The sequence below is a fragment of the Prionailurus bengalensis genome, chromosome E3 (genome assembly GCF_016509475.1).
Source record: "Prionailurus bengalensis isolate Pbe53 chromosome E3, Fcat_Pben_1.1_paternal_pri, whole genome shotgun sequence".
Lineage (NCBI taxonomy): Eukaryota > Metazoa > Chordata > Mammalia > Carnivora > Felidae > Prionailurus > Prionailurus bengalensis.
The window spans coordinates 39,374,766-39,506,345 of NC_057357.1; the positions used below are offsets into that span (position 1 = coordinate 39,374,766).

The 131,580-nt window shown below is 57.0% G+C and overlaps 7 protein-coding genes and 1 long non-coding RNA gene across 30 annotated transcripts; 3 read left to right on the forward strand and 5 right to left on the reverse strand.

The window, feature by feature from the left end:
* Window positions 1-793: 793 nt before the first annotated feature.
* LOC122471789 lies at window positions 794-13,852 on the reverse strand. 2 transcript variants are annotated; one of them, XR_006294280.1, is made up of 6 exons: window positions 11,568-13,852; window positions 7,877-8,021; window positions 7,225-7,362; window positions 2,039-2,164; window positions 1,707-1,967; window positions 794-1,622 (listed from the first exon to the last, which is right to left on the reverse strand). It is a non-coding gene; the product is annotated as an uncharacterized LOC122471789 (long non-coding RNA). The 2 variants fall into 2 exon arrangements; XR_006294281.1 differs by having other exon boundaries at window positions 794-1,383; window positions 11,568-13,850.
* Window positions 13,853-14,119: 267 nt separating this feature from the next.
* On the forward strand, window positions 14,120-32,358 carry SRRM2 (serine/arginine repetitive matrix 2). Of its 9 annotated transcripts, none has more exons than XM_043560838.1 (15): window positions 14,120-14,350; window positions 17,634-17,905; window positions 18,786-18,893; window positions 19,074-19,238; window positions 19,411-19,488; window positions 19,936-19,998; window positions 20,096-20,128; window positions 20,313-20,363; window positions 20,552-20,644; window positions 21,295-21,490; window positions 22,590-29,278; window positions 30,007-30,294; window positions 31,378-31,491; window positions 31,610-31,720; window positions 31,805-32,358. In XM_043560838.1, exons 2-15 carry the CDS (start codon window positions 17,664-17,666, stop codon window positions 31,812-31,814), a joined length of 8,241 nt encoding a protein of 2,746 aa, XP_043416773.1. In that variant the 5' UTR covers window positions 14,120-14,350; window positions 17,634-17,663; the 3' UTR covers window positions 31,815-32,358. The 9 variants fall into 9 exon arrangements, with proteins under 9 accessions (XP_043416773.1, XP_043416775.1, XP_043416776.1 ...); XM_043560840.1 differs by having other exon boundaries at window positions 31,613-31,720; XM_043560841.1 differs by having other exon boundaries at window positions 19,939-19,998.
* Window positions 32,359-37,084, reverse strand: ELOB (elongin B). Its single transcript, XM_043560848.1, has 4 exons — window positions 37,003-37,084; window positions 36,702-36,836; window positions 35,587-35,692; window positions 32,359-33,017 (listed from the first exon to the last, which is right to left on the reverse strand). The coding sequence occupies exons 1-4, from the start codon at window positions 37,003-37,005 to the stop codon at window positions 32,905-32,907; spliced, it is 357 nt and encodes a 118-aa protein (XP_043416783.1). The 5' UTR covers window positions 37,006-37,084; the 3' UTR covers window positions 32,359-32,904.
* Window positions 37,085-42,008: 4,924 nt separating this feature from the next.
* Window positions 42,009-44,570, reverse strand: PRSS33 (serine protease 33). The gene is made up of 5 exons (XM_043559458.1): window positions 44,436-44,570; window positions 43,767-43,929; window positions 43,383-43,654; window positions 43,013-43,182; window positions 42,009-42,858 (listed from the first exon to the last, which is right to left on the reverse strand). Exons 1-5 carry the CDS (start codon window positions 44,518-44,520, stop codon window positions 42,700-42,702), a joined length of 849 nt encoding a protein of 282 aa, XP_043415393.1. The 5' UTR covers window positions 44,521-44,570; the 3' UTR covers window positions 42,009-42,699.
* A 3,319-nt stretch (window positions 44,571-47,889) lies between these two features.
* Window positions 47,890-58,609, reverse strand: LOC122471790 (testisin-like). 4 transcript variants are annotated; one of them, XM_043560850.1, is made up of 7 exons: window positions 58,467-58,548; window positions 58,313-58,342; window positions 58,199-58,225; window positions 57,838-58,003; window positions 56,644-56,927; window positions 48,639-48,793; window positions 47,890-48,217 (listed from the first exon to the last, which is right to left on the reverse strand). In XM_043560850.1, exons 1-7 carry the CDS (start codon window positions 58,531-58,533, stop codon window positions 47,984-47,986), a joined length of 963 nt encoding a protein of 320 aa, XP_043416785.1. In that variant the 5' UTR covers window positions 58,534-58,548; the 3' UTR covers window positions 47,890-47,983. The 4 variants fall into 4 exon arrangements, with proteins under 4 accessions (XP_043416785.1, XP_043416786.1, XP_043416784.1 ...); XM_043560851.1 differs by having other exon boundaries at window positions 56,644-56,834; window positions 58,199-58,342; window positions 58,467-58,609; XM_043560849.1 differs by having other exon boundaries at window positions 58,199-58,342; window positions 58,467-58,572.
* A 3,804-nt stretch (window positions 58,610-62,413) lies between these two features.
* On the forward strand, window positions 62,414-67,550 carry LOC122471179 (serine protease 33-like). The gene is made up of 6 exons (XM_043559468.1): window positions 62,414-62,534; window positions 62,762-62,831; window positions 62,903-63,121; window positions 63,686-63,963; window positions 65,566-65,732; window positions 66,906-67,550. Exons 1-6 carry the CDS (start codon window positions 62,414-62,416, stop codon window positions 67,173-67,175), a joined length of 1,125 nt encoding a protein of 374 aa, XP_043415403.1. The 3' UTR covers window positions 67,176-67,550.
* A 3,207-nt stretch (window positions 67,551-70,757) lies between these two features.
* Window positions 70,758-74,931, forward strand: LOC122471792 (testisin-like). 3 transcript variants are annotated; one of them, XM_043560854.1, is made up of 7 exons: window positions 70,758-70,839; window positions 70,964-70,993; window positions 71,081-71,107; window positions 71,309-71,477; window positions 72,002-72,285; window positions 74,175-74,329; window positions 74,601-74,931. In XM_043560854.1, exons 1-7 carry the CDS (start codon window positions 70,773-70,775, stop codon window positions 74,835-74,837), a joined length of 969 nt encoding a protein of 322 aa, XP_043416789.1. In that variant the 5' UTR covers window positions 70,758-70,772; the 3' UTR covers window positions 74,838-74,931. The 3 variants fall into 3 exon arrangements, with proteins under 3 accessions (XP_043416789.1, XP_043416788.1, XP_043416790.1); XM_043560853.1 differs by having other exon boundaries at window positions 70,964-71,107; XM_043560855.1 differs by lacking the exons at window positions 70,964-70,993; window positions 71,081-71,107 and having other exon boundaries at window positions 70,758-70,836; window positions 71,279-71,477.
* A 26,016-nt stretch (window positions 74,932-100,947) lies between these two features.
* On the reverse strand, window positions 100,948-124,766 carry LOC122471793 (brain-specific serine protease 4-like). Of its 9 annotated transcripts, XM_043560861.1 has the most exons (12): window positions 124,607-124,766; window positions 122,946-123,047; window positions 121,472-121,675; window positions 116,081-120,721; window positions 109,818-109,919; window positions 107,698-107,916; window positions 104,940-105,184; window positions 104,409-104,435; window positions 103,898-104,069; window positions 103,380-103,657; window positions 102,069-102,226; window positions 100,948-101,396 (listed from the first exon to the last, which is right to left on the reverse strand). In XM_043560861.1, exons 6-12 carry the CDS (start codon window positions 107,781-107,783, stop codon window positions 101,166-101,168), a joined length of 1,197 nt encoding a protein of 398 aa, XP_043416796.1. In that variant the 5' UTR covers window positions 107,784-107,916; window positions 109,818-109,919; window positions 116,081-120,721; window positions 121,472-121,675; window positions 122,946-123,047; window positions 124,607-124,766; the 3' UTR covers window positions 100,948-101,165. The 9 variants fall into 9 exon arrangements, with proteins under 9 accessions (XP_043416796.1, XP_043416797.1, XP_043416793.1 ...); XM_043560862.1 differs by lacking the exon at window positions 122,946-123,047 and having other exon boundaries at window positions 116,081-120,345; XM_043560858.1 differs by lacking the exon at window positions 122,946-123,047 and having other exon boundaries at window positions 116,081-120,547.
* Window positions 124,767-131,580: the final 6,814 nt, after the last annotated feature.

A 131,580-nucleotide genomic window follows, 5' to 3' on the forward strand; every position in this document is an offset into this window, starting at 1 on the left:
GATTTGGATAATGCCACGAAATATTTTAACGTCTTGGGCCATCTAGTGTCGGGGGCAACCCGATCCGGTGGGGGCCTGCAGAAGAGGCCATCAAAGAATTCACCTGAGGTGGAAAAAAGGACATAGAAGTTTCCTGCATGCACTGCAGGGGAACAGTGGGAAAGGCTGCAGAGACGCTGCCGGCAGCCAGGAGGGGGGAGGGGAGCTGCAGGAAAGGGGGAAGGTGAGGAGGGACAGGAACATGTGAAATTTTCTTTTTTTGGCACCTGGATCTGGGTGTAAGTAATCCACTGGTCAGCTAGGGCTTATGGATATTTCGAGGTGGATCGCCTAATGCGCCGGTCTGTCTTCAGTCGGGGGTCACTGTGGGCCCTCCTTCCTCACTCAGGCTTCCCTCGCTCAAGCTGGTGGCCTGCAAGTGGCCCGTACCTGGCGTCAATGGGTTTGAACCTGTCCAGAGCCGACAGGTTGCTCCATATCTCATCCAACTGGTCTTCGTCCCGAGGACAGGTCAGGTCAGGTCAGAGTCGTGTCTCACTTCAGGAGGTGCTGACGCAGGCGGACTCCCAAGGTCAGGCCTCCAGCCCCCCGCTCCCCAGCTATGGGGGTACATTCCAAGACCCCCCCGTAGATGCCTGAAACTGGAGACAATAGCAAACCCTACGTATACCATGCTTTTCCTATGCATAGACGCTTCTGATAAAATTCGTAAGTCGGGCACGGTAAGAAATTAACAATAACTAATAATAAAACAACTGTAATAGAATAAAACAATTATAATGACAGTAATAACAATTTGACAATAAATTTCATATTAAAAAATAAGCAAGGGTCTTAAAATAAAAAAACATTATAATATCTGCATTACACATGATAGAATAATAGTAGTTCAAAGCATAACAAGGCCTGTATGAAACTGGCCCCTCTCTCTCAGAATACCTCATTGGCCTATACTCACCCTACGTCTTGTGACGGCATCACATGACGCAACGGAGGTTAAAGACTGGGGCCGATGACAACGCCGTTCCTGAGCTCTGAATGCCGCCACGTGGAGAGGATAACTAGGGCACATCTAGGGCTCAAAATGTCCTCGGGTGAGGGGAGGGCGGGCAGCGGCAACCTCGCAGACGTGCCTGGTCTGTGGCGTGAACGTCTCTGGTGACCGTCCTGAGGGGCCCACCGGCAACAGGCACGAAGACTGTCCCCCCGCGAGCTGCTGTGGTGGTCCTTCCGAAGTTTGGATCGAGTCACCCCACTTGGGCCTGCCCGGTTGTGGCATGGGCGGTTTTAGGTCTCAAGGATCCCAGGTCAGAGGGCAGGAGAAATGCTGGAAGTTTGGAGTTGTAGCCGGCTACTGGAAGAAACTAGAATTCAGGATCTAGCCTAGGTGAAGACAAACATCAAAGATAATCCGCGGTGCTAGAATATACCTGTGAAGGTGTGTTACTGAAGCAGACCTGTTCTCTCTGTAATCGCCCCGATCTGTGGCAAGGACAACCGTAGCAAGACTATTTTGTTTGCAAATTCAGTCTAGTTGCAATAAACTTGGCTCTCTTGTTTATGTGAGTGCAGCAAGAATAGTGACTGACCATCCAGGCTCTTTCAAGTCTGCTTTCCTGGAACTTTTCATGAGGAATCTCAGATGGAACTCTGAAAAGCCTCCCCAGGCTAAGAAGCCAAGCCAACACCTCCCTGTCCGATCTTACCTGGAATACCTATAAATTTGGGGGGCAGTCCCTCTTCGTGAGGTTCCTGGGCCTGTCAGGAGGCAATCTTCCTGACTCACATGATAAGGCTGTTGGGAACCCCAGCAAGGTTATCAGGCTGATTTTTCCAAGGGTTGGTTCCATACAGTCACTCTTTGTTCCTTAGCGCCGTCTGGTCATATCTCAGTCTATGCGCGTCGTTCTCAGATATGATATTCTAGCCAAAGCCTTGGTAATATGACCAGTGTTTCCAATAGTGTCCTGTCGCAAGGAGAACAGATTCTTATTGGACTTACACAAATGCGTTGCTATGAAAATATAAGCATACTTACCGGGAGTTTCCAAAGTCTGGAGGGATGAGGTAGGGAGAAAACGTAGTTGCTTTATCTTTGTTTACAAAGGTAGACTTCACAGACTGCCGTGAGTCATAGCTGGTTTAAGACAAAGTTTCCTTGAATCTGGAGAACAAGAGAGTAAAGAACCAGCAACGTTTCAAACAGAAGTCATAAAAACGTGTAAGGATCCTCATCGGGTCCGTCCGTCCCCTGAAATCAATCCTTGTTGATCCTGCTCTTTCGTCAGCAGGTTTTACAAATCTGGTTTTGCTTTCGGGTTCTGTAAATTCTTTCGCAGTTGAGCGATGCGATCTGAGAGTTCTCAGAAACCTGTATTCTAAAGCACCTGTCCGTCCTTGCTATGAATTTCTATGCAGACGGAACAGTTTTCCAAAAGCATCGGAGTACAGCAGTAACTGTCTGTAAGTGACAAAAGACTTGAAGATGGACATGGTTAGAGAGCTGATGGAAGTTTATTACAACGTAGCTGACACGGAAATCTGGTTATTTTGGGGACACACAACATTTCAAGGTGATAACTGGAATAATGACTGATAAGATTACGTATCAGATTTTTTGCAGCTTCAGATAATTTCTGGAACACTTATGTTAATAACGTATATCCATACAAGGATATTAAGAAAGAAGTTACAGCATTATCTCTTATTTGAAAATGCTTCCCATGTAATATAACGTATCAAGTAAGACTAGTTGAAATTAAAAGAATTTTTAATGTTTGTTTATTTTTGAGAAAGAGAGAGCAAGCGGGCATGAGCAGGGAAGGGGCAGAGAGGGAGACACAGAATGCAAAGCAGGCTCTGGGCTCTCAGCTGTCAGCGCAGAGTCCGATGCCGGGCTTGAACCCATAAATTGTGAGATCATGACCTGAGCCCAAGTCTGACGCTTTATCAACTCAGTCACCCAGGTGCCCCTGCCCCCTCCAAGCCTATTTTCACAGCGCTTATAACAGTGATTCTGGGTTTCTCCTTTTTCATTTTGAAATAATGAGCTTCACTTTAGGACAAAATTACTTTGGGGAAGCCAGGCTGGCTTGGTCAGTGGAGCATGAGACTCTCGGTCTCGGGGTCATAAGTTCGAGCCCCATGTTGGGTGTAGAGATTATTAAAAATGGGACAAAATTACTTTCTTTTTACTTATTATTTCTAGTAGTTTAAATTATGTATATTAATTAGAATGATTAATCTTTACAAAACTTATTTTCTAGTGAAAACTAAGAAGCAATTGTGAACTGTTACACAGCATTCTCTAGGTTGTCAAATGTATGATATTTCTTAATTCCTAAAAACATAACATTTCCTCATAATGCAATTTTTTTCAATTAAACTGCAGAGGCGTCAACCCATAATTACGGGGAGTGCCCTGTGAAGAGTAATTCTTTGGACTCAGGGTCCAATGGGGTCTCCTGAGGGGCACCCGGGGGGCTCAGTCGGTTGAGCAACTGACTCTCCAGTTCGGCTCAGGTCACGATCCCAGGGGCGTGGGATCGAGCCCCGTGTCTGGCTCCGTGCTGAGCATGGAGTCTCCTTAAGATGGTCTCTCTCTCTCTCTCTCTCTCTCTGCCCCTCTCCCCTGCTTGTGCACTCTCTAAAATAAAAATTAAAAATAAAATAGTACTAGTCAATTCTACTAGTGAACATTAAAACTAGTGCATTAAAAAAATGGGGCCTCTTGCGGGTTGGAAATAAAGAGGGGATCGTTTGGTCGCCACGGCATAGAAACTATAAACCCATCGGACCATGCCAAATTTGCACAGGAGACGGGCCTCATCTCGATGTTTGCTGTTGCCTGTGGGCCTTGGCAGAGATCTCGGCACGGGCACGGTGCCAGGCAATAAATATCCCAGTGAAGAGGCGAAGGCCCCCGGAGCCACGGAGGCCCTGGGCCCTGGGTGGAGGCCCAGGTAGGAGTCTCCGTGGCTCCGGGGGCCTTCGCCTTCCCTTTCCCTCTGTCTCCTCCCAAGAGGCCTTGATAACCCTGTCAGCGTTTCCCTTGGTGGCAGGGAAGCCAGAACATTTTGGATGGTGTCACCGTGAGACCTCCTTGTAGGCCACTCTCCTTTCTAGGGCGTCCCAAGAGACCTCCCCGGGATCGGGGTCTGCCTCCACTGGCATGCTATGTGCAGGCTCTTTGGGAAAAGCCCCAGGCCTCTGGGCTGCTACACCAAGGCTTGGCATGCTGGCATGCACGGCACTGAACGATGCCTGGAAGCTTCTGCGGGGTTTGCACCTATCGAGGAGCTGGTATATTAGGATGTGCTGGCTCCAGAGGTTCAGAGCATTCACATCTGTCCATTAATTTTTGTAGTGGTATCATACCAGGAATAGGACCCACATCAGGGGATGAACAGTGACAGCAGTGAGTGAAGCAGTGACAGAGAGACCGTGGCCTTCGTTGTATTTTCCCTCTGGTGGCACCACAGGTTTCTGGTTACGAGGCTATTTGACTCCTCTGGGTGAGGACACGCAGTTAGGGCACGACCCGCTGACTCAGTGGTCACTGGCATATGTCTCCTGTCCCTCTCGCCCACGGGCATCTTTTCCTTGGGCCTTCAGCCCAGAGCCTCTCCGCGGGCAGGGACGCCAGCCTGGTGATCCAATCTGCCCGCCTCCGTTCCCCTTGGCCTTGAGAGGTGCAGAACCCTCACACACATTAATAGCCAACTAAGGCCTTTATAATTAATGGTCTAACGAGATGATTAGACCGCATGGCCTCGATCACACCGCTCCAGGGAGGCCCGCGGATAATTATGGAGGCTGTGACCTCTTGGGTCAGATACCGCAGGCAACACACAACAGAGGCGACACGCAGAAGCGCAGAGCAGCGTGCGAGGCTGCCCGTGAGCACTGCTGCTTCCCCAGGCGGTGTTCCCGAGTCAGGTAGGGGTGAGTGAGCAAGCCGCGCTCCCCTCAGCTAACCGCAAGGGCAGTCACGCAACCCTGCTGGCGACGCTGGCTGCTCTGTGTGTGGTCGGAGCCTCTCAGTCACCGGTGTCCCAACTGGCCCAGCCCTGTGGCTCTTACTATGACTGCAAGACACCCTTTGGCAATAACCATCAGGAAACACAACGTTCAGGGCCTACACTTCAGAAGCATTTAGGTTTTCCCCATCTTTTTGTATTACAAAATTGCACCAACACTATATTTGTAAGAATGTCTCTGCTGGACCTTCAGCCTGTAGGCGACCCTCCAGCAAGCAGCTCCCCGTGTGGCTCTGGGGCTCCGCAGTGCAGGGCTAAGGTGATGCCAGGTGGAGGGAGACCACTTTACATTTTCTTACTATATCCATATCCGTATCTGTATCCGTATCCATATCTATCTATATATTTATGTTGTGGAGATAAGCTTAGGAATCCCCCGGGCTTAAACCAATGGGTTAACAAGACATAAAGAAATACAAAGTCATAAAATGCCCACACCTGAGTTTGGGTAAACCAGATTAGCACTCCAAGGGGGGGTGCAAAGATACTCCGAGAATAGGGAAGCACAAAGGTGCCAGGATTAGGGAGATGCAATGCACCCCAAAATAGAGAGGGGGCGCAGAACCCCCAAAACAGAGAGAGAGAGGCAAAGGCCTGAAATAGAAATGGCACAAAGGTGCCCAATACACAGGAATAACAAGATTAGATATTCAGGGTGAAAGCACCCCAAATTTACTACCATAACAGAAAGCTGCTTTTATAGGAGAATAGGGCCAGGTTAGGTAAATGGTGAATTGGACTTTGGACGACTGCGCTGCAGGCAAAGCAGCCCAGAGCGGAGATGGTTAACCAAAGAAAAGGTGCCTTATTAACCCTGAGGTTATTCCCCCTATCTGTCACCTCCCCTAGGCTGGCAAAGATAAACAGGCACAGAGCCTCCTGTCTGCTGTTAACAACCATCTACCCATCTGACCGGTGCCCTGATTTTGTTTTATATTGACCCAAACCCCAAACACCGTATATCTTTAAAAACCCCCTTTTCGCTCATGTCCACAAGTTAACGTTCACACCCATGTGTGAACACACCCATTGTCTGTACACACCCATCACGTTTGCAAGCCTTCTGATCTGAATAAATATGGTGCAAGGACCCTTATTCGGGGCTCTTGTCTTTTTCCCAGACATTAGCCATCTCTCGTTTGAATCCTGCGTCCGCTCTTTTGCTGGCCAAAAGAGAACTTTAGACTTAGAGTCTACGACTATATATATATAATATACTATATATATACTATATAGCATATATATATTACTATACTGTATGTATACTATATAGTATATATATTACATGTATTATATATATAACCTATATTTATATATATAGTTCCATGTGTAGTTCCACACATTATAGTTATATATATAGTTCTATATATAGGATATATATATATAGGATATATATAGTTCTACATATGATATATATATAGTACTATATAGACGATATGCATATACAAACTATAGTTAACTATCTAGACAGATATACACATATACACACACACATACATGCCTCTTTTGTAAGGTTTCTTTTATTTTTAAGTAATCTCTACACCCACAACCCTGAGATCAAGAGTCACATGCTCTACTAACTGAGCTAGCCAGGCACCCCTCTAATTTTATAATTCTTTTTTAAGTAGGGTTCGGGCCTAGGGTGGAGCCCAACGTGGGGCTTGAACTCATGACCTGAGGTGACACCAAGTGTTGGACACTTAACTGACTCAGCCACGTAGGCACCCCTAGTTTTATAATTTTTTATAAGTTTATTTATTTTTGAGAGAGAGAGAGAGAGAGAGAGAACAAGTGGGGAAGGGGCAGAGAGAGAGGGAATCCCAAGCAGGCTCTGTGCTGATCGCATGGAGCCTGATGTGGGGCTTGAACTCATGATCTGTGAGATCACGACCTGAGCAGAGATCAAGAGTCGGATGCGTGAGTGACTAAGCCACCCAGGCACCCCTAGTTTTGTAATTTTTAAGTGACGGGATTTCATGGGTTGATCTTTTACTTTTCAGTGGTTTTCTTGTTTTTCCCAGTGTTTTTAAATAAAAAGATCCCAAGCCTGGTAGTCATAATTCATCTGAATTTTCATAAAACAATCCTAAGAAAATAAAGCTACTGCTTTTAAAGCTGTAGAAATTTCTGAATCATAGAGAGCGTTCACCCCAAGAAGGAGTGGGGGGTGGGGGAACATACTGACCTGGGCCAGGACGCGCTGTACGAAGGCTGCTGTGTGGTGTGCGGCCAAGGAGGCAATGCTCCCAAACGCTGTAGACCAGGACGGTCCCTGTGGCCTTTCCTCACCAGGTTCCTTTCTAGTGTCTTACTTCTCCCGGTCCTGGGCACAGGAACAGAGTCACAGTCCAGGGGCTTGGATCTGAGGCATCTTTGGGGCCCCCGTGCCGCTGGGAGGCTGCTCAGGCAAACACTCTGCTTGCCGAGAGCCTGGCCTGCCCGTCCTGTGCTGAGGCTGCTAGTGCTGGCCAGGCCACACAGCCCACCCGGGGCCTGGAAGCTACAAGGCCTGGCCAGGAAGGTGCTTGCGGGCCTGTGGGACGAACTGGGCTGCAGCTGAGGCCTCCAGGTCAAAAGGAGACACCGGAGACCCTCCCAAGTGGTTGGGGGGCACTGTATCAGCCCCGGGAGCTAGCCTTCTGCTGGGGTCTGGTGTCCCTCTGGAGGACAGGGTGTGATTCTTTTCCAGACATCCCCCCTCCCCACCTGTTCACACCCTCCTTGGCCACTTCTGATTGGTAGGTGCCTATTTGTTTGTGTACTGCACGGCTGGAACAGGAGCTCCAGGGCCCCAGGTCCAGGACTCAAGGGGTGGAAAAGCGAGCGGCCCCACTCACCCTTGTCCCAGCGGCCACCAACATTGTTTCCGGCTCTCAGGCTCCGCTGGCCCAGCGGCCTCAGCTCCAGAGGAAAGGATAAATCCACGGCGCTGCAACAAGGCCACGAAACAGGAGGCTGAAGGCACAGCCCAGGCCCGTCCACCTGGAGAACAAGCAGAGGCAGGGTGCGAGCTGATTCTGAGAGTGGATGGAAAAGCAGCTACAAAAAAGGCTGGTCTGGGAGGCTCTAGCAAGCAGTTTCAGGTTTTATCCTGAAAGCACTGGGAAAGTTTTAAGCATTTTATTTATTTTATTTTTTCCCCATGTTTATTTACTTATTTTGAGAGAGGAGAGAAAAAAGTGCACAGGGAGGGGAAGGGCAGAGAGAGGGGGAAAGAGAGACTCCCAATCAGGTTAGGTGCTGTCTGTGCAGAGCCCGACGTGGGGCTCGATCTCTTGAACCGTGAGATCATGACCTGAGCTGAAACTGAGGGTTGGACACTCAACTGACTGAGCCACCCAGGTGCCCCTTAAGCATTTTAGAAGGTTGCATTTAAGGACTATTACTCTAACAAGCTAGACGCTGAAGTGTTAAACAGTATCCGTCTCTGGAGGATGGAACTGTCTGTGCTCATTTCTGTTTATCTGTGTTTTCTCATGTGTCCTCCAGTGACAGTGGCTGACAGATATGTATCAGTGTCCTGAAGCCGCCATAACACACTGCCCCACACTGGGAGGCCTACAACAGCATGGATTCATTCTTGCCCAGTCTAGAAGCCACAAGTTCTAAATCAAGGTGTTGCGGGGTTTTGCTCCTCCAGAGGCGGCTTCTCTGCCTTTCCCAGCTTTTGGCGGCTGCTGGCACTCCTTAGCTTGTGACCACACCCCCCAATCTCTGCCTTCATCTTCTCCTGGCCTTCTCCCAGCGTCTGTCTCTTCTACTTAGGATGACACCGGTCACTGGATTTCGGGTCTACCCTAAATGCACGATAATTGTGTCTGGAGACCCTTAACTACATCTGCAAAGTCCCTTATTCCAAATAAGGTTACGTTCTGAGGTTTTGAATGGACGTGAAGTTTGGGGCGGGGGACACTAGTCAACCCACTACACGTGGGACACAAAATTTCAAAGGAAAATTTAAAAATCCCTCTGGAGGACCTCTGAAAGGTGGAGGGGAAGCCTGGAGGCCAGGAGCCTAAAGAGGAGGCATTGCTGGAGTCCAGGCCCGCCTGTGGGCATCAGCGGTGGGAAGGACAGAGGGCAGCATGCTGGGAAAGCTGTGCAAGCCAAGTCAGTAAGACTCTGGGCTGCTGGCTTTCTGGCTTGGATGAAGGTGCTACTTACCCAGATGGGAATGACAAGAGAAGCAGTTTCGGGAGGAAGAGCCATGAGAAAACCTCCATGAGCCGGGTATTGCCTCCCAGCATGACCAAGAGCGACTCCTCTCTGAAGGAGTCCTAAAACTAAAGAATCGGTGGAACGGGAGTTTGATCTTTCCTGCTACGGTCCAGTTTTCTAATTGTCACATATGCCTAACTGTGCCACTTTGCAAAGGGTGGACCATAAACCTAACACACACATTTCAGGATGTATGGCTTTGTGCATCCTGCTAGTTTAGCCACGTTGTAAATTTCCATAAAAGAAGACTGCAATGTTCAAGCTCACTCATGATGAGTGACATGCCACCTAAAGCCACACTGGCATAAGCTGGATTTCATTAAAGTTAGAAACCTTCAGGGGCACCTGGGTGGGTCAGTTGGTTGAGCATCCGACTATGGCTCAGGTCACGGTATCACGGTCCATGGGTTCGAGCCCCAGGTCGAGCTCTGTGCTGACAGCTCAGAGCCTGGAGCCTGCTTAGAATTCTGTGTCCCCCTCTCTCTTTACCCCTCCCCCACTCGTGCTATGTCTCTCAAATATAAAACATTTAAAACATTTTAAAAACTTCATGCATGGAAAGGACACTACCAAAACACAAAAATCAACCCATAGAATGGGAGGATATAGTCACAAATCAGATATCTGATAAGTAATCGATACCAATAATATATAGAGAGCTCTTGTAACTCAGGAACAAGAAAACCAACCCAATAAAAAAATGGACGAAGGACCCAAATAGACAATCCTCCAAGGAAGATCCTCAAATGAACAAAAAACACATGACAAGAGGCTCAATGTCATCAGAGAAAGGCTAATCAAAGATACAACGAGGGGCGCCTGGGTGGCTCAGTCGGTTGGCCATCTATCTGACTCTTGATTTCAGCCCAGGTCATGATCTCACGGTATGTGGGTTCGAGCCCCATGTTGGGCTCTTTGCTGACACTGAGGAGCCTGCTTGGGATGGTCTCTATTTCCCTCTCCACTTGCCTCTCTCTCTGTGTCTCAAAATAAGTGAATAAACTTAAATTAAAAAAAAAAGATACGAGATTGCACTTCACACCGGCCAGCATCGCTGAAGTCACAGGGACAGACAAGTGCTGGCGAGGCCGTGGAGAAACGAACGCTCGCGCACCGCTGGTGGGGACGCAAAATGGTGTGGCCCCAGGGGAACACAGCGTGGCGCTTCCTCAAATAGCTTAAACATGGATTTACAGATGACCCGGCAATTCTAATCCTGGGTGCACACCTGAGAAATAAAAGCAGACGTGTACACAGAAAGCTGTACGCCAACATTCACAGTAGCATCGTTCACAACAGCCCAAATGTGGAAAGTCAAACGTCCACCAGTGAACGAACGGACAAACAAAAGGTGGGAATGTACATTCAACGGAATAGATTCGACCGTGAAAGAGAAGGAAGCTCTGACACATGCTACTACATACAGAAACCTCGAAAACATTGCGTTCAGTGCAATAAGCCAGGCATAAAAGGAGAGAGAGTGTGTGATTCTACGCAGAGGGGACCTAGAAGAGGCAAATTTATAGACACAGAAAACAGAGTAAAGGTTACTGGGCTGGGAGAAGGAGGAAGAAGGAGTTATTGTTCACGGGGACAGTTCGGGTGATGAAAAGGGTCTGGAAAGGGATGGTGGTGATGGTGGCAAAACACTGTGAATATACTTAACGCTACTGAACGGCCTGTGAACAGTTAAAAGGGTACATTTCAGGGTGTGTACATTTTGCCACTACACTGAATTCCACCTCTCACTTACCAGGTTAGCAGAAATTGGGAAATACAGCAACCCACTCTGTTGGCGAGGCTGTGGGAAAGCAGGCCTTCTCATATTTTGCTTGTGGGAGGAATCTGTCATTACCAACAAAACTCCATGCCTTTACCTTTCGCCTTAGCAATCCTGCTTCTAGAAATTTCTCTTGTAGGTACACCCTCAACAATACAAAAATACCTCTGACTTGGTTACTCATGGCAGCTGGGTGTGTAACGATAAAATATTAGAAACAATTTAGATGCTCATCCATAAATGAGTGATTGGATCGAAGTCCACTCACAGATCTCTGTAAGTTGACGGCGAATGATTTCCAGGCCATATTGCTAAGTGAACAACAGGAAGTGTGAAAAAGTATCTAGAGCGTGCAACTTCGCGTAGGAAAGAAGGGGAATTAAGAAAATACATATTTGCCTGCTCACCTGAGCAAAGAGTAACCTAGGAAAGAAAAACCTAAGAGGACTGAGATTGATTCCAGAAGGTAGTTGGCAGGAACCGCACGGGGTGAGGAGGGAATGAGAGAGAAGCCATTTCTCTGAACGTACCTTTCGGTACCGCCTTTTGGAATCAAGTTATCGCTTCGAGTACTCGAAAAAAAGAAAATAGATCAAACCTTCAAGGAAGAGGAATCTTCAAGGGAGGAAAAGTCCTAAAATGTAATACAGACAGAAACAAATGAATCAAAAGCATTATTTCAAAAGAATAACACACACACACACTCAAGGGTGAGGAAAAAAAACAATAACATAAGCAACTTCTGAATATAGTATTCAGAGCATATGCCCCCAAGCTAAAGACAAAAAGAACTCCAAACAAATATTTAACTCTAATCGGTAGGCTCCCCACCGCTCCAGACACAGCTGAACAAATCTGAAGCTACTTTTTGGAATTCTAGGAAATTGAACAAATCAATCAATCAATTGATGGGTGAATCGGGAGCCAAGTTCTCAGGGCTGGAGAATACAGTTACAAACACCGGTGGGGGGGGGGGAGGACGGAGGAGGAGGAGGAGGAGAGGAGAGAAAAACCCTGCAGCATTAGGTTGGAATTAGAGAGGTTGTAAACTCGGGGGTGTGCACATCTTATCCATTTCCCAGCTCTGTTTTCCAAGAAGGCCCAGAAGTAATGATGCCACACGAAGTCTAAGTACGCCTACAACCCTTATCTTGGTTTGTGGACACATTTTTCTCTGTTTCCACCAGATACTTCTTCTTTTTCCTTTTTGAAAACTACCAGGGGAAAACTAGAAATTTTACAGCAGAGAAACCACATTGACCACTTCTTCAACACATGAATCAAAGTCAGCGTTGGCAGTAATGGAACTCTTGGGAAGAATGTCCCTCTTCACATTGGGTACTGAGGACACAGCATTCCTTTCCATGTTTTTCCCACCCAAAGCGCGGAACCTGAATCTAAACATGATGAAACGTCAGACAGACCCAACTTGCGGCACATTCTGCAAAATAAATGGCCTGTACTCTCCAAAAGTGACAATGTCATGAGTTACAAACGAAGAATTAGGAACTGTTCCAGATTAGTCTAAAAAAGACACGACAACCGAATGCAATGGATACATGGTTTTGAATTTCCTGTTGCTATCAAGGATTTGTTGGAACAATGGACAACGTTTCAATAAGGCCTGTAAATTACCGTAGTGTGTCAATCTTATCTTCCTGATTTTGAAATCTGTACCGTGGATGTCAGGGAATTCACCGTTCTTCCCACAGGAAAAGGAGAAGAACCCTCACCCATGGGGTTGTCATGAGCGTCAAATGCAGAACTTGGCCCCAAACAGTAGGTAAATACAGGGAAGGATAATTATGGTAGGAACGAGTCTCAGGGGAAGCGGTGGGTTTTAAGATACCACCACCCTACACCCTCAACTTCAGAAACACCAGCTCGGGCCCAGAAACACTGTTCCCTAGGCTACTCAGAGGTGCTTCCGCTCACGGGAGCATTACCCACAGGTGCCGGGTTCCAGGCAGCGGGTTTAGAACAGCTCCCGGGGCCACCGCTCCCGCCCGAAACCGCGGGGCTTCCTGGTCCAGCTCCTGAGACGGGTATTTGGTAAAATCAAACACAAAGCCCCAAAGTCAAAGGGGCGGCAGTTGATTACGGGGCCTCGGTGAGGGTGCGAGACGCCCCCCCCCCCCCCCCCCCCCCCGCAACCGAGGTAGGGGCGCCGCCAAGGGTGAGCCCAAGGTCGACTAGCAGGTGGTGGTCTGAGAGGCTCAGCGGCTTTCAGCTGTGCTGGGAGAGCGGGACTCCTCCTCGGGTTGCAAACGCGGACTTTAAAAAGGTAACAGGAGGCACTCTGCAGAGGGGTGAAGAATTTGAGGGTGTTTGTAACGTTGTTGCCCTGCCACGTTTAACGTGTCCCGGGTTCTGTAGAAAACGGCATCGGTGCCCGGCCGCCTTACCCGGAGGAACTAGTACGAAAAGTATCCCCCAAGGCAGCCAGCCGGCCCGGTTCAGCACTATCTGCAGCGGTGGAAGCTGCCAACCCCCTCGGCCAGCTGCCGTGGCTTTTGCCTCACGCCCTGGGCCTGACGCCGGGCTCTGAAGTTAGGAGTGTACCCGCCGCCTAGGGTCTGCGGGGGCTTCTCCCGGGTGCGGAAGGCCGGGTGCGACGCTGCCGCGGGCTCGCCGCGCGAGGCCCGTGGCCACAGGGAAGCAGTTAGGTCGCTGGGCTCGGACCATCAACTCCAAACATGGGGAGACAAAATGGCGGCCGTGCCTCGGGCCGAAGCCACATACGGGTTCCGCGGCACGCACGAACTGCAACTCCCAGAATGCTCTGGTTAGAAAGTGGGAGGGCGAGGAGCGCGCTAGCGTCCCTCGATGTGGCGCTAGGCCCCCCATGCCCCGCCTCCCTCCCGGCGGAAATACTCCGAATACGTGGCCCCCTCCGGTCCTCTCACCCGCCCTTCCTCGCACTGGCCGCAGGGATTCGTAGTTCCCTGGCAGCTGCGTTGAACCTCCCTTGGGCCTTAAGAAACTACGCTTCCCGAAGTGGCCTCGGCGCCTGCGCAAAGCGCCGCGGGACGTACTACGGTTCCCGGCGGGCCCTGCGACGCGCGCGGGTGCGTGCTGACGCGCTTCGGCGGTCGTGCTGACGTGCAGCGCGGCCCAGGCGGGGTGCGAGTGGCGCAGTCGGAGCCCGCTGCGGCCCCTGAGGAAGCGACGAGGCGTCTGTGTCGGCTGAGGCAGGCGGACCGGCGAGGCGAGGCGGCAGCTCCTGGCCCCGAGGGACTCGGGAGCGTGAGCAGCGGCAGCACCTCTCCCCCTCGGAGGCGGCGGGCGGAGGCGGCGGCGGCGGCGGCGGCGGGTGAGAGGGTGAGGGAGCGCGCGAGCCGGGTGGGGGAGGGGCGGCGGCCCCGGCGCGAGGCCAAAGCGCGCGGAGAACGGTCCAGGCCGCCGCGCGCACGCGCGCTCGCCGCCCCTAGCTCACGCGGACGCCCTCGCTCGCCCGCCTCCCCTCCCCCTTCCCTTCGGTTCCCGTCGCGCGCGGGCTTTTACCTGCCTTCCCCTCCCCCATGGCAACGGCCCGCGCCGCCGAGGGCTCTCGGGCTCGCGCGCGCTCGCGACGAGCAGGGGGGAGCGCGCGCCTCGGCTTCTCGCCACCCCCACGCGTGCGGCCGAGGAGGGCCTCCCGCAGCTACCCCTTTCGACATTTTCTCGGCGGGGAGGCGGCGGCGGCGGCGGCGGCCGTGGCCGTGGCGCGTTCCTGGGGCCCTCCCCCCGAGCCTCTCAGGCCTTCGGCTTCTCCGTCCCTCCCGGGGGCCTGCGGGCCGGCGCGGAGCCTCCCAGACTCCCGGGCGCCGCGCAGCCCCCTCCCCCACCCCTCAAGGCCGAAAATAGGCCTTGGCCGCCCAGCCGGCGCAGGGGAGGCCTGGAACCGGGTGCCCTGGAGACGTAGGTAGTTCGCGCCCGGTGCTGGCGGCCTTGAAGCGGTAGGGAGACGCAAGCGCTACGGCTTGTCTTGTTTTGTTTTAGCGTAAAGGTGACGTGCTCGGCCCAGGTATGCGAGGGAGTGTAGGTGCCCCCCCGGCCCCCCACTCCTTCATTGTCTTCTCCCAAGTTAAAGCTTCGCGGGGCCGGTGGAGCGCTGCCTGGGGAAGGAAACGCCGGGCTCCGCTTCAGGCTTTAATCTGGCCCCCGTCTCTTCTGAGCCTTCGTGTCCACTCCCGCTGGGCTAAGATGTCGTCTGGCCCCAGAATTCAAAACGAGCGTTTCGTTGTCTTTTCTCTTAAGTGTGTGAGTTTCGGTCTTTTCTTGAACCGGTACGTGAAATTGTTCTGGGTTCGGTGGCGTTGGCCCAGCTCCCGAATCAGCTCATCGCTGAGCTTGCTGGGCTGGCCCGTGTCCGTTTTTCCCGCACGCCCACCGCCTCTCTTCTGGTGCGTTTCGTCTCGTGAGTGTTTTCCGTCTTGAATTGAGGATTGTCTTGTCTCTCTTTGTCTGGCGTCGTGATAAATTGCCCAGTAAAAGGAAAAATGTTTTTGTCTTGCAGTCGATTTTTGCTTTGTGATTTTCATCTTGGATAACTTTTGTGTTCTCACAGTCTGTGGACCCTAGTTGAGAATGTTTGTTTTACGAAGTTAGCTGTTTCGGGCGACTTCTGTGTGTGTTGATGTTCCCCCTTGGCTTTTTCCTTTTAGTGTTCTGAGCGCTGCCTCAGATGCTGTGGGCTGCTTGGGGGGACGGGGGAGGGGGAGGACTTGTTTTTTAAAGTTCTCCAATTAGTTGTGACTTAATGCCCTTTCTTGAGCAGCTGCTGGTTTGCCCTCTTAAGGGAGTGGGAGGACTTTTGTGTGAGGTGGTATGGAAGTGTGGGTGAATGGTTAGGCTGAAGAATTAATTGCACGCTGGAAGCATTCTGCAAGGAAGGCAGAAACTAGGGTGGGGTTTAGAGAGGCAAAGAAGGACCTAGGTTTAGAGTGGGGAGGATTGGTATTTGAGAAAATGAAAGTGTTGGAAGGTAAAGAAACTCATTTCTTGTGCTGTAACGAAAATTTTCATTTTTTTGTGCATTTTTACTTGCTTTTCCTAGATTGAGCTTCATTTGTCACTCCTGTACCTTAGTGTGGTTTTCTGATTTTTCAGTCCTCTGGAGTCTGCTCCTGGGGTTGCCCCTTTAGAGTTGGGGGATAGAGGTACAAGCGGTTCTGGAATTGGGGCAATTTTCCTCCCATTCTCAGTCTCCCCGTACTTAAAATTTTGTTTTACTATATCCTTCAGGTACTCATATGCTGTTTCTTCTGGAATTTTAAAAACGTAGGCTTCCTTTGTATCCGTGTTTATCTACTTTTGCTTATTTTTCACTAATCTCTTCACTTGTTCCTTGGGGTTTTTGAGGGGGGTAGTTTTCCCTCACATATTTGTGCTCTGTGAAGCTGTCGCGGACGAGATGAGATGGAGGAAGAAATAATGTATATGTAGTAGGAGAAAAGAATAAGAAATGTGTAGCTAAGAAATCTAACCAGAAAAATCGAGGGGGTTGAGGGCTTTTCAGAGCCATGCTGGGGTTGGGACAGGTCGAGAGGATAGAACCTTGGTGTAGGAGGCACGAAGAGAACATGGGAGAGATGAGGCAGGTCTGGAAGAGAAACACAAGATAACAGGGAATTGGTAGGGAAAGTTGACAGTTTTGCCTTAGTGAAGGGCTATGAAGGGGGGGGGGTGTTCTGAGTAAGTTTAGGGCAAGGAATGTGGAAGAGGGCAATGGGAACGGTCGGAGCGGAGGAGGTTTGATCAGAGCATTGAGCTGTAAACAGGTGATGTTTAAGGGGAGCTAATGAGACTTGGGTGAGCTGCCGAATACGTGAGAAATCCTATTGGGAAGGAAATTAAAGGAGCAAGATATCAGGCAAGGTAGTTGATAGCTTATAAATATTTGAAATCAGGGAAATGGTCTCTCCTCGGGGAGGTAAAGTACAAGAAGATTATGTAGCCAAGGTTCTTGTGTTTCTGATATGCATGCTGGCTTTTATTCTTGAGTGTGAGGCTGCATGGGACTCTTGGTTTATGTCAGAAACCAACCAGTCCACGTGTTGAGATACGTAGGGGTTGTTTAGTCTGTTTTGCGTTTGTGACGTGGTAGTCTGAAATTCTTGGGTCAGTTCTGAAAAGGATCTTTGGATTTGGACTGTGGGCCCGTAGGTACCACAGATTTGTGGTAGTGGTGGTCGTGCCCTGTTTGGGGGCCTCAGTCAGTCGGTTGCCAGATGTCGGAAAGTAGATTAGTGGGTGGAGACATTGGTGCTTATGGGAGCCAAATGAGAATAAAGAGTGTGGAAAAATTCGAGAGAAATAGGTTTCTTATTTTCTTAGGGTGGAACAAGAACATCGAGGTGCAAACAGAAATGGAAGTGGCTCTTGGCCTTTGAGGGAAAAGGCTGTAAGAGCTGGGGTAGGATTGAGTGGAAAGAAAGTATGGGAAGGGGAAGGGAAGGAAGGGTTTTTGTTAGAAGACCAGGAGGATGGTGCAGATAAAGGAGTTTAGTGTGGAGCTTCCTGTTGAAATAGGGGTGAAGAACAGGGATTTGGGTGGTGGCAAGTGGTTAGTTTGGGGTCAGGGCCCTGACCCGTGTTTCCCCGCTCCCCCCCAGGAGCGGTGGTGCCCCCCCGGGCACGGGGCCATGTACAACGGGATCGGGCTGCCGACGCCCCGGGGCAGCGGCACCAACGGCTACGTCCAGCGCAACCTGTCCCTGGTGCGAGGCCGCCGGGGTGAGCGGCCTGACTACAAGGGAGAGGAGGAACTGCGGCGCCTGGAGGCTGCCCTGGTGAAGCGGCCTAATCCTGACATCCTGGACCACGAGCGCAAGCGGCGCGTGGAGCTGCGATGCCTCGAGCTGGAGGAGATGATGGAAGAGCAGGGGTGAGGGGAGGGCTGGGGGAGAGCCAAGCACTGAGCGAGTGCAGAGCTGGGGGAATTAGGTGGGATGTAGGGAGTTGAGGGCTTGTTGAAGAGGCCTGGAGAGGAGTTGCAGGAGGGGAGGAGGTAAAGGAGCTAGCAGATTGAGAGGAGTTAAGGGACAGCTCAAGGTGGGAGATGAGGAAAGTCTGTACCAAGAGAAAGCCTGAGGGAATTTGAATTATTAGGATGAAGACACTTGGGGAAAGAGGGAAGCCATTGAAAAACAAAAAGGTGCTTTAAGGGGAGAGGTGGGAAAGCAGGTACCAGGCAAGAAAAGAGCTGGAGTAGAAGCTGACAGGTGTTGTCATTGGTAGAGAAGAGGAAGGTAAATGGATTTAAGGATTGAGGCCTTGGAAGGTAGTGAAGGCAAGAAAACAGCAATTGAAATACTAATCTGGATAAGAGGGGATCATGGGTTGGGTAGGGAAGTGAAATTTTGGAAAAGGAGTACAGTGAGAAAACCTTTTAGAGCAGTGGTTTTCAAACTTCAGCAGTGGCACCCTTTTTATACAACGCACTTTACTTTGGAATCTCCGGAAATACCTGTTGTTGAAGTCGAGGAGGAGCACCTGGAACTTTGCCTGCTTAGCTTTCCTCTTTTAGCCCCTGGAGTTTAGCCTGTTTAAAATCCACTGTTCTAGAGGCTATAGTAAATGGAGGGAAGAAAGAACAGTGAAAGATCAGAAAGATTTAAGAGAAGGGCCCTTTGGGTGACAGTGAGTGAAAAGTTTTATGTGTGCATGGAAAGGGAAGGGATCCTCCTGGGAATAAGGAAAACTTTAACTTGGGACTGGGTTAAGTGCCTAGTCTGGCTTTAACCTTGAAGGGATTTGTTCTTCAGGTACGAGGAACAGCAAATTCAGGAAAAAGTGGCTACCTTTCGACTCATGTTGCTGGAGAAGGATGTGAACCCTGGGGGAAAGGAAGAGACCCCAGGGCAGAGGCCAGCGTGAGTGTTTTCACTGTCTCTTATTTCCTCTGGACTGCACTGCTTCTGCTGTTTTCTCTTCTTCAACTTCCTCTCTGCTCTTTCTCCCAACTTCTTCCCAGTCTCATTTGCCTGCCTCCGGTGGTGTGAGCAACCCTGATCTTTTCTCTTCCCTTCTAACCATTGCTTTTTTCCCCCCAGGGTAACTGAGACTCACCAGTTGGCAGAACTGAATGAGAAAAAGAATGAGCGACTCCGTGCTGCCTTTGGTATCAGTGATTCCTATGTAGATGGCAGCTCTTTTGATCCTCAGCGTCGCGCTCGAGAAGCTAAACAACCAGCTCCAGAGCCTCCCAAACCTTACAGGTACTCAAGGTCAAGAAAGCATGTCAGCTGCTTTTCTTCTAAGCGCTCTGCTCTATTTAGGGATGAGGGGGACTGTTCCTTCCCAAAGTGTTCAGATTTTGTGGTTTTGAAGTTGAAATGTCTGAGAAAATTCATCTTAGCACTCATCCTGCTTCTTTTCATCTTCCTCCAGCCTTGTCCGGGAGTCCAGCAGTTCTCGCTCACCAACCCCAAAGCAAAAGAAGAAGAAAAAGAAGAAAGATAGAGGACGGTAAGTTAGTTGGGATGTCACTTTAATAAGCAGAGGACCGGTCTTGTTGTCTCCCCCCTCCCCCCTTTTCTGGAAATAGAAAATTCTTTTGGGAAGCAGGAGAGAGTTGCGAGATACATCAGGGAAGAGGGAGTTACCATTCAGATTTCAGTCACGGGAAGGAATGTATTAAGTTTATTCACTGGGGAAGGTTTGATTCTGCAGCTTTGCCAACTAAGAACTAACTAAGCAACGTCTTAAATTACTGGGCTTTTCGTTTTGAGGTTTGTTGCTTTGTGGAAGAGGTATTTCTGCTTCCTGGAGAGTAATAAGTCCTGGGCTTAGGTCTGAGACATTGGTGATGTTTGTGTTTGTTGATTTAGAAGCCTTTTTGGGGGGTGGATTGTAAGTGGGGGGGGTCAGAGAAGGAACCCAGTAGAATGACTTTGTTTCTGAACCCATCTTTAGCAGGTCAGAGAGCAGCTCTCCTCGACGAGAGAGGAAGAAGAGTTCTAAGAAGAAGAAGCACAGGTATGAGGTGGGAGTACATGAAGTGACTGGAGAGGTTTGAGGAGTCCAGGCATAGGTATTGGTTTATGCGTTGTTTTCCCCCCCTCCCCTCCAACAGGTCAGAATCTGAATCCAAAAAACGGAAGCATAGGTAAGAGCTCCTCGGGACATTGGGGACATAGTGACATGGAACGGTGAGCCCGTCTGGCCTTGCCTGTTCTGTAGGGGTTTCTTAGAGTAAAGCTCAGTTCCTTGATCTTCTGTCAATAGTTCTGTACTTTTTTTATTTCATTTTGGATTTTTTTAAGATGATTATTTTGAATTTCCGTTGTCAGGTCTCCCACTCCAAAGAGCAAACGTAAATCTAAGGACAAGAAGCGGAAGCGGTGAGTGAGTTTGTGTGAATTGGAGGGTAATTTGCTTATTAGGCAGTAGGTTAGGTGAAGTCTACCTGGCGGGGTAAAGGGGAGAATCAATTGTGTCCTTGACTGATGGTGGAAGGTTGAGGGACCGACGAGGAAAATCCAGTGTAAGCGTAATAGCACCCTGAGCTGTGGTGGTGGCCTTCCTTCAGGTCTCGTAGTACAACACCAGCCCCCAAGAGCCGCCGGGCCCACCGTTCAACGTCTGCTGACTCTGCTTCCTCTTCTGATACTTCCCGCAGTCGGTAAGGGGTGGTCCAGGAGGAAGGGAGGGAGAGGGACTTGTGGGTTAATCAATTTAATATTTATTGAGCGCCCACGGTGTGCTAGGCGCTGCACAGACCATTCGGAAGACACGGTCCCTGCCCTCTAGGAGCTGACAGGCTAAAGCAACAGGATGGACAGACATATACATTTCCCCTTCTCTTTTTTTTGTTTTTGTTTTTGTTTTTGTTTATTTTGTTATTTTTTGTTTTGTTCTGATGTATATGGACTGCCAGAATAGGGGGGGTGGTGGTTTGTTCGTGGTGTCTGGGGGAGGAAGGAATCCTTACCCTGGCTTCCTTAATCGGGGAAGGCTTCCTGAAGGAGGTGGGCTCAGAGGTGAGTTGTGAATGAAGTGGGTAGGGAATGGGCAGGGTGGAGGGTTTGGGGAGGTTGGGGGAGGTGGATAAAGGGGTAGAGGGAGAACGCTTTTGGGGACTGTTGGGAAGAAAAGGACCAAAGTGAAGTGGACTTGAATTTCCATGAGTGACTTGAGTCTTGTGTGTAAGAGAAGGCTTCTTGGAAGAGGGTTTGTATAGTCAGGAAAGGTGGATGGGAGCTGGGAGGGGGTTCCCTCTTCTCCCCTGAGCTGATTTCTTTCCTCTCCCCTGCCCTCAATTACCTTCCTCAGGTCTCGAAGTGCGGCAGCAAAGACGCATACAATTACCTTGACTGGGCGAAGTCCTTCCCCTGTTTCAGGGCGTCGAGGGGAGGGAGATGCACCTTCTAAGGAACAAGGTACCACCAACACAGGGCAGCCTAGCAGCCCAGAGCCCTCTACAAAGCAGCCTAGCAGTCCTCATGAGGACAAAGACAAAGACAAGGAGGTAGGTTATGTCTTGAGTTAATGCATGTTTTTGGGTTGGAGGGTTAGGATGGGTGTTTGAAGTGAAGGAGGGAAGTAAACTGGTTTAAAGAAGTGAATTCGGTTCTTTTCGTAATGCACTTTTCATTTTATTAAGGTCTTTTCTGCATGTGCAAATTCTATAGAGTTAACATTTTCAAACTTCGCCGGTTATTTGTGGGTTTTACGTCACTGTCCTGTTTATGCTTTTACATTCAATTTGAGAAAAGTATTTTTAAATCATTTTTAGCATTTTGAGGTTTGTCTATAGAGTTTATTTTGTTAAATGCTGGTTGTAGCTAACTAAAAGTTGTCAACCCACTGGATTGCTGCCTGCAGTTTGAAAACACTACTCTGGAATGGTCTTTTCAGTACTTGTCATTTTATGGTTGCTATTCTGATCGAAGCCCTAATCGTGATGTTTTACTGCTTTAGGTATTACAGTGTAATTGCTCTTCGTTAAACGCTTAGCTTTTCAGTCCCGTTTTCTGTGTCCTCCAGAGTTACTTTTCTAAAGTACAAGTTGGATTACTTCAAAAACTTAATTTCTGTTTTAATTTCATTTATTTGTCTTATATTTAAAGCTTTTCAAACTTGGTTTCGTTTTCTTTTTCTGTACTTATCTGTAGTTCTATTTACATAAATCAGATTCGCAAATCTTTGCCTTTGCACGATAATCTTAGTGTTTTTCAAGGGTGAAGTCAGATGCCTCACGCTTCGGGAAACTGCTTTGTTTTTCCGTTTAGTAAAAGTATGCACTTTTTTTCTGTTGCCGTGGTATTTTGTTAGGGTTATGGTAAAACATAGTGTGTTGTTTGTGTTGTTTTTTTTTCTAGGTTATGAGACTTAAAGTGCTAAGATAGCCTGTTCATGTTGTCCCAATTGTCTTTTTATGTGATCTTTTGTTAATGACTACCTGTGGTGAGGTAAAGGACCAGTTGGTGTTGTAATGGGGTGTGTAGAGGAAAAATTTCATTGGCGAGGATGTTAGGCTCTTATGGGTGATAGGAAGTTTTGGTGTTTAGGTTGATGGGAACTTTTGGTGCTTATGTTCCTATCCGTGCTTTCTTTTCCACTCTTAGAAATCTGCAATTCGACCTAGCCCCTCTCCGGAAAGGAGCAGCGCAGGCCCAGAACCACCTGCTCCCACTCCGCTCCTTGCTGAGCAACATGGCGGCTCCCCACAACCCCTTGCAACAACCACCTTAAGTCAGGAGCCAGTGAACCCCCCATCTGAGGCTTCCCCAACCCGGGGCCGTTCACCACCTAAGTCTCCTGAGAAACCTCCCCAGTCGTCTTCAGAGAGCTGCCCACCATCCCCTCAACCTACCAAAGTTTCTCGACATGCCAGCTCTTCCCCTGAAAGTCCTAAACCTGCACCAGCTCCTGGGTCCCGCCGAGAGATTTCTTCTTCTCCCGCATCCAAGAGTCGCTCACATGGCCGAGCAAAGCGGGATAAGTCACATTCTCATACCCCTTCTCGAAGAGTGGGGAGGTCCCGTAGCCCTACCACCACTAAGAGGGGGCGATCTCGGTCTCGAACCCCTACCAAAAGAGGTCATTCTAGGTCCCGGTCCCCTCAGTGGCGTAGGTCCCGGTCTGCACAGAGGTGGGGACGGTCCAGAAGCCCCCAGCGACGTGGTCGCTCTAGGTCTCCTCAGCGACCAGGCTGGTCTAGAAGCAGAAATACCCAGAGAAGAGGCAGGTCTAGATCAGCAAGGCGAGGCAGGTCTCATTCTAGGTCCCCAGCTGCTAGGGGCAGATCTCGTTCTAGAACGCCAGCCCGCCGGGCTAGATCTCGCTCTAGAACACCTGCCAGGCGGAGATCACGATCCAGAACACCTGCCAGGCGTAGGTCCCGCTCTAGGACACCAGCCCGGAGAGGCAGGTCTCGCTCTAGGACACCTGCTAGGCGCAGATCTAGGACCCGATCGCCAGTACGACGGAGGTCTCGTAGCAGATCACCGGCCAGGAGAAGTGGCAGGTCACGCTCTAGAACTCCAGCCAGACGTCGGTCACGCTCTAGAACACCAGCCAGGAGAGGGAGATCTCGGTCTAGGACACCGGCAAGACGAGGACGATCTCGGTCTAGGACACCCGTAAGACGAGGACGATCTCGGTCTAGGACACCAGCAAGACGAAGATCTCGTAGTAGAAGTCTTGTTAGACGAGGAAGATCTCATTCTAGAACACCACAAAGAAGAGGCAGGTCTGGTTCGTCATCAGAGCGGAAGAACAAATCCAGAGCATCACAGAGGAGGAGCAGGTCCAACTCAAGCCCAGAAATGAAAAAATCTCGAGTTTCTTCAAGACGGAGCAGGTCTCTCTCTTCACCGCGGTCCAAAGCAAAATCTCGCTTGTCTTTGAGGCGAAGCCTTTCGGGATCCTCTCCGTGTCCTAAACAAAAATCTCGGACACCACCAAGGCGCAGTCGCTCTGGATCATCCCAGCCGAAAGCTAAATCTAGAACACCACCAAGGCGAAGTCGTTCTGGTTCTTCTCCTCCTTCTAACCAGAAATCTAAAACACCTTCAAGACAGAGTTGTTCCAGTTCATCTCCTCAACCTAAAGTGAAGTCTGGAACACCACCAAGGCAAGGGTCTGTAACAAGTCCCCAGGCAAATGAACAGTCTGCGACACCACAAATACAGAGCCGTTCAGAATCATCACCTGACCCTGAGGTGAAATCTATGACCCCTTCAAGACATAGCTGCTCTGGGTCCTCTCCTCCTAGAGTGAAATCTAGCACCCCTCCAAGAGGGAGCCGCTCTGGATCGTCCTCTCCACAGCCCAAAGTGAAGGCACTAATGTCGCCAGTCCACAGTCATTCTGGCTCCTCTTCTCCGAGTCCTAGTAGGGTAACCTCTAAAACACCGCCAAGGCAAAGCAGATCAGAGTCTCCTTGCTCCAAGATGGAATCTAGATTGTTGCAAAGACACAGCCGTTCTAGGTCCTCTTCACCAGATACCAAAGTGAAACCTGGAACACCACCAAGACAAAGTCACTCAGGGTCTACTTCACCATGCCCTAAAGTTAAGCCCCAAACTCCATCAGGGCACAGTCTTTGTGGATCTAAGTCCCCATGTTCCCAAGAGAAGTCTAAAGACTTACCAGCACAAAGTTCTGGATCCTTCTCTCTCTGTCCAGGAGTAAAGTCTACCACACCACCAGGAGAAATGTATTTTGTCTCCTCTTCTCTGCAACAGAAAGGACAATCACAGACTTCACCAGACCCTAGATCTGATACTTCAAGTCCAGACATGAAACGGAGTCACTCTGAGTCTCCGTCTCTGCAGAGCAAATCTCACACACCTCTTAAGGGTGGCCGGTCCAGGTCCTCATCTCCAATCACTGAGCTGACCCCCAGATCTCCAACAAGACCAGACAGAAGTGAATTGTCAAGTCCTAGGCTAAAATCTGGAATGTCTCCTGAGCAGAGCAAGTCTCAGTCTGACTCTTTCCCATATCCTGCCATGGACTCTAAATCTCTTTTGGGGCAGAGTAGATTGGAGCCTTTTGAGCCAAAAGAGAAAACAGGCTTACTCCTTCAGGAAGATATTACTGTGTCATCTCCTGGACCAAGAGACAAATCTAGTCCTTTCCCAGTGCAGGATAAATCTGAGTCCTCACCAGTACTCAGAGAGACACCTAAAACCCCATCAAGGGAAAGAGGTGGTGTTGGGTCATCCCCAGATACAAAAGACCAAAGTATGTCAGCCAAGCCAAGCCAAGATGAGGAATTAATGGAGGTCGAGAAATCTGAAGAATCCTCAAACCAGGTCCTCTCTCATTTGTCTCCAGAACTTAAAGAAATGGCTGGAGGTAATTTTGAATCCTCACCTGAAATAGAAGAAAGACCTGTGTCTTTGACTCTTGACCAAAGCCAGTCACAGACTTCTTTGGAAGCAGAAGTCCCTGCAGTGGCCTCAACTTGGAGTGGGCCACATTTTTCTCCAGAGCATAAAGAGCTGTCTAATTCCTCCCCGAGGGAGAATAGCTTTGGATCACCTTTAGAATTTAGAAACTCAGGCCCTGTTGCAGAAATGAATGCTGGATTTTCTCCTGAGGTTAAAGAAGATTTGAATGGATCTTTTCCTAATCAGCTGGAGACAGATCCATTTGTAGACATGAAAGAACAATCCACAAGGTCCTCCAGACGCAGCAGTTCTGAGTTATCGCCAGATGCAGTGGAAAAAGCAGGAATGTCTTCAAATCAGAGTGTTTCTTCACCAGTGCTCGATGCTGTACCCAGAACACCATCGAGGGAAAGAAGTAGCTCTGCATCTCCTGAACTGAAAGACGGTTTACCCAGAACCCCCTCAAGGAGAAGCAGGTCTGGGTCTTCTCCAGGACTGAGAGATGGGTCTGGGACTCCCTCGAGGCACAGCTTATCTGGGTCCTCTCCTGGAATGAAAGATATACCTAGAACACCGTCTAGGGGGAGAAGTGAATGTGATTCTTCTCCAGAACCAAAAGCTTTGCCCCAGACTCCTAGGCCAAGGAGTCGTTCTCCATCATCTCCAGAGCTCAACAACAAGTGTCTTACCCCCCAGAGAGAACGAAGTGGGTCAGAGTCGTCAGTTGAACAGAAGACCATGGCTAGGACTCCTCTTGGACAGAGAAGTCGATCTGGGTCTTCTCAAGAACTTGATGGCAAGCCCAGTGCATCCCCTCAAGAAAGAAGTGAATCAGACTCTTCTCCAGATTCCAAAGCTAAGACACGAGTACCACTTAGAGAAAGGAGTCGGTCTGGGTCGTCTCCAGAGGTTGACAGCAAAGCCCGACCTTCTCCTCGCCGTAGTAGGTCTGGCTCATCCCCTGAAGTTAAAGATAAGCTGAGAGTGGCACCCAGGGCACAGAGCGGTTCTGATTCTTCTCCTGAACCCAAGGCTCCTGCCCTTCGAGCTCTTCCCAGACGAAGCAGGTCCGGTTCATCAAGCAAAGGCAGAGGCCCTTCTCCTGACGGAAGCAGCAGTTCAGAGTCCTCTCCAGAACACCCACCCAAATCGAGAACTGCTAGAAGAAGCTCTAGGTCATCACCAGAGCCCAAGACCAAGTCCCGCACTCCACCTCGCCGTCGCAGCTCTAGATCGTCTCCTGAGCTGACTAGGAAGGCCAGGCTGTCTCGTAGAAGCCGCTCTGCATCGTCCTCACCAGAGACCCGTTCTAGAACCCCCCCGAGACGTCGAAGAAGTCCTTCAGTGTCTTCCCCAGAGCCAGCTGAAAAGTCAAGATCTTCACGCCGGCGGCGCTCAGCTTCATCCCCCCGTGCTAAGACAACTTCAAGGAGAGGCCGTTCTCCTTCACCAAAGCCTCGTGGGCTTCAGAGATCCCGTTCCCGCTCAAGGAGAGAGAAAACCAGAACAACTCGACGTCGAGATAGGTCTGGATCTTCCCAGTCAACTTCGCGGAGAAGACAGCGGAGCCGGTCGAGGTCTCGGGTCACTCGTCGGCGGAGGGGAGGCTCTGGTTACCACTCAAGGTCACCTGCCCGGCAGGAGAGTTCCCGAACTTCTTCCCGACGCCGAAGAGGCCGTTCTCGGACACCCCCAGCCAGTCGGAAGCGGTCCCGCTCTCGTACATCACCAGCTCCATGGAAACGCTCCCGGTCTCGGGCCTCTCCAGCCACTCACCGGCGGTCCAGGTCCAGAACACCTTTGGTCAGCCGCCGTAGGTCCAGGTCTCGAACTTCACCAGTCAGTCGGAGACGATCACGGTCCAGGACATCAGTGACTCGACGAAGATCTCGATCCAGAGCATCGCCAGTGAGTCGAAGGCGATCCAGGTCTAGAACACCACCAGTAACCCGCCGTCGTTCAAGATCCAGAACCCCAACACGCCGGCGCTCCCGTTCTAGAACTCCACCGGTGACTCGAAGAAGGTCCAGATCTAGGACTCCACCAGTGACCAGGAGGCGATCTCGAAGCAGAACTTCCCCTATCGCTCGCAGAAGATCGAGATCCAGAACGTCTCCAGTCACCCGTAGGAGATCTCGATCTCGCACATCTCCGGTAACTCGAAGGAGGTCCCGCTCTCGAACCTCTCCGGTGACACGCCGCCGATCTCGGTCCCGAACACCTCCTGCTATACGGCGTCGCTCTAGATCTCGGACCCCATTGTTGCCACGCAAGCGTTCTCGAAGTCGCTCTCCCCTTGCTATCCGTCGCCGTTCCAGATCCCGTACTCCACGAACAACTCGGGGCAAACGGTCCTTAACGAGATCTCCTCCCGCCATCCGAAGACGTTCTGCATCTGGAAGTAGTTCTGATCGCTCACGTTCTGCTACTCCTCCGGCAACGAGAAATCATTCTGGTTCTCGGACCCCTCCAGTAGCGCTCAATAGCTCCAGAATGAGCTGTTTCAGTCGTCCTAGCATGTCACCAACTCCTCTGGACCGCTGTCGATCACCTGGAATGCTGGAACCCCTTGGCAGCTCTAGAACACCTATGTCTGTCCTGCAGCAAGCTGGTGGCTCCATGATGGATGGTCCAGGTCCCCGAATTCCTGATCACCCGAGAACATCTGTGCCAGAAAATCACGCACAGTCTAGAATCGCACTTGCCCTGACAGCCATCAGTCTTGGCACTGCTCGGCCACCTCCATCCATGTCTGCTGCTGGCCTTGCTGCAAGAATGTCCCAGGTCCCAGCTCCAGTGCCTCTCATGAGTCTCAGAACGGCCCCAGCTGCCAGTCTTGCCAGCAGGATTCCTGCAGCTTCTGCAGCAGCGATGAATCTGGCCGGTGCCAGGACACCTGCCATACCAACAGCAGTGAACCTGGCTGACTCCAGAACGCCAGCTGCGGCAGCAGCCATGAACTTGGCCAGCCCCAGAACAGCAGTGGCACCTTCTGCTGTGAACCTCGCTGACCCTCGCACCCCTACAGCCCCAGCTGTGAATCTAGCAGGAGCCAGAACCCCGGCTGCCTTGGCAGCTCTGAGTCTCACCGGCTCTGGCACTCCCCCGACCGCTGCAAACTATCCCTCCAGCTCCAGAACAGCCCAGGCTGCAGCCCCTGCAAACCTGGTGGGTCCTAGATCTGCACATGCTACAGCTCCTGTGAATATTGCCAGCTCCAGAACCCCTCCAGCCATGGCACCTGCAAGCCTCACCAGTGCTAGAATGGCTCCAGCCTTGTCTGGTGCAAACCTTACCAGCCCCCGGGTGCCCCTCACTGCTTACGAACGTGTTAGTGGTAGAACCTCACCGCCACTTCTTGACCGAGCCAGATCCAGAACCCCACCAGGAGGCCCAGGCTCCAGAACCCCACCATCTGCCCTCAGCCAGTCTAGAATGACCTCTGAGCGGGCTCCCTCTCCTACTTCTAGAATGGTTCAGGCTTCCTCCCAGTGTGTTCTTCCTCCAGCTCAGGATCGACCTAGGTCCCCTGTGCCATCTGCTTTTTCTGACCAGTCCCGAGCTTTGCTTGCCCAGACCACCCCTGTAGCAGGGTCTCAGTCCCTCTCCTCTGGGACGGTGGCAAAGACCACGTCCTCTGCTGGTGACCACAACGGCATGCTCTCTGGTCCTGTCCCTGGGGTGTCCCACCCTGAGGGTGGGGAAACACCAGCCTCCACGGGGGCCCAGCAGCCTTCTGCATTGGCCACCCTGCAGCCGGCAAAGGAGCGGCGGAGTTCCTCCTCCTCCTCCTCATCCAGCTCCTCCTCTTCATCCTCGTCATCGTCCTCTTCCTCCTCCTCTTCCTCCGGTTCCAGTTCTAGCGACTCGGAGGGCTCTAGCCTTCCTGCTCAACCTGAGGTAGCGCTGAAGAGGTGAGGGGGCTTGACTTGCAGAACCGTTGGGTGGGGCCGGTTTGGGGGGGGGGGGGGGGAGGGAGAAGTTCTGTCCAGAGGCTCTTGGCTCTTTGAAAGAGGTATGGGACCTTGACCCTTAAGCTGGGGTAGAAGAGAATGCTGGGGTGGGGGCACCGGGGGGAGGAATGGGACAGGTAAAAGTCTCCTAAGGTTCATTCTCTAGAGGATAATGATAAGTTTTCCGTCTCTACAGAGGACAGAACTAGAGGAAATGGACTTAATTTTACAGCAGGAGGGATGGCAGTTAGACCTCAAGAGGAACTCCCTGGGCTGGAAGGATCTTCAGAGGTCATCCCATCCTTCTCCCTGCCTCCAGGCAGGACGGCCCCTCCCCCAGCCAACCCGCTCGCAGGGGCCTCCCCAAGCCGCGGCTCTCCCGGGAAGGAGACCGCCCAGCTCGGCTTCCACACCTGAGCCCAGGGGCCTTAGTCCTCCTCCATCAGGGACATTCTTGAGGTTTAGCCTTGATCCCTTGTGCTGCGGGCCCGGCCTGTTGCTTGTGTTAGCAGAGGTCGGGGCGTCTCGGGCCACTGCTCTCCAGAGAATGCGCTAGCCGGCTCTCAGCTCCGAGGGCTCCTGGGGCCTTTCTCCGGCACCCCTCCCCCACTGCCGTTCCTCCAGGCCAAGGAAGGTAGGGTCGGGGCTGGGGCGGCGTGTCTCCTCCTGACGCTCTGCTTCTCCCACAGGGTCCCCAGCCCCACCCCAGCCCCCAAGGAGGCTGTTCGAGAGGGACGTCCTCCGGAGCCGACCCCGGCCAAGCGGAAGAGGCGCTCCAGTAGCTCCAGTTCCAGCTCCTCCTCCTCCTCTTCCTCCTCCTCCTCCTCTTCCTCCTCCTCTTCTTCCTCCTCCTCCTCCTCCTCCTCTTCCTCCTCCTCTTCCTCCTCTACTTCTTCATCCCCCTCCCCCGCTAAGCCTGGCCCTCAGGCCTTGCCCAAACCTGCAAGCCCCAAGAAGCCACCCCCCGGCGAGCGGAGGTGAGTGCGGCCTTGCCGGAGCCGGAAGGGGCGGGGTGTGACCCTGGGCGTGAGATCCCTGCCGGGAGTCTCTGGTGGACTGTGGTGTCTGGTTGTGTGGGAGGAGTTGGGCTCTCTCCCTACCACCTGTGCTGTGCCCTGTTCCGGCAAAGGGTCCAAGTGTGGGTGCTCCAATCAGAATTGTGGAGTCCTAGGTTCGTTCCTCTCCCTTCCCCTGACATGCAGCCTGTTTCCTGCTCCCACGTCCCAGGGATTCTAGATTTTAAATCTCCCCGTTGCTCCCGCCAGGGCTCTGGTCTGGCCACCGTCATCTTCTCCCGACTCTGTCCACAGCCTCTTCCCTGTCTCCCTGCCTCCACGCCATTCTCTTCCACACGTAGCCAGAGGGATCTTTCTAAAACGCACATCTGGTTACTTCCCTCCACTCCACAAATCCTTCCGGGACGCCCTGTGGCCTGCAGGATAAAGCCCCACCTCTGCGGGAATGGCGTGTGAGGCTCTTCACCAACTGGCCTTGCCTGCCCTGTGTTCTCCTCTCCTGCCCGCCCCCACACATGCCCTGTGCTCCAGCCATACCCAGCGCCTTGCAGTCTAAGGAGAACCCCATGCCTTTGGACATGCTGTTCCTTCTGCCTGGAATTCCCTTGTCCGCCTGGTGAACTCCTCGTTCTGCAAGACTCCGCTCAAACAGCACCTTCGAGAAGACTACCCTTCCCCCCCTTTCCCCGCCCTGTGTCCCTTCCCCCCGGGTCCCCAGACCCACGTATATCGGTCCTTGTGGGGCTGCTTCCCATACACGGGGCCGAGCGGGCCTCCCTTGGCCTCCCTTCACCACCAGACTGAGCCCCTCCAAGGGCAGGGACTGTCTTTCTCTTTGCATCCCCCGCTGCACCCCGTGCCCTGCCCAGTGGGGCACTCGGTGGATGGTGTGCGGGCGGATGGGTGAGTGAGCAGACAAAGGTGGGTCTGAGGCTGGCCCTGTGTGGTATGAGGTCTGGTGGTCAGGACCTGGGGGGTGGTCCTGAGTGCCGGCTGGTGGGTTTGGAAGAGCGTGGTGCTATGGGAACTTCCTCTGCTCCCTAGGTCCCGTAGTCCCCGGAAGCCAATAGATTCCCTCCGAGATTCTCGGTCCCTCAGCTATTCGCCTGCGGAGCGCCGCCGCCCTTCGCCTCAGCCCTCGCCACGGGACCAGCAGAGGTAAGGCCTCCCGTCAGTGGCCAGCCTGGTCACCACCACTCTGAGCGGCTTTGAGGCTCGAAGTTGCCAGAGGTTGGTGTTGCCTTGGACGTGGGCTGACTGTCCTCTGTTGTTGCAGTAGCAGTGAGCGGGGTTCCCGCAGAGGCCAGCGTGGGGACAGCCGCTCCCCTGGCCACAAGCGCAGGAGGGAGACACCCAGCCCCCGCCCCGTGCGGCACCGCTCGTCCAGGTGCGTCCTTGTCAAGCTCTTGTGCCTGGGGACCTCTGGGGCTGGCTGGGGCCTAGGCACTGATCTCTGTCTCCTCTGTTTCAGGTCTCCTTGAATCTCTGTGGGGGGAATCCCACCACACCCCAAGTTCTGGAGCTGCAGGGAGTGCCCCCTTTACCCAGCAGTGGGGAGGGGTCCTTGTCTGCCCCCCACCCCCGAACCCTGGCAGCCTCCTGGGGGAGGACTCTTCCTCCTTCCCGCCCCCCCCCTTTTTCTTTGTTCCTGTGAAATGTTAATCTCTGTGAGTTTTTCCTGGTTCACGTTTTGGGAGTTTTGGGGTGGGTGGGAATGAGAATGGGAGTTGTGGGAGGGGAGGATACAGTTGGGGACACCCTGGTCTTGAGTTAGAAAGGGCTGGGAGGCGTCAGTGCCCCCCTGTAACCCTAAGTTCTGGGGGGAGTTGGAACTTGGGAACTTGTGTGAGGTGTTCCTGGAAGCAAGGGGCAGGAGTTGAAATTAGTTGGCCCCTACTGTCCCCCAAGTGAGGTTGTGGCCCCTCCCCCAACTTTTCTTCACGTTTCTTAAAGGCATTTTGGTTTTTTAAAATCTGTACAGCAAGAGCAACTTTTTCTGTCAAATAAAAATGAGAAATGCAGGAATTGGGTCTGTAGATTATTTATTAGGGGTGGAAGGTGGAGAGTGAGCAGTCTTTCCACTTTGAATGCCCCCCCCCACCAAAGCCCTAGAGGACGCAGATAAGGTGGCTGGCTGTAGGTGATGGGTTCCCCGTGGAACCACACTGGCTCTGGCTGACATTTTGGCCTCTGCCCCTCAGCCCCGAGGCTGCGCCAGAGCCTGAGCGAGCCTGCTTGCTGGAAGTCCTAGAAGGAACCCCTGTCCCCAGGCTGAGAAGGCTGGCCTGGGGCTCTGGGTTCCTCCCGGTTCTCTGCCCACAGCCGGAGGGGCAGGCTCGAGTGGGTGTGACAGCAGGGACCCAAGGAGCTTGGGGGTCGGTCCCACAGCCACGGCCAGCCTCGCATGTACACAGGGCTGAGGGGGAACCTTGCAGGGGAGCAGACCCCGTCCCAGGGAAGGTGATGCCTGAGTCAGGAGAGGGTGCGCAGAAAAAGGCAGCAACAAGGCAGATGCCCAAATCTCTTTTATTGGGGGGGGGGGGGGGCACCGGGGGCGGGCCAGGAGCCCTCTCACTGCACTGCTTGTTCATTGGCGCTGCTTCCTGAGTCCTGTGGCTTCATCACATCAGGCAGCTCGGGCGGACTGGAGAAGGGCTCGATCCGCAGGGCCTCGAAAGCGTCATCTGGTGGACAGGGGAGTGGTGGGGAGAGCTGGAGGAAGCAGCCACCCGGCTTCTGGGGGACCTCCGAACCAATTCCCACCTCTGCAAAGTGAGTCTCCCTCGTCCTGGCCGGCCTAACTGCCTGGACTCTGTGATCCTACTGGGATGCCTCCCACCCCTACCAGCAACCTGACCCCCTCCATCTAGCCCAGCCATCCCTGGGGTCCTCCTCACCCTGTGCCCCTAAGGGTGAGCCTGTGGGCTGGCCTGTGTCCACCTACTTGTCTCCCCTCAATCAGCCCCAACTCACTGTTCCATTCACACCTCCTCTACACCAAGCACTGATTTTTAAGCTTAAGCCAGCCCGTTCTTTCCCTGCCTCAAACCTTCCAACGGCATCCCGTCATACTCTGAATAAAATCTCAAGTCGTCGCATTTGTCTGTCTCTTGTGTTCCCGTATCAAGCTCTTCCTTCCTGTTTTAGGAGCTTCACATTTGCTGGCCCCTAGCCTGCCATCCAGATCAACCCCAACATCACCTCAGAAAACTTCCCCAGCCCTTCTATAAAAACGGTCCCCGCAGCCCAATGCCTGTGTGTTGCTTCAGGAGCATTCACCTGCCACCAGCCACAAACAGTCCTGTTCCCTTTGACCAGATGCTTTCCCCCAACTAGAGAACAGCGGCTGCAGAAGGGCTCCCGTCTTGTTTCTGCTGTCACCTCAGCGCAGAGCAAACAAGTCCCGTTTTGTAACTTCTCTCCTGCACTTTCTTCTAACAAGGACGTTATTCTCTCCACCTGGCTCAGGGTTCTTAACTTGTTAGGCCCCTCGGGAAAGCCGGCCAAGCCTAGCAACGGACACCTTGGGAGAGTGGGTATATGACCATCTCTGGTAGTGACCAGAGATGCTCAACCCCTTGGAGTGCACAGCACCATTCCGAATTCTCCAGCCCCAAACATCAGCAGTGCTGAAGACACCCGGCCCAGCGTAGCAACGAACTACCCCCCTCAAGCCGTAAGTCTGCAGTGACAGACAATTCTTGCTTTCGTCACCTGTCCCATTTTTTGGAAATGGTCTGGATGATGCTATTCAACACTCCTTTCCCTCACTGAGTAGCCAGTTGGAAAGAATCGTCTTGTCATCACAAGAACTAAACGAGGACACAACTACGCACCCACAAGTGTACTTCTACAACAAAAGTAGTCCGTGGGAGAAGCAAAGAACAGCCGCTTCAGTCCATACTGTTTACTCTGTCAAGACAACGATCCCCTGCCTGAGGAGGGGGTGCCACCCAGGGTCTAGGCACCCCCACATTCAATGCCATAAACTAGAGTCGGGGCCGGGGGGACACTCCCTCTGTTGTGATTTTTCTATCAAAAAATAGGTCTATCAACATCTTCCAAGAGTGTCTGCAAGCCTACACAAAAATGCCTTTGTTCAGTAAGAGAAGGGCTGCTACTTCCAGAAGGCAGTCCAGCCTTGGCTTCAGAAGCAGAATGGGAGAGGTCTGGACCAGCCCTGTACCTGCCTCAACATCGCTGTGAGGGTCAGAGGGAACCCACAGAAAGGCCCCTAAGACTCCCATCTGCTAAGCACTCACAGGCCAAGGCCTGTGGTGCATGGGGGCTCAGGCTGCCTATGAGACTGGCCTATGTGTCGCACCCCTCTACGGAGACAGGAGCTCCAGTCGGCAGGGTGGCGGGGGGGCATGAAGCAGCCACCCAAGGACATGGCTGCTGAGGCCTGGCACAGGGATCCTTACGAAACTGGCAAGTGGCACACTGCTGGACTCCCTCTGCACCCCTTGCTAGTTTTCTCACAAGAAGCCAAAAAAATAATTACTTATCAACAAAGTTTACCCAGCCATCCACACAGCCCCAGGTACACAGTCGTGAAAACATACCACGTAGAACTTTCGTTCATGTTTCCAAAGACAAAGAATAAAATTCAAACCTCTCTTGGGGCAAGGAGGTATACTGGAGGGGAGTGAGCCACTCCCTCAGGTTTCTGAACATCAGGCAGGAGGTGATGTGGTCGATCACAAAGCACAGTCTCTGGGGCAGGCAGGGGCTAGACACGAACTCTGGATCTGGCAGTCCCAGCAAGCGACCTAACCTCCCTGGGCTCAGTTACTCAACCTGAAAGTGGGCACAAGTGTGGCATGCACAGAGATGCTGGGGGTCTAAGTGATGTCCTACAAAGATCCTGGCAGTCAGCATCTGAATCTTGACAGCCGGCAAGCCCCAGTGTCCACGTCTCCAAAGTGAGGATAGCAGTGCTTACCTCGCAGGCTAAGGAGTGTTAATGGAACGGAGATAAAATGCAGAGCAGACGGCCCAATACTCAGACCTCTGTAAACATGACTAGGGATAGACATTAGAATCCCCCGCGAAGTAGACAATTTCTACAAGCGTCTCGTTTTTTGTTTTGTTTTTTTTTTTCCCTTTGTGGAGAAACACACACACTATCACAAGATACCACCTACACTTTGTGGACTGGGGAACACAATGCCCTGGAGGCGGGGAGGAGCCAAGAGCAGGCTCCCCAGCGACCCCTTGGTCTGTTCCACCCTGCCTGACAGCCCCACTCACCTGCCCGGAAGGCCAGCCCCACGGTGGCTGGGGCCTGCGGCCGTGCCGTCTGACTGGTGAAGCCGCACTCTCCCAGTGTCTTGCCATCATCCAGAAGTTGGTCATCCTGGGGAGAGAGGTGGGCGAGGTGTTACAAGAGACCCCAGGACGGGCAAGTCCCAGAGACTTCCCTGGATGTCAGGATTCAGGGAAGACAGACCCAAATACGGGCCAGGACCACCCAAGTGTGTCAAACACAGTTTCCAGGGCTACGCCCAAGACTTTCCAAATCCGAACCTCCCAGGGTTAGGGCTCTGGAATCTTTTTTTTTTTTTTCACCCCAAACTGCAGGAAAATCTAATTTCAAGAGTCAGTGACGCAGTCTGTCCACAGTCTGCCTGATTTGAATCCCAGCTCTGCCACCTGAGACAAAGCGTTTCATCTTTTTGATGTGAAGTTTAGCTGTAAGATGGGAATTACTGAAATTCCCACCTTGTAGGGCAGCCAGGAGGTTTCACTGAACGAAAGACACACAGAAAGCACGGAACACAGTATGTGAAGAAGCACAGGCAGCAGGGAGAAAAGTCTGGAGTGAAAGGCCAGCTTCCTCCTTTCCAGCCAGAATCTCATCAACGCACTTAGGTGGGGGACCCCATGCTGCGGGGCACCTGAATCAGGGACCAATACAACGCATTCCCCCAACGAGAACCCCAAGCCACCGGAGCTGAATAATTCTGCAGCTGGTTTCTAAAGGGGGTGGGGAGGAGGGGCTTTTAGAGCATCCGCAGAAAGCTGGGAAGTAATACAGTGGTTGGGCGAGGACTTTACTCATCGTGACACCCTCCAACTGTCTGTAATAAGGACAGGAGATGAAGGGGTGCGATTCTGATGGGCCTGCGGAGGATTAAGGGCAACGGAGTTCAAATCCGACCTTGGGCTAAGTGGCCGCCTCCCCAGCCTCAGTTTCCTGGACGCACAGCAGGGCTGTCAGGAGCCCGCGCGCCCCCGAGGCCGCCCTGCGCCCCCGAGGCCGCCTCGCCTCCACGCGGGGGAGTTCCGGCCACTGTTGACAACAACGACGCGGCCGCCGCGCAGCGCCAGCCCGGCCCCCGCCCAAAGCCCGCCCGCGGCCGCACCTTGTACAGTCGCTGCTCGTCGGGCGGCCGCTTGAGGATGCCCTCGACGATGCGCTTCAGCTCGAACACGGTGCTCGACTCCTTGGCGTCCGTGAAGATGGTGGTCTTGTGGCGCCTGATCATGAGGAACACGTCCTGGGGGGCGGAGGGCCGGCGTGAACACAGAGCCCAGTCCTCCCCACCCCCCGCCCCACGCGGCCCGCCGCCCCCGCCGCCCTCGCCGCCCTCGCCGCCCCCGGCCCGGCGCCCCCGTCGCCCCCGCCGGCCCCGGCCCGGCGCCCCTCCCCCCGCGCCCGCTCACCATCGCGGCGGCTGCCTGTCCCCCCCTCGACGCGCCGGCGCGGCCGCGCTCCGCCCCGTTCCCGGCAACCCGCGCGCCCGCCCCATCGTGCCTCGCGCCCGGCCGCCCCGCCCAGCGGCCGCCATTTTAAGTGATGCGCCGGCGGCTCGGTCAGACCGCGCGTCCGGCCGCCATCTCGGCGCCGTGGCGTGGAGAGTGGGGCAGAGGCCTGAAGCGGCAGGTAGTGGCGCCATCTTGGGAGTGGCAAGGCCGAGGCGCCCCTGTCGCAGTCAGGGAGCAGTCTGGGCGCAGGCTCAGCCCTCTTTGGGGGACGTTGGGGAAAGACTTGGCGAGCGTAGCGTATCCCCCCATCCCAGGAATAGTCAGTGACTGTTGTGCATCCTGGTCATCGGGGCGGCAGGACTTTTGCGTCTCAGCGCGACCTGGGCTGCCGTGTGAGGGCGAGCGCCTCCTGCCGTCCATCCTGAGGGGGTGATAATTCTGGACCTTCCGGCTACCTCCATGGGTGGGCTGTCCCCATTTTCCCCGCCCAGCCTGGGCCGGGCTTTTGTGGCCTGTAAGGACCCCAGGAAGCTGCTCCCTGGGTTAGGGAGGGGCCCGGCGAACTTCCGGGGAAAAGCAAGGCACGGTGCAAGATGGTTCGCCCCAGGGACGGAGGAGAGGAGACCCCCGACCCAGGGACCTAGGTCCACTTGGGCTCTGGGAGGGCCTGTAGGCTTGATTTCCCTGGCCGGCTGCCCTCCTACGGGGCTGCCCTACCGACGCCTACACCTTACTTCCCCGGGTGTTGGGACACTGTCCTGCCTTGCCCCAGATTGCAGTTACACTAGAGCGAGAAAAATGAGGCTTTTTTCTCTTGGGTAACCAGCCCCTTGGAGGGAGAGCGCCTCAACTGGGTCCCTGAGGACGTGTCAGGCTCAGGGCGCCCCGTGAGCAGCTGAAGGCCTCGGATGCCAAACAGCTGTGCAGTTGCGGGGCTGCAATTTGAGAATTCTCGCGAGGGGGCAGAATCTGAAGGTGCTGCTGCCTTGGCCCTGAATCAAGCTGGTGACTGACAACTGTTAACCTTAGGAAATAAAAAATGAGTTATTTCACCAGCAAAACTGGGCTTATCCGGGGATACCAGGCAGTTACAATCCACAACGAGCAAGCTTCAGCAAGGCTATAGGCAAGCGCGGAGACCAAGGAGACGGTCATCAAGGAGCAACAGGGCTGTCGTAAGCAAAGTTCATTGGCATACAGTGGGAGGTCTAAGTATACTGGCTTTTCATTGGCTGGGCTGTGAGAGCCTCTCATTGGCGGAGCCGTTGCCAAGGGAGGAGGAAACCTTCCCCGTCGGGTTGGTGAAGAGCACCCACCTGCGAGGTCCCAGCTTGGGCTGCGATGCTGAGAACTCCCTCTGCTGGCCTCCCGACTAAACGAGGTTTCCGTCTACTAATTTTTCACACGCAGGCTCTGGCCTCAGGCCACGAGGGATTCAAATCCTTGCTCTCGGCGCTGACTGCAGCTTTGGGTGATAAAACTCGCGAAAGTCTAATGTCCTCTTCTTTAAGATGCGAGGAATGGCTGTTTGTCAAGTGTGTACATTTTCATCAAGAATTGGTACTCAACAGAGGTTTCTAACACTGTGAACATAATTATTGTCATTTTTGAGTTCTAGCCCCTGGCGCTCTGGAGCCGCCTCAGGTCCTTTCCCCTCCTGTGACTCTTCCCTCTCTGAGCCTAGGCAGCCCCTGCTCCCTCCTAGCTCCCCAGCCCCTGGCTGACCTTGACTTCATCACCTGAGTCAGGAGGCTGTGGACAAGTAACTGACGTGGCGGGTCCTCGGCTCAGGTCAGAGATTTCCATCTTAACCTCAGCATCTTTGTGCACAGAGATTTGGAGGCTTTAGATCCTGTACTGCTGAAGAGGGAGAGCATGGGGCAGGGAAGGGATGTGGACGGACCATGGGAGGCCAGTCACGCTCTCAGAGGCATCCAGCAGACCTCCCAGAATGTGCCAGTTAAAGATGGAGTCCAAAGGGGCGCCTGGGTGGCTCAGGCGGTACGCGTCCAACTTTGGCTCAGGCCATGATCTTGTGGTTTGTGGGTTCGAGCCTCACGTCGGGCTCGGTGCTGACAGCTCTGAGTCTGGAGCCTGCTTGGGATTCTTTGTCTCTCTCTCTCAAAAATAAATAAATGTTTCAAAAATAAAGTTAAAAAAAAAAAAAAAGGAGCCCAGGGTGCGGGGAAAGGAGGGGCCTCCCTTCCACCTAGGATGTTGTGACCCGGCTGCACCTGGGCATATTATCCTGACTCTCGGCCCTGTTGCCACGTACACACCTGCCTTGTTGGCTTTGCCCCTGCCGGTGTCACAGCTCAGGATGCCTACCGGGAGTCCCCCTGAGTGGGCCCACACTCCCTCCCTCCGAGGCTCACGCCTGTCTCCACCCACCCTCGGGCAGACCACCTGGGTCAAATATCAGCTCGTTAACTGTGATCTCTGGCACAGGGCTGAGCCTCCACCCGTTGTCCCATCCGCGAAGGGGACGGACACACAGCTGGATTCCATAAGGCATTGGGGAGCATTAATGAGCCAACGCACACGGCACAGCGCAAGGGTTTGGGTAATGACTGGTGTCCGATTCCGGCGGTCTCTGCTGTCAGAGGTCACCCGGCCTAGGGGAGGTGGCGAGTAGGGCAGGGGCCTTGCCCGCCATGAGCCCTTCCCCTCTGGGTGTCTCTGTGAACCCCACGGTGCCACAGACCTGGTGGGTCGGTTGTAGGGGGTGGACTGTAGGCCTTGCAAGGATGTCTCCTGCCGTGGGAGTGGGCTCAGGAGGGGCTTGAGGGGGAGTGGGGGCTGACCTCCAGCCCCCGCTCTGCGGCCTCACCGGGGCCATGACGGACGGCACCAGAACCTCAAGATGGTGGGTGAGCTGGCCGGCCCACTGCTCCTGGTTCTCTGCACAGGAAGCTGTCTGGGCCCTTTCGGCCCCCTCACCTCAACCACCCAACGCTCATGACAGGGACCCTTCTCTGGCCTCCGGACTAAGCTGGCGGGGTCTCGACCTAGTGGGCCTTCCCCTCCTTTTTGTGTTAAACGTTGATTAGTAATTGTCATCACCGGTAGTTACGAAGCGTGCCTCCCATTTGTAGAGTGTTTCACGACTACTGTCCTGGCCACAAGGGAAGACGCACAACTGGGTGTGGGGCCTGAGTCAGTTGCCCAGCTGCAACCTAGCTTCACCGCTTACCGGCTACGGGCCTCGCGCTGCTTAACCTCTCTGGGCCTGTCTCCCCACGCGTGAACTTGAAAACGAGGGCACCTCCCAGGTGTCCCTAGAGCGAGCGAGAGCGCGCTCGTGCAAAGCACAGCATGCAGGCTCAGTGGGCAGAAAGGCGGGGCCTCAGCCGTCCTCTTAGCCCTCCCAGCAGCCCCTACATGGTGGGTGGTAGCAATTCAGAGGACAGAGGGGAAACCGAGGCCAAGTCGGAACTCTTGGGGGAGGCTGGGCCGTCTGCTTGTAGCATCCCCAACTAGAGTCGGCGGACAGCCGGGAAGCGCCTGCCTTAGACAGGAGCGCAGCATCCCCCATGCTTGAGACTTCCCAGGACCACCCTTGCCGCCCCGGGTGCTCCCCTCTGGGCTGCACAGCCTCCCAGCCTGTCACCTGGTAGGTCAGGCAGCTGTGGCTGATGCAGGGCCAGGTTGCCCCCACTGACCTTGAAGACAGACGGGATGCTCCAGCACAGGGCCCGGTGCCCCTGAGTCGGCTGCACCAAGACCTGCCGCCTGCCCAGCCTCATGGAGCTGGTGCGGCTGGAAGGGACCGGAAGGGGCCGGAGCCCGTGCTAGGGGGCAGCACGTGGAGAGGCAATTGTGACCCCGCCCCTGCCGTTCCAGCTGCCTCCACGATCAGACCACCTGGGTTGGAATCCCACTCTGCCATCTACCAGCCACGTGCCTTTGGGCCTTAGCTTTCTCATCTGGCAAATGGGTGTCAGGTGAGGATCCCATGAGACGGTGCAGCAAAGCTCTCTGCGTGGCATCTCGTAAGGGCTTGATGAGGAGTAGCTGACCTCTTCTCATTCCCTGACCTTCCCTTCCACGCCCAGATCCTGTTTCTCTGGCTTCCGGACTCCCATGTTTAGCTCCCAGTTCATGCTTCAGAAACACAGGGCTCTCTGAATGCGGACCCTTTACTCGAGTCACAGCAAGTCCCAGGCTGAAGCAGACTGGCTCCCGGCCCCTGGCTTGTTCCCACCTCAGTGTCTTGGGAGGCGTCCTGGGGAAGGCCCCTTAGCTGGCTCCAGACTGAGGGAGCCACCGAGGATGGCCGGCATCACCCAGCAGCGGTCACCAGGGTCCCCTTGCTGACATGTCCACAGACAAGCCCCATTCCGGACGCCCTGCTCCCCGATAACCACCCTCCAAGGGCAGTGAAGCTCTACCCCGGATGGAGGGCCTGCCCCGCGTGGCTCAGGCCTGCCCTGCCAGGCTGCACCTTTGATGATGGCCTCCCCCATCCCATTCCTCCACTGGCCCTCGTAGCTCCAACGATTAGGCTTTGGGGTTTCCAGGATTTGTTCCATTTCTTGTTCCTTCTGCTGTTCTAGAAACTGAGCTGTATTTATTGGGATGGATGGTCTTTGGCCTGGGAATGAGGAGGTGGCAGGGAGGGGACTGGACCCAGGTCCCAGGCACACAAGGGTGGGCAGGGAGCTGCAAAGGGCCAGATGCAGGTGGAGGGGGGCGGTCCTGGGTCTGTGGGCCCCTGCCACAGGGAGGACACAGCCCCAGACCCTCCCCGCAAGTATGGTTATAACAACGGAACCAATCAGGCACAGCAGGAGTTCTGGCCAGGCCTGCCTGGGGGCTCCCGGCCCAGAGGGCATGATGCCAGGTGCCGAGGCCCCTGAGCCTTTCAGAGCACATGGCGCGCCCACCCAGACCCCAGTGCAACAGGGCACGATCTATATGTTTTCTGTTGCTGCGTAGTAAAAGACCAGCAACATGGCGGCCTGAACCAACACAAATTTATTAAGTCATAACTCTGCAGGCCAGAGGTCTGGGTGGGCTCCGCTGGGTTCAAGGGCCTGGTCTGGTGGGTACGCTGATGCGGGGTGGGCGGGGCGGGGGGGGCGCTCCTCTGGAGGCTGTGGGGAGAACTGGGTCCCAAGCTCATTCAGGTTGTCGGCCAGCTTCCCTTCCTTGCAGTCAGGGCACGGAGGTGCCCCCTGCTGGCTGTCCGCCGCCGGGGGCGGCCCTCCGCTCCTGGAGGCCGCTCTCCTGTGGCTCCTCGCCAGCAGCTCCTCCATGTTCAAAGCCAGCATTGGAGAATCATCTCTCTGGGGCTGAATCCCTCTCACACTTTGAATTTCCCTGACTTCCTCCAGAAAAAGGCAGGCACACGGGCCAGACCGGGCACCAGCTGGCTTGCCCGCCTCTGGGTGCCCAGGCCCCTGGCTGGAGCAGAGAAGGGTAAAAGTGAGCAGGACGGGGAAGGAGGAGTGTGAGACCCGGGGACGCAGGGGAGGCTCCAGGAGGAGGGCTGGCGGCTAGGGTTTGGTGAGCTCCAAGGAGGAGGCAGGGGATGGAGAGACGGATGGCCCCGCAGCTTTCTAAGGCTTATGAGCCTTAAGTGGGAAGGGGCAAGGTGGGAGGGAACGTGCAGGTCCTCAGACGGACCCCAGCCTCTGGCTCCAGCTCACTGCATTAGAGGCTGAGGCGAGCCCGAATCCAGGGGCTGTAAGTGGCCACATTGGTGTAGACACCTGGACGGTTGGGCAGGGCACAGCCCTTGCCCCAGCTCACCACACCCACCAGGACCCAGCGCCCAGACGTCACACAGGTCAGGGGTCCCCCAGAGTCACCCTGCAGGAGAAAGTCGGGCTTAGATCTCAGCCCTTTGAAGATCTGGGATGGCATTTCTGGGGGTTGGGGGCCAGGAGGTACAGCCCCTGGGTCTTGGGTCCTAGGGAGCTGGGACGGGAGCCGGGTTCCAGGGGCTCCAGGCAGCTTCCCGCACCTGGCAGGCATCTTTGTGGCCCTCGACGTAGCCGGCACACAGGTTCCCGGGCAGCACTATGTGCTCCGCTCTGGGCACGCTGGTGCCCACGTGGTAGAGGCGGTCACAGGTGCGCGCGTCCAGCAGCGGCACCCTTACTCCCTGCAGAGGTCGCCACTCTGGGAGTGGCACTGGGGGGAGGAAGGGGGACTATAGGAGCGGGGAGCGGGCGAGGCAGGAAGCAGGAGTGGTGGGACCCGCCTGTCTGACCGGGAGGAGGTCTGGGTCCCTGGAGGTCTCGCTGGGTCCCGGATTGGGAGAGTGGGGGGCTCCCGGTCAGAGGGAGGTGGAGGAGGATCCCCTGTCCCTCCCCCTACCCCCGCTGCCTCACCTCCGGGCTGGAGGCTGCCCCAGCCAGTGACCCAGCAGGGCGCTCGGAGCGGTGGGCGGGCCCCGGGCTCGGGCAGACAGACGGGCTGGATGCGGGCGCTCAGGGGCACCGGGCGGCTCAGCTGCAGCAGCGCCAGGTCGCCGCGGCCGCCACCCTCCGAGTAGTCCGGGGGGAGCAGCACCCTGCGCACGGGCGCCGAGAGCGCGCGGGGCGAGGCGGGACCCAGGCGCAGCGCCCCGAGGCGCACGCGGTACTCCGACGGCAGCACCCGCCTGCGGGACAGAGGCGGCGCTGCGGACGGCGGCCCCTCCCCGGTCCCCGCGGCACCCCGGGCCGCCGCATCCCCCGGAGCCGGCCCCGGCGGCGCCCCCGCACCCCGCTGACCTCGGGAAGCAGTGCGCCGCCGTCAGCACCCACTGTGGGGCGATGAGCGAGCCCCCGCACACGTGCGCCCCGTGGTGCTGGATGCTCGCCTGCCACGGCCACTGTCCGTCCCGAGCGTCCCGGCCCCCCACGATCCGACTGGACACCTGGGGCTGCCCGCAGGCTGCAGGGGACAAGGAGGGCGCGAGGGTGGGCGGAAGACGGGGGAGGGGGGGGCGCGCTGGCAGGCGCGTGGGATCGTGCGATGGGAGAGGCGCAGGGCCAAGGTTAGGGAGGGGGTGGCGCCAGGGGCCCGGAGGCTTCCTTACCTGCAGAGTCCGGTGTCCCAGGAGCTCCTGGGGGAGGAAGGAGGGAAGAGACCGGATTATGAATTTGGTGTCAGATAACAGGGGGAGAGGGAGAGGGAGGGAGGTCAGAGACTAGGAAGGAGGGTGAAACACATTTGTGGCACCGACCTGGTGCCAGGCTTTTGTGCAATCAACAGGTTACCCGACTTAACCCTCCCCAGAGCACTGTGAGGCGGGGGGACTTGTACCCCTTACGCAGATGGGCACATGTGAGCTCGGAGAGCCCAAGGTCAGTGACGGAGAGAACCTGGACCTTTGAAGCCGAGATTAGGAATCCCAAAGTGCTCTAGGGGAACCAGGCCGGGGAGGGGTAACACGGGACACTGGGAACAGCCCCCAGCCCCTGCCCCACACCCACCTAGCAGCAACAGCAGCGGCAAAAGCTGGAGGCGGGAGGCCCCCCTCATTCTGTCTTCAGAGCCGGGCCAGGGAAGGGTGACACCGCTCAGGGTCTGGACTCCGGGCGGTGCCTGCAAGGAGAGGACGGTCCTAGCCCCAGGCCCCAGAGGCCCTGTGTTCCCTCAGCCCCTGGTTGGCCCTGGACGTATCCCAGGGGCACAGGTCCTGTGCACCTCCCTGTCCCCGCACCCCGGGGACCATGACTGTCCTCCAACCCCTGCAAGCTTTGGGCCCCCCCGGCCTCTACAGGAGCCCTGGAGCCTGGCCCCTGCCCCCCGACCTATTTCCATGACCTGCCGGCTGCCCCTGAACTCTGCTCTTACCTGCATGGCCGGTGCCCTCCCTGCTGACTGGGCAGGGGCAGGACCTGGGGGCTTAAAGGGACTGGGGGTGTGTGGGCCTGGCCAGGGGGAGATTAAGGAGGCCAGGGCGGGGCTGCGGCTTCACCAGTCCCGCCTCGAACAAAGATGCTTTGAGCAGCGCTTGTGAGGTGGCAGGAAAGGGACGCCTGGGTTTGTCAAAGGACGCCCGGCTTGGGCCGCGGTGCTGACAGCTTGCTGAGGGCCGGGCGAAGCCAGGGGCGGAGAGCTGCGGTCAGGCCAGGAAGCTCTGGAGAATCCTTGCCCGCTCATCTGTGAACCTGATCCCAGCTCCCAGCTCCTTACGGTGCCGGTCACGGGAGCAGCTGACTCGACTGTTCTGTCCAGAAATCCGGGAGCGGCCCACGCGGAGCCCCAGCCAGACCCTGCCCTGCACTCAAAGTGGGAGATGGCTGCCTCGGGGCTGGCCAGCACTCTTTCTTGCTTGACCAGAAGCAGAAGCCGACTTGACCTTGGGACACAGTCCACTCTTGGATTTGGTGTGGCCAGGACAGTGAGGCTGCTGGGAGAGCGAACCCCGGGGACACACAGCCATGTCTGGGGGCGGGCGCCAAACTTGACAGGGGAGCTGTGGCCTAAAGGCTGGAAGCCTGTCCCACAGGGGACCTGGGTCCCTGCCTGTTGGAAACTAGGGGCACGGGGTGGAGGGCACAGATGACAACACTCATTCTGAGAAGCTTGCTCGTGCAGGGAGGGGCCAAAACTGGTTGAATAGCCAGTAGAACCCCTGGAAAGGGCCCCCGAACCCAACCCTTGTGTCAGACTGAGAAACTGAGGCACAGACCTCTGCTGGGCCCACGTCCCCTTCAGCCCTCACCCTTCAGTCCCATGGCAAAAATGGCCCCTGGGGAAATGTCATGTGCTTGCCCGGGGAGGGGACCTGACTCACAGCTGAGTCCATGCTACCTTCTCTGGCACAGACCTGCCCCCAGTCTCAGGAGAGGACGAACGACCCAATCTGGGGCCACTGTCCCGGTGACACGTGACCCGGACCCAACCAGAATCTCTCCCTGGGACTTTTACCCTGGAAAGAGAGAGGACCCATTGGAGGCCTGAGGGTGGGGCAGCCATGGCCATGGTCACAGGCGAGGACTCTCAGCTGGCCTGAGCGCCTGGAACCTTCCACACTGAGAAAGAGTGCCCTGCGGTGTTGGGAGCTCCTAGTCCAGGAGTCCCTGCCCTTCTCCTAACTGCCTTTTCTGCCTCTGACATGACTTTCCTGCACTCATGCTAGTTCTAGGGGATTCTGTTGCTGACAAGGTCTCTAAATGCCAAGGATGGAAACAAAAAACCACAACTCTATAAACAGCTCCTGATGGCCCAAGACCACAGTCCATCAAGGGAGAAGAGATAGCCTATCACCCTGCGCGGGCGCGTCACAGTGGCAGTGCCCAGCCCACTGCCTGCAGCACAGGACTCGTGTGACAAATGTCCAGCCCTACCCTCTGTACCTGGTGGCAGGAGGAGGAGGTGGGGGACGGGGGGCGGCCCCGGGGAGACCAGCCGGGGGCCGGCTCTTCAGGATCCGGTTCGCGTGTGTGCTGATGTCACAGCAGATCCCAAGCCCTTTGGGGTGGCCGCAGCCAGAGTTCTCACGTCACGTTGATGTAACAACCAGAGGTTGTCCTTATCAGCCTGGGGAGAGGCAGAGGTGTAGGGGTGAGCCGGGCATGGGGAGGGAGCAGGCTGTGGCAACTGCGGGGATCCTTCCGAGCCTCTGGGGAGGCGGCTCCAAACGCAACCCTGTGGGCGACACGGCTCAGGCGGGGGCCAGTGGTCCTACGCAGCTGCTCACGCAGGCCCCGGGCCCCGGAAGCGGAAGGAGTCTGTCTACCTGCTGCTGGAGGGGCCGTCCTGGCCCTGCCAGGGGGTCCCGCGGAGCGGTGCTGCAGGGCAGCCGGTGCAGGGCACAGAAGAGTGCCATCCTCCAGCGACAGGTGGGACACCAAGGGTGGTGGGTGATCCTCTTGGGGCCAGCTTGGAGGGCCTCGGAGCAGGGGACAGGAGGCGCCCTCAGGTTCCAGCTCCTCGGAGGGTGGGTTGTGGAAGTGGAAATGGACGGACGCTGTAGGAGACCCCACGGCATGCCCGGGAGACGGCTGGGGACTCGCCACCCAGGGATCTGCTGGCCCCTCCGTGTGGGGCCCGGCAGGTCCGTGGGCAGTGAGAGGCGGACAAAAACCCTGGTGAGGGGGGTGACTCAGTCCCGCCAGCTCCCGGGGCCTCAGTTTCCTCATTGTGAAGAGGGAGAAGGGGAGTTCCAGCCTCAAGGGCCGCCACAGTGCATGAAGCCTGAACGTGTCGCCCTATAACCTCGAGGCTGTCGGAGGTGGGGCAGAGGTGGTGAGGGCCCCCCTCCCACTCCTCTACTTGTCTCTCCACAGCTGGGGGCAGGGGGTGGGGAGCCGAGGGGAGGAATGTGCCTCAGCAGTTCCAAGGTGCCCCGGAGGCTGCCCTGCTGGCCTGGGGCTTGGGCCAGGCCGAGGCTGCCCCCCTCCACCCGGCCTCACCAGGGGTGCTCTAGCTTGGAGAGAAGCCCACGCCCGGTGTCCTTGTCCTCCAGGGGGCGATGCTGAGCCGTGCTCCTCTGGCTTCTCCGCTCCAGCAGGACTCTGCCTCCGCCGCCCTCGGTGGGAACCCCCTCATTTGGGCAAACGCCATCGGGCTGCTTCCCTCCCTGCCTCGGTTTCCCTGCTCCTCACTGGGGCCTCCCGGCGTCACCTCCCAGGTAAACTTCCCGCACCCCAGTCCTGGTCCCGGGTCGGCCTTTCGGGGACAGAGGTAGGACCGGGAGCGTCCCGGGGGTAACTAACGTCCTCCCGTAGTAAACTATCTTTCTGATTGAACCAACCAGAGAGGGCTCCGTGGTTTGTCACCCAAACCCGAATGGCGCAGACAGCTGGAGCGAGATTTAGGAGTGAAGGCCTGGATCCCGGGGGGACCGTGAGGGTGTCCAGGGAGCCACCCGGGGCCACAGAATGCTCTGCGAGGCATCGATTCCAACACGCTAAGGAGTTTATTAGAAAAGGGACAAGGTGGGGGACGGGGCCTGGCTCAGCAGATGGCCCCGGCTCTCAGGACTCCGTTGGGCTCAGGCCGGCTGCGGGAGCCCGGCCCAGAGCACAGCGAGGGGCAGGAGCAGCCGAGAGGGGACTGGCCTGGGGGCGCCGCGGGCCATCAGCGTCTGGATCCAGTCAAAATACGCACTGACGTTGGTGTAGACCCCGGGCCAGTTGGGGCTACCGCAGCCCAATCCCCAGCTCACGATTCCAACCTGAATCCACACACCTCTCTTTTCGCAGGCCAAGGGGCCACCGGAGTCACCCTGGGGAGCGGCGCGGGTGAGCCAGGCTTGGCGGGGCAGGGGGCAGGTGAGGGGCTGGCGGAGAGGCAGGGACAGCTGTGGCGACAGTGGGAGGGGCTGTGGAGCCGGGCAGACCGGGTGCACATCCTACCCCCCACCCCGGAAGCGAACGAGCCTCAGTTTCTGCATCTGCAGAGTGGGCATCGGTCTCAAATTGCCCCTTTCCCTCCCCCCCAGGGGTCAGGGGAGAATCAAAGATGATACAATGAAGGCAAAACAATTAATGCTTGTTGTACAAGCCGGAGAAATAAGGCCCATGGTTGTTTTCTCATGAATAAACTCGGGTGGGTTGGTGGGCACCAGGGGGGTTGCTCCCAGGCCCAAGGTGGGGAGGGGTGGTGCCCGGGTCCAGCAAGGCCCTGGTGGGGGCAGGCGTACTCACTTTGCAGGCGTCACGTTGGCCATTCTCAGAGCCAGCACAAATCATGTCACCCGGGTCATAAGTGAGGAAACCGGGACGTCGGAACAGGAAGTCGCACCTGGAGTTGTTTATGATGGACACCTGTGCTTCCTGGAGACGGTAGGGAGGCGGCAGAACTGCCAGGGATTGAGGGTGAGAGAGAGGAAGAGGACAGCTTCGGCCCCTCCCCTGCCATCTGGGACAGGGGGAGGGTGGAGGGGGGGGTGGGCTCCCCGGGGCCCCCACGGGGTCCGGGACATCGCTCTCGATGACGCCTCTGCCCCCAGCCCAGCACCCTGCACATTATGGGCGATGAACGATGTCACAGAAGGACCCAAGGGATGGGCGGGCGGTCACCGCTTCTCCCTGAAACTCAGTGTCCCCATCTGGAGAATGAAGATGACAGCCCCTAGCTGGGCCACCGGGGAGGTCCCTCAGCCACGGCACGCTCAGGGGGCGGGGCTGACACCGACATGGTGGAGGATTAACATACTTCATCTGCAGCATCCAGGCTGAAAACGCTCCAGAGTTTTTCTTCGTGTTTATTTATTTTAGAGACAGAGACAGAGACAGAGAGAGAGCGCAAGCAGGGGAGGCGCAGAGGGAGAGACACACACACACACACAGAATCCGAAGCAGGCTCCAGGCTCTGAGCTGTCAGTGCAGAGCCCCACGCGGGGCTTGACCTCACGGGCCGCGAGATCGTGACCTGAGCCGAAGTCGGACGCTTCACCGACTGAGCCACCCAGGCGCCCCGAAAATGCCCCAGATTTGACAAAAGGTATGAATCCCTGTCTTGAGGACGCTGAGCAATTCCCGAGCAGGATAAACACAAAGAGATCTACCTGGAGATACATTTTCATCAAAGTATCGAAGGGGAGACTCCGGGAGACAGCAAGAGAGAAGCTGCATGCATGTCACATCAAAGATCCCCACCAAGATTAACAGCCACATTCTTCTCAGATACCCTGGAGGTGGTGGGGGGGGGGCTGCGGGGTGACACATTCAAAGGGCCGAAAGAATCAAACAGGCGACCGAGAATTCTGTATCTATTCTGTATCTGTATCAGAATTCTCTATCAGGCTGTCCTTCAGAAAATGAGGCGGCGATGAACAGATTCTCAGATAAACAAACGCCAAGAAGGTTCGTCCCTAGCAGACCTGCCTTACTAGAAACGGAAAAGGGAGGAAGGGAGGTCTTCAGGACCCTGGCCAGTGTCCGTTCATAGGAAGAGAGGGCTCTGGTAAAGGTGACCACAGGGGTAAATAGGAGAGCCAGGCCTATTATTGGCTTTGGTTTATCACTTCTTTCCCTTCCTTTATAATTTAAGACACGTGCATACAACAGTTCTTTTTTTTTTTTTTAATTTTTTTTTTCAACGTTTATTTATTTTTGGGACAGAGAGAGAGACAGAGCATGAACGGGGGAGGGGCAGAGAGAGAGGGAGACACAGAATCGGAAACAGGCTCCAGGCTCCGAGCCATCAGCCCAGAGCCCGACGCGGGGCTCGAACTCCCGGACCGCGAGATCGTGACCTGGCTGAGGTCGGACGCTTAACCGACTGCGCCACCCAGGCGCCCCACGTGCATACAACAATTCTAAATCTCTGAGGAAAGAGCTGCGTAAGGAACGGAATTTTTGTGCACTACTGAAGCTAAGTTGCTATTAATCCGACACAGACTGTTATAAACTTAACTTGTTGGGGCATCTGGCTGGCTCAGTTGGTGAAGCGTTTGTTGATTTTGGCTCAGGTCATGGTCCCAGGGTCGTGGGATCGAGCCCCACGTCAGGCTCTGTGCTGAACGTGAAGCCTGCTTAACATATTCTCTCTCTCTCTCTCCCTCTGCCCCTCTCCCCGACTTTCGCACTCACTCTCTCAAGTTAAAAAAAAAATCAAGTTTAAAAAAAATTTTTAAACAATAAATTTAAGTTGTTAGTCGTAATCCCCAGGTCAACCACTAAGAAAACACACAGAACGCGAAATGGGAAGGTAATCAACACAGACCACTAGTAAAAATCAATGAAACACAAAAAGAGGAAATAAAAAAGATATAAAGTACAGATACAGATATTGAAAGAAGTGACAAGATACAGAGAAAAAATAGAATAATGGTAGAAGTAAATCCTTACTTATCAGTAGTTAATTTTAATGGAAATGAGTTAAATGGATTAAATTGCAATTAAAAGGCAGAAATTGGCATGAATTAAAAATAGAGAATCCAGGGTCCCCTGGGTGGTTCCGTCGGTTGTGTGGTTGAGCGTCAGACTTCATTTAGGCTCAGGTCACAATCCCATGGTCGTGGGATCGAGCCCCACTTTGGGCTCCACACTGAGCGTGGAGCCTGCTTAAGATTCTCCCTCTCTCTCCCTCTGCCCCTTTTCCGGCTTGCACTCTCTTTCTCTAAAAATAATTTTAAAAAAGATTTTATTATTTTTAAAAATGTTTTATTATTTACTTTTCAGAGAGAGAGAGAGAGAGACAGACAGACAGAGAGCAAGCAGGGGATGGGCAGAGAGAGGGGGAGACACAGAATCTGAAGCAGGCTCCAGGCTCCGAGCTGTCAGCATAGAGCCTGACGTGGGGCTCGAACTCACAAGCTGTGAGATCGTGACCTGAGCCGAAGTCGAGCATTCAACCGACTGAGCCACCCAAGTGCCCCTCAATACCCAACTTTTAATAATGAATAGTATCAAGGGCACTTGGGTGGCTCAGTCGGTTGAATGCTCGACTTCGGCTCAGGTCATGATCTCACGGTTTCATGAGTTCGAGCCCCACATCGGGCTTCGTGTTGAGAGCTCGGAGCCTGGAGTCCGCCTCGGATTCTGTGTCTCCCTCTCTCTCTGCTCCTCCCCTGCTTGCGTTCTGTCTCCCTAAAATAAACATTTAAAAAAATCATCAATAGAATCAGAAAGATCAACAAGAAAACAGAAGACCTGAGTAACACTATAAATTAACTAGACCCAACAGAAGTTTACAGAACCACCTGCCCCAACAGTAGAATCCACACCCGTCTCAGGTACACATGAACACTCTCCAGGATAGACGATATGTCAGGCCACACAATAAGTTGCAATAAACTAGAAAAGATTGAAATCATACAAAACATCTTCTCCAACCACAGTGGACTGAGGTTAGAAACCAGTAAAAGAAGACAGACTGAAAAATTTGTAAATATGTGGAAATTCAACAACATATTCTTTTTTTAAAATTTTTTTTTTCAACGTTTATTTATTTTTGGGACAGAGAGAGACAGAGCATGAACGGGGGAGGGGCAGAGAGAGAGGGAGACACAGAATCGGAAACAGGATCCAGGCTCTGAGCCATCAGCCCAGAGCCTGACGCGGGGCTCGAACTCACGGACCGCGAGATCGTGACCTGGCTGAAGTCGGACGCTTAACCGACTGCGCCACCCAGGCGCCCCTCAACAACATATTCTTTACCAAAGGATCAAAGAAAAAAATCACAAGGAAAATTCAAAAACACTTTGAGATGAATGAGAATGAACACACGACACAGCAAAACTTGCGGGATTCAGTGCGGGCAGTGCTCAGAAGGAAATAAACGTATTGCTGGAAATGTCCACAATAATACAGGAGAAAAATCTCAAACCAATACCCTGATTTACGGCTTAAGGGACGAGAAGCAAGCTGAGTTCAAAAGTAGAAGGAAAGAAGAAAATAAGAGAGAATAGAGGAAATCAAGGTAGGGAATAGAAAAATAGAGAAAATCAACAGTTAAACCAAAACTTGGTTCTTTGAAAGATCAACAAAACTGATTATGAAAGTGGGGACATAACTACAGACTTTACAGTAGTAATGAGGACTATAAGGGAAACAGCTATACCCCAAATTAGATCAGGCGGATGAAATGGACAAAATCTTAGATAACACAAACTACCAAAACTCACTCAGGAAGAAACAGAAAATCTGAACACACCAGTAAGAGATGAAATCTGTAGTCAGGGACCTCACAATGAAGAAAAGCCTTAGGCCATATGGCTTCAGTGGTGAATTCTACCAACCCCCTGAAGAAATGAACACCAATCCTTCTTAAACTCTTCCAAAAAATCGGAGAAGAAGGAATAGTTCCTAACTCATTCCCTGGGACCAGCATTATGGGGGCACCAAATCCCGGACAAGGACGTCGCAAGAAAAAGAAACAACAGACCAATATCCTTAATGCAATAATAGTAATAATAATAGTAATAGTAATGTGTATATATATATGCAAAAGGCATATATACAAAAAATACATATATGCAAACATTCTCAACAAAATGCGAGCAAACGGAACCTAGCAGCATAGCAAAAGAACTGTATACCACGAGCAAGTGAGATTTATCCCATGAATGCAAGCGCGGTTCAACATACAAAAACCAATCAATATAATGTACTACAGACACTAATAGAATGAAGGAAAAAAACCCACAGGCTCCTCTTAGCGGATGCTGGTAAAGCAGTTGGCAAAATCCAAATTCCTTCATTAGAGAAACATTCAATAAGCTAGGTAGGAATAGAAGGCACTTTTTCTTTTTTTTTTTTTTTTTCAACGTTTATTTATTTTTGGGACAGAGAGAGACAGAGCATGAACGGGCGAGGGGCAGAGAGAGAGGGAGACACAGAATTGGAAACAGGCTCCAGGCTCTGAGCCATCAGCCCAGAGCCCGACGCGGGGCTCGAACTCACAGACCGCGAGATCGTGACCTGGCTGAAGTCGGACGCCCAACCGACTGCGCCACCCAGGTGCCCCAGAAGGCACTTTTTCAACACGATAAACACTAGATGTGAAAAACGCACAGCGGACATCACACTGAATGGGGACAGGCGGGAAGCTTTCCCCGGGATCAGGGACAAGATGATGATGCCAGTTTTTGCCATTTCATTTAACATTTTTCTGGAAGTTCCCATCAGGGCAATTAGGCAAGAAAAATAAAACACATCCAAATTGGAAAAGAAGACGTAAAACTATCTCTATGCATACATGACATGATCATCCATATCTACATACATACATACACATATATATATATGTGTGTGTGTGTGTGTGTGTGTGTATACATGAAATCATAATGAATACATTTAAAGAGGGCTAGGGTTAATAAATGAAGTCAGCAAAATTACAGGACCCAAGATCAAACCACAAAAGCCTGTTATTCTACTGGGGCACTTGGGTGGCTCCACTGGTTGAGCGTCTGACTTTGGCCTTTGGCTCAGGTCACGATCTCACAGTTCGTGGGTCCAAGTCCCGTGTCGGTCTCTATGCTGACGGCTCAGAGCCCAGAACCTGCTTCAGATTCTGTGTCTCCACCCCCCTCTCCCCACCCTCTGCTTGCGCTCTCTCTCGCTCTTAAAAATAAATAAACATCTAAAAAAAAGAAGTTTCATTTACAAAGCATCAAAAATAAGAAAATAGGAATACATTTAATTGAGGCGATCAAAGACTTATTAACAAAAACTACAAAACACTGCTGAAAGAAACGGAAGACCTGAATACATGGAAATATATCCCTTATTTATGGATTGGAGATATGATATAATGAAGGTGGCAATGCTTCCCCAAAGCAACCTACAAATTCAATGCAATCTCTTTCCAAACCCCAATGCTCTTTTTAGCAGAAATTGACAAATTGGCCCTAAAATTTATATGGAGTATCAACAGGCCCAAATAACTAAAACACTACTGAACAAGTAGAACAAAGTTAGAAGACTCACACTTCCTGATTTCAATATATTATAAAGTTACAGGTATCAGACAATGAGGTCCTGCTACAAGGATGAACATACACACCAATGGACTACCATTCAGAGTCTAGAAATAAGCCCACACATCTACAGTCAATCAGTAAGGATGCTGAGACAATTCAATTGGGGAGAGGAGTCTCTGTGACAAACGGTGCTGGAGCAACTGGGTATCTAAAGGCAAAATAATGCAGTTGGACCCCTACCTCACACCATGTACAAAAATCAACTCAAAATGGATCAGACACATAAATATAAGAGCTAAAACTATAAAACTCTGCAAGAACACGCAAGTAAATCTTCATGATCTTGCATCTGACAGTGGTTTCTTAGACCTGACATCAAAAGCACAAGCAACGGAAGAAAAATAATTGGAGGTTGATCAAAATTTTGCAAATTTTGTGCATCAAGAAATACTAGCAAAAAAGTGCAGCAAAGAGAGCTACACAATGGGAGAAGATATTTGCAGATCGTGTATCTGATGAGGGTTTAGTATCTAGAATACATAAAGAACTATTACAACTCAACAACAAAGACAACTCAAATTAAAAATGGGCAGGGGCGCCTGAGTGGCTGAGTCGGTTAAGTGTGCGACTTTTGATTTCGGCTCAGGTCATGATCTCACGGTTCATGAGATTGAGCCCCGCATCGGGCTCTGTGCGAACAGTGCAGAGCCTGCTTAGGATTCTCTCTCTCCCTCTCTGCCCCTTCCGATTTCTCTCTCTCTGAAAATAAATTTTAAAAAATGTTAAACATAGAATTACCACGTGATTCTGCAATTGCACTCCTAGATATATACACAAAAGAACTGAAAAGAGGTGTTCAAATAAAAATTTGTATATGAATGTTCATAACAGCTCTATTCACAGTATCCGAAAGGCACAAACAACACAAAAGTCCATCAATGGAAGAATGGATGAATACATTGTGGTCTATCCATAGGATGAACTATTATTCATCCATAAAAAGGAAGAAAACTCTGATACATACTAGAACACCCATGAATCTCTAAAGCACCATGCTACATGAAAAAGGCCAAACACAGAAGGTCACATAACGTATGAATCCATTTACATGAAAAATCCAGAATAGGTATATCCATCAACACAAAAGGCTTGTTAGTGGCTGCCAAAGGGCCGGAAGGAGAGGGTAAGGGGGAGTGACTGGTCAGTGACTGTCGGATTTCCTCTGGGAGGGATGAAAATGTTTTGGAACTTGATGGAGTTCATGGTTATACCGTGAACATACTAACTTAAATGTCACGGGACTGTATACTTGAAAATGATTCATTAAAAAAATAATAAAATGATTAATTTAGGGGCGCCTAGGCAGCTCAGTCAGTTAAGTGTCCAACTCCTGATTTTGGCTCGGGTCACGATCTCGCGGTCCTGGGTTCGAGCCCCACATTCGGCTCGGCACTGACAGTGTGGAGCCTTCTTGGGGGGCTCTCTCCCTCTCTCTGTCTCTCCCCCGCTCATGCTCTCACTCGCTCACTCTCTCTCAAAAGAAATAAAACTGCAAAAACTTTTTTAAAAAAGGAATAAAATGATTAATTTAACATTACGTGAACCAAACCTCAAAGAACGGGGTACAGGTACGTGTTAGACCACACACGAACCTTGAATATGCTGAGTGAAGGAGTCAGGGCCAGAAAACCACACGCTGTGGGACTCTATTTCTATGAAATGTCCACAGTCCGGAAATCCCGAGACAGAAAGCAGATGGGTGATTGCCAGGGGAAAACGGGGTATTGGGAGTAAAGGCCAGGAAGTACGAGGTTTCAGTCTGAGATGGTAAAAATGTTCCGGAGCTAGACGATGGTGATGGTTGCACAGCCGTGATTACACTCGACACCACTGAACCGTATGCTTCAACATGGTGAATTTTAGGTTTTGTGAGTTAAATCTCAATTTAAAAAACCCCACATACCCAAGGCCTTTCTGAGGAGCCCACCCCAGAAACTTCCACACCCTTGCAGGCCGGGTGGGAAGCACGGGCCTGGGCCCAGCTGGCCTCCCTCTCACTGTGGCTTCGGACGCACGGTCTCTGGAAGGCAGAGGGAACGGGGTGTGGGGACACGAGGTCCTGCCCTGGAGGGGGGTGGGGGGGCAGGCACTGCTGGGCAGCCCCCAGGAGGGACCCAGCTGCACAGAGACCCAGGTGGGGGCTGCTGAAGCCGCTGTGGACGGAACAGACGGCGGAGCCCGCAGCCCCCCCTGCCCCACCCCCCACCTGCCCCCAGCCTCACCTTGACCTTCTTCGATGTGCCCCCAGCCAGTCACCCAGCAGTCAGCCTTGTTCTGGAACTCAGAGGAAGAGGCCGCAACACAGATGGGCTGGATGTACTTATTGTAGGTGACGGAGGAGGACAGCTTCAGCAGGGCGATGTCCTTGAGTGAAGTCCCACTGAACTGGGGATACACGACGATATCCTTCACCCTGTACCGATGGTAGAAGGTCCACAGTTTCCAGAAAGTTGGCCTGGAGGACAGCTCACCAAACTGGGCCGTCCACTTCGAGGGATCTTTGTGTCTGGCGAGGGAGGAGAGAGCTGGTGAGGGTCCTCAGAGGAGGGAGGGCCCCCTGAGCACACACGGGGGAGGGGAGACATGCCCTGAAGCAGGGCCGCAGGGGTGCTGCTAGGGCTCATCCTGGACACGGTTAGCACTTCCTCTCACGGGCCACTGCGCCCAGTGTAGAAATGATGGCAGCCCAGAGAAGATGGGCCAAAATCCCAGAACGCGGGGACCGGGGGAGGCGGGGATGGGCAGGAAGGGCCTTTCCCTGAGGTCGGATCTGGCTGGTCACTCAACCGGCCTGTCACCTCCCACAGCAATCCTAAAAAAGAACGAACAGGGCACCCTGGTGGCTCAGCCTGAGTGTCCAGCTCTTGATTTCGGCTCAGGTCACGATCTCAAGGTTTGTGGGTTTGAGGCCCGCATCGGGCAGACTCAACTTGGAGCCTGCTTGGGATTCTCTCTCTCTCCCTCTCTCTGTTCCTCCCCCCATTGTGCTTGTGCACGCTCTTGCTCTCTCTAAAACTTAAAAAAAAAAAAAAAAAGAACAGATGCACAGGACTAGGCAGGTGCAGTCAAAATAGCTTCCCCGAGCCCACGGTCCTGGCAGGCCAGGCTCTGTGCCAGGCTCACCCACCTCGGTCCACCCCGTGGCGCACCTGCACCGGGGGAGGTGGGCTGAGGAGGGGGCGGCTGGTGCTGCCATCCAGGGAGAAGAGAAGACAGAAAAGAACACGACACAAAAGGGCACGGGAATGCTGTAAAGAACGTTCTGGAAAAGACGGAACAGGATTTTCTCATGTGGCTGCGGCCGGGCCGGGGCTCGGGAGCATAAGAGAGCTGAATCCGCACGCGTCAGGCCCGGAGGACGCGTCCCCCCAACCCCGGTTCGGAGGGCCGCCAGCCCCCCCCCCCCCCCGACTCACTTTTCAAAGCAGTGCGCGGCCGACAGCACCCAGCGGCGGTTGAGCAGGCTGGCGCCGCAGTGGTGGGCGCCCCACAAGCGCAGACTGCCCTGCCACGGCCAGCGCCCCAGCTCCGAGTCCTTGCCGCCCACCACGCGCGGCTGGATTTTGTGGCGGCCGCAGGGCCCTGGGACGGACACACGGGCACGCGGCTGAGCCGCACGACCCCGGCCGCCCCACCGGCCCGCGCGAACCAACGCGAGGGGCCCCTGGGAAAACGCGCGCGTCGGGGCCGCGCCGCCCAGGGACCGGGGACCTCGCGCCCCTCCCCACGTGGCGCGCGGCCGCCGCCCCGCCCCCGCCCCCGGGGCCCGGCAGTTACACGTGAGCAACGACGAGTTCTCGAAACCTGGGCGGGGAGAGGAAAAGATGAGGCGCCCCTTGCGCTCCGGCTCAGGTGCCCTGCGCGGGGAGGCGCGCGTCCCGGGCGCCTTACCTGGAAACAGCTGGTCCAGATCCTGAACGGCTGGGGGGCCCGGAGGGGGGATGGCGGGCGGCCAGGTGAGCTCCCCGCGGTCTGCACGCGCCCCGGCCGTCCCCCACCACCCCTGGGGCGGCCCGCAGCCCCCGCAGCCCCCGCCTCAGCTCACCGTGTCCCCGGAGCCCCGCTCGCACCAACAGCTGCGCCAGCAGCAGCGCCCGGACGCGCGCGCCCATGGCCGCCTCTGCCGCCTCGCGGCGCCCCCTCTGCTTCCGCCCGCTCGGGGCGCCTAACCCCGGGGTGGGGGGGGGGGTCAGGGAACGCCCGCGACGCTGCCCCCCCCCCCGCCCCCAGCGGGACCGGTCCGGGTCCGAGGGCTTCGAGCTGGGTACCCCAACCGCACCGTGCCCCCAAACGGTTCTGGTCTGCAGCCCTGGGATCCCGGCTGCCCGGCTCGTTGCCCCCCTTCCTCCACCCAGCGCTTCTTCGGGGAAGGGCCAAGGCCGGTCTCCACCAGGACCCCCGTGAGAGCAAGTCCTCACCCAGCGCCCGCTGGGGGCCTGGCGGTATTGGGCTGCTGCTAAAAGCCACGGTCCTTTCCAGGAGCCCGAGTGAAATGGCCTGATGTGGGCCACCTGGAGGGCTCCCAGCCTCCCTGCTGCTCCCAGCTGGCCCCACCCAGCCCCACAGAGCCTACCGACAGTCTGCCTCGTCCTTGGGCACTGGTGCAGGGCACCAAAGTCATCAAGTTGTCTCTTGAGTTATAGATGTGAGTGAACAACTGAACTGGGGCCCCCAGGACCGCCCTCAGAGTACTGATCCACTACAAGGACTCACAGGACCTAGAGAAGCTGTCATCCCCATGGTGATGGTTCACTGCAGTGGTACAAGGCGTGGAGGACAGAGTCTAGGAGAGACCAGGTGGAAGCTTCCAGCTTCCCCTTAGCAATGGAGTCAGATGGGCAGAGCTTAATTCTCCCAGCAATGACGCGTGACAACAGATGTGAAGGGGTGCCGGCCCGGGAAGCTCATGTGAGCCTGGGTGTCTGGAGTTTTTATCCTTGGGGCTCCGTGACAGAGGCAGGGTGGACAGCCCACGTGGCTAACCCTAGTCCTCAGACTAAAGCACCTCCTGTGGTCCAAGTGACGCAGTGTGGCCCGAGGCGGTCCCATCAACTGTGCTATTAGCATCAAGTATCTGGAGTGGCCCAAGGCTCCCGGTCTACAAAGAGGCTCTTTCCAAGCAAGACTTTGTGAAGGCTCAGAGGTGATTTCCTAGGACCTGGTCGAGGGTCGGTTCATCCTAGGCCTGTTCACTTAAGCTATTGTCACTGCACGGCCACTAAGGATAAAGCAACATTGGAGGAAAATCCACACACGCACCAGAACGATCTGTTTGAATACAGGGACCGGCTTCGAGGAAAACGGAGGGAATAAATACACAGAGCAGTGGACAGCTTGGAGGACGCCAACTGGTATGCTTCGAAAGCTCTTGCGAGAGTGTTCACAAACACTAAACAAGAGTTAGGCAGGAAAAGGGGCGCCTGGGTGGCTCAGCCGGTTGAGCGTCTGACTTCAGCTCACGGTTCGTGGGTTCGAGCCCCGCGTCGGGCTCTGTGCTGACAGCTCAGAGCCTGGAGCCTGTTTCGGATTCTGTGTCTCCCTCTTTCTCTGACCCTCCCCTGTTCATGCTCTCTCTCTCTGTCTCTCTCAAAAATAAATAGAACATAAAAAAATGAATACAAACCAAGAAGTGTGTTAAGTAAAATAAAATCAAGGGTTGAGAAACGACAAAGAGAAGGCCAAGTTCTAGACTCCCCGGCAGCAGACTGGTGTCCTGATGTTGGCACCAGATGTCCCAGGCATCTGTCCGGGACTGTGAACTGGCCTAGCTTATGTAAGTCCACGGGGAGACCGAGTTCCCACCACGAGCTCCGCAGACACGAGGAACGGGACGAGCCGACGTAGAAGAGGAGGGATGTGACATCATTTCTGAGTCAAATGCTTTGCTGGCTGACAAAATACCATAAAGTGGGTGGGTGGCTCATAAACAACGAATATTTATTTCTCACAGTTCCTGGGCTGGAAGTTTGAGGTCAAGGTGTCTGGGAAGGGCCCCTTCCTGGTTCATAGCTGCTGCCATTGCCCTGTGTCCTCACGTGGCCTTATAAGGGCACTGATCCCACTCATGAGGGCTCCACCCTTCGGACCTAATTGCTTTGCAAAGGTCCCACCTCTAAACACATCACCTGGGGCTTCAACCTACGGATTCCGATATATGAACTTGGGGGGGGGGAGGGGACACAAACATTCCAACCCCAGCACAAGGCTGTGTGTATTTTACCTCCTCAGTCTCACACTCAGCAGTTGACCAGTGACCTGTGAACACAAAAAGGGTTATTGAGTGGGTGTGGGTTTTAAGCAACACTCATTGTGATGATGATAAGTCCCCTTGTGACGTCCTTAAATCAGCTTTACTCTGGCTCTTACATAATTCTGCTAATCTAGGGGTTCTCAAACGGAATTTCTGGGACAAAACTAAAGGAAAAAAAAATCTCAAGCAGGCAGGATGTGCCTTGATCCTCATAAGGCATCGGGGAGTCATATTAAGCTTCTTTTGCAAGCACAAAAATCGATAATACTGTTAACAGAAGCGCTTTCCTATTGTATGAGTATTCTGGCACGTAAATTCCAATTTTTTAATATAAATATATATATATATATATATATAGTGACAAAATTGGTGACAAAATTGCCCACGAGATGAAAATGAACCCAAGACTTAAGAATGAAATACGGGGTGGCGGGGGGGGGGGGGGGGGGGAGGCACCCGGGCGGCTCAGCTGGTTAAACGTCCAACTCTTGGTTTCCGCTCAGGTCATGATCTCACTCACTGTTCATGGGGTTGATAAACCCATAAATAAACTTTGGGGGGAAAAGGAATGAAATACAGACATTTTTACATTGACACGTCACAAGCCACTGAAAAGACATGAGGCATGAGCCCTTATGCCCCCAATAACAGAGCTTTGAAATACATCAAGCAAAAAAAAAAAAAAAAAATTTTTTTTTTAAGTTCTTAATACTCCAGATACTAGGAAGTTCACATTTCTCCCCTCAGAAATCAAGAGATCAGGTAGGTGGGAAAGGCAGTAATGCCAAAGCGTTCACTGAACCTGATTTTGACCTAAATCAGGTATTTGGGGCTGCTCAGAGCCCCACCATGGCCCCCCAGGGGGAATGAACCCTCTGGAGAGGGAGGTGCGCGTAGGCCAGGTGGCGCGGGGGCCTCAGAAAGGACGGCTGCTTGTGGAGAGAAGGAGAAAACTTAGCCACCAGGGAAAGTGTCCTGCATCCCTCCCTGCCCGGCGCCCTAGGCTGGTCGGCTCTGCTTTCTCGGCCACGGCCACCCACGGGGCTTTACAGAGGTGAGGCGAGGGGAGCGCAGCGGCCATCCAGGCGCTTGCTGTTTGCGGTCAGGGAGAGATAGCAGGGGCGTCTCCTCGCTGCTCTACCCCCGTGGATCACGGGCCCCTCTCACTCTGCAGGCATCCTGGCCCCACCTCGGGCCCTTCCGAGCCCCGGGGTGAACACGAAGGCCGAGGGGGCAGACTGGGGTGTGACCTCGGGTCTGCGGTTCCTCTCCCGCCCCTCCCGCTCCCAGGGCACCAGCCGCCCCAGCACAGAGCACAGAGGTATGTGGTTTTCTCACCTGTACGGCCTCCGGTGAGTCATTATACCACGGGAGTTCCTCTTCCTCTGCCGCATAGGGGGATAATAGCGCACTCGGGAGGCATGTGACACGCGGGACACAGGCCAGAACACGGGAAGCGGTGCCAGCCCCGTGAGTGGTGGCGTGGTTGGTGCCGCGAGGCCAGTGAGGCCAGGGCGGGGGAGGGAGGGTCCCGAGCGTCTGGCCGAAGACGTGGCGGAGGCCAAGGACCCTGTGCCCAGGAGCAGTGCGGAGCCGAGCCCCAAGGGCAAGGCGCGGAGGAGTCAGCCACACCCCAGGACAAGCCCAGAACCTGGGCTTGGCTGCGGCCATCTTCTCCCCCCTGAGTGTCTGAGGACTCTGACCCCAAGAGCCCGCCGCGGAAGTGGTGGCTGGGACATACCATGTCGCCGGCCCTCGCCGCCAGCCTGCTCTCCCTCCTCTCCGTGGCTCTGCAGGGGAGTCCCCCTGCTCTCCCACCCAACTTCTCCCTGGTGAACGCCAGCGCGACAGGCCTGGATTCAGGTAGGACGAATATCGGGGTGCCGAGAGGAGGGGCAGGTGCAGCCGATGTGTGATCCCCGGCCCGCGCCTCATAGCCTGTGCGGGGCAGGTCCTCCAAGGAGCCCAGACGCGGGGGGGGGGGGACCCTCATTCAGCCACCCCAGACCTCAGCGTCCACCCGTACCGTACCGAGCCGCGTTCGGGCTGTCCCAGGAGCCATTTAGGGCCCCAGCTCCCGCTTCCCCCAGCTCAGCTGCGGGGCACCGCCCGAGTCCTCCCCTGGAGCACGGGGTCCTACGTCACAAAGAATTGCACCTCGTGGGGCCTGAGGAGAAGGGACCGGGTGCCAACCCCCCGAGCAGCAGGGATACATGAGGGCGGGTCTGCAGGGCCAGGGGAGCCCAGAGGGGACCACGCATAAGCGGCCCGTGGACTCACCCCGCAGTGTGCGGACGCCCACACGTGTCAGGCCGCATCGTGTCGGGGCAGAATGCCCAGCCGGGCCAGTGGCCGTGGCAGGTCAGCCTGAGGGAGCACGGACAGCACGTGTGCGGGGGCTCCCTGATCACCGAGGCCTGGGTGCTGACTGCAGCCCACTGCTTCGACCAGTGAGTATCTTTGGGGGGACACAGGCGTGTGCCGGGGTGGCCGGGACCTGCCCTTCCCCTCCCTTCTCCGTGTGAACCACAGCCTTCCGCCCATCTGGAGACAGGCGGAGGAGGGTCGTCACTTATCCACCCAGGATGGTCTCTGTCCTCAAGGCTGGGCACTGGCGGCGGCGGTGGGGGGGGGGGAGGGAGGGAGGAGACAGACCGTCCGGCCCTCCCATCGTCCACCCGCCAAGAAATGATTCGCTTCCCAGAAACCAAAGGCCCCCACACGGAAACATCCCTGGAGAGGCCGAGGCCTCAAGTGCCCCGCTCACTAGCTGGGCAGCATTTGGGCAGGTGACCCCCTCCTGGGCCTGGGGTACAGTCGCCAGAGGGGGGCGTGGGTGTCCGGCAGGGGTGGTCCCAGGATTGGGCGGGGCACTTCTCATTTCTGGCACGCGCACAGCTCGCAAAGCCGTCTATCTGCAGCATCAGGACCCTCAACTCGAGATTGTCCCCGGTCCCCGCCCATGGGCCCCTGGCACAGCCCTCACCCCCCCACCCCGACTCTCCCATCTCCAGGAAGCAGCCCCTGTCCGCCTACTTCGTGCTGCTGGGTTCCATCTCCTCCTACCCCCGGGCCGGCGAGCCCCAGGAGCTCCGCGCGGTGGCCCAGTTCATCAAGCACCCCGAGTACTGGGAGGAGAACAACAGAGCCGACGTCGCCCTGGTGCGGCTGGCCGCACCTGTCACCTTCACTGACCTCATCCTTCCAGTCTGCCTCCCCGAACCCGGAGACTCTCTGGGTCACGGCACCTGGTGTTGGGTCACCGGCTGGGGGAACGTCGCCACAAATATACGTAAGGACACCCCGAGCGTGTGGCAGGTGTTGGGTGGGGACCAATGCTGACGGGGCCTAGGGCCTCCCCCCTCCCCAGGGCTGGCCGCACCCGCCACCACACTCATACGGGACGAACGTGGAGCCTGCACACGGCAGAGGGGAGCCACTGAAATGCTGCCATGAATGGGCAGCCTGCCGCCCCAGACCCTCCGTCAGGCTCCCCGGTCTGCCCTCCCAGCACACCGTAACCAAAGGACGAACGCCAGGCCCCGGCAGAGCTCTGGGATGCTGGCCCAGGCTGGGGCCCGGAACATTCTGACTGCCCAGTGCCGGTGCCCCTTACATGTCTGCAGAATTTACACACGACCCCTGCCCTCGTGGCTTGGGACCCAGGGCCTGCTCGCCTGGCCTCAGTCCTGGCTGGGTGACCTCCACCAGCCCCGCTGGGCTGTGGCTTCCCCCCCTTGGACAAGTAGAGCTTCCAGGGCTAACCTCGCGGGGCTAACGTGAGGGTTACACGGAGTGAGGCATTTCGGGAGCTCCCGGCAGGGCCGGGCAAGAGTGAATTCTCGATACGCGGCGGGCGGGCCAGCAGCCATCACCACCGTCAGCGCCATGCTGTAATGTCACCTTGTCCTTGGCCGCCATCACAGACTACCACAAACCGGCGGGGGGGGGGGGGGGGGGCGGGCTTAAAACAACAGAAATGTTGTTCTCTCACAGTTCAGGAGGCCACGGTCCGACATCAAGATGCTGGCAGGGCCGGGCTTCCTCTGAAGGCTCCAGGGAAGGAGCCGGAAGCTCCTTCCAGCTTCTGGTGGTTCTGGGACATGCTTGGGGTTCCTTGGCTCATGGCCACATCCCCCGGGGACCCGCCTCCACCTTCCCACGGCCTCTGCTCTGTGTGCTATCCTTTTCTGTCTCACCTTGATCCCGCATGACTTCATCTCAACTGATCCATCTGCAAAGCCCTTATTTCCACAGAAGGTCACCTTCTGAGGTGCTGTGCGGACACGAATTTTGTTTCAGTTTATTTACGTATCGAGAGACAGAGCAGAAGAGCGCGCCTAAGTGGGGGAGAGGCAGAGAGAGAGAGAGAGAGAGAGAGAGAGAGAGAGAGAGAGAGAGAGCATCCCAAGCAGGCTCCGCACCGTCCCCACGAGATCGTGACTGGACCCGAGGTCGAGTCGGGTGCTCGACCTGCTGAGCCGCCCAGGCGCCCCAGACATGAATTTTTCAGAGGCCACACTCAACCCGCTTTTGGCCTGAGCGTTAGGGGGCCAAGAAGAGAAGGGTCATTTGGTGGAAGCGACTTGACCACACTCTCTGGCCAGGGTCTCGGCTCTTGCCCGGCACCCCACAGTGCGTCCGGCTTACCCCGCTCCCCGGGCCCGGGGAGGGAGGCCAACGCCGCCGGGGAGGGCTCCACACCCCTGACATGCGCTGCCAGAGGGAGGGGGGCAGCGGCTCTTCCTGCCAGGCTTTCCCGGACACAAACGCAGGTCCCCGCTCCTCGAGAAGCAGAAGAGTGACAGGCAGAAATGACAAGCAGCGGCTGAGAGCCAGGAGGCGGTCACCTCCCTTCTGAGCTCTGCTCTGCTCCCCCCCCCCCCCCCCGCAGCGCTCCCTCCACCCTTCACCCTGCAGGAGCTGTACCTGCCCCTCATTGACACCCAGACTTGTAACCACTACTATCTGGAGAATTCCGGCACCGTCAGCCCGGGGCCCGTCATCCTCCAGGACATGCTCTGTGCCGGCTTCGAGAGTGGCCAGAAGGACGCCTGCGGGGTGAGCAAGCCACCCCCCTGCGGGGGCCGGGGTCTCCCACTCCCCATCACCCCCGAGGACTCCCAGGGCGGAGGAGGGCAACGTCGTTTGAAATACCAGGGTCGGGCGCCCGGGGGGCTCAGTGGGTTGAGTGTCCGACTCTTGATTTCGGCTCAGGTCATGATCCCAGAGTCGTGGGATCGAGCCCCGCATCGGGCTCTGCGCTGACATCATGGAAGCTGCTTGGGATTCTACCTCTCCCTCTCTCTCTCTCTCTCTCCTCCCCCCCGCCCCCGCTCCTCCCCTGCTCATGCTCGTTCTCTCTCTCTCAAATACATACATACCGAGGGCAATTTGAAAAGGAAAAAAAAAAAAGCTCCTGGACCGGGTCTCGCTTTAAATATCCCACCAATATTATCAGAACGTGAAATACTTGCAAACACGCTTAAACAAATCGTGACCGTATTTTCTCTCCCTGAAGCCTTTTCTTTTGGGGCCAGAAATGTCTTTTTCCTCTCCAAAAAAAATAACACTCGGGGCCTTTGAGCAACTTGTCCTCAGGGGCAACATCGCTTCTGGTCTGGGTTGCTTTGGTCTTTCCGTGTCTGCTTTTTTTTTATTAAATTTTTTTTTTTTTTTTTACTGTTTATTCATTTTGAGAGAGAGAGAGCATGAGCCACAAGTCGGGGAGGGCAGAGAGAGAGGGGGACACAGAATCCGGGCTCTGAGCTGTCAGCACAGAGCCCCACGCGGGGCTAGAACTCACAAACTGAAAGATCGTGACCTGAGCCGAAGTCGGACGCTTCACCGACTGAGCCACCCAGGCGCCCCCTCCTTGTCTGCTTTTATAAGCAAAACACACTTCATCTCACGTGCCCCCTTAGTACTACCACAGACTTTTTCGTCAAAACCCAAGCACCTTTGTTAGCGGCACAGAAGTGCTCCTCAGAGCCCCTTCCCTGAAATGCAGTTTTCTTTAGAGAATATGGTGCTCCATCCGCCAGGGGTTTGACCCCTAATTCCCAGATCTCTGCTGCCTTCCAGAAACACCCAGCCCACCGACCCTCCGTGCACTAGACCTAGCCGGCAGTGTGGAAGGGAGGTTGGTGGGCCTGGGGAGGCCCCTGGGAACTTCCTCCCGGGAGCAGCCCAGCCCCTCTGGCCCTACCCTTCTGGACTCCTCTTCCTCTCTAGGGTGACTCCGGAGGGCCTCTGGTCTGCGACATTGGTGGAGTCTGGACCCAGGCAGGCGTAGTGAGCTGGGGACATGACTGCGCCCTCCCGAAAAGGCCGGGGGTGTACATCAACGTCAGCATCTACACCGCGTGGATTGTCAACACCATCCAGGGCTCAGCACCGGACGCCAGAAACTTCTCTCCGATCCCTGCCAGGATCTTCTTCCCTGCCATGTTGCTGGTTCTGTATCTGCTGGGGGACACGCTCGTCTCCCTGGGCCTCGCCTGACCGGCCACCCACCCTCTGTCCTCAGGGACCCTCTCTGGCCTCTCTCCCTCAGGAAACCACCCCCTACCCACATCTCCCCGACTTCAGACCCCGCGGCCCGCGGCCCGGCCCCACCTTTCGAGCACCCCCCATGGGCTTCGAGCTTCCCTTGCCCGCCCTGCCAGCCTGTGAGCCCCTGGGGACAGAGCCCGGTCTCCCCACTCCTCACCCACCAGTCACATCTGAGTCCCAGGGTGCACCCACGCCCGGGGGCTCCTGTGGTGGGTCTCTGGGGCTCTCGGAACTGGGGTTCGCAGCACCCCCCCCCCCCCCGTGCTGGGTTGGTGCCTTTGCAGGCCTGTCGATGTGAGAGGCAATAAAGACAAGCCGGCAGAAGGATGGGTGACCCGCCCCGTGCCTCGTGCCTCGGGGGCCCCAGAAGGGTGTATTTTAATGCACTTCCTGTTTGTGGGAGCTTTACCCCCAGGGTGTCACCACAAGCTCACGGCAGCCCTCAGAGGTCCGCGTTACTAACGTTCCCGCTTTTCTCAGACTGGGAAACCGAGGGCTTCAAGCTCCAGGGCTTGCCCAAGCCCGCTCGCTCTAGCAGCCCCGTCCCCAGGCTCGGTGGGGTCATGGCAGGGCTGGAGGTGCATCCACATCACCCCAAGTATGAACATCAGAGCCAGGCTGAGCTCTCTGCCCGGCTCTCGCCCTCCTTCCCCAGCCTGTCTCTCCAGGGGCCACGTGTGAGCCGGCAGCTGGAGGAGGCGACACAGGGCTGGGACCTGAGGCCGGGGTGCGAGTGACTGGACGCCCCTGCAGTTTACGACCAGGGCAGGGGATGGGAGGAGACGAGCGCAGGCTGGGCCCCTTTCAGCGGGACCCTCAGCCTCCGTCCCGGGCGTCCCCACCCCGGCCCACGGGCAGCCGAGGGGTCACCTCCGGCAGGGGCTCCCTCCCCGCAGGCAGCATGCTGAGAACCCTTCCCCCTCTGGCCCCCCCCCCCACCCCGCCCCTCCAGGGCTTCCTCCCCTGTCCTTGCTGCCGAGCTCCTCTGAACCCCGCAGCCCCCTCTGGAGCCTTCTCTGGACGCACAGGGCCTGTATGTCTCCGTCAGGGTTGTCTCCTGATGGCCAGAGAGCCAGGGAGGTACTCCCAGCCCCAGCCCCGGGGCCCAGCCGGGATGGCCACAGCTGGGTGGGATGGGGGGGCTGTGGCCAAGGATGGCCCCGAGCCCCAGGCAGAAGAGCGGGCCTCCCGCCTGGCAGCCGGCCCTGGGGGAACGGAGCCCGAGCTGGATCCCCAGTAGCATCCGGCATCCACGCCAGAGCCACGGGCTCACCGCCGAGGTCATCGCTGCGCTCGCCACGCACCCACGGCCGCGTGCCGGCTGGAACAGCGTGCTGGGTGGCCCGCCAGGCACGCCAGGGGCGAGTGCGAGCCCCTCCTGCACGTGTGACCACAGACGTGGACTCCGGCTGCCGCCGCCCGCCTTCTCCAGGCTGCTTCTGGGGCCGGCGCCTGGGAGAGTGGGGGGCAGGCGAGGCAGCAAGGATAGGGAGAAGGAGAGGACGACAGGGACCTCCAGGACCCCCCTGGGCTTTGCACACCCTGCCTCTGTATCCCAAAGGGCAGACATCCCCCACGGAGCGTGGAGGGGCCACTCCCGGGCCACTGGCCTCCCCCTGGCGCCCCCCCCCCCCCCCCGCAGCACTCCTCCTGGGCCAGGAGACCCGGAGGTCCCTCTAGGACGGCGACAGCAGGGACCCTCTCCACCCTGGGAGAGGCTCCGCCAACCTGCATCCCTTCTTCTCCGTCTACCTTGTCTCCTTCCCCCCCCCCCCCTTTACTGCTCCATCACCCCTTAGGTTCCACGGGCACCAAGCCTGCCCCTCACGGGCCCGGGAGGCAGCCAATGGGCAGATGCACACGCGACAAACCAGATGGCCGTGGACGCTTCACAGGCCTGGGAAGGAAGTGCGGCTTGTAGTGAGACAGCCCTCCAAGGGGGAGGAGGCGGCAAGCTCGCTGTAGACGGGAAGCCAGCAGAGAAGCTTCGCTGAGGGGTGACGTTAGCACCGAGCCCCACCGTGAGGGAGCCTGCCGAGCAACTCTCTGGGACCTGGGACAGGAGTCTGCAGGGAGAGGCGACCCCAGGCTGGAGCCAGCCCGGGGCTCACTAGGGGAGGGGACCGGCAAGGGGCGGGGCTGTCGCACACTGGGAGAGCCGGGATGGTTTTGGCAAGACCTGGGGCCGCAGCCATCCCTCGGGGTGCAGTGGACAAGGGACTGCCTGGGCTCCCTGTAAGGCACCAGAAGGCAGTCGCCGGCCCTGTGACTCGGGCCATGTGCCACACTTGGCCCCAACCGCAGGGAGCTCACAGGAGATTGGCCAGTTACAAGTGCTGTGGTGCCAAGGGCCACAGAGGGGAACCGTTTAGGGAACTCCGCCCCCGTGCCAGGGACCCGGGTCCCGTCCTGTCCCTGAGCCCATCTGCCGGAGCCCATGCCCGCAGCCCCCACTCTGCAGCTGACTTGCGGGAGACACCCCAGTGTGTGAAGTCAAGGAGGCGTGCCGACAGGCCAGCTTCACCCTCTGGAGGAGGTTTTGTGTCACCCGGCACCCCGGGTGTCACCAGCGTCTCTCTCAGGGTGCCCTGGATCCAGGACACCGCGGGGAACCCTCTCTCCTGTGCCACCTGCTCCCGATCCCTCGGGCGCTCACCACCCAGGCCCAGCTGAGCGTGTTGTGGGGCCAGGCCCTGGAGCGGGGCTCCCACAGGGGGGACACCTAGTCCAGGCTGGCTCCCCTGACTGGAGGGACCCCAGAAGCCAGTGCTGGGAAACTCATCATTTTGTGAATCCCACCACACCCCCGATAGTGCTTAGGACACAGACGGGGGCACCAGGAAGGCACAGCCTCCCAGAACCTCGCTTAGGAGAGTCACTGGTCACGGGGACACTGGGAGACGGATAGCCTGGGGGTGTCTCTCTCATTTGGGCCATTTTGTTCCCCCAAGGACCTGGGCAGGAAAGAAAGTTTGAGAAAGGGGTTTCAACTTCCAAGATTTAAATTGGAGGAGGTGGGGAAGGGGGGAGAGGGGGAGGTGGGGAGGAGGAGGAGAGGAAGGTGGGCGGGAGCCTGCCACCAGGGGGCAGCCAGGCTTGGCAGGGACTAGCCTGCCTGTGGGCTCAGGTGGGGAAGAGACCCGAGACCATCACTTCCCCGAGTCTTCTCCAAGAAGGGAAAACACGAATCTTCTCTTCCTGGCTCTGCCCAATACCGCCAGGCCCCCAGCGGGCGCTGGGTGAGGACTTGCTCTCACGGGGGTCCTGGTGGGGACCGGCCTTGGCCCTTACCCGAAGAAGCGCTGGGTGGAGGAAGGGGGGCAACGAGCCGGGCAGCCGGGATCCCAGGGCTGCAGACCAGAACCGTTTGGGGGCACGGTGCGGTTGGGGTACCCAGCTCGAAGCCCTCGGACCCGGACCGGTCCCGCTGGGGGCGGGGGGCGGGCAGCGTCGCGGGCGTTCCCTGCCCCCCCCACCCCCACCCCGGGGTTAGGCGCCCCGAGCGGGCGGAAGCAGAGGGGGCGCCGCGAGGCTGCAGAGGCGGCCATGGGCGCGCGCGTCCGGGCGCTGCTGCTGGCGCAGCTGTTGGTGCGAGCGGGGCTCCGGGGACAGGGTGAGCTGAGGCGGGGGCTGCGGGGGCTGCGGGCCGCCCCAGGGGTGGTGGGGGACGGCCGGGGCGCGTGCAGACCGCGGGGAGCTCACCTGGCCGCCCGCCATCCCCCCTCCGGGCCCCCCAGCCGTTCAGGATCTGGACCGGCTGTTTCCAGGTAAGGCGCCCGGGACGCGCGCCTCCCCGCGCAGGGCACCTGAGCCGGAGCGCAAGGGGCGCCTCATCTTTTCCTCTCCCCGCCCAGGTTTCGAGAACTCGTCGTTGCTCACGTGTAACTGCCGGGCCCCGGGGGCGGGGGGGTGGGAGGGGCGGCGGCCGCGCGCCACGTGGGGAGGGGCGCGAGGTCCCCGGTCCCTGGGCGGCGCGGCCCCGACGCGCGCGTTTTCCCAGGGGCCCCTCGCGTTGGTTCGCGCGGGCCGGTGGGGCGGCCGGGGTCGTGCGGCTCAGCCGCGTGCCCGTGTGTCCGTCCCAGGGCCCTGCGGCCGCCGAACCGTTTCGACGACGCGCGTGGTGGGCGGCAAGGACTCGGAGCTGGGGCGCTGGCCGTGGCAGGGCAGTCTGCGCTTGTGGGGCGCCCACCACTGCGGCGCCAGCCTGCTCAACCGCCGCTGGGTGCTGTCGGCCGCGCACTGCTTTGAACAGTGAGTCGGGGGGGGGGGGGGGGCTGGCGGCCCTCCGAACGGGGGTTAGGGGGACGCGGCCTCCGGGCCTGACGCGTGCGGATTCAGCTCTCTTATGCTCCCGAGCCCCGGCCCGGCCGCAGCCACATGAGAAAACCCTGTTCCGTCTTTTCCAGAACGTTCTTTACAGCATTCCCGTGCCCTTTTGTGTCGTGTTCTTTTCTGTCTTCTCTTCTCCCTGGATGGCAGCACCAGCCGCCCCCTCCTCAGCCCACCTCCCCCAGTGCAGGTGCACCAGGGGGCGGACCGAGGTGGGCGAGCTCTGGGCACAGAGCCTGGCCTGCGGCAACAGTGGTGACGGGAAGTGTCTGGTCCCGTGCATCTATTCATTCCTTTTTAGGACGGCTGTGGGAAGCGGCCCCCTGGCTGAGGTGACCACACCTCAGGCGGAGGCACGCTGCTGCCCTCAGGCCCTAAGACCTCAGGTGGGCTCAGGGCCCCTCCCTCCTGTAAAGACCCCTGACCGCCCGCTCCTCCCCTGCCAGGCACACTGATCCCTTTGAGTGGTCCGTGCAGTTTGGCGAGCTGTCTGCCTCACCGTCTGTCTGGAATCTGGAGGCCTACTACAACCGATACCAGGTGGAGGAGATCATTTTGAACCCCATGTATCTGGGGGCTTCATCCTCTGACATCGCCCTGCTGAAGCTGTCCTCCTCCGTCACCTACAATAAGTACATCCACCCCGTCTGTGTTGCGGCCTCTTCCTCTGAGTTCCAGAACCAGACTGACTGCTGGGTGACGGGCTGGGGGAACATCGGAGAAGATCAAGGTGAGGCTGGGGGCAGGTGGGGGTGGGGCAGGGGGGGCTGCGGGCTCCGCCGTCTGTTCCGTCCACAGCGGCTTCAGCAGCCCCCACCTGGGTCTCTGTGCAGCTGGGTCCCTCCTGGGGGCTGCCCAGCAGTGCCTGCCCCACCCCCGGCCAGGGCAGGACCTCCTGTCCCCACACCCCGTTCCCTCTGCCTTCCAGAGACTGTGAGCCCGAAGCCACAGTGAGAGGGAGGCCAGCTGGGCCCAGGCCCGCGCTCCGCACCCAGCCTGCAAGGGTGTCGGGGTTGGCGGAGGTCGCGTTAGAAAGGCCTCAGTGGCTTTGTATGCGTTCTTTCCGCTCAGCACGGGTGCCCACCCAGCCCCCAGCCATCCCGCCTCCCCGCTTTGGCTCTTCCATACCTTCTGCACCTACCTGCCTTGCCACCCTGTCTCCTTGCCTGGAGTCCTGAGCCCGTTGTCTGTCTTTGCAATGTCAAAGCATCTCCTTTCTCTGACTCCCCGCTAAATCTGTGGGGGGCGGTCCTTGGGCCAGCCTGAAGCGTCACCCGTGCACCTCTGCCCCGAGGTGCCCTGGGTCCTGAGCGCCACACACAGGGCCTGGCTCCTATGCCTGGGCAGCCCCCTCTGCTCCTCCCTGGCCTGGCCCCTGCCGGCAGCACCCCTCCCTCAGCAGTGATGGCAGAGAAGGCTCCTCGAGGGCACGCCTCGTGCCGGCACTGTTCTAGGCTCTGGACCCTGAGGACCGAGCAGGGTGAGGTCTCTCTTCCGGGCCTTACCTGAGAATGAGGCGGGGCCATTTTTATGCCTGCTTTTTCGATGAGGAAAGGGAGAGACGTACAGAAGTGCCCGTAAGGTCCCAGAAGGAGTCAGTGGAGAAGCCGGGGCTCACTGGCCGAGAGAACAACGTGTCCTCGAGGTCACACATCGGGGACTGGCAGGGCGGAGAGAGAAACCCGCGCTGGCCCTGCCTTCCTTTAGAGTTGGGGTCCTGTCCCTTCCCTACAAGGGACTGGAGAGAGTGTCCCCCTGCTCCCCCTGCAGATCTCTCCCGGCCCAAAGGGCTGAGTGGGTGTGAACCAAGGGACCCAGCCACCAGACTCCCTGGCCCGAGGCTGACAGGTAGTCAGGGCCGGCCCCAGGCTCCCGCCTCCTTCTAGAAGGTAGCAGGTGACTCTGGCTGCCACCCCCCTTGCCTGCTGGGAGACTTAGCTCTCCCTCCTTCCGGCTGGGAGACCCCAGGCCAGGCATCTCCTCCCCCTGTGCCTGGGCCTCCTCATCTGCAGAACAAGGTGAAACGGTTCCCAGCACAGAGCGTGGTTCTGAAATTTAAAGAGGTTCCTACCTGAGGGCCCAGCAGAGTGCCTGGCGGACCAGAGGCTCCACCTACACCTTAACCGTCGTATCCTCGTGACGTCCTCGGACGGATCAGCCGGTGGCTCGGAATTGGACAGATTTGGGTTCACGACGGGCTCTGACGCTTCCCCGGCGCTTTGCTGGGGGTGGGAGGGGCAGCCCTCCCCGCCGAGTCTTTCCTTACCTGAGAGTGGGTCCCCATCAGGCCGCGCCCTAGGAGGGCCACGGGGGCCCCAAGAAAGGCCTGGAAGCACCTGACGGGCAGCTGGGCCACAGTGACCGTAACCCTGCTCGCCTGTGTCGGCACCTCCCCACCGGCTCGGGGGCCGCTTGCCATCCGCACGCGCCCTCAGGGAAGCCGGGCCTCGGCGATGAGCTGCGGCAGCGGGTCCGTCCCCCATGACGTGCCGGGTGCTGCTGCCCCCAGGGACCCTCGTCCCTCCCCCCTCCCCCGTGGCCTGTGCCATCTCTCCCAAGCAGATGGCAGAAGAGAGGCTCAGGGTGCCGTCTTTCTTTGTCCCCTCGACCCCTGGGCAGTGCTGCCAGCCCCCTACCTCCTCCAGGAAGTACAGGTCGGCATCATCAACACCACCATGTGTAACTACCTGTACACACAGCCCCTGGTCCGCTACGACATCTGGGGGGACATGGTGTGCGCTGGCAATTCCCAAGGAGGCAAGGATTCCTGCTTCGTGAGTGTCCCTCTCCACCCCAGCCCCAAGCCCGAGGGCGGCCCGCGCCTCATTTGGTCCGTGTGTCAATCCCAGAGGGTAGAGACCAGTGCCCCACTTCGCAGATGCAGAAACTGAGGCTTGTTGACTTCCGGGGTGGGGGGTAGGATGTGCACCCGGTCTGCCCGGCTCCACAGCCCCTCCTGCTGTCCCTCCCGTCTCCACTGGCCCTCGGGAGCCCCCGCCCCCCCCCACTCGCCACCAGGCCTGGCTCACCCACGCCGCTCCCCAGGGTGACTCCGGTGGCCCCTTGGCCTGCGAAAAGAGAGGTGTGTGGATTCAGGTTGGAATCGTGAGCTGGGGATCGGGCTGCGGTAGACCCAACCGGCCCGGGGTCTACACCGACGTCAGTAGGCACTTCAACTGGATCCGGACGCTGGTGGCCCGCGGCAGCACTCACAGGCCGGAGCCCTCTCGGCTGCTCCTGCCCCTCGCTGTGCTCTGGGCCACGCTCCCGCAGCCGGCCTGAGCCCAACGGAGTCCTGAGAGCTGGGGCCATCTGCTGAGCCAGGCCCCGTCCCCCACCTTGTCCCTTTTCTAATAAACTCCTTAGCGTGTTGGAATCGATGCCTCGCAGAGCATTCTGTGGCCCCGGGTGGCTCCCTGGACACCCTCACGGTCCCCCCGGGATCCAGGCCTTCACTCCTAAATCTCGCTCCAGCTGTCTGCGCCATTCGGGTTTGGGTGACAAACCACGGAGCCCTCTCTGGTTGGTTCAATCAGAAAGATAGTTTACTACCGGAGGACGTTAGTCACCCCCGGGACGCTCCCGGTCCTACCTCTGTCCCCGAAAGGCCGACCCGGGACCAGGACTGGGGTGCGGGAAGTTTACTTGGGAGGTGACGCCGGGAGGCCCCAGTGAGGAGCAGGGAAACCGAGGCAGGGAGGGAAGCAGCCCGATGGCGTTTGCCCAAATGAGGGGGTTCCCGCCGAGGGCGGCGGAGGCAGAGTCCTGCTGGAGCGGAGAAGCCGCAGGGGCACGGCTCGGCCTCCCCTCAAAGCAAACCCCCTTGCTCACCCGACATCCCGGGAGGAAGGCTGGAAGGGGGCCCTGGTTCCCCAAATAGGGAGAGTGGGCGCACCAGACCGAAGTCTTCCCACCAGGCGGAGAGCCCCCCTCCCCTCCCTGTCGACTCACTCGGGGCCACCACGGCCTCTGGTGGGTCTTGCTGTTTCTTCTTCCTCCCTCCCTGCCTCCCTCCATCGCGGCGGGAGGGGTTCGAGTCCACAGGCGGCAAGGCAAGCAGACGCTGGAAACTCAGTGTGGCTCCCCGCTGCTCCTGGGCCCGTGGCCAGGCTGGGCCCCCCACCCCTGCAGGGACCTGGCCGCCTCCCGCCACCCCTCACCCCTCCACTCACACTGGCACATGGCACCCGTGAGACCAGCTCTTGTCTGCCTCGGGGTCCTTGCAGATGCTGTTCCCTTTGTCTAGAATGTTCCCTCCTTTGCCTGGTGGCCGCCTGCTCTTCCTCCGGACCTCCCTTGCGACGTCGCTCCCTCCGCTCTGTCATCCTGCTCGTCACGCCCCTTACGGTCCTTCGTGCCACCTCTCAGTGTGTCGCTAGCTTTGCGGTCCTTCGGTGGGCGGTCCTAAAGCCTGTGCTGGCCCAGCAACAACGGTGCAGCCACGCGCCTTCGTGGTGGAGACACTCCGTGACCCCTCCGGGAATCAGTGACAGGCTCCGGGAGGTCTGGCCATGGCCGCCCGCCTCCCCGTCCTGCGGTGCAGGTGATGCTGGACGGGTCCGGGCCGGGGTGGGAGTGAGCCCTGGGGGACCGTCCACGCTGGACCCCGGGGTCACCACGGGGCAGCTCTGGGTCCCCGGTTCACTCCAGAGTCCACTGCCCTCACTCTCCTGAGATGGCGTGTGGACAAGGGACGTTTCCTCAGGCTTAGGGAAGGGACTCCACAGATGCAGACTCAGGCCACCTGCTTCCAACCAAACCGCTGTTCCTGCGCCGCTTTTTAAGGACAAACGTCAGGGCCGCCGCTTGCGACCGCGCGACGGGGCCGGGATTCTGGAGCGCGGCGCTCGCAGGAGGTGCCGCGGGGTCTCCGAGATCTGAGAAAGAGTTATTTAGGTTTTTGAACTCTAGACCCAGCGAACAAGTGAGGAGGGACAGCACGACGTCCTTCTCGGACAGGAAGGCTCCCCGGTGGTCGCCCGCCTTCCTCCCCGAGGAACGTACCTTTCGTGGCCAAGAACACAGGGCCCCTGCTTGTCTGCATCCCCGTCTCTGGAAACTGAGGATGTCCCTTTCGTGGTGAAAGACCCTGCAGATGAGCCAAGGACGGGACATGGGGAGGTCATCCCGGATGGCCCAGGTGGGACCAGTGTCATCACAAGGTCCTTAAACCGGAAGCGGTCAGAAGAGAGAGGTGGAAGGCAGTGGAAATGGGGCGTGGAAGTCACGTGTCTCGTCCTGGAAAGCGACGAAGGACAATCAGGAGCGCCAGGGGTGAGGGCAGCAAACCCAAGGTCCCAAATCAGCCGGTGTGCGCTCCAGCTCGTAGCCGCGCGGCGGCCGGAGGCGGCGTTTGTCTCGCGGCCACTCTGTGCCCGGCGGCGGGGGTGAGAACGGCACCCAGTGCCTTCACACCCGCGCTCCCCTCCGCACCGCCGGGGGAGTGAACCCGGCTAGTGAGTGAAGCAGTGAGGACAACGCCAGGCATCGGCTGTCATCGTCGCCACCTGTCACCACCAGCCTCCTCCCCATCAGCACCGGGCGGCCCGAGGACGCCAGCTCCCAGCCCGAGAGGCCCCGGCGGGAGACCCTGGCCACGGGCCGCCTCCGCGCCACGTGCCCCGCAGCTGTGGCTTCTCACGCATTTTTCCACGGACTCTTGTTTCCAAAGGCTGTTAATAGACGTTGTTTGTAAAGCGATCCCGTGCCCACAGACTTCTGGGAGAGTGAACTTCGTTTGCTTGTCGCAGGACCTTTCTAGGACTCTGACGGAGGTAAAACGCATCAGAAATCTGTGAGAGGGGTGGGAGAGGCAGGAGAGAAGCATCAAAGGAAAAGACTTCCAAAGGGAAGGGCTGGAGAAGGCGCAAGGCCTTAGGACACGTTTACACAGCCGAACGCCCTGCGGCCGGTAAGGAGCGCCTAGAGCCGTTGACGTTGTCCAGGGCCGGACCCTCCTTCACACCTGACCCTTCCTAATGTCACAGAAACCAGTGAACTCGGAACCCAACCTTGAAAAGCCAAACCATTAGATTGATTCACACGCTTGCGGAGCTGACTTGACGCACGTAGTTTTTAGCAATTATCCTGATAAAAAGAAGCTTCATTCTGGAGTCCGGGCCTCATTCCCGCTCGAGCACGAGGGCCTTCGCCTAACTGCATTTTTGTTTGCGGACTCATCTTTTGCGACTCCGGCCATACTCCGGGGTCGGGGCTCCTGACAGGCTCACCCGGTTAAGCGTCTGACTCTTGATTTTGGCTCAGGTCATGATCTCATGGTTCGTGGGTTCGAACCCCGTGTCCAGCTCTGCACTGACAGCATGGAGCCTGCTTGGGATTCTCTCTCCCTTTCTGCTCCTCCCCCTTGGATGCCGCCCCCCCCCGCAAGTAAATAAATAAACATTAAAGAAAGAAAGAAACCTGCACGAGGATATGCAGTGGGCAGTGTTCCCGAAGTGAACTGAGGGTTCCCGTGGAACCTGCGACTGGGGAGATTCACCAGAGACGTGTGAGAAGCTGCCCCGTGTGTCTGGGCCCAGCTGGGTCCTGGCAGTCCCGCCCTCCGCCCCCTCATGTAGGATCCCCGGATCAGGTGGCTTCTGGTCTTTCAGCTCCCGTCTCCGCCGCCGTGTGCCCTCTCTGCCACAAGGGGGCACCTGGCGAGCTGCGGCCGCCTGGCGCTCCCTGCAGGGGACGGAAGGCCACCGAGTGCTGCTTCCTCGTTGGATGTTTGCTCACCGAGCAGGCCCACGGAAATGCAGGGGTGCAGGGGACCTCAGGTGCCTGAAACACAGTTTGCACACACTTGTTTCCGTGGGAGGAGGACCCTGGCCCCCTGCCTCCCGTTGCCGTGTGCCCCATTCCGTGTCCAGCCTGAGCAGCCTCTGTGTCGGACCCCTTCTCTCCGCCCCCAGGAGGTCTGTCCCTGTCCCGGTCTGAAGGCCAGGTGCAAAGCCTCGCACGCAGAGCGTCTGCCCACAGAGCAGGCTGGTTTCCTGTGCAGGAGCCGCGGTCGGTCGGGAGCTTGAAGATGTGTCACACGCTGCCCGGGGCTGCTGGTTCCCGCCTGACAAAACGCCACTGCCGGGACGGCCGTTTACCATCACGAGCCAAGTGGCTCTGTGATCGCGGAGCCAGACTTGTTTGTGAAAAGAGCTCTGGGGCGCTTGAGTGGCTCAGTCCGTTAAGCGTCCGACTCTTGATCGCGGCTCCGGCCGTGACCTCATGGTTCCTGAGTTCGAGCCCTGCATCGGCAGTGTCCGGGCAGAGCCTGCCTGGGATTTTCTCTCCTTCTCTCTGCCCCTTCCCCGCTATCCCTCTCTCTGAAATACATATGTGAGGTTAAAAAAAAACAAAAAACAGCACCTCCATGTAAATCTTTATAAATCTCGGTGCACCCTCCTAATCATTTCTTAGGCTAACTTTTCCATGGGTGCTTTGGTCACACAGGCTTCCTGTTTTCAAAGGTTTCTAAACCACGAGAAAGACTCCAACACAGTAAGAGGGGCCTATTTCCTACAGTGTTTTTGACACTGAGGGCTTCCACTTCTATGGCCTTGGTAAGCTTATAGGTTAAAAAAAAAAAGCATCCCAATTTTTTAAAATGTCATCAGTTTGTTTTTGTAGGAGCGGTCCAGTCTTACCCAAAGAAATCAAAGCCATACGAAGGACAGGGGAGAAATCGAAAAAGGTCCTAAACCCCACCCTCTGGAAATAGCCGTTTTTCTGATTGAACACTGTTCCAGAAGTCTGTTTGGAAAGGCAGGTTCAGGGGCAGGCAGGAGGAAGCATAGGTAGGGTGGGGCCGGGCGGGGACCTGGACACACACGTGCCTGCTCCCCCCAGACACCTCCAGACTCCAGAGAACAGCAAGATGTTTACAAAGAGAATAATTCTCTGAGAGAGTTGCGCCCCAGCTCTACGGCAGGGGCCTCTCACCGGAGAGAGGCAGATGGGGTCGGGTGGATGGGGGCCAGGGCCTCAGGGGGCCTGGGGGTGGGGTTCTGGCCGCTTGCACGTCGGGGGCAGTGGGTCTGGGGTTCAGGAGAGGCTCCCAGGTAGGCCTCAGGCTGACCGGTTGATGCCCTGTAACGGGTTAGATTGTGGCCCCCCAAAAGGATATGTCCGCTCAGGACAACTGATGTGACCGTATCGGGAACAGGGCCTTTCTTTGCAGACGTGATCAAGGTAGAGATCTTGGGATTATCTTGGCTAGAAAGCAGTTTCAGAGCTGTCAGGAGAGAGAAAAAGAGAAGTCACACACGGGGGAACGGCACCCGTGGGCGGGGGGGAGAGATGAGCTCCGGGAGTGCAGCTAGGAGCCAAGAGGCACCCGCCACCAACTGGGAGAAGCAGGGAACGTTCTGCAGAGACTTCGGGCTGCGCGCGGCGGCCAGCGGATGCCTGGATGCCGGACCCCGGCCTCCGGCGCCGGGACAGGATCCGTTTCTGTTGTCTGGAGCCACCAGACGTGGTCATTTGTTGGGACACTCGGGAAGCCGGTGTTGTCCCTCCCGATTTTGTTCCTCACGTCCTCGTTGGTCCAAAGGTTGTTAACTTTTGTAACTTTGTATTCACACTGGGACCAGGGTTCCCGCAGGTATGTATTGGCCCGTATTTAAATGAACTCAACCTACCATGTGAGCTCCCGGTCAGATTAATGTCATCACCCATTCTTTTCCCTAAAGAGTGGATAATCCCCTCGATGCGCCTACAGCGTCACGAGGTCAAGAATGTCTGCTGTGGCCGGGCTTGCCCGGTGGCGGGCGGACAGCCGGGGAACAGCGGGAGGGAGCTTTCTGGGGCGACGGCGTGCTCTGTGGCTAGAAAGAAGCCTGGCTGAGAGAGCTACGTGCGTCTGCCGAAACCCCATGAGTAGACACTTCCAGATCTGTGATTCCCTTGCATGAAAATTGTACTTCAAAGTGGGGGGGGCAGCCCCATACAACGTCTCCTTCGTGACACGCGTGATGTGGTGTCTGAGAGGAGGGGCGCTGGTCTGCAGCTGAGGTTGTCATGTTTCAGTGCATCCAGAACGGGACCCCGCGGCGGGGTGGCCGGCCGGTCACACGGACATCCACTGACGCGACGGTGCAAAAACAGTAACATGGCAATTGGCCGAGTGTGAGTAGGTCGGGTGTCGGCTGTGAAAATCTTTCAACTTTGTAACAGGCTCCAATATTTGCGTAGTAAAATGTTGGGGAGAATGTCTGCTGACTTTATACTTGGAAGACTCTAGCTTGCCTGGGTCCACTCGGACCCTCTGCCCTTGGTGGAGAGCCATGGTCTTGGGAAGCTCCGGGCCCTCCCGTGGGTGCGGTGTGGATGGCGTCCGCTCGCTATCGGGAGGTGGCCCCCCAGCCCAGAGACGCCCCCACGGGGCTCCTGCCCTCGGCAGCCCACACAGGGAGGGCTCGACCATCCTTGGGAAGGAGCCGAGCGCGTGATTCAAAAACCAGTTTGATGTGGCCCCGGCACCTGATACCGAAAGGGACAGGGGGCGCCATCTGACCGCGTCCTCAGGAACACAGATTGCTGAGACCTGCACACTGTCCTCTATTGCCTCACGACCTCATGCAGGGGCATCCGTTAGGGGCCCGTCCACAGAGCAAGAGACGGAGGCGCGGAGTGGCGGCACACAGGCAGCAGAGAGCAGGCTCAGAACGTGGGCGGGTCGGAAGCTCGGGCAGCAGCGACGTCCCGGGGCCGGCAGCGTGCTGAGCCCACAAGGTCAGCGGTGCCGTCAGCGGGAAGGGCCCTGGGAGGAGGTCAGGAGAGCAGTGGGGGAGGGGTGCCAGCCCCAGGGGAGTCTCGGGTAGACGCCGACCAGGGCTGTGGACTGCGTGTGCGTGTCCCCATTCATGTGCGGAAGCCTTCACCCTCAGCGCGATGGCCCTTGGAGGCGAGGCCCGAGGGAGGTGACGTGCTGTTTGTCACAGCAGCCGCAGCCGACCGATGCACCGGGTCACGCACACGTGTGCCAGGACGGCCTCGGGGAATCGAGCCTGGATGTCCTGCCCCCCCTGGAGTTGACGCTTGGGGATGGTCCATCTTTTTTTCTACACTCGCACTAGAGCGATTTTAATCCCATAAAAGATGAGACAAAACGTGCGCTCGGGTGTCCCGGCGTTCCACTAAAAGCGCTCAGCTTCTCTGGGCAGAGTGGAGAAAGATGCTCAGCTCAGAGCGTGGCATCAGCGGGCATTGAGGCCTTCTCGTCCTCTGTGCCTCAGGCTGCGGGCACAGAGCGGTGCCCCCCAGCCCCGCACCAGAGGGCCGGGAGATCGGACTCAATCTCCCACCCCTGCTGAAAGAAGTCCCCGTGTCCCGCTCCTGGCAGGCTGAGGTCACCGCCTTGCAAATGCCCCCACCCCCAGGGACAAAGGGCGTGTGTTCAGTCTCCCCAGGGCCGCGCTGGGCAGGTAGCTGAGGGGGCAGGGCTGACCTTCTGAAAGACATGTGCACGAGTGTGTGTGTGTGTGTGTGTGTGTGTGTGTGTGTGTGTGGGCCGTGTGCAAACCCCGGCGCGTGGGGAGGACGCATCCGTATGTGAGCGCACGTTCACGCACTCTGAACGCGCACCTTGTGTGCACTTTCGGGCCCGTGCTGTCACCCCCGTTGTCTGGGCAGCGGCCGGCTCTTCTCCCAGCCCCCACCCCAGGTGGTGCTTCCCGGAGTTCCGGTCCACACGGACCCTCCTCTGGGCGCGAAGCCCAGCCAGCCTGGCACGTGAATTGGCAGCAAAACCTTCGACAGCGCCCAGCGGCTGTGGCAGGATCGGAACAGAGTCCCCTTTGTGTGGCCGCCAGGCCTTTCCTCCAGAGCTGTGCCCGCCGGGCGCCCGGGCCTATTGCGTCCCCGGCCACCCCCCTGCAGGTTCTGGGGGCCTGTGGACAGACTCAGCTGCCCGTGCCCTCCGCCCCACGCCTGCCCCGTCTGTGGGCCTGACTGCCCCTGGGAGCGGCGAGAGCATTGGGAGGACGGGTCGGGGAGCCCTTACCTCCCAACCTGAGTCAGCAGGGGCCTGAGCCCCAAGGGGCCTCCCGAGGGAGACGGGTGCAGGGCCGCAAGGAAGGGCCAAGGCCAGAGCAGAGAGGGGCTCTGAAGGCGGGTTGTGAATGGCTGTGGACGAGGCTGCCTCTGCTCCAGGGCGGGCAACGGGGACCCACCCGGGATCGGCTGACTTTGTGGGTGAAGGGCCCGAGATCGCACGTGTTAGGTTTTCCGGGTCACAAAGTCTCTGTCGCAACTGCTCGGCTCCGCTGCTGTGCGGTGACAGCAGCCCCAGACGATACACAAATGAATGGCCTTGGCTGTGTGCTCCTAACGTTATCTGCGGGCAACGGCCCTGGAATGCCGTAGAATTTTCGCGTGCTACTCTTCGTTTCAATGGTTTTCTAAGTATTTAAAAATGTAGAAAGCGCTCTAGCTCATGGGTCGCACTAAAACAGGCGGGGCGGGGGTGCTGGATGGGGCCTGCGGGCCTCAGTCCGCGAACCCCTGGCCCAGACACCTGCTGTGCTTGCGGGAGGTGCCCGGTAGACGGGGCCCCGCCCCCACCCTCCAGCACGGCCATCCCAGCGATCCCAGTGAGGTGAGCGGCCCTTCCAGAGCGGGTCAGCGCACACGCGAGGCCATTCTTCGCACCCCTTTTCTTGTGACCTACTGGGGCCTTCCCCAACACCCTGCTTTCTACCGAGCCTGGTGCCTGGGACCGAGGAGCAGTGCCGCGGGAGCGGCCCCATGCCTTTTTCGTGCCCGTGTAGAACTCCACCGCTGACGACACTGTCCCGTCTGTGATTCGTCACCAAAGGCACCAGTGTGTTTTTCCTGATATTCTGCAATTTCAAAGGAGGCGGCCAAGAACCACCCCGTACGCCTGGCGGTACGCCTGTCTTTGGGCCCCTGCACAGACATCAGATGGCACAATCGCGGCACTTGGGTGACGGGAGGTCCCCGGACGGGATGCCGGGAAGCAGGGAAGCCGAGATTTGGACGCCGTGTGGCTCCAGTGCCCCCTCCCGAGTTGATGACCGCGACCCGGTGGTTTTTCTCGAAGGGTGGAGGCCCTGACGGCCTCAGCTCCAACCGGTCACAGGGAGCCTGGACCGGTGGCAGCAGCAGCAGGGGCCTCAGAACCCCAGCCCCGGACAAGTACCGTCACCTCCCGGCTAAGCCTGACCCCGGCCTGACCCCAGCGGCCGTCGGGGGCACTGGCCTGGAGAACCGCCCTCTTCCCGATCCGTGCCTGAGTCCGTCACCTCTGCCGTCCGGTCCGCCTGAGGCCCCTTGAGGCCAGCCCGTCCCAGCCACACGCGTTCCCTGCACAAAGCAAACACTGGCACTGTTTGCAAGGTGACAGGCCGTGTCACCTGGGGTCTCTCCCACCTGGCACCAGGCACACAGCCCAGCTCTCCGAGGGTCACAGGGAGCTCAGCCTGAGCTCGGGGAAGCCCAGGGGACCGCAGGCTCCACGCGGGCCTGGATAAGGTCCTGAGCCGGGTTGTGCACCACGCAGGGACCCCTGGGCCCCAGGGAGCTTCTGTGGGCTTCCAGAGGGCAGCTCCCCCATGGGGTGGACACCTTTCTGGCCCAGCTGGAGAGGGCTCTCAGCAAAGCGCCCCACGTCTGAAGTGCAGCTCTAGTCTACGTGCTGGGGAGAGAGACCCAGAAGCGACAGACAAAACCTGTCACTGTCCCGTCTTGTTTGTGTAGGCCGTGGGGCCGAGACAATAAACACAGCGTGTCCGGAAGGCTCCTGCAGAATGGCTCTGGGATTCCCCCAGGAAGAGCCCCCACCGCCCAGCTCCTTCTTCCCCCCTGGTGGCCCTTGTTCCTTCCTTCTGGACGGGGGCCCACGGGGACGGGGAGGGTATATAGGGCCAGGCGGAGTGTCCAGGAGCAAGACTCCGCAGGACCGGGACTGGGCCACAGGACTCTCCCCGCCAGGTAAGGCTGTGTTTGCGCCCCACGGCGGGGCCTGGCCGGGCCGGACGGGGCCCCTCTCCGAGTCTTTCTCTTCTCTGCAGGAGCCTTGGGACTCACCTTCCAGAAGCCATGCTGCTGAGGCTGACTCTCGCCCTCCTGTGGAGCACCTGCTTGGCAGCACGTAAGTCTGGCGGGTGTGCGCCCTCTGGTCCCAGCGGCCACCCTCGCCTGCGCGCTCCGAGAGGCCCCGGGTCTGGGCCCGGCCCTGACCGCAGACTGACTCTAGTCTCAGGACCCTGACGTGTCCCTGCACGGCAGCACCCGGTCCGGGGCAGGGATGAGCCACATATTAGCGTCTGGGTTTTTCCTCTCCCTGACCCCGTCCCTTCATCCATCTAGAGATGTACGGGAGGGGAGGAGGCAAATACTTCAGCACACCCAGAGACCATGAATACGAAATCACCGGAATCCGGGTGGCCGTAGGTTCCTTGGGGATACTGAAGAGGTGAGTTGGAGCAGGGCCACGAAGCCCTATCACCACGGCCTCGGGACCCTGGGAAGAGGGCTTAGCACCTCTTCCCCTTGTGCCTTCGCTGGGTCTGCACGTACAGTCCTGGGGAGGGCGGCCAGCACCGTAGGGGACAGAGTGTGGGCAGGGCAGGGGGGAGGAGGCGTGGGGGGTCAGGGACACCCCGATGGGCAGAGCTGGTGGAACTCTCCCAGGGGAGCGAGGGAGTCACCTGCTTCTCTGACCTGTGACCTGGTCTGCTCAGTATCTGGGGCTCAGAAGGTGCAAGCTGGGCCCGGGGACAGCTCCCCACTGTGAGCAGTGACAGCAGGGGGCACCGCCCGAGTGGCACTGTGTTCCAAGCTCCCCTTATCAACGGTCTCAGGGACTTCCCCCCCCACCCCCCGAACTACTCCCACTTTGCAGGTGAGGACACAGGCCCAGAGAGGCCGGGTGATGAGCCCAAGATCACAGAGCCCGAAAGCATCAGGGCAGGGGTCTGAGACCAGGACCTCTGTGTCAGGAGCCCAAATCCACGTGCGTGGGGACACGTACCTGTAGAGACAGGGCTGCCGTCCTTGCCAGGCGATAGAGCATCTGGGGAGTGCTGATTCGGCCTAGGTCTGGGCCTCCAACGCTTCCCTGTCTCCCAGTATCCAGGTGCGATATGGACCCTCCTGAACCACTGTGTCTGGTTGTCCGTCATCCGGAACTCCGCAGGAATTCATCCTCTATCCGGGAGAGCGCATCATAGGGATAACTGGCTCCTACAGAATGTATCTCCGGTCCCTGGGCCTACACACAGATAGAAGGCGCTCTGCCACATTCGGGAAGGACGATGGCAACTACTTTTCCGTCTACCCCGACATGTTCGAGAAAGTGCTCACAGGAATCTGTGGCCAGTGCAACCTTTTGGCATCACGGGCCTCTGCTTTGCGTGGGATTATCCTCTAGAGTTCTGGGACACGATCCGGCAAAACAGTACCTTACCAGCGGAATGAGTGTTCCTGGGTCCCAGGGGTGGGGCTTGGGTCAACCTGGGTCAAGGTGGCTCGTGCTGGGCTGACGGCACTGAGCCTGGACCCCAAATTTCAATCCACGAATAAATAAAGCTTCTGCAAGAATGGTGCCTCCAGGTGTGGTCCTTGGGTCCCGGGGTGTGACCAAAGCTTTCCGAGCTGGTAGGGGGATGAGGCCTCCGGGCCGGGGGTGCGAGGTGAGGACAGAGGTGGGTCTGACATCCCGGGGCCTGGTGATTCTGCCGAGAACGAAGGCCCTACCTGTGCAGCCCTTGGACTTCAAAGATCCTCAGTCTCGGGGGAGTCTGGGCTCCAAGGACGCCCCCCACCCCGTCCCTACCCGAGGCCCATCCAGCTGGCCTCCGATGGCCCGAGTTCAATTCCAGTTTTCTCTGAGTGCGCACCGGGCCTCAGGGAAGTCGGTCATTCACTCATTCGGCACACATTGGCCAAGGCCTCATCCATGCTGGGCTCCCCCGGCCACTCAGGGATAAGAGAAGGAGAGGGGCACCTGGGTGGCTCAGTCACTTGAGCGACAGACTTCAGCTCAGGTCATGATCTCACGGTTCGTGAGTTCAAGTCCCTCATCGGGCTCTGTGCTGATAGCTCAGAGCCTGGGGCTGCTTCAGATTCTGTGTCTCCCTCTCTTCCCCTCCCCCACTTTCTCTCTCTCTCTCACTCAAAAATAAATATTTTTTTTTTAAAAAGAGGAGAGACTCGGTGTCTCCAGCTGAAGGGTCCCCTGTGGGGGGACAGAGGCAGAAACAGGTGGTGGCAGTGGTTGTGGCATCTGCGCTTGTGGGGACACATGCAGAACCTCGTGCATAGGCACCCGCCTAGAGGCTGAGTGATGGGGGTGTGCTTCCGGGAAGCCTTCCCGAAGGAGGCAACATCTGAGCCCAGAGGCTGAGTGAGGCCCGGCCCTGTAGAGACAAGGGGAGCAGGCGGTCCGGGCTGAGGGACCAGCACGGGCCAGGGCCAGGGCCAGAGACAGCTGAAGACAGTGTTCCCCGTGACCTTGCTATATCGATCACCGTTGTCCAGATATCTTGAAATTGACACCCCTCACCGCTTGAAAACTGTGGCTGTTTTCAGTCTTGCCATTTAATCTGTCGGCAGTGAGAGCACAGGTATTGACCGAACCCCTCACATTGACGGTACGCACACATTTTGACAAGCATCGGGGGTGACTTTGCAGGACACTCTTCCGGCTGCGTGGAAAAGCCACGGTGGGGGCAGGGGGCCTTCCCTTCCCACCCCGGCCCCTGCTCCATGCTGCCCAGGGGCGGTCCCGTTGCATAGTTAATTGCTTGCCGGTGGATTTCTAAAAGGGAAATCTGTTTTCGGCAGGAGACTCTTGACCCCTTTCTCGGAGGCCTTTCTTGGGGCTGGCTGCTTCAGGGGGGCACCTTACCTCCCAGGGCTCCTCGTATGGCAACCAGGACGGTCAGAAACGGGACCGTGTTGGCTTGAAGACACAGCGCCCAGGTCCACGGCGGTCACCGCCTTGTGACTAGATTCGGGAAGCGAGGGAGCAGGACGGGGCGGGGGGCAGGGGCCAGCTCAGAGGCAGGTGTGCCCACTGATTGCAAAGCCCGGTCCGTGGCCCAGATGGTCCTTATTTGTGAGCAGTTGGCCGGAAGTCCCGCGTGGTTCTCGCGGCGAACCCCGCGCGCGCCCTGGGCAGCCGGCACACCCGCGCTGTGGCGATGCCGTACCTGTTCTCAGGACCTCGGGGTCACCACGGTGCGGTCCTCGCACAGACACCGCAGAGGGGCCAGAGCTGGGGCGTGGGAGCTGCGCACGCCCCAGGCCCCCTCCCCTTAGTGACAAGGCCCATGCGGGTTCGCGCACGCGCGCGTGTGTGTGTGTGTGTGTGTGTGTGTGTGAACCTTTATTTAACGTGCACTCCGGGTTGCTCCGGCCTCGCCTTTTGCCACCAGCAACGGGGTCACTGGGTCTCCGCCTCAGGGGACCCAGGCCCCTCTCAGAACCCAGCAGGTGGCCTCCCTGAGCGGGTCTCCCCCCCGGGCGGGGTCGTCGGCTGCCTGGTCAAGGTGGGGGACCCCTGGACCGGTCCCCACGCGAGGTGGGTTCCGCGAGGCAGTAGACCCTGCGTGGGCTGGCAGGTGGCTCCACCCCGTGTGGCCTCGACGGCTCCTCCTCACCATGGGCTGCTTCTGCTGGAGGCCGGAGGGAGGCTGGCTCCCTGGCCCTCTCCCCACACCCGGCCTCCGTGCACCCCTCCCTCCCGGCTCCAAAGGCCCCTCGCCTAGGAAGTCCTTCCTGCCATCTACCCACTGTCCGCATTGGACAGGTAGCCGGCTTCATCCCTCGGGAGGGGCCGGTTCTTTCCCCGTGTAACAAACCTCCAGCTGCTGGGGCTTCGCCTGATTCCCCACGTGCACTTCCGTCCCCGGGACAGGTGCTTTGTTCACCTGTCCTCAGACCCCAGCTCAGGCCTGTTCCCTCCGAAAAGATGCAGAGGCCTCTTTGGGATATACCCTCCCCTTCAGTGTCCAGGGACTCGGGCCCCAGGGGCCGCTCATGTGAGGCTGAGACCCACAGCCGCCTCTGAGTCTCTTCCCGTGGGTCCCAGCAGGGCCACTTGGGGCTCAGCATGTTCTGGGCCATGACCTTCTGCTCTCCTGGTGGAAAAAAGACGCTTTAAGTGTTGGGGGAAGCTCCTCCTGGGGCCGCAGCTTCTCCAGGGTCTGCCCAGCTCACTACAACCCCTCTCTGGGCCCCCTCCTCCAGTCTACCTGGACTGAGGCCGAGGCGGCCCCACTGGGACCCTCTGACCTGTCCCCCCTCACCTAATCCCAATGGACCAGAGGTGCGCCTTGGCCCCAGCTGGGCCACTCGTTCTCAGGGCCAGAGATGGGCCAGTCGGGCTCTGCAGGCGGCTGGTGTCGTCATGAGTAGGACTGGGAGCATGTGGCGGCCGTGTCCCCGGAGGGTCTGAACCTCTCGGGTGGGAGAGGGAGACCGGTGAACAGCAGAAAAGAGGCAAGAGGGATGGCCCGATGGTCGTCCAGCCAAGCTCTAGACTGTTCCTTACCTCAGCTGACTCCTGCTCTCGAATCCCAGGACACATCTCAGGGCGGGCTCCCAGATAAAATGCAGGCCACTCAGTTAAATCTGAATTTCAGATAAACAACAAATAACTTTTTACCAAAGTATATATCAAACATTGAGTTTTTAAAAGTATAAGTATGTCTCAGGGGTGCCTGGGCGGCTCAGTCGGTTAAGCGTCCAACTTTGACTCAGGTCACAATCTCAGTTTGTGAGTTTGAGCCTCATGTCGGGCTCTATGCTAACAGCTTGGAGCCTGGAGCCTGCTTCCAATTCTGTGTCTCCCTCTCTCTCCCCCTCCCCTGCTCATGCTCTGTCTCTCTCAAAAATAAAGTTAAAAAAAATTTTTTTAAATAAATAAACATGTAACTATGTCCTAAATGTTTTGTTTTTTTAAGTATAAGTATATCCCAAACACTGCACGGGGTATACTTATACTAAAAAATTTTTTCATTGTTCATCTCAAATTCAAATTTAACTGGGTGGGGCCACCTGGTGACTCAGTTTGAGCATCCAACTTTGGCTCAGGTCATGATCTCACGGTTCTTAAGTTCGAGCCCCATGTCAGGCTCTCTGCTGTCAGTGCAGAGCCTGCTTTGGATCCTGTGTCCCCCACACCCTCTCTGCCCTTCCCCCACTCACAGTCTCTCTCAAAAATATACATTTAAAAGTTTAGGGGTGCCTGGGTGGCTCAGTCGGCTAAGCATCCGACTTCAGCTCAGCTCACGATTTCAACGTTTGTGAGTTCGAGCCCCACATCGGGCTCTGTGCTATCAGAGGAGAGCCTGCTTCAGACCCTCTGTCTCCCTCTCTCTCTGCCCCTTCCCTGCTCGCCCTCTCCCTCTCTCTCAAAAATAAATAAACATTAAAGAAAAAGATTAAAAAAATGCAACTGGGTGTCTTTTGCTGGATGTGGCAACCCTAACCCGAGACGCTTCGGGTGCTGCAGGCAGGACCGGAGAGGAGCTTCGAGAAGTCTGGGAACGACAGCGTGGTTTCAGGGAGGCTCTGGGGAGGAGAGGTCAGGCGGGAGGGGTCCTGGAGGTTGGGTAAGGGCACCTGAGGGGAGCCTTTCCCTCCAGGCTTCAGCGACTCCACGAGAAGACAGCACCAGAAATGTGTCACGGGCTTGCCACTTGTAGGGCCACACAGAAGGGCCTCTGCCTGGCAGGGAGCTCTGACGGGCACATCCTGAAATTGTTAACACATTTTTTTTTTTTTTTTTTTAGACAGAGCGTGAGCAGGGGTGAGGGGCAGAGGGAGAGAGAGAGAGAGAGAGAGAGAGGGAGAATCCCAAGCAGTCTCCATGCTTAGCACAGAGCCCAACGCGGGGCTCGACCCCACACCACCCTGGGATCATGACCCGAGCCAAAATCAAGTCAGACCCTCGACCGAGTGAGCCACCAGGCGCCCCTTAGAAGTTTTCATCGAGGGGCCCTGCCTTTTCTCATACGCTGGGCACCCAAGGGATGCAGCGCTTGGAAGAGACTCCATTTCCCGGGGGCCCCTCTCTTCCCCGCTCCGGGTCAGCCTCCAGGCGGGTCATTCGTGCCCCCCCTTCCCCTCCGGCCTCGCCTCCCAAGGCCGAGCCGGGTCCCGCCAGCCCCCAGCGCCTCCTGTACCCGCTCGGCCTGGTCTGGGCCCCCAGCTCGCCCCCTCAGACCCAGGCGCTGCCCAGCTGCGTCCACCGCAAGGGGTCCCGAAGCCTCTGCCTCTGGACGGGCTCTCGCAAGAAGCCGGCAACTCTCCGCGTGGGGTGTAGACGCGCCCCGCAGACTGAGTTCTCAGACACTTAGGCCGAGCGGATGTGCAGGGCTGCCTCCGCCAGCGAAACGGCGGCAGCAGCAACCTGCTCGTAGTCTTTATTTCGCGTTCGCCGGGGCGGGGGAACACCAGAGAATGATGAAGCGCGGAAGGAAAAGACAAAGAGCCTCCAGACACGGACCGAACGCGCATCCGGCGTTTACCGTGCGCGTGCAGGGAAGGTGTGCAGTCTCCGGGCCTTGGAGGCGACTGCCCTGGGTCTGTTCCCTAAGTGGCTCCCGGGGGGACCGTGGGGCTCTGTTCCCATAGTCCTGTGGCCTTGAGCCTTGAGCTCAGAGCCTCGACGACCTGTCAGCAATGACCCCACTGTCTTCCCCAGGGCTTGCGGTACAGTCTCTAAAAGTAACTCCACAGCGGGGCCTCCTGGGAAGAGCACAGGCCACTCAGGTTTCGAGTTCCTGGCCGCAGCCCCCAGACAGGTGCGCCCCGCAGCCCAGGCCGGGCCCACGGGACGTGGGGAGAGCCAACGAGGGGTGGCGAGAGATGCCCACCCACCCACCCACCTCAGCTCAGGTCTGGATTTCAGGGTCGAGAGTTCAAGCCCCGCGTTGGGCATGAAGCTTACTTAAAAAAGAAAAAACAAAAAAGTTCCGCTCCCGCTGCCCCATCCGAGGTCTCCTACGAACACCTGCTGCTGGAGCCTTCCCACGGGCCAGGCCTCATGACATCGAATCTCTGCTTTATTCTTATTTTACAGCTGAAGACACAGGCTTGGACGTGTTTTGCGCGAGGTCACTCAGGGAGTGAGTGGCCAAGGCCGAATGTCAATCCCGGGACAAGTCCTGAGTAGCCCCTCGCGGCCGCTTCTGCCCTTTGCCCCCCCCCCCCCCCCCCCCCCCACCGAGGAGATGCCCGAGGAGGGATACCCGGCCCTGGCTCCCATCTCCCCCAGCCAGCCTCTGCCCCTTCCCTGACCCAGTTCTCCCAGCCTGCGCCCCGTGCACAGCCAACCAGCCCCATCCGACACGTCCCCTCCACGCCCCCTCCCCACCTCGGCCGCCACCAGAGAGCTCAGGGCCCCTGGTGCTCCCCACTGAGGGAGGTTGCAGGGGTGAGGGGCAGCCTGGAGAGGCCCGGAGAGACTCCCCGTAGGGCTGTTGTGATGCCAGGGGAGGGGGCGGAGGTGGCCTTGGGGCAGACAAAGGGCTAAGTCCTCTCTGGAAAGGTCCCCAGGAGGAGACAAAGGGCTGTTGGTTCCACAGGGCCGAGCCTGAGCCAGAGGCTGCGAACTCCTCTGTGGGTTTGGCTGCCCTTCTGGCTTCCTGGAAGGAGGGAGGGAGGGCCAGGAGCAGGTCTGGCTGAGTGCAGGGACTGTGGGCGGGAGCAGGAGGCCCGACTTCCTTCATCGTTTGGTCCTGCTGAGAGTAAGAGGCGGCCGCCCCATTTTACAGATGAGCAAGCCGGGACCCAGGGAGGGGAAGGGATAGCGCGGGCCTTACCCGCGGTGGAGCAGGAGTCCGTGTCGGCCAACACAAGCCCCGGCCTAGACAGAGCCCGGAGCCTGCGTCCAGAAACGAGGAAGCCAGAAACCCCCCAGCCGGCCTGTCCCCGCCGGCCGGAGGTCAGAGTCCTCAGCGAGGGGCCTCGCTCGGCGTTTCCAGGGCCTCGTGTCCATCAGGAGCCTGCGGAGACCCACCCAAGACGACCAGCTGGCCGGAGGGATTTCTCTGTCAGCGCTGTTGACGGGGTCACAGGTTTTCCAGGGTAGGACCAACCCCCTTGGTTTAGAGCAGTGGTTCCCAAGTGGGGTTGGCGGTGCCCCCAGGCGACCTTTGGCGTGTGGGGAGACATGGGGTTGTCACAACTGGGTGAGCGTTACGGACATCGAGGGGATGGAGGCCAGGGAACTCGCTAAATATCCTACGATGCGCAGCACGGCCCTCCCGTCCACACACGAACAAAGACCTCTCTGGCCCCAAACTGCAGAAGGCCAAGGTTGAGGACCACGGACAAGTTGCTTGGGTGTGCCCTGTAGCCCTCAGGTCTCCCTCTCACCCCACGGGAGTCGGATGGGGGTCCAGAGTGGGGTCCATCTCCCTGGAGGCCTGTGCCCGGACCCCGCCACGCCTTTGGGCAAGGGGCATTTTCTCTGCGCTCCCGCTCTCTGCCCCCAGCCCCCCGTGTCTCTGGGGCTTTCCAGCGGAGGAGGCGTTCTGCGATGTCGTCCACATCAGTTCACATGCTGTACGAGGTTGGCAGGTATTTTTACTGTGGTAAAATACACATAAAATTTATGATTGAAGCCGGTTTATTTTGTATCATTTTTTCTTTTTAAGAATATCTAAGTTTGAGAGAGAGAGAGAGAGAGAGAGCGAGAAAGAGAGAGTGCGCATGTGCACAAGTGGGGGAGGGGGCAGAGAGAGGGGGAGAGAGAGACAATCCCCAAGCAGGCTCAGTGTGGAGCCTGGGTGGCTCGTTGGGTTGAGTGTCCGACTTGCCTCAGGCCTTGATCTCAGAATTTGTGAGTTCGAGCCCCGCATCAGGCTCTGTACTGACCGCTCAGGGCCTAGAAACTGCTTGGGATTCTGTGTCTCCCTCTCTCTCTGCCCCTCCCCTGCTCAGGCCCTGCCTCTCGGAAATGAATCGACGTTAAAAAAACCTCTTTTAAGATTATTTATTTATTTTGAGAGAGTGAGAGAGCCAGCGAGCATGAGCGGAGGAGGGGCAGAGAGAGACAGAGAGAGAATCCCAAGTAGGCTCCACACTGCCAGGGCAGAGTGGGACCACGCAGGGCTTGAAACCACAAACCCTGAGCTCACAACCTGTGCCGACATCAAGCGTAGGACGCTTAACCGACTGAGCCCCCAGGCGCCCCTGAAATGTTTCTCGTCTCTTTGTCCGAGGACCTTTATGTCACAGCAGCAGGGACATTCGAAACCTCCAACGAGAAAATGAAGGCCTCGGAGAAATCCAGCGCCTACAGAACCAGGGACCAGCCTCACAGTGGTTTGCACTTGTCTGTGGTCTCTGTGCGCCTGCGGGTGAGCCCAGGCAGAGCCACTGGAGCCCCGGGAATGAGGTGTCCGCGAGTCACCGGACCCCCTCCTCACCTGACACACCAAGACACCAGCTCCCGCGCTGCGGGCGGGAATGCAGGCCGGCACGGCCACTCGGGAAAGCCGTCTTGTCCCTCATGAACTCGGATACATGCCTCCCGCGTGCGTCCTCCATGCCGCCGCTAGGTGGTGACCGAGGGGACTGAAAACTTCTACGTACACTAAGATTCGTGCACGATTGTCCACTTTGTCCACAGCAGCGCTGACACAGCCCCCAAATGGTCGTCGGCTCGGACCTGGAGAGACAGCACCAAGTGTAAATAAAATGAAATACTGCTCAGCAATGAAAGAGGGACAAACTAGTCAAGTTCAAGTAACACAGATGAACCTCAAAATCCTAACACCCGGGGCGCCTGGGTGGCGCAGTCGGTTAAGCGTCCGACTTCAGCCACGTCACCATCTCGCGGTCCGGGAGTTCGAGCCCCGCATCAGGCTCTGGGCTGATGGCTCAGAGCCTGGAGCCTGTTTCTGATTCTGTGTCTCCCTCTCTCTCTGCCCCTCCCCCGCTCATGCTGTCTCTCTCTGTCCCAAAAATAAATAAACGTTGAAAAAAAAAATTAAAAAAAAAAAAATCCTAACACCGGATGGAAGAAGCCAGACGCAAATGAGTCCGTATAGAGGATTTTGTTTGTAGGAAATTAAAACATTTTTTAACGTTGAGTTTTCAGAGGGAGAGAGGAAGATAGAGTGCGAGGGGGGGAGGGGCAGAGACAGAGGGGGACACAGAATCCGAAGCAGGTTCCAGGCTCTGAGCTGTCGGCACACAGCCCGACGCGGGGCTCGAACCCACAGACCACGAGATCATGACCCGAGCCAAAGTCGGACGCTCAACTGAACGAGCCACCCAGGCACCCCTCTACTTGTAGCATTTTAAAATGCATTTAGGCAGGGGCACCTGGCCGGCTCAGCCAGAGGAGCCTGTGACTCTTAATCTTGGAGTCATGGGTTTGAGACCCACATCGGGTGTAGAGATTACTAAAAAAATCATGAACCTTACAAAATAAAAATAAAATGCATTTAGGGGTATAAAAGTGTTTAAGCTTGATAAAGCGGACACCCAGCTGCAAAGGTGCCTTTGGGGACACAGAACCAGGTGTTTGCAGAGGATCCTGTTTGAGCTGAGGACGCAGGGCGTGGGGGGAGGGGCAGGGCAGACGCCTTTCCACACCCTCGCGCACACCTGCTGGTGGTGTTACTCTCCCATTTTCCGGGTGTTCCCGCGTCCCAAGTGCCCGGCGCCTCAGCACCACGCGACACGGGGTTCTCCTGCGGGCTGGGAGAGACGCTTGTCCCCGGGAGTCCCTTCCCAGGGACTCCGACGAGTCCAGAGACGAAGGCCGCGCGGGACCGGAGCCCGGGGTCCAGGTGGAAGAAGGGACCGTTTATCGTCGCCAAGCACTCGGGCCTTTCGGCAGAAGTCCAGCTGTCAGCCTTCAGGAACATCTGAGTAAATTGTAACCACTTCCTCATCGGCGTAGCGGCTCAGCCCTGGACAGACGTGTGTTGGCCCCGAATTGTTCCTCCTTATACGACACTGAGCTGTGCAGCTCCTGGCCCTGACTCGCCCCTCGGAGGCGTCACTAGTCCCGGGGCTGCCAGAGGTCCACCAGGTACACGGACTGACCAGGCGTGGCTGGCAGGTGCCCTGGAAAGACGTTCGGCTGTGCCTCGGGATGGGCAGGGCGGCTAGGTGTTCAGGAGGTATGGAGTGCCCCTCCCTGCCACCCCCCCAGGCACCGGGACCCACTCCCACTCCCCCACCCCCAGGCACCAGTGCCCCCCCACCTGGTCCCCCAGGCACCAGGACCCCCCCTCCCCCAGGCACCAGGACCCTCCACCCCCACCCCAGGCACCAGGACCCCCCCACCCCCACCAGGCACATGAGAACCTCCTTTGTCTGTTGCAGTCGGTGGGGGGCAGGGGTGGGGTTGTATAATCAGAAAGGTCAGGCTTCTACAGCTCTCCACACACCGCCTCTGGGGGCCAGAGAAAGAGAAGACAAAGGGGCCTGTGTCTGCTGCAGTCAAGTTCGGCCGGGAGAACCTTCCTGCGCGCTTGGCTGTTGGCTCAGGCTCCTTCCCTCTAAGGGGCGGGGACGCAGGAGTCCAACGGGCTCCAAATAGCACGCACGCAGGTGTGCACACGCACAGACACGGGTGGACGTGAGGGACACGTGCGCACACGCCGCATCCCCGGGGCGGTGGTCGTGGCGGGGAGGTGAGGCCTCGGGCCTGGTGGGTGGAGTTGAGGCTCCCAGGTGGTTGGCTCACGGGGGAATCGGGGAATCGTGGCTATTGTCAAATGTTAAGCACAAACGCTCCAGGTAATTGAGGGATTTTGTTTACTTTGAATCCTTTGTGTCTCCTCCTCACTGCCTTCTGGAAGGGTTCTCGCGTGGACTGAGGAGCTGGAGAATTGAGCACAAGAACACAGGGAGGTGATTAGTGGGAGAGGAAGTCCCCAGGAGAACCAGACTCTGAAGGGCCCAGCAGCCCCTTCCCCGGGAAGGCAGACAGGTGGGGGCGGGGAGGGACAGCGGGGCTCTGAGGGCCACTCCACAGGGCAAGGGGACATTCCAGAGCATCCTGGGTGTGTGTGACTGAGGCGGGAAGCCTTCTGGACGGCAGGCTGCTGTCAGCTTGCCCGAGGCGTTAACTAGAGGCTGCCCGGGGCTGGTCTGTCCCCTAAAGGACCGATGCCGCGGGATTGAGGGGTCTGCCCCTCACCGTCCGCTCCCTCTGCCCAGGGCTGACGGCTGCAGTCAGCCCTGAGCTCTTGGCGTTGAACCTGGACGGGCCTCTCGGCCTTTGTCCATAGAATGTTCCAGCCACCTCTAAGGAGGGGAGGCGCCCGGGGGACACGGTGGGCTAAGTGGACTGAAAGCAGGTCCCCTTTGCCTCAAAAAGGTCGAGGGAGGTTTACTGTGACACAGAGGGTTCGCACATGCCCCAAATCTGAGCCAGCTTCTGAGACACGGCCAGCTCCTGTGGGCTGTCCCTGTGTTATCGGCAGGGAGCGGGGCAGGTGGCGGGCGTGCTCGTGGCCAGAGCTGGGAGATCCAGTCCGAAATGGCCAGCTGGTGTCCATGGCGACCGCGGGCTGAGCAGCTAGAGATTAGAAATCAGGCGGCTTCGAGGGGCCAGGGCCCTTGGGTTAGCGGAGTGACTGTTGGGCGGGCTACATCACTCACCCAACTCTTGGGACGCTTGTGAGAGTATGGATAACGTTAAGGAACAAAATCCAACCGAGTAAATTTGAAGATCGGATGGGCTTTATTAAGCGATTCAAGGATCGGGCAGCGGGGAGCTCTGAGTGGCACAAAATGGAGGGTTTTTTTACAAGAAGGAGAAGGTGGGCAAGGAGTTAACGGCAAAAGAAAAGAAAAGATGGCAGCAGGCAAGGCCGCTTTCCCTTAGGTAGGGGCAGGGCGGGGGTCTGAGGTGGGTGGCGAGGCCCGGGCACAGAGGCCCTCACTGGCGCCGACCAGGCCTTGTTTCGTTTCCGGGACAGGCTGGAAAGTGCACCCAGGTCAGGGCCCAGACTCCAGGTGGGAGACTTGACCTAAGCGACGCCATCTGGGGCCTGCGATTTTCTATTTAACAATAATTACATCACGACAGGCGTCGCCCAAGACCGTCCGGAGCACGGGCGAGCAGGTGGGGAAGAAATGCAGGTCAAACCACCCAGGGCAGTGTGTCTTAGAGCCTCCGGTCGCCTCCCACCGATGCTGCTGTCACAAACCCCACGGACAGGGTGACAAACACTCCTGTCGTCTCAGTTCTGGCTGCTGGGAGTCGGAGATGACGGCGGGGGGCGGGGGGGGGGGGTTGGCTGCTCTCCCGGTGGCTCTCAGGCAGCCCCTCCACCCTGCGTGCGCACATGGTCGTATCCATCCAAAAGGTGGTAAACGTGCACATTTCCCTGACTTCTGGGAGCCGCTCTAACCAACTGGAAGAGCCCGTGGAGGAGGACCCTCCTCTCTGTGGCCTGTGGTTGGGAGCACTGGGGGGCGGGGTGATCCTATGGGGCTGAACGCCTAACCCGTGGCCCCTGTCGCTGTCCCTGGGTGGACGGTGTCAGGACAGAGAATCTTGGCCACTCTCGTATCTGGGGATCATCTAGTGTTCAGTGTAGGGACTCCTCCTCCCACGCTGGAATTGGGTCTGGGAACCTTAAAAAGACCGTAACCCACACGTTAATAAGATGCAATAATACAATTGTAAAATACAATAAAAATGAATTTAAAAAAGGGAGGGAGGAGAAGACATAAAATGCATACCTACGTTTTTTATAAAAATAACAGCAGCTTTTAGCCTTGTGGTGCTAAAGTGGCTGCTGGCTCTTAAGCATCACATGTACATCCAAGACTAGAAGAAGAACGAAGAGGGGAAAGGATGCCAGCTGAATATGTCCCCTTTATCGGGAAAAAGACAGTCTCCCCAAGAAAACATCAGACACCTGCTTCCCTCTCCCGGGCCAACACTCAGTCCCACGGGCTCTTGTGACCTTGTGGGAGCTGGTGGAAGCAGGTGCCTGACTCTTCCGGTCTCTAAGGTGGGGGGCACCAGGGAGGGGCGTTGGCCATGGCAGCAAGTCGCGGGGTGGGTGTTGGCCAGCTTGTTCTGGACGCCAGGGCAGAGCTGTGAGGTTCGGGGGGGTGGGGGTGGGGGTGGACGTCTCCTCAAGGGTTAAAGGTCTGAGGACAGAGCATGTGGAGGAACAGACGCGCCGCTGGGACCTCACAGCCTGCAGGGAAGACAGTTCCCGCTGGAATGACATTTGTCACCGTGGCCAGACGGCCCCGCCTCTGCCCTTGGGGAGGTACGGGAGCTCTGCAAAGGTCTGTTCCACGAGGGAGGTAAAGCTGGTGGAGACACCTGTCCACTGGGCACGTGGGTGTGCCGGCCCCTTGCCACCGGCCCCTGGGACGTCCCCTTCAGGGGACAGCTGCAAGGGTCTCGGTCTGTGGCCCCCAGAGGCAGGCGGTGCCGGTGCAGACAAAGCAGTGGGTTCTCCCCCACCCAGAGTGGCGCAGATTTGGGGTGTGTTTCTGGGCCGAGGGGCTTCGCTGCGATCCTGGTGTGGACCGTGCCGGCGCGGGGCTATGTTTGCAGCTCCGGGACCCCCCATCCTGACTAGGGAGGGGGTCACCGGACGTGCTGCAGCTGGCAGCCTCGTGTGGTTCCCCACGCCAGGGCCCGGCCTGCCCTCGGGCTCCTCCCGGAGGCTGGCAGGTGCCTTTGGGCTGGGGGGGGGGGGCGCGGGTGCCCGGAGGCTGATCGCTCAGCCCCTGAGAGCCCACCCTCACGAGTGTCCTGCCACCTGTGAGGCCGCTCCTCCACCCCGGCAGGTGTTTCTAGGCATCTCCTCCGTGCGGCTTCCATCGGATGACACGTGAGGGGGACCCTCTGACCACCGAACGGGGGCAGAGGGCGGGGTGAAAGATGCACAGGCAGGGGAGAAACTGAGGGGCAGAGAGCCGTTGGCAGGAAGGGGCAGAGGAGGGAGGGGAAGGAATGGGGGAAGGAGCAGGGGCAGAACCTGGGACAGAGGGCGGATCGGGGGAGGGGGAGGGGGTGGGGATGGGGCAGAAGGCGAGAGCTGAGGGCAGGGGGAGGGGCAGGCGCAGGGCGACATGGGGGGAGGGCCGGGATGTGGATTCAGCGCTCACCTGAGTCGGCCACTCACTTCCTGTGATGTGGAAACCGGCAGAAGGAAAAGGCTGGTTCCCAGGCGGGCGGGAGGCCCGTTCAGTGTTTGGTTTTTAATCAAACCAATCCCCCAGCATCCGCTGCGATCTGGTCATGACAGAAGGGCGACCAAACTACAGGAGCAGATGTCCTCCCAGCAAAGGGTGCGAGGGTACCAAACGGCAGGCAAGCCAAAACCCTGCGCTGCCCGCCGCTGCCTTCTCGAAGACTCACGTCGCGTTTCCAGTTGGAGACACGGCGAAAGCAGAGCGCGATCATCTCTCCTCTAGCAGGACTGGACCTCTTCGCTCTGGAATTAATCTGTTTTTCTTCTCACGTTTATTTTTGAGGCGGGGGAGGGGCAAAGGATAGGAAGGGGGCTCTGTGCTGACAGCAGAGAGCCTGATGCGGGGCCGGAACTCATCAACCGTGAGATCATGGCCTGAGCCGAATTCGGACGCTTGACGGACTGAGCCACCCAGGCGTCCTAGAATGAATCTCTCTGTGTGAACTATGTGAAATTCACAGTCTCAGGTCAACCACAGAGCCCGGGTCCGCCCATCTCACTCACTGCAGGGAATCCCAGGTGGGCTGGGTCAGGCTCCAGATGTGGGGCCGGGGGTGGGATGGGGGGCTGGTCCAGGAGGCTTGGGCCTGGGCTGCAGAAAGGCGGGGGCGGGGGGGGGAGGGCAGTCCTGGAGGAAGGGGGTGTTAGCCAGCGGGGAAGTGGGCAGATCCCTTTGTAGCCTGGGACTTGGTCCCACCTGCTGTAGGCACAGGCCAGGTGACTCAAGCCCGAGGTGTAGCAGGGCCTGGGGACCTGCTGTCTCATTGTTTGGGTCCCTTCTTGATTGGAGGACTCACTCACAGAATCGGCATTGAGTCACTCCAGAGCCAGCTCCTGGGGGTGTAGAGGCCCCAAATCCGGGAGGCCTGGTTCTGAGGGGAGGGAGGGGACATCCCACTCTCATAGGGGCGGGCTTCTCCCAGCTAGCCCAGTTTTGGAAACACAACCGGCAGGTTAGGGGCCTGGACCGCCCCCCCCCCCCCCCCGCCGGCCAGCACCCCTTTCCACTGGCGGAGCCGGTCTCCCAGTCTGCTGGCCTCCCGCCTCCTTTCTTCCTGGTGGGAGGGGGACACAGAAAGGAAGTGCAGAGGCCAGGGGTCAGAACACTGAAACGCAGGTGGACAGGACACCTGGGTCCCTGGCCAGGCGACCAAACTCATCCCGACCTGCACCCATTTTAACCCCAAGCGTACCCTGCTTCCCAATGTCATACCTAGAAAAACAGCAACGGGGGAATAAATAATTTATTGAAATTGGAGGTATAAATAAGATATGAGGGCGGGGTACAAATAACTGTAAAAATTATTAACATGTATATACACACACACAGAGGCGCTCGCGCGGGCGGGGCGGGCTGCGAGGCCGCTCGGTGCCGGCACGCGGGCGCCCCCCGGAGGCAGATGGCTTACTTACAACGGCGTGGCCGCCGCGTCTCCCCAGGTCCCTAACGCGGGCCCCTCGGGGAGGGCGCGCCTTCCCCTGCGGTCCCCCTCCCCTGTGAGTGCCCGCGGAGCTGCACCCCTTGCACGATCCTCATCACCCAGGAGCGGTGGGCGGCCAGGCTGATGTAGACGCCGGGCCGGTTGCGCTCGGCACAGCCCTCGCCCCAGCTGATGATGCCCGCCAGCAGCCAGGTGCCCTCGACCTGGCACATCAGGGGGCCCCCCGAGTCACCCTGCGGAGAGGGGGGAAAGTTAGGGACCCACGCGGGTCAGGGCTGGGCAGAGCCCAGGACCCTACACAGTGGGGGGACGGACGGCTCCCTGGGGTGAGGGTCAAGGGGGCACACCCCCCCCCCCATGGTACTGCGACTCCAGCAGGGCCGGGAGGGCTAAGCTGGACAGGCCTCCGGGCTCGCTTCTGGTGAGAAGCACTTTGTGCCAGACCTTGACCCTCACAGCCCCCAAGCCAGGGAGTACCGTTGCTTGCCTTACAGATGAGGAAACCGAGGCTCAGAGGGAAGCCCTGGCTTGCCCAGACTGGCATCCGTGGGCAGCAGACCAGGAATTGCAACCAGGACCCTCCAGCGTCCAAGCCTGGGTGCTACCATTCTACCAGCCTGCCGCCCTCCACCATGGTGACGGAGCTGGTGGGGACCAGGGCATGGGAACCCCCCGAGGAGAAGGCAGGCTCCCAGAGAGTGGGGTCTGGCCCGCCCAAGACGCTCAGTACACATTTGGTGCGTGGCCACGTGGCCGAACAGACAGATGACTGAGCCAAGCAGAGGCCGGGTTCTGCAGGTGTCCAGGGGCACTTACAGGTCTCAGCTGATGGGGGGGGGGGGGGCGGGCGGGGAGGGCAGCGGTGGAGCTCAGCGGGACAAAAGTGGGAAAACTCAGGTGCTCACCAGACAGGCGTCCCGCCGCCCCTCCAGATAGCCAGCGCACAGCATGTCCTCGGTGATGGCTCCCTGCCCAGCGCCCCGCCAGTAGAGGCGGCTGCAGACTTCCGAGTCTATGATGGGAACCTCCAGTTTCTGCAGGGTCTGGGGGTGGGGCAGGGGCACTGGGGGCAGGGAGGACAGGGTCAGGCTTGGAAAGCCCTCTCTTTGCTGCCCCTCCGTTCTCCCTCAGAGGCAAGTCTCAAAGGTTAATGGATCAACTCCGTCAGACTCCCAAATGCCTGCGGAAAACCCAAATTCCGAGACCGCGCACCTCTGGACCTACTGGGTCCGAACGTGAACGAGCCGCGTGAGACTCTGAATCTTTAACGAGTCCCTGATGCCCACAAAACGGTTAGAACTGCTGGTCCCAGCTTGTCCTGCCCCAAGCACTACTGTCTCCAGCAGAGGAAGTGGACTGCCACAGAGGAAGGGTGCAGTAAACGATCCCCTAATGTTGAACGTTACTGGAACTCGAGGAATCCCCCACACCCTAGGGGGACTGCAGGCCCTAGGGTTGGTCTGTAGACCCTCCCCAGCTCATAACTCCAGTTCTCAAAAGAGCCCTGCAGGATGACGATGGGGAGGCTGTCTGCAACCTCAGACTCAGTGGGATTGCCAGACACCTGGTGTCATTTCCCTTGATTTCTTTTGGAATCTGGTTAAAATCCCATTTTTCTGACACTTTTTGCTTACTCATTATCTTTCTATTCTATCACCCCCATTATCTATTTACCCACCTACCTTTTTCTGCTTCTCTGCCTCTTACTTTATCTGCCTTGTGTCTCTAGATGATGTTTTCCAGACCTCCAGACTTGGTCTGACAATTATATTGTCCAATTATGGAGCCTACTTCCTTCTGGGAATTTTGCCTGCAATTATGGCATGATGCCACCAGGGGGTGCCTGTTCCCACTTTGGAATCTCAGGGCTGTTTTACATTCATGTACTCAGCCAGGCCCCATACAGGCCTCCTTCCAGCCTTTCCTAGATCACTTAATAGCCTCGTTGATCTGGCTGTTGTTCCCTCAGAACATAGCCAAGATACTCTTTAACTAGAAAGGACCTAAAATTGTCCACCTAGGTTTCTGGGACTTCACACCTCTGGATCGCAGCTCACTTTTTCTTCCGTCCCTGTCGTCACAAGAAGAGTCTGTCTTTGTCCTTCTGCTATGCCTCTGGCTCCGACCTTTGCTGCCCACTGTACCTGTGTCTCTGAGCGTCTGCCACCCTCTGTCCCCATCCACCCCCTGGCCACGTGGCAGGGGAAAAGCCGCACCTCCATCACGGATACTCCCCCAGCCTGCAATCCAGCAGCGGGTGTTTGGAGGGAGACGGACGGAGGAGTCAGGCAGGCAGATGGGCAGGATTCGCTCAGAGAAGTGGATGGCGTGCTCCAGACGCACCAGGGCGATGTCTGCACGGGAGCCCTCTTTCCAGGAATACACGGGGTGGGACTGCACCCAGGCGATACCCACCTGCTGGGACCTGGGGCCAGGGTTCTCCAGCTGCCAGGCCCCCAGCAGCACAGAGAATTGGGACGGCTTGTTCAGGTTGCTGGGGGAAACAGGAAAGGGGGTGGGGTCAGCCAGGAACCAGGGATGGTGGGAAAGGGTCAGGCAGGGAGTGTCTGGGGGACCACATGCGTTTGAAGGCCCCAAAACAGAAGCAGGCTCGCTCTCCTCTATGAGAGGCCCCAAGGCCAGACAAAGACCCGGGGGCTGGTGCCGAGTGGGGAGAACCAGGTCCGGGGCAGGAAACCTGGGGCATCAAGTGGAGGGGACCGGTCGTGCACACCCCTTGAAGCAGTGGGCAGCAGTGACCACCCAGCGGCTGGTGAGCAGGGAGCCTGCACAGTGGTGGGTTCCGTTCTTCTGGATGCTCACGACCCAGGGCCACTCGGCATCAGTGCTGTCCTCGCCGCCCACGATCCGGTTCAGCCGCTGGGGCCTCCCACAAGCTGGGGGTGCTGGCGGACGAGGGTCACATTTTCTGTCATCCAAGGGGCACAACGATCCTACCCTGCCCACGCCCCACACCATTCGTTCCCCGGCCCTTCTCTTCCTCTCCCTCCCCACGAGCTGGCCGCCCGTCTCCCCTCATCTGCTGGTGCTCCCCCCGCTGCCTGGGCCCCTCCCCTCCGAGTCAGAGTCTCTGCTCTGCCTCCTGGGCCTTCTTTGCTGCCTGCCTTCCTCTCCCGCTGGACTCCCCTCTGGCCCCACCGCCCCCTTCTGATCTGCTTACCCCACAGACAGACCCAGATGCAGCCCCTCCCCTCAAGCCCTCCCCCAGGGCCCCCCCAACTCACCAGGTATCCTGGCAGCACGGAGGGAGGCTGAGGGCAAGAGAAGGAAGGGTCAGGCCAGCAGAGAGGAGCCCCGGTGCCCGGGGTGTCTCTCCAGGGCGGGGCATTTCCCGGAGCCTGGGCAGGGCTGACGGAAGCCTCAGGCTCGGCCCTAAGCCGGGGCCCTAACCTCCCACCAGCTTCCTGTCGGGCAACCTGAGCCAGGACTCCATCCCACCTGCCTGACACCTCTCACGGGGTGGGGGTGGGGGTGGGTGAGAGAGGGGGAGCGCACACCTGCCCCGGCCCGAGACCCTCTCAACCCCTGAGCCTGAGGCCTGTAACGACACTCAGGGTCCCAAGAGCCGGGAGGGAAGAGGAGGCGGTGGACTGCAGCCTCCTTGCAGTCCTCTGCTGGCAGCCACGGGACGAGCACGAGGGGGAGGGGGAGACTGGGTCCCGGCAGGGCCCGGAGGGCCAGTGCTGAGTAGGGGGAGGGGAGGGGGTGGCCCTGGGGGACAGAGGAGGGAGGCGCAGAGGGGCCTCAGGACTCACCTGCAGAAGCCAGAAGCAGAAGGGGGGTTAGGATCCTGAGACAGCCTCCACCCAGGGCCGGGGGAATTCTGGAAACCACCATGGCCGGTGGGGGCGCGGGCGCGGCTGGGAGAGCTGTGTGCAGAGCTCCCCACAGGTCACCCCAGGTTTTATCCTGGGAGGTGGAATGCCGTTGGACCAGTCCCCCGAGTGAGTGAGTGGCTCGGTCTGGCCACCCCAGGCTGTAGGTCACAGGTGGGGCGGGACTGTGGGGAGGAAATGGGCCGTTAAGGGGGCCCAGGTGGGGGCTCTGGCTGAGATCCCTACCACCCCCCACCAGCAGTGGACTGGTTTGGGGGCCCAGGACCTGGGCTCCAGCTATAGGCCCAGTATCTGGCCCCTGGAGGAGCAGGACCCAGGCCCAGTGGTGCAGGCCAGTGGCCTTGACACTGACTGGGATGGTCCCCAGTTTGTGTGGGGAAGGGAAGACTTAGGGTGTGAGGTCGTGGGGAGGTCCCGGGGCCTTGGGAACACGGGGCTGCCCAGAGGCTCAGTAACGGCTCCTTCCTCCAGGGGCCACGGTGACTCAGCCAGGAGGCCTGACCAGGCCCTGGGCCCTGGGATTCCGTTAACCCACTTCCCAGAAAGCCATGAATCAGGCCCCCAGTGGCCACCTGTCATGTGGGTCCTGTCACTCGGGTGCCCAACAACTCACCCCTCACCTGGACTTCGGGGAAACCCAGGCAGGTGCCCAGGTGGCCGACTGACGTGGCTGCCTGGGAAGGGCTGGGGTACCGTCTCCCACAGCCCGGCCCGGCCCCTGCACGCCTAAGGGTCAAAGGGCAGCTGGGCTATGCAGGAGCAGGGAGCCCAGGTGGGTGCTGCCCCGGGGTCCCCCAACCCCAGAAGGAGGGCAGACGGATTCCGGTCCTAGACCCACTGCGTATTCGTCCTCTCATTCACACGATCAACAAACCTCGCACTGGGAAGGGGTGGGAGACACAGCGGGAGGAGAGTGTACCAGGTGCCCCGCCTCGCCACACCCTCCTCCTCAAATTCCCTCACTGTCCCCGCTCTGAAGCTGAGGAAACTGAGGCTGGGGGCGAGCAGGCTCGTGGTGACAGGTAGAGCCGGATTTGAACCCCAATCTGGAGGCGGGAGACTGGACCAGACCCGGTAGATCCCGAGGGATCTTGATCCAGGGGATGGATGGTTTTCACCCAGGGTCCTAGGAGCGGAGGGGGGTGGGCTGGGGCCTCAAGGGCCCGGGGAGGCACCTGACGCTGCCGGGGCTGCAGGTGAAGACCGCCCAGAAAGCGGAGACCCGGAGGGCAAGTAGGAGCAGTGGAGAGGCGTGCAGAGGCGGGCAGGGGCGGGCAAGGGGGCTCAGAGAAGAGAGGAAGCCGGGCTGGGGCGCAGGACAGGGTGCTGGCAGGAGCTGGGGGCCCTCCAGGCAGACACTCGGCGCATCCCGCTGGGCAGACCGCCTCAGCCTTTCTGGAGCGCCCCGGCTTGGCCAACATGCTCCTCCCCCACAGCCTGGGGGTAGGGGTGACCCCTGTGCTGTCCCCGCTCAGACCCTGGGGCTTTGACAGGTGGCAGGAGCCTGCAGCCGACCACCTCCCCGGAGCCACAAGGGATCGCTGGTGTGTTTTACTGCCCCCTTCCGGCTTCGGCTAGAAGGGCAGGAGGCAACTCGGAGCTAAACTACAGCCAGACGCCCCCTCTCATCAGGGCGAGCCCCCTGTCCCATCCCGCCCCAATACAAGCCAAGGATGGGGGTGCAGGAGCCCCGAACAGCCCCCAGCTGATGCATTATTCTGTCCCAGGACCGGGGGCAGGGAGCTGCCAGAGAACACCCATGCCAAGCAGCAAAGGTGAAGGGCAGGCTCTGTGGGTGCCCCCCCACCCCGCCACCTGCTCACCACCCTGGGCCGTCTCTACTCCACGGCTAGCCCCAGGCTCCCCCAAACCGCTGCCTTCCCGAAACCAAGGTGGTTGGCCTCCCCGGCTCACTCGACAAGCATTTATTGGGCCACGGCTGTATGTCAGATCCCATGCTGGGCACTGGGGCACCACAGATAAGACACAGGTCCTACCCTCGGGCAGCAGGCATCTCCCCGGGGGTGGGAGGCAGGTGAGCAAGTGATGATGGTGAAGGAGTCTCAGCACGGGGGAGGGGGTGTGGGGAAGCACGGAGGCGGGCAGGGCCCCTGGAGGGCCACGAGAGGCTGGGTGCTGGGAGCTGTGACCCCCCCGCCCCGAGGGGAGGGGCAGTGTCAGGTGGCCCAGCACACCCTGGAGATCTAGGATGGCCCTGGTGCACTCCGGGTCTCAGTGGGTGTTTGCTGAATGAATAAACAAGCGTGGCAAGGTGTCGGGAGGATTGTGCCAGGGACCAGCTGTCCCAGAATGCAGCCTCCCCAGTGTCCTATTACGTTTCCTGAGAACTGGGCCACTGCCGAGGTCACCCGAGGGACAGACACGTGTCCTGAGATGTCACTGGTCCCCAAAAAGGGTGGCCAGGTAGAGGGCCTCCAGGAGAAGGACCCGGTAGGAGCCACAGGAAGACCTGAGAAGGCAGTGAAGGCTGTCGGGCACCAGGGCTCAGCAAGGGCCCCAGAGACCGGATCCCCAGTTCCCAGAGAGTGGGGGCCCCGGCGTGACTTGACATCCATTGGAGACATTTACGGAGCGCCTACTGGATGCTGCAGCCACACCAGCAGTGCCGGCTGGGCATGTCCTCGCCTGGGCACCAGGTGCCCACCCTGCCACCCACCCTGCCACCCAGTGCCTGTCACACCATCGCAGGGCCACCGATGATTTGCAGCGAGCTGTGCAGGACGGAGAGGGCTGCGGACGCATCGCACGAGTGGCAGCTGGGGCTGGCGGGGCTCAGCCCGAAGAAGTGGCACACCAACGCCATTTCACACCCGGGCGTGCTGGAGACACAGCGGTGAGCAGACCGAAGACCGCCCCTGCCCGCACGCTGGGGACGCTGGAGGAGAGAGAGAAACACCATCCATCAGTCGTTTAGTCTGACGGATGAGAGAGTCACAGGGAAACCAAACCGGGAGGGGGACGGGGGCAGGGAGGATGGTGGTCTCTCCAGCTGAGTCTTCCAGGTGTAGTCAGAGGTCATTCCGGCCCCGGGGAAGGTGCGAGCAAAGGGTCTGCCGGGTGGGACAGCAGATCCGAGCTGGGGCAGAGGACAGGCACGGGGAGCGAGGGGGCCCGACCCCACCCAGTGGGCCTCCCTGTGCAGGGGACGAAACGGGGACAGGAGAAGTGGGGAGGCCGTTCCAGGGCCAGGGATCAACCAGCTCATGGGCACAGGGGCAGAGGCCGCCGGACCACCAGGGGCCCTGGGGGGTGTGGGGAGGGGGCTGACAGCTCTCACGGCGGGTGCTGGGTGGCACCTGGCCTGCCCCCGGGTGCCCGCCCAAGCAGGACCGGCACGCACGTTCACGGCAGCACTAGGCACGGGAGCCCCAGAGAGGAAACAGCCAAATGTCCATCAGTGGGCGAAGGGGTAAGCAAGCCGTGGTCCCTCCACCCAGTGAGACACGTCATTCAGCCACAGAAAGGACGGACTGCCGCACACCTGCTACCACACCGGCTACAGCGCGGCTGAGCTGGCGGACGTCACACTCGGTGAAGGGCCAGGCGCAAAGGGATAGATACTGCAGGGTTCCACTTCCACGAGGTCCCTCAAGTGCAAGTCCAGAGACAGGAAGTGGGGGTGGGGGCGGGGGCAGAGTCCTCGGGGAAGCTGGAAAGTTGTGCAGCTGAAGCAGGTGGTCAACGCCTCGGACCCATGCGGGCGCTTCGGGATGGTCACCACGGCAAATCGGGCGTATTCTCCACATGAAGGAACGGGGGAGAAAATCTGAATGTCCTCTTTCGTGAACGCCGGAAGTGGCGGCACCCGTGGGCCCCCCGGGTCGGAGTGGCCCCCCAGCTGCATGTGGCTCCGCCCACCCGAGCCCATCCGGCGACACCGCCCGTGCCCCGGTCTCCCCGGCCGTGGGCTGGCTGTGCCAGCCGCCCTCACGCGAGCCAGCGGAGCGCCCCAAGGGGCCGGCCGAACACGGCTCCTTCCTCCAAGCCCGGCCTCAGTTTATCCATCTGTGAGGAGCACTGGTTGGCCCCGCCCTGCCTGCCACCACCGACCGAGGGAGCAAGGGCTGCTCGGGTTGAAGGGCTGGTGGTCGCGAGGCGCCCAGGGCCCCGTGAGCAGCGTCAGGCTGTGCTGGTCTGCGGGCGAGGTCTTCTGGGCACTAATGAGGCCCTGGGGACACTCAAGGACACTGCTCACTGACCGCGGCTTCATCACTGGGGATGCCCTTCCCCTGGTCTAATCACACTCCCGAACTCTCCTAGCTCTCACACAGGGCTCCCTGCCTCTTGGAGACTTAGGTCCAAAGTGGCTCCAACCCCGTCTCAGATCCCAGGTCCCAGGTCCCACTCGGAGCCCCACCTCACCCGAGCCCAGCTCCCACACCCCGGGCCCCACATTTTCCTCACAGCCTCCTCAGTCCGGATTTATCCACAACCTATCCCTCCTTCAGGAAAGCTGGCCGTACGCTGGATTTCTTAGAGCTGACCCCGTTTTCCCCTATTGACTCCTATGGTTCTCACGGAAAAATAACCCATCGGCCTGGGCTGGGACTCTCCGGGGAGGAAGGTGGTCAGTCCTCCTGCAGAAACGTCACTGGACGGCCCACCCTGGGGGCCAGAACCCCTCACCTCCACTCCCAACTTCCCAGGCTACACACGGCTTCTCTGGTTGGTGGAAAACCCCTCCACTGCCCCCCTTCTCCATGCACAAGAACTTGGCCTAGTGGGTAAGAGTTGGTCACAGGTAAACTTGGAACCCCCTCTGCTTTGCCTGCTTACCTTTAAAATAGCATGTTTGGGGCGCCTGGCTGGCTCAGTCTGTAGAGCGTGTGACTCTTGATCTCAGGGTCCCGAGTTCAAGTCTCACGTTGAACACGGAGCCTATTTAAAAAAAACAATTGCACGTTTACCACGGGGATGTGTTAACAAGGACTCCGATTGGCTAGCAGGAGCTGATGGTGAAGCTGGTGGGAAGTTGGCAAGAGCTCACATCACAGCAGTGTCCTGAGACCAGCCGTGCACGACGGGACAATGGACATACCACCAAAGGCCACAAAACAGGCCTTCCCCCGCCCCCGGACGGCCCACTGTGAAGTTCTGCCCTGCATGTCCCTGAGCGTCATCCACCACCTGACCAGCTCATAATAGAGCCGGACTCCCCAGCACTCCGGCATCCCTCCCCCTCCCACCTGGGACCCACTGGAACCTGTTCTGACCACGACATCGAGACCGAGACCAGCCGAGAAGGGCTGGGCACTTCTCCGCCACCAGGAAGCAGAGGGGAGCTCTGGGCTGGGGAGGGCCGGGCCCAGAGGAGCCTGCTGGGAAGGAGGACAGAGGGCAACGGGCAAGCTGGCTGAGCTGACTCGCTGGGTGCCCATCGCCAGGCTGGGCAGCTTCCAGTACTCGTGGTGATGTAGGAGTGACTCATGGCCCAAGAAGAGAGGGCAGGACCTCAGTCTCGAGGTCAGAAGTCATGGCCAAGGACTCATGGAAAGGAAGTGAATGCTGCACAAGATCCAGTAACAGAGCTGGGACTAACAGGTGCTCCTAGCCCTTCCTTTGGGGGTTTCCTACCAAGGCGTGACTAGCCCCCCAGGTGACCCGCGTAGCCACATCATGACTGCGCAGAGGAAGCACAGAAAACCAGCCCCGGCCTCCCCCGCGGGGTGGAGAGCCACCTCCGACTACGTTCCTCCTCCCCCTCACCCCCCGGGGCAGTGCGTGGCTGCTGGTTACGGCTGACTGATGGCTTCTGGGTAAGTCAGTGTGGTTTCTCCAGCCAGGAGGACACACAGCTCTAGGGCCTAGGTCGGTGGCTGGGATGGGGACACCCATCCGGGTTAGGGGCTGGGGTGAAGGGAGGCCCAGCGCGCCTGGTGAGACACGAGGCAGCCTGCCACAGCCCAAGTCTGGGTGCTGAGGACAAGTAGGGGACCTTGAGATTCCCTGGAGCCCCGACCCCCGGGGTCCCCATCTTAGAGAACGGCACCATCCCCCTGGGCGCTCCAGCCGCATGGCTAGGACCGTCCCTGACTCGCCCCGTGCCTCCCGCCCACATCCAACTGGAGAGGAAAAACCAGCTGTCTGTAGACGCAAAGTGCTGTCTGGTCCTGGCTATGTAGGATTTTGTTCATCAAGCAATTCTCCTTTTCTGTGGACACCAGCTGGGTGTCCTCCAATTTCACTCAATGCAGACGCCAACTGGAGTTAGCACAGACCCCACAGGGCCAGGGCTCGGCCCCATGAGATCCCCCCACTTCAGAGACGCCAACCCCAGGCGGTAGGTCCTCATCACCCACACTTCTGCCCGACCTGGCTACAAATCCAGGACTCCCAGGATCCCCTCCTCGGGTTCAAGAATTTGCTAGGATCGCTCAGAGAACTCAAGGGAACACTTATGTTTACCAGTTTATTATGTAATAAAGGATCCAGGGAACAGCCAGATGAGGGGGGCACGGGGCAAAGCCAGGAAGGATCCCGAACACGGGAGCCACCGTGTCGTGGCGTGGGGGCGCGCCACTCTCCCGGTATGTGGATGTGTTCACCAACCTGGAAGGCCTTGGATCCCCACACCTTAGGGATGTTCATGGAGACCCATCACGTGGGCGTGACTGGTGCTCAACTCCATCTCCAGCCCCTCTGCGCCCCCTGGAGGACGGCGCTGGAGGTTGCAAGCTTCTAATCACGGTTTGGTCTTTCTAGTGACCAGCCTTCGCCCGGGAGCTATCCGGAGCCCACCAAGAGCCGCCTCTTCAAACTAGAAGACACTCCGGCCACCCAGGAAATTCCAAGGGATTAAGGAGCCCAGGGTCAGGCACTGGGGGCAGAGGCCAGCCTGTGTATTTGTAACACGAGTCCCTGACACGAAGCTTAGGGTCGCAGAAGCGTCCATTTCAAAGACATCCGTCTGGAACAAACATACCGCCAGGAGCCGCAACACAAACCTACTAGTTAACAACTAGACAAGGGGCCGGGCCGCTCCCCTTGTCTAAAGCTCTGGGTGAGCTAGACAACTACTTGAATGACCCTACTTCTCTCTTCCCGCACCCTCATTCCCGCTCTCGTTTTAAATTTGCCAAAGGAGGGGCGCCTGGGTGGCGCAGTCGGTTAAGCGTCCGACTTCAGCCAGGTCACGATCTCGCGGTCCGGGAGTTCGAGCCCTGCATCAGGCTCTGGGCTGATGGCTCAGAGCCTGGAGCCTGTTTCGGATTCTGTGTCTCCCTCTCTCTCTGCCCCTCCCCCGTTCATGCTCTGTCTCTCTCTGTCCCAAAAATAAATAAACGTTGAAAAAAAAATTTTTTTAATTTGCCAATGGAGAGCGAGGCTGTTCGACAGCAGCTGAGCTATGAAAAGAGCCCAAATGTCCATTGACTGATAAATAGATAAAGATGTGAGATATACACGATGGAATATTACTCAGCCATCCCAAAGAATGACACCTTGAGGCACCTGGGTGGCTCAGGTGGTTGAGCATCCAACTCTTGACTTCAGCTCAGGTCACGATCTGACGGTCATGGGACCAAACCCTGCGTGGAGTTCTGTGCTGACAGTGTGGGATTCTCTCCCTCTCTCTCTGCCCTTCCCTGTTCAGGCCCTCGCACTCCCTCTCCCTCTCTCTCAAAATAAACACTTACAAATAAATAAATACTATTTTGACAAAAAAAAAAAATGAAACCCTGCCATTCCCAATGACGTGGATGGGACTACAGTGTATTACGCTAAGTAAGTCAGAGAAAGACAAATACCGTATAATTTCACTCGTATGTGAAATGTAACAAACAAAACAGATGAACACGTGGCCGGGGGAAAGAACAAGAAAAAAGAGAGGGAAACAAACCATAAGAGACTCTTAAAGACAGAACAAACTGAGGGTTGAAGGAGGGAGGTGGGTAGGGGATGGGCTAAACAGGTGATGGGGATTAAGGAGGGCACCCGTTGGGATGAATCACCGAACTCTACCCCTGAAACCAAAATACATAAATGAATAAATAAAGAGACCCAATGTGGGTCTCAAACCCACAACCCTGAGATCAAGAGTTGCACCCTCCATCAGGCCAGTCAGGCGCGCTGTAAATTACATTTTTAACCTGTTACTGTTACATTGTCAGTGTATTTTGTTGAATGAATTAATGAAATCAAACAGTTTACAAATTTGTACTTAATAAAGCAGGTTACAAATTCTGTTTTTCCCTTTCTGTATTATTTCTATCATACTACTACATTATTTTAATCTGCTTTTTACCTTTATTATTTTAGAGAGAGAGTGCTCAAACCAGTGAGCACAAGCTGGGTAGGGGCAGGAGAGGGGAGAGGGGAGAAGGGAGAGGGGGGAGAGGGGACAGGGGGAGGGGGGAGAGAGAGAGAATCTCAAGCAGGCTCCACACTGAGCACAGACCCCGATGTGGGGCTCGATCTCCCGACCCTGGAATCACGATCTGAGCCAAAATGAATTCGGATGCTCAACCAACTGAGCCACCCAGGTGCCCCAATCCGCTTATTAAATGTAACACATTTTGGTATCGCCCATGTCCGTAAACTATTCATCCATAATATGATTACTAATACGATATAACATTCCATTGTGTAAGTGACCCAAGGCCTGTCCTCTGATACTGGATATTCATTCTTTTTACTGTTGCATATGATGCTTCCGTCAACCACCTTGTTCACAAATCCTTAAGAAACATCTCTCATCAGTTCCTCATGTTACAGCAAGAACCCGGCGCCCAGGAAGAGACCAGCGATACACACTCGGGGACAGAAAAGACTGTTTATTTCGCACTGGTGCTGGCCCAGCGGAGTCACCTCCAAAGGCTGAGCACCCGGACTCGGGTTTTACTGACCCTTTATACATATGTGCTTCCGGGTTGGGCGGGACTAGGACAGTCAAGCTTCTGGTTCCTGGCTGCTGGCTGCCATAAGGGGCAAGATTACAGAAGCCACAAGCATACAGGGAGAGAATCCGGCCTCGGACACCTGGCTGGCCCTTTTTTATCTGCTCTCACCAATTTTCCTTCTCATTCCCCGCTCTTGATTCTCAAGCTGCTGTAGCAGGCTTGGAGAAAATCAGTTTGTGGGGGCCAGAGGGCCCTTTGCTGCCACAGGGGGAGGGGCAAAGGCCGTTCTGGCTTCTTCCTGCTGGACACGGATGTCGAGGGGAGGAAAGTGACAGCCAGGGTTCTTCGCCATCCAAAGGAGAGTAGTGACAGCTAGAACGGTCCATCTGGAGTGTTACAGCTTCCAGGCGGGAGGAAACAAACCTGGTTAGCGTAGTAAGAACACAAGGACCAAACAGGAGGGCTGTGACAAGCACCAGGAGAGGACCAGCTAAGGGAGGAGCCAGGATGCCCAATTCTACATGTTCCTCCAACAGTTCCAGGAGGAACTGTTCCTGCCTCGTTTGGTGATTCGCTCCCTTAACCTGTGGACCATACCTCCGACTGTCCCTGATTGGCTGACACAGAAGCAGCAGTCTTTGTTCAGGAAGAGACACAGTCCTCCCCTTTCAGCAGTGGGAGGCCCAGCCCTCTTCTGTTCCGTAAGACTACCGCTGCTAGGGAGTCTACTTGGGCTTGTAACACCACCAGAGGTTCGATAACCCGTTCTGTGCCGTCTGTTCGGTCCCTGGACAATTCATGGCAGTAGGTGGGTGAGGACACGGTTCCTCCTACTCCAGTGCCCACCCCTGCCGCATCCCTAAGGCAATCAGCAGGGGGATGACTTGGGTGGCTCTTTTTGAGCGAGTATATGCTGCCACGGGTACTCTAAGAGACTGATTGTTGGGAACGTTTATCTTACGAGGAGGAAGGCCAGGGTACAGTGCCCGTCCAGCCAGCTGGCAGACATAGGGAGGCGTCCGTCCCACAGATAAAGAGAAGCCCTGGGAGGGGTCGACACCAGGCTTGGCTCGTAGGAAGATGACTGAGCTCCTGACTGTCAAGAGTTTGGTTGCACTGGCCAATGGTCAGAATGCCAAATGGCTCTGTTCCCCTCTTGTCTGTCAGGCAACTGGGAGCCACTGGGGGCAGTTCGACTCCAGTTGGTACAGGTCTCACCGTGCAGGGTTCTGGGTCTTTTGGTAGCAGGGTAACATTTACAGGGGCCTGTGTTATCGGACTAGCTGCCTAACGGGTGGGTCCCGCGGACAAGCAGAGCCGGCAGGATTGGTAGCACTGAGGAGGCGATGAGCTGTGTTTAACATCTGGTCCAGTCGGGGATCTAAGACAAGTGGTCTGCCTGATTTATGTTCCCACGGAGGATGACCCAACAGGCACAGGGAACATCAGGGCAGGTTGGATCAGGCAGCCCCCAGTAACGTTTCATTTTCATTTTTCCCGTCCAATAAGTTTTCCTGCTTCTGGTACAGGGAGTGACCCTCCTGGTATAACATCTGTCCGGCACGTGGGGGTACACGGTGGCACAGGGACACGTGGTAGTGTCGTTTGACCTCTGTGGACCGGAGGGTTGGAGCAGGAGTCGGGAAGGGCACAGGGAAAGGAGTGGCCTCTGTAGGAGGCCGAGTGGGGTAGCAGGCAGTGCAACCCCGTGCGTCTGTTACAGAAGTTTGGCCCTCATGACGACAGATGGGGTCCAGTGGTGGGGAGCACAGAGTGGCTCTTCGGGCCTTGGGGGACAGGCCGGGAGTGACAGGTCACACATCTGCATGGCGGGAGCGAGCAGACTCTTTCTGAGCAGGTTAGGAACAGGGATATGCGCCACGGGGACGGGAGACAGGGCCAGCCCTTCCCGGGCTGGGCGACGGTTCTAAAGGCAGAGAACAACGTGCAGAGGACATCTATCACAACTCAGATCGTGCACACCTAAGGAGAACGAGGCATCCTGACACTAGTGAGCAGAGGGAGGCTAACAGGAGTCAGTGACTGAGGCGCCCGTCTGTGGAGTAACTTGGGTCAGCCCTAAGCAGACAGCATGGCGACAAGTATGGCAAAAGAAACGGGCAGGGGATGACAGGGAAATTCGAGAACGACGTGCCGTAGGTCACTGAAGTCGCTTGGTGATTTCCTCAAGCTTCTGCTTACCCAGAGCCCTCAGGGGTCGGCTGCAGGCCGCTTATCGGCGCTGTGCTCTTAAGGGTGGTCTGTAGAGGACTGTTCTGGCTCGCGAAGTTCCTTTCCATTCCAAGTGGTTGTCAGGCGACGGGCGGGCCGCCTTTACTCGAGAATGGTGGATCCAGGCGGTTAGTCCTGCGACCTTGAGGGCCGTGGGCGTGGTTAGCACAACGAAATAGGGTTCCTTCCAGGTAGGTTTAAGTGGTTTCCTTTTCTTATCTTTACTCCAAACCGGATCCCCAGGTTTGTGGGATGTACAGCTATCCCACGGGAAATAGGTATCCTGTCCGTCACCATGTATGTATCCCAAATAGTTTTCCCTAATTCTTGTTTCCCTAGTTCTGTCAGGTCCCCCTTGAATTTGACTAGTGGAGGGGATCTTCCAGAGAGGGTATCGAATGGGGAGGATCCGATTTTTGCCCGGGGTGTACAGCGTATTTGGAGAAGAGCTAGATAGAGGTCGTATGTCTGGCAAATTAGTTTCCTGACGCAGTTTTGCCATGGCTGATTTAAGGGTCCGGTTCCATACGTTCCACTTTCTCTGAACTCGGGCTGGTAGGCTGCGTGTAAGTTCTATCGGACGCCCAAGGATACTTTAGGCATCACCTCGGCCACAAAAGCCGGGCCGCCGTCTGAGCCCACGGTTCACGGCATTCCACGTCTGGGGATGATATCCCTGAGCAAGCCCTTGGTTACTACTCTTGCCTTTTCGGTGCGTGTGGGGTAGGCCTCCGCCCAGCCCGGAAACGTGCAGATGAATAGAAGAAATTCGTATCCTCCGCCGGTTCTCATTTCGGTAAAGCCTACCTCCAAATCTTTGAAGGGTGCCTGGCCGCAGCAATGGATTCCCACGGGTCCAGTGGGGCCTCGTCTGGTGTTAGTTTGAGCACAGAGGAGGCAGCGTTGAGAGACCAAGGCACAGAAGGACGGGAGCCGAGCGATTACATAGTAACAGCCCGATAAGGTTTCAAGGGCGGTTCTTCCCGGGTGGGGGAGCTCAGGCTGCTGGGGAACCACCTGGCGGGCTAGCGGCTCCAGTACACAGATTCTTTGGTCCGCAAGTACCCACCACCCTTCCGTCTGGCCTCCTGTTTCCTGCTGTGCCCATTTCGTCTCTTGGATCGTGTACCTTGGGGAAGCTGGCAGCTCCGGGGCCAGCGTGATTTTCGAGGGTGCCGTTCATTCTCCCGCTGCCTGTTTAGCTGCGGCGTCCACCTGTCAGTTACCGTCCGACACGGAGTCCTTTCCCCTTTGGTGCCCCTGCAGTGGATGACTGCTACCTCCCTCGGTTCCCAGACTGCCCTCAGTAGTTTTAGGATTTCTTCCCGATTTTTTCTTTCTTTTCCTCCTGTGGTCAAAAGTCCGTTCTCCTTGTGTAGGGCCTCACGTGCAGATAGAGTGGCAAGGGCATGGCGCAAGTCAGCGTGTCTGTTGGCCTGTCTGTCCTTCCTGAGTTCTAGCGCTCTCATTAGGGCCCACGGTTCTGCTCTTTGAGCTGGTCGTCCTTGTGGAAGGGCCTCTGCTTCTGTGACCTCGAAATCAGAGACTCCTGCGTAACCTGTGTTCATGAAGCTGCTGCCGTCGGTATACAGGGTGAGATTAGGATTTTGTAAGGCTCTGTCTGATAGGTCAGGTCGGCTGGAAAAGACTCCATCAAGGACCCCTAGACAATCATGCTCTGGGGGCCCTGCCACTGCAGGCGAGAAAGTGGCAGGGTTTAGTTTCTGCGGCTTCCGATCTGATTCGTGGGACCACACAGCGGTCCCTGATACTCTCATCCGAGCACGTGTTAGCCAGTGTTGCCCTCCGGCATCTATCACGGTAATAACAGCACGGGGAACCTCAGAGCTTAGGTCTTGCCCCAACATGAGTGTGCCTGCTTCCTTGATCACAAGTGCGGTGGCTGCCAGGGCCCTCAGACAGGGTGGCCGTCCTCCCACAGCTGAGTTAATCTGCTTTGAAAGATATGCCACTGGTCTTTGTCAAGCTCCAAAGTCCTGGGTGAGAACCCCCAGGGCCACCCCACTGCTCTCACGTACGAACAGACTGAAATCTCGTGATACATCTGGAGGTCCCAGGGCCGGGGCCTCTGCGAGGTTTGTTTTTACGGTTTTGAAATACCTTTTCTTGATGAGGGCCCCAGAAAAGGGGTGCCCTTTCTTCCCCCTTTGGTGCCTCATAGAGAGGTCCGGCCAACTCCGAGAACCCTGGGATCCATATCCGACAGAATCCTGCTGCTCCCAGGAACTCCTGGACCTGCTAGCGAGGAGTGGGAACCAGATGGCACAGACTGCCTGTTTCCTTTCGGCTCGCAGCATCCATTTGCCTTGAGTAATTTTGAAGCCCAAATATTTAACTTCCTATGGGCAAATCTGTGCCTTTTTCTTTGACACCCGGTATCCCACCTCTGCTAGAGGCCTGAGGGGGGCCCTGGTTCCCTCTCAGCACTGGGTCCGCCTGGGACTGGCTGGCAGGAGGTTGTCCACGTACTGGAGGAGGACACATCCTAGGTCCCGTCCCAGGAACCTGGCTACGTCAGATGCCAGTGCCCCACTGAATAAGGCTGGTGGATTTTTTAATCCTTGCGGCCGTCTAGTCCAAGTGAATTGTTCGTTTCCTCCTGTGGTAGGGTTTTCCCATCCAAAGGCAAATAGGGGTTGGCTATTAGGCGCTCGCTGGAGACAGAAGAAGGTGTCCTTTAAATCGAGACACGTGAAACATCCTGCCTCAGAGGGTATGAGTCCTAGCAGAGCATACGGGTGGGGCAATGCTGAACGCAGCCTGACGACTGCTCCATTTACGGCTCTTGGGTCCTGCACAGGGCGGTGATCATCTGTCCCGGGCTTTTTCACGGGCAGCAGGGGCGTATTCCACGGGGACTGGCATCGTCTTCCCAGTCCCCATTTGAGTAGCCTGTCTAAGAGTGTCTGGATCCCCAGGCGTGCCGCCCATGAGATCACATATGGGCATATTTTGACAGGCTGGGCCCCAGGCTTTAGGTCAATTAATATTGGGGAGGGTGGGTTTTTGCAGATGAGAGGGGGGTTCCTTCTGCCCAAACTGAAGGGAATTCAGCTTCTAGCTCGGGGGCCACAGTTGGCTCCCCGGGAGGGGAAGTATATAATCTCCATTCCTCTTCCCGTGGAATCGTCAGGGACAAAACCAGGGGTTGGGCCTTTTCATTTAGGTGCTGTCGTGTCCGTGCATCCAAGGTGAAGGCTATTTGTGCGCCCATCTTGGCTAGGAGGTCTCTACCTAACAGTGTCAGTGGGCAGTCAGGCAGATACAGGAATTCGTGAACTACTTGGTGACCTCCCAGGTCACTGTCAGGGACGGCAAAATGGCCTTCAGGTTTGCATCCCAGTGGCTCCTACGATGGTGACTTCTCGACCCGACAGAGGTGTCACCCTGTGTGTCACCGCAGAGTGTTCGGCCCCTGTGTCGACCATGAAGTCTATTGTCTGGCCCCCCACCTTCATTTTGACCATGGGCTCATGGGGGCCCAGCTGGATACCGATCAGGTCGGCCTCGGGAGGTTCTGGTTGGTAGCATCTCGGTGGAGTAGAAGCTTTTGGTTTCCCTTTTTGGCGGCGGGGCCATTCATTTTTCCAGGGTCCACATTCCTTGCAGTAGACACGTTGACCCCATCCCAGCGGCGCCCTTCTTTTTTGTTCTTGAGCCCCTTGTGGTTTCCGTGCCCTTCCACAGAGGGTGGTCGCCCCAAGGCCGCGGCCAGGAGAGCTGCCTTTTGTTTCACTCTGCCGTCCGCCTCCTTTCTGGCAGCTTGGCCCCAATTTACAAAAACCTTGTTGGCGATTTCCAATAGTTCGGTGGCGTTCTTTCCACCAAATCCTTCCAATTTTTGGAGCTTCTGTCTAATGTCACTATGGGGCTATCCCACAAAGGCAGCAGTGACCATGTGCTGGTTTTTGAGGGCTTCTGGGTCGATGGAGTGTAAACTCTGAAGGCTTCACATAATTTTCACAGAAGTCAGCCGGACTCTCTTCCGGCTTTTGACACACCTCAGATACTTTTGCCACGTTGGTAGGCTGTTTGGCCCCTGCTTTTACCCCTTGGAGGAAGGCTAGTCGGTATCTTTCGAGTCTGGCCCTTCCCACTTCTGTGTTCCTCTTCGGGCACAGCCTCCCGTGCCTAGGCCTCAACGTCTAGTTGTCCATCTGGTGCTTGAGTCGGGAGCCATCTTCTGGCTTCGGTGACAATTCGCTGGTGCTCTTCTGTGTTGAAAAGGGGACGCAGAAGCTGCTTACAGTTGACCCAGGCAGGGCGCTAAGACTGGAATATGGACTCTAGAAGATCATCGCCTGCGGCCTCTCAGAGTTGGGCGAGTGTGGTGTTTCCCGGTGAGGAGGTCAGTAGTGGAGAACCGTTGGTAGTAGAAAGGGTCCCATCGGGGCCTATTCTCTGCGGACCCGTCTCCTGCAACGGCATCTGCATGGCCACTGGGGCCTTGGACCTTGAGCCGTGGACCTACGGCACCTTCCTACTGGTTCAGGTGTCCCTGGTGGGGGCGGACTGACTGCTGGCGGGGGTGAGACCGATGGGAGTGGACTGTCAGCCAGGCGAGGTTCCCCTCCCTCGACTGATGGGACTCTGGGGGCATATGGTGGCAGAAAAGGAAGGATGTCTAAATTTTCTTGGAGGACGGGGGCGTTTTTTTCTGTTGTGAAGTCTTCTCAGCCCGTGCCACTAAGACCCTACACTGTCCTTTACTGAACCCAAGGAGGCTTGACTTGGGCTATTTCCAGCCACTGATCGATGTATGGGAATTGATCCAGGTGGCTGGGGTCTCAAGTAACTACTTTATAAACAGCTCAGACTGGGGGGACACCTAGGGTGCCCTCAGGGGGCCAGCCTACACCAAACACAGGCCATTCTAATTCAGAGAGGGTTCGTAATTTCCCGGAGGTCAATCTGACCCCACAGTCACCTGAAAATCCCTTTTCAAAATTCTTATCACACATTCCAAAACAGTTGGTTTTGAGGAGCCGCCCCCCCCATCCCGGTATCCCAGATGGGTCCCTCCCAATGTGCGGTGTCGCAGGACAAACATGAGGGAAGAGGTCGCTTCGTCCACCTGGCCACTCTCCTCGCAGGTACTCAGACGCCTCTTAACATTGGCAGGTCAGTATAAACCCGACTCAGATCAGGCCTCGGCGGACCTGATTCTGCCTTGAGCCGTATGAGGCTGTCAAGGAATCACAGGGTAGGACCCACTCAGGCTCCGTGGCCGAGACCGTGTAGCACTCACACACACATTCAGACAGACTACAGACTTCCACCTGGGACTTCCCTGTCCTAGGGCGGGCCCGAACTCGGTGCTGGGTCCCCGGGGACACTCACCCGATCCGATGTCCCGTCCTGGCAGAATTTTCTGACTCCCCTGGAGTCCGCTTGAACACAGAGGCGGCTGACTACTGTCGGGCCTGGTGAGGGTCGGGGTCAAGGTGGTGGCGTACCTTCCTTTGTCACAGGGCCCCGCGATGAGTGGGCTCTCCGTGGCCTCCCACAGTGGTGACTCAAGGGGCCAGCATGGCTGTCGGCTTCCTGGCCAACGCACCAAAAATATTACAGCAGATAGTCCAGGAAAAGACAAGCGACACACACTCAGGGAATTAAAAAAGACTATTTCGCACGGGTGCCGTCCCAGCGGAGTCACCTCCAAAAGCTGAGCACCCGGCTCGGGTTTTACTGATCCTTTATACCTAAGTGTTTCTGGGTTGGGTGGGACTAGTACAATCAGTCTTCCGGTTCCTGGCTGCTGGCTGATGTGGGGGCAAGCAAGATTACAGAAGCCAAAAGCAAACAAGCGGAGTATCTGGCCTTGGACATCTGGCTGGCCCTTTTTTTTTTTTTTAATTTTTTTTTCAACGTTTATTTATTTTTGGGACAGAGAGAGACAGAGCATGAACGGGGGAGGGGCAGAGAGAGAGGGAGACACAGCATCGGAAACAGGCTCCAGGCTCTGAGCCATCAGCCCAGAGCCCGACGCGGGGCTCGAACCCACAGACCGCGAGATCGTGACCTGGCTGAAGTTGGACGCTTAACCGACTGTGCCACCCAGGCGCCCCTGGCTGGCCCTTTTTTATCTGCTCTCACCAGCTTTCCTTCGCACTCAAGTTACATTCTTAGTAGGAAAATCACTAGCTTATAAACTTATCTGACATGTACTGTCGCACTCCTCTCTTTTCTAAAGACTTTTCTAGAGCTGTGTAGTGATTTTTTTTTTTTCTGTTCTTTATCATGAAGAAATAGAACACAAATATTTTCCCTCGAATCGGCAGGGTTGGAAGGCCCAGTCTTTCTTGCCCTTAAGGGCAGAACTAATCCTCCAGCTGCTAAGGACGGGTGTCAAAGCTGAGTTCACCAGCAAGGTGTTGTGAAAGACGGAGCACCGGTGTGGAGAGAGGACAGGAAATGTGTCAGCTGGGAACAGGAAAGGGGAAAGAGTTCCCCAAGTCTAAGATGGGCGGACATGCAAACCTAGCAAAGTTTAGTGAGGGCGCCCCTCAAACGCCGAGGAGCCCCAGGAAGCTGAAGCTTCCCTGGTAGAGCCCAGCTCTCACCAGGAGACCCCACTGCTCTGGTGACCACAGAAGGCTCACCTGATCAGGATCTGCCCCCTATCCAGGCCCCCACCTCTGCCTGCCCCACACCTGGGACCCCCCACTTTCCTACGCAGGCACATTTTTAGCCGGGAGGCCCTGATAGGGCCCGAACTGAATGTCAACTACAGGTTAAACAGGGACTTCCCTAAATACCCGGCTCCCATAGCCCCCCCCACCCCACCATCTCTAGCAATTAAAAACATTAATACCTGTTGAGACGGGGGTGGGGGGCTCCAAGCCTCTCCCACAAGCCTGTTTTCATGGTTTCAAACTGGTTGTTAAATATGTTTAATGTGGTCCCTGCACCTGTCCTGGTGGGTGGGGTGGGGAGCAGGGCAGGAAATGGATGGAACTAGGTTGAGCTGGGAGAATGGTTAATATCACCTCCATTCTCCTGCTTTCTTCCAAACTGGTTAACACTCCCATTCCTTCCCAGCTTGCTTGCTATGGGCCCTCCGTCTGTTCTAGACCCACAAAGTGCAGGGCAGCCCGTGCCGGTGAGGGCGAACGCTGCTCTAGAATCCTGTGGACTTCAGTTCCAACAACTGCTGGCTAACACATGGCCTCACTTCCTCCTTATTCTGCCCAAAGCACAGTCTTCCCCGCTGTACAGATGAGGAAATGAGCTCACAGACCGGAGCAGGGACGCACCAAGACCAGGAGCCAGATGCCCCAGGGATGTTTTCACATCTTGAGAAGCCTGGAGCATTCTTAGCTGTGAACCCCTGACCACACGGCACAAATCACATGAACGTGCACATCTCTCTACAGGGTAAATGCAACCACCCCTAACTATGTGCTTTGAGTAGCAGTTGGCTGTGGACAGTAATAAGGTATTAATAATAAATCTACTCTATTGCTTATTGATATATATATATATCAACATATATATATATATCAATAACCACCTATTCGTTTCAATTTGGAGCTCCCTTTTCCTATTTGAGATAAGGATTGTTTTTCAGGACTCAGACGTTTTTATAAGCCCTGCTGGGCTACCAGAGGCTGAGACCCTGGTTTTCTCCGGGCGTGCCCAGCTCCTCCCCATCCCCCTGCAATATGATCCCCATTTGACACACAACCAAACCACATACAGGGTTTCTGTGGGTGCCAACAACACAAGGCTGTGACTCATACTGGCTGAGGCAAAACAACCTGACTGTATTATTGTATGATGTCAGGAAACACCTGCCCAGGAAAACAAAAGGTGTCAATAACCTTACTCTCCGACTTCACAAAAATCCACTGAAAACCGCCCCAACTTTTGACAGGTAGCATCAAGCAACAGTTGAAGCTCCGAGGCTCATGAAATCCTCACGTCACCGGGACCACACATCCTGAACTATGTGACCCGATCCTCACCCAACCCTAATTGAAAAATCTTGCATCCAAAAGCCCCCCTTCAGCCTGGCCCCAAACCTCAACACCCCAACTCTGCCCCTCTACCTCCTCTCGACTAACTACCCTTTCAGACACTGCTCTCCCCGAACAAGAGAAGGAAGCATCGGACTCAGTTTTGTCGTAGCTACAGGCTGTTTCGACGGTATTTTCAGGGAGCCAGCGTTTGACTCGGAGGGCCGCGTCCGGTCAGGCTGGCGGCAGCGCTGCCCTAAACGTCTCCGGAGCGGGGGGCACTGCGGGCCCCCGAGCAAGGGTTCGGGGCCAGGGGGGCTAGGGCAGCGTGTGCGGCAGAGTGTGCTGCACGAGAAGGGCGAAATGTCTTGCCCAAGGCCACGCACACAGGCCTGCGCCCCGGGAGCAGAAGCTCCCGCCCCCAGGCCTCCAGCTTCCCCGCCGGCCGGGCTTGGCCCTGGTCCGCCCCCGTACGGACGCCCGATCTCCCGGGCGCTGCTGCTTCAGGGTGACTCACGAGGAAGCTCTTGCCCCTCATCCCTCCGCACTGATCCGGCCGGACTCGGAACCCGGGAAAAGACAAGCAGCCCCGCGCGGTGACTAATAAACGCCGCCCTTCAAACAAACCAGGCGCGCGCCGGACGCCCAGCCGGCGGAAGCGCGGCCGCCGCGCGGGGGCAGCCGGGAAGGCAGCCGGCCGGCTTCCGGCCGCAGGGGCTGCTGGGTGCGCGGCTGGACCCGGACCCGCGCTAAGCGGAAGGGAAAGCGCACCGCCCGCCCCCCCCCCCCCCCCCCCCCCCGGGCTCGGAGCCGAGGCGTCCGCCCCGCGGCCGTGGTGAGGGAGCGGAGCCCGGCGGTGCGCCTGCCGCCCCGGCGAGCCCCGTGCCTCCGCTCGGCCCGGAGTCTCCCGGCTCTTAGATGCCCCGCGCAAGAGGCCGAATGCGAACCGTCAAAAATTGGGGGTGGGGCGATGGTGTGCTGGCACCGGCTTGTCCGGAGTCGCTGGAGCCCCTGGTTATATTTTCAGAATTTTGCAAGCTGGCCGTCAGATGTTCACGATCTTTAAAAGTCATTCTTAAAAACTGAATTCTGTAAACTTACCGTTAAATAGATCGCATTAAAAAAAAAAAGTTTTAAGGTTCATTTATTTCTGAGACAGCGCAAGCGGGAGAGGGGCAGAGAGAGAGGGAGACACGGAATCCGAGGCAGGCTCCAGGCTCTGAGCTGTCAGCGCGGAGCCCGACGCGGGGCTCGAGCCCACAAACTGAGATCATGACCTGAGCTGAAGGCAGGCGCTTAACCGACTGAGTCGCTCAGGCGCCCCGAAATAGATCGCATTAAAAACAAAGGTAGCAAATAAAAATGTGTCCCTTACTAATAATTTTGTTGCTTTTTACTATTATCTATATACTTGAGATTTCTGTGTCTGTTATGTCGGGCCGATGTGCTTGGTACATTTACTCCCAACTCCACATTCAACGACCTCAGCTCCGGAAGGTTAAGGCACGGGCGAGTCAGGGAACAAAGGAAGAAAGGGGGAGGTGGGGAGGGCTGTTGTAAACTAAAAGGCCCTTGGAGTAAACGGATTTCTAACTATGGAATCTTCTCATTGGCTAGGCTGTGACAGACCCTCCATAGCCGGGCTGTGACATGCTCTCATTGGCTGGGCTGTTGCCAGGGGAGGAGAAAACCTTCGTGGTAGGGTAGTAAATTAGCATCCACCTGCGAGGTGTGAGTCTCCCTTTTGGGTCCGCTATTCACCTGTGACCGGGCTGAGACTGCCCCCTGCTGGCCTCTCGGCTCCATTTAAAGGAGGTTTCCTTTTATTAATTTTCACTGCACCCCCAGCTGACTCCCCCAGAGCTGGTTGTTAAACATTCACCAGCACACCACTTGAGTCAGACAATGGCCTGGATGGACAGACCAGTAAACAAGGCCCAGGTCTGTTTTGGACCAGCATAGGGGCATAACCACTGAATAAAGTCCTTATTCAGGCCTCATGCAGGTCCCGACTATGGTGCTGAATGCATGTTTGGAGAAGGGAGGTGGGAAATTATGTGCTACACGGGGCTCTCCGTTTCCTTAAGGTCAGCTTGCCTCATCCTGACCCTGACTGTGACTCTCACCTTTCTCTAATTGTCCTAACAGCCTCCGCGGTCCGCGTGCAAGGCCTTGAATGCCAACAATCGAGTCTCCGTGGTGAATGTCAGCCAGGAAAGGATTTTGAATTGGGGTGATACAATCCAAATTTTGCTTTCAGATGAAAATCAGGCCCGTACGGAGGACAACTTGAGGACAGGAATGAACGGAAACCAGGAGACCAGCCTGTTCACTCGGGACTTTGTTCAGCACCCACGGTGTCGGACCTGAAGAGGGATGGGGTAGCAGGTGAGTGTGAGCCACAACGCATGGCCCCAGGGAGTTCAATCTAATGGGGCAAGAGATAGTAAAGAGACAATTACTGTGAGTGTGATAAGTGTACTGAAAAGGGCAGATCAAAGTGCCAAAGGGTGACTCATTCTTTCTGGAGGAGGCGAGGCAGCTGTAACACAGCCAGGACTCGTGGGGGCTCGTAGGCAGAGGGAAGTTGTCAAAAGAAGGAAGAGGGTGGGGCTCCCGGGCTGACAAACCGCCCAGGCAAAGGCCCGTGTTGGTAGAGGGCCCGGGAGCCCGGGCTAGAACAGAGAGCTAAGGAGGCGGCCGAGGGAGGTCGCTCGGAAGGCTGAACAGGAACGGTCAGCGGTGGGGTCAGGGCGTGTTCTGTATGATTCTCCCGTCACGAGCTCCGTGTCTGCGTGACACTCAGCTTTTCATCTGTTTATCTCCACCTTCCTTCCGGGATGCAGCCAGAAAGGAAGACTGATTCCACTGTATGGCCGACGGCTCCTGACTCCACACCTGGTCCCCACTGGTCCCATGCCCGAAACTCTCTTCAAACACACATAGGCTCTCTTTCTCTCTCTCTCTCTTGCCCAAGGTTATTATCTAGCTGAATGTATGACTCAAAATCGTTCCCCCGAGATTCTTCTTTTTAAGCAAACCATAGGACAAATTCAAAAACATAAAACTGCCTTTGAATAGCTTTTACATTTATGTTTTTAATCTTTATGATATTTGCATTGTTTCCGTATTCCAAGGTTGTAAACACATTCTGTGTTTTCTTCCAATATGCTTATCGTTTAGGGTTTTAAAAACATTTTTATGAATGATAGAAAGTACAGAGAGATGTCTGTACAAATGTATTAGCTCACTTTTTTCAGTGATGTCTACCGAATAATCTTTTCATTCCCCACTGATTTGAAGTGACATTGGAAAAAGATGCATTTGTGTGTATCTGTTAGAATATACACAATATATACAGAATGTGTCAGGAACACAGAAAGACTTGTATGATCTCACTTATATGTGAAATCTGCAAAGGTCACGTTCAGAGGAGCAGAGTGGTGGTTACTGGGGCTGGGGGCTGGGGCAAATGGGGAAACATTGGTCAAAGGGGACAAACCTCCGGTTGTAAATGAGTAAGTTCTAGGGATCTAAGGCACAGCACGGTAAGTATAGTTAATAACACTGTATTGTCATGCTTGAAATTTGCTAAGAGATTACACCCCAAAACGGTAACCAAGGGAGATGATGGATGTGTTAATTACCTTGATTTTCATAATCATTTCACAATATACACGCATATGAAATCACATTGTACACCTTAAATACATGCAATTTTTATTTGTCAATCATACTTCATAAAAGGTGGATGAATAAATAAATAGATAAATATTAAGAGAGAAAAAGAGAAGGGACAAACTATACAGTCTAGCAAAGGCGAATCTATTTGGTACATTTTGCGAGGTATATTAATTAGCGGAAAGGTAAGTCTGGTCGTTCCGTCCCCGAGTAGGTCTTCTAGAGGCATCAGAGACAACCGTTGTTTATGGATGCTGAGAAAATCACGAGAATCCCGTGGTGGAGCAAAGGTGGCAGGCCCTGTGATACCTGTCCTCGTCCTGTCACCTGTCAGCCCCTTCTCGGTTCACCCAGGTGTGCACGGTTTCCCTCATTAGAATTTCTCACCCCCGCCTAAAAAAACCAAGCTCTGAAAAGACCACCTTTGCCCGTGAGACTTATGATGACCCTGTGTGACCTGCTGGATGCCTGTTCAGAATAAAGGTTCTGTGGCAATATTTAATCACCTAATATCAAACAGTGCAGAGGTCAGAATGGTCCGAGAACAATCACAAGTATTGTGAGAAACAGTGGAACGTATTTTGCATTCAATTTTGTAATCAGCCGAGGCCTAACCAGGAGAACAGATGTCAAGCATCAGATCCGTCAACTTCTATCGAGTGGCTTCTCAAAATGAATGGGCTGTTTTATCTCCCGTTTGGGTCAGAGTCAGAGAGAAATTCCAGGTACACAAGTTTCACATAATTTTTAGCCAGGGTGAACATTCTCATACAAACCAGTGAAATCCAGAGTGTTGGGTATCTTCTAAGAATTTAACACGTAAGGCTCCTAACAAGGTATCGGTTACTGGGAGTTTGGGTTAACTACGTGAGATCCCCCAATAACAGAGGTAAAAAGTGAAAATTATTAACTTATCACAGTCTACTTACGGTTGACAGCACACCACGGCATGGAAACTGATAAAAGTTGCAATGATACAGGCTCAGTTTCTTCACCCTGTACTTTATTTTGTAGTTGTCATATATATCTACATGTTTTGGATCCCAAACTATTTTATTTATTTGTTTGTTTGTTTTATGGGGGGTGGGGGAGAGGAGCAGAGCGGGAGAGAGAGAGAGAGAGAGAGAGAGAGAGAGAGAGAGAGAAAGAGAAAACCTCAAGCAGGCTCGATCCCACGGCGCTGGGATCATGACTTGAGCCAAAATCAAGAGTCAGACTCTCAACCAACTGAGCCCCCCAGGTGCCCCTTTTTAAAATTAATTACTTTACTAATAGTTTTGGGGAGTACCTGGGGAGCTCAGTCCGTTGAGCGTCCAACTCTTGATTTGGGGTCCAGTCATGATTTCACGGTTCATGAGTTCAAGCCCTGTGTCAGGCTCTATGCTGACAGAGAGGTGCCTGCTTGGGATTCTCTCTTTCTCCCCCCCTCTCTCTGCCCCTCTCTGGCTCCCTCTCTCTCTCTCTCTCTCTCTCTCTCTCTCTCTCTCTCTCCCTCCCTCCCCCCCCAAATAAACATTAAAAAGATATTTATAATTTTGGCTTTAAATGCTCCTGAACTTTAGGGGCGCCTGGGTGGCTCAGGTCACGATGTCACGTTCCGTGAGTTCGAGCCCCGCGTCAGGCTCTGGGCTGATGGCTCAGAGCCTGGAGCCTGCTTCCGGTTCTGTGTCTCCCTCTCTCTCTGCCCCTCCCCCGTTCATGCTCTGTCTCTCTCTGTCTCAAAATAAATAAACATTAAAAAAAATAAATGCTCCTGCACTTGAAAGAAATTAAGAGGAAAAAAAACCCCAGTATTTTATATTTACCAACATAATTTCCATTTCCAGGGCTCCTCACCACTTTCTGAAGATGTGTGATTTCATCTGGGGTCATTTATCCTTGGCCTGAAGCCCTCCTTTAGCCTCTCTTGTAGGCAAGCCTATTGGCAACACATTCTCTTAGTTTTTACTCCGCCGAAATTGTGTCTTGCCTCCCATTCTTGGAGAATAGTTTCATCGGATACGGGTTCAGTGGAATTATGGCTTGATGATGTTCCCCTGTGAGGATGTTCCATTGTCTTCTGGCCTCCACTGTTCCTCAGGAGAAGTGGGCACACGGTAGAAGCTTGAATGTTCTTTAGCTTCCCAACTTTCCACAGACAAGAAACAGGTTGGCAGAGAAAACTATTCATCTACAGACGTGGACATTTCCGATGGAAAAGGACGGGTGATTCAGAGACCGGAGCCCAAAGCTTGGAGGGTGGGGCTGAGAGTCATGACGAACCGCTTCCAGGGATGCTAGCCAAGCCACACTCCCTGCTCCCAGAGTCTGAGACAGTAGTAGCAGGTGCCCGGCTGGATTTCAGAACTGCTACAGACCAGCGACTGCTATGTGGGGTGACTGATGACAGGTGTCCTGTCCCTTCCCGTCGCCGTGTGTGTTGGGTGGGCAGGGTGAACTCTAGTCCCTAGTTCCTCAGGTCGGGAGCAACCATGCCCATGCAGCCTCGACAGCACTTGAATCTGATTTAGTTGGCAAGATCCTGGAGTTCAAGTTGGGCTGATGTCGTCACCGGATGAGGCTCTGGAAGTCGAGGCACGCCTTGCCGTGTGCTGACAGCGTTTGCTTCCTTTCTTAACTTTCCCCCCTGAAGTGAATGGTTGCTTTCGTTGATGGTGTTCACTTATTTTGTGCCTACCCACACTCCCCAACTCCCCACGAGGTTAACCCCACGAGGGACTAGGTCAGTTTCCTCTTCTTTTCCGCTGCGTCCCTCCCTGAGACGCCCGTGGTCCTCCTCTCTGGGACATCCCTTTCAGCTGTCATCCTCGGAATTCTGTTTGCCTTTCTCCTGGTTTGTGCTCCCTGTCCTGGGTCCCCCGCCTTCCTCTTCCTCAGTTTCCATCTTGTTTTGCTGGGCCACGTCCTTACGTGGTTTCGGCAGACTGAGAAGCCCGCGAGGCGGTAAAGCGACGACGTCGGCATTCCTGTCACTTGTGTCAGGACTTGGGGCACAGCTGTCACTCTGACATCTCCCTTCGCTGCTCTTCTGCGTTTCAGGTCTGTGTCCACGGCCCGCATGTCCTTACTTCCTGGTGCGTTCCTTCTTTTTTAAAAAAAAAAAAAATTTTTTTTTCAACGTTTATTTATTTTTGGGACAGAGAGAGACAGAGCATGAACGGGGGAGGGGCAGAGAGAGAGGGAGACACAGAATCGGAAACAGGCTCCAAGCCATCAGCCCAGAGCCCGACGCGGGGCTCGAACTCCCGGACCGCGAGATCGTGACCTGGCTGAAGCCGGACGCTTAACCGACTGCGCCACCCAGGCGCCCCACTGGTGCGTTCCTTCTACAGTCAGAGGACATCTTTCCTCCAGGGGCTGCCCAAGAACAGTGCATGGGGGCTGAATTTTCTGAGACATCCTGGGTTGGAAAATGTCTTTTTTTTACTCTCACGCTTACTGACAGTGTGATGGCCTCTGCTTCTCACCGACCCGCATCTTTCTCTCTCTCTCGTTCCTTTCTGTTAACAAACTCTGTCCTGTGGCCACATGGTGGCCATGTGACCAGCCTGGGGACTGGAGGGCGGAGTGGGCCCTCTAGAGCGAAGCAGAGCATCCTAGGGGTGAGAAGAGAGGGCGTCGGCACTCAGCCTGGCTCCCGGAGCATCGCAGAAAGTTCCCATGAACTGGGTGCCACCAACCAGGACCAAAGGTCCCATGAACCAACATCCTCCGTGTCCCATGGATCTAAGCTGGCTTCCTGTCTCCTGTTTTGGAAAGAAATCCACACGACTACAGATATGCTCCCAGCCAGTCACTGCTGAACTTCCT

Excerpts from the sequence above, each read along its gene's own strand:
- SRRM2 (XM_043560838.1), top strand. The coding sequence starts at position 17,664 with ATGTACAACGGGATCGGGCTGCCGACGCCCCGGGGCAGCGGCACCAAC. Across the intron at positions 29,279-30,006 it reads CCTGAGGTAGCGCTGAAGAG|GGTCCCCAGCCCCACCCCAG; the intron begins GTGAGGGGGCTT and ends CTTCTCCCACAG. Across the intron at positions 31,492-31,609 it reads TCGCCACGGGACCAGCAGAG|TAGCAGTGAGCGGGGTTCCC; the intron begins GTAAGGCCTCCC and ends CTGTTGTTGCAG.
- ELOB (XM_043560848.1), bottom strand. Across the intron at positions 35,693-36,701 it reads ACGAGCAGCGACTGTACAAG|GATGACCAACTTCTGGATGA; the intron begins GTGCGGCCGCGG and ends CTCTCTCCCCAG. Across the intron at positions 33,018-35,586 it reads GGGGCTGGCCTTCCGGGCAG|ATGACGCTTTCGAGGCCCTG; the intron begins GTGAGTGGGGCT and ends CCTGTCCACCAG.
- PRSS33 (XM_043559458.1), bottom strand. The coding sequence starts at position 44,520 with ATGAGGGGGGCCTCCCGCCTCCAGCTTTTGCCGCTGCTGTTGCTGCTA. Across the intron at positions 43,655-43,766 it reads GCGGCGCACTGCTTCCCGAG|GCGGGTGCTGCCGTCGGAGT; the intron begins GTCAGCGGGGTG and ends TCTGTCCCGCAG. Across the intron at positions 42,859-43,012 it reads GCCACAAAGATGCCTGCCAG|GGTGACTCTGGGGGACCCCT; the intron begins GTGCGGGAAGCT and ends TTTCTCCTGCAG.
- LOC122471790 (XM_043560849.1), bottom strand. The coding sequence starts at position 58,533 with ATGGGCGCGCGCGTCCGGGCGCTGCTGCTGGCGCAGCTGTTGGTGCGA. Across the intron at positions 58,343-58,466 it reads AGCGGGGCTCCGGGGACACG|CCGTTCAGGATCTGGACCAG; the intron begins GTGAGCTGAGGC and ends CGGGCCCCCCAG. Across the intron at positions 58,004-58,198 it reads GAACTCGTCGTTGCTCACGT|GGCCCTGCGGCCGCCACAAA; the intron begins GTAACTGCCGGG and ends TGTCCGTCCCAG.
- LOC122471179 (XM_043559468.1), top strand. The coding sequence starts at position 62,414 with ATGTCGCCGGCCCTCGCCGCCAGCCTGCTCTCCCTCCTCTCCGTGGCT. Across the intron at positions 63,122-63,685 it reads GCAGCCCACTGCTTCGACCA|GAAGCAGCCCCTGTCCGCCT; the intron begins GTGAGTATCTTT and ends TCCCATCTCCAG. Across the intron at positions 63,964-65,565 it reads GAACGTCGCCACAAATATAC|CGCTCCCTCCACCCTTCACC; the intron begins GTAAGGACACCC and ends CCCCCCCCGCAG.
- LOC122471792 (XM_043560853.1), top strand. The coding sequence starts at position 70,773 with ATGGGCGCGCGCGTCCGGGCGCTGCTGCTGGCGCAGCTGTTGGTGCGA. Across the intron at positions 71,478-72,001 it reads GCCGCGCACTGCTTTGAACA|GCACACTGATCCCTTTGAGT; the intron begins GTGAGTCGGGGG and ends CTCCCCTGCCAG. Across the intron at positions 72,286-74,174 it reads GAACATCGGAGAAGATCAAG|TGCTGCCAGCCCCCTACCTC; the intron begins GTGAGGCTGGGG and ends ACCCCTGGGCAG.
- LOC122471793 (XM_043560857.1), bottom strand. The coding sequence starts at position 107,783 with ATGCGTCCGCAGCCCTCTCCGTCCTGCACAGCTCGCTGCAAATCATCG. Across the intron at positions 103,658-103,897 it reads GCTGCCCACTGCTTCAAGGG|CAACCTGAACAAGCCGTCCC; the intron begins GTGTGCACGACC and ends TGTTTCCCCCAG. Across the intron at positions 102,227-103,379 it reads GGGGAGTATCCGTGATGGAG|TGCCCCTGCCCCACCCCCAG; the intron begins GTGCGGCTTTTC and ends CCCTGCCCCCAG.